The sequence below is a fragment of the Meles meles genome, chromosome 7 (assembly GCF_922984935.1).
Source record: "Meles meles chromosome 7, mMelMel3.1 paternal haplotype, whole genome shotgun sequence".
Lineage (NCBI taxonomy): Eukaryota > Metazoa > Chordata > Mammalia > Carnivora > Mustelidae > Meles > Meles meles.
The window spans coordinates 125793882-125938060 of NC_060072.1; the positions used below are offsets into that span (position 1 = coordinate 125793882).

A 144179-nucleotide genomic window follows, 5' to 3' on the forward strand; every position below is an offset into this window, starting at 1 on the left:
GTGTTTTATATACATTTGGAAGCAGCCAACATTAACAAAAAGACATTGTACAGCTGTAATTCTAGTAGCTAGTATCACACTCATGAACATAATGTCACCAAAAATCATACATAAAATCTTGTTCCACTTTTTTCTTATGCTATAAACCTCCTTATACTAGAACTGTTAACATTTATAAAAATAAATAAAACCCCAAATTCACAGAGCCAATACATACATATTCAGCTAAATAATGAAGGTAAAATTTAGCTTTCTTTTTTTTTTTTTTAAAGATTTTATTTTATTTATTTGACAGAGAGATCACAAGTAGGCAGAGAGGCAGGCAGAGAGAGAGGAGGAAGCAGGCTCCCCACAGAGCAGAGAGCCCGACGTGGGGCTCGATCCCAGGACCCTGAGATCATGACCTGAGCCGAAGGCAGCGGCTTAGTCCACTGAGCCACCCAGGTGCCCCTCTTTCTATTTTTTTTTTTTTTTTAAGATTTTATTTATTTGAGAGAGTGGGAGTGAGGGAGATGAAGCAGGTCCTGCTGAGTGAGAGCCCAATGTGGGGCTCGATTCCAGGAGCCTGAGAACATGACCTGAGTTGAAGGCAGACGCTTAACTGACTGAGCCACACAGGTGCCCATGAAATTCAGTTCTTAAATTCCTAAGAGTACACTTGACAAATGCTTCTCAAGTGAAGGAAAGAAAGTATTTCTAGCTATTCACCTTTCTAATTGCTGGGCAACAAACTTACTGAAATAAAGTAAAATCTCTCTCTAAAATAAACAGGATGGGGCTTTCTGTAACTTCGCCTCCTCAGCTTCTAGTGCTCCTGGCTGTACAAGTAAGTTACAGAAGTCTTGTGTCAGTGTACGGTTTGGTCTCCTTTTCTAGGTTGTAGAAGTCCATTAGGCATTTGTTCTATGATGTAGTCTAAGGATTGGTGGGCAGAAACACCGTTAAGTGTTAGTTTCTTTTGAGTCACTAATGTAAAAAATGCCAAGCTACAGTTAAAGAAAAAAAAGTGTTTATTTAGACCATCCACCAGGATCATAATAAATAATGCAATATACTAATGTAATAACAGATGTTCTCATGCATTTATCACATAAATATACAAGAAAGCTGGCTTACAGGGCTGCTGGGATAAATTTGGAAAAGTGTATTTGGCAATACAGTGAGTTAACTGTTAAGACTATCAAACAGATTCTCTTACCTATCATTTTTCTTGAAATACATCCTCTATATATCAGTGAATAAATGGTAATGTTCCCTTATAGTTTCTACTTTTTATAAACATGCCAGAGCTAAGCCAATTGGCAAAGAATCCAGGTTGATAATTTATCAGTATTCCTAATGGAAACCAGATTTTAGAGAAGAAAAAACAAAGATTTAACTCTTGTGCATTTCAATGTGGAGGCTGATAGACTGCAAGCCAGTATCATTGAAACCATAAAATATGTCTGAATGAAATAAAAACCCAAAGTAGTTTATAAATAGTAACTTTGATACTCAATATACAAACGCTGTATAGTATTAGGATGTTTATAATTCAATAAATGACCAATTATCAGACTGTAAAAGTGATGAACTCTGATTAAAGCTTAGTTTTGCTAGTAAATTTCACATAAAGACTTAAAATAGGGTAACCTTTAACATAAAGCTTTAAAACAAATAATTTAAACATATCTTAAACACTGAAAATGTGTTTTTAATTGTTATTTACAGTTAATCAGTGATACCAGTGTTTAGCTTAATGTAGCCAACTGCCAGTCTTGCATCCCTCTTTCAACATCTGCTATTACAATCTTCCTTATAAATAGGCAAATTAGTTTAGTGAAGGAGAGCGATCTGTGGTCCACAGTAATTCAATGTATGGCCATTTGGTTTGGAGACAGCGTTTAATGGGAGTGTCATCTGTTTGTAGCATAGGATCTTCAAAACCCATAACAACTGCGGTCCCTTCAACATACATTACCTGTTGAACAAAGAAAGCCACAGAGGTCAGTCTTAATAAGGACAGAAAACTTTGCATGGGCTAGCAAATCAGGCCTTGCATATTGTTTCATATGGAACTTTAATTTTATTTTGATAGATATTATGAGCAAGAATATTTGCTTACTAGCTAATGTAAAAATATATTTGGAAACAAGATGGTGATACACATTTTAATGGATAGTTTGGCAGTTGATTTTTAGATATTAAGTTCCTGACATAAAAAACATATGTGAATCCTAAAATACAAACAGGCTGTTTCTGATAAAGAAAAAATATCATCCTTTAAATAACATATAACAGTTGGAAGAAATGTTTATTTATATAACATATAGTTCTTACTGCTTTAATATGGAGGCACTGGAATGGTCATGCTGTCTCATGAGATTAGAAACTGTAAAAGAAAAAGAGCTATATATTCAGAGGAGGAGTTCACCTTTTTAAAATTTGAAAGTGTTTAATTTCCAGATAGGAGCAAACTGGATATTTGTCAATGAAATCTGCTCTTGTAATTATGAAATGCTATTCATGAGTGTACTCCGTATTACATGAAAAACCATGGAAAAAAAAATTAAGAAGGCTGTCAGGACAGAAACAAAAATCAAACAGTAGAAAAAGTCTGGTAGGTAAAACTAGCCAGGTAGTTTATATACAGTGGTGATGATCATATAAAATATACATGGGTAGATGGATACTAGAAACAAGTTTTATTCTGATTTAATTGCAAAAAACTTTTGGGACTGTGTGAAATAATATACTAATACCCTAACTCATTTAAAGAGTTCACTGTGTATATTAAACGAGTCAGTCATTAATCTCTTTTTGTAGAAAGGGAAATTCCAAATGTATAATTTAAAAGGAATAGATACAGACTGTCTTCTTCCAAAGTATATGTATTTTTATATATTCAGTGTTCGGTACACATGACTGTTCTAATTATGTTCTTCCAATATAAACGCTATAATCTATCTGAGCAGCCTAAAGAAATGACTTTATTAATTTTAACTGGGCGTTTCCATAAAAACACATTTGTAATTTTTATTGCATTAATATATTACTCTCTATGATGAAATCAATTTAATACAATGAGACTACAACTCACATTTTTCAACTCTCCATAGTACCACTTCTTTTTCTGAAAAAATGGTCCACAAAGCATTTAACTCAAGTTATTACAATTATCAGATAAAAAAGGACCTATTTTATGGGCAAAATCTGATCTAGTAATATCTATACAGCCAAGAGTAGCAAAATGTATGTAAATGTAGCTGTTTTGTCACTGTGAAACTATTGTTCCAAAATACTAATGAAGATCTCAATGACTAACATATACTGATCAAATTAAAATACAACCAGTTCTAAAATATGTTCCATTTTTGGAACAAAGAGAGTAGAAGATTCTTGGACAATTTTATGGGACTCAAACCTTGTTACAGACTCATATTTACCAAATTAAGGTGAAGACAAATTACTCTGAATGATCATACCTTCTCATTATAATTTGACTGCTTCAATCCATTGTAGTGATAGACAGTAAAAGACTCTGGACCACTGGAGCCCTATTATAAATAAAATGCTATTAAAACTTTAAAGGTTACTTTTATACTTCGAAAGGAAAATGCAGTTGAAAAGAAAATTCAAGTTTCTTAGATCCAGACACTTTCATGGGGGAATCATTTGCTGAAGCAAGAAACTTAAGACCTTATCTACTAAAAAACATAAAAACTGAACGAGTGGCTTCTGGGGAAGATGCTGTAAAATGGGGAAGTAATGATATTTATTATAAACTCTTCTGTGTTTTTTTTTTTAAAGGACAGGGTTCTAAAACACAAAAATATTTTTCCTAAAATCTTACCTTTTTCTGGTTGTAAATAATTTGTTCCTCTCAATAAATACATAAAAGCAGCAATGTCACTTTTCGTCAGCTTGCAAACATCTATGTACCAATATTTTCCACTGGCTTACAATGGAAAGGGGTTTCCACCAACCCTCCCCCATCTAAATATTGTCAACTTCTAAACAGTGAAAAGAGCCTGGTGGGAAATGAAGATGCGAATTACAGTGCTTAGAGCCTTTAATAATATCCAATAAAGAAGTGAAATCCTATAAATTCCAATTTTACTAAACTTACAGGAAATCTGATCATGTTAGCCTTACTGCCTTAACCTGTTCTCACTTAGCTAAACATCAAGTTCAATTCTCTTAACCTCTTATTCAAGGCCATCAATGGTCTGGCCCCACCTAAGGTACCTGGCTCCAGTGATTTCCCTCAGGGCCTAGGGCCTCGTGTCCCTCGCCTTATCTGACTGAAATAAGGATATGCATGGGACAAAAGCTGGTCCTCGTCTGCATTAAAATTTGTTCCATTTTTGTAACTTAGAGAAGAGAGCTCTGGGCCAACAGTGGCTTCAATTTTCTACAGAAGCCATGGGAGAGGGACAGATAGCCTCCATCCTCCCTGCTTCAGTTTTTTTTTTTTTTTAATTTATTTATTTGACAGACAGAGATCACAGGTAAGCAGAGAGGCAGACAGAGAGGAAGGAAAGCAGGCTCCCCAAGGAGCAGAGAGCCCGATGTGGGGCTCGATCCCAGGACCCTGGGATCATGACCTGAGCCGAAGGCAGAGGCTTTAACCCACTGAGCCACCCAGGCGCCCCCCTGCTTCAGTTCTGAATGCCTATAAGCAATTCCTCACAATTCCTACCTTTCCTTCCCACTTGTGTCAACGCAGGCTGTGATTTGCAACCAAGAATCCTAAAACACAGAACCAGTCTACCTTTTCTGCCATTTCTCCAACTACTCAGTTGTCTGACTTTTCTGTTGTAGATAAACACAATAGTCATTTTCCCATGAAAAGACTCTGTTGGATATTTGTACATTCATTTTTTAAATTCTTGAAAATTGAGAAAAGAGATCTAATAAATCGGGGCACTTGGATGGCTCAGTCAGTTAAGCGTCTGCTTTCGGCTCAGGTCATGGTCCCGGGGTCCTGAGTGCATCAGGCTTGCTGCTCAGCGGGGGAGTCTGCTTCTCCCTCTGTCCCTTCCCCCCTACATGTTCTCTCTCCTCAAATAAATAAAATCTTAAAAAAAAATCTAATAAATCTAAGCTTATAACTCTTGTATCTTACTCAAAATGCTTTCCAAAAAATAGAAAAATCAATAATGTGATCATTTTCTTAATTGTATACATGAGTCGATGGAATTAGTTACTTAGATAATTTGGCTGTTTATTTTCAGAGTTAATGTACTTTAACTTAGAAAGTAAATATTTTACTGGAATAGATACACAATTTATATTCTTTAGTTCCACTCATGAACAGCTGGCAGAAAATGCAAAATATCAACAGAAGGTAATTGTAACACAGTGGCGCAGTACCTATCCCGGGGCTGCTGAATTAGCCACTGTCTAGCTGTATGACCTCAAGCGATTGTTTTACATTCTCTAATCCTCAATTTCCTTATTGCCAAAATGGAGGGAAAATAGTACCTAATTTATAAGGCACACAGTACCCGGGCCATAGTTATGAGCTTTAAAAAAATGGTAGTTGCCTCTGCTATTCTTATTGTAAATAAATTGCCTTGAAATGCTTCTGTATTCCTCCGCAGCCCCCAACCTCCCTCCCTCTCCAATCTGCCTCTTCTTTAGGCAAAGAAGTTGCTCTTCCCTCGCACCTACATTAAATGTTTGTAGAGATCAGTGAAGTTAGATAAATATTTTCCTGGCTGCCCTTCTGACCCATTTTGCAACTTTACTTGATTAAAGGTTTACTGACTTTCACAAAATTGGTCAGGTACAAAGCAGTACAAAGAGGACTCAGTGGTGTGGGCCGTGCTCAGAAGTGATGCGCCACAGAAAGTTCAGAAGAAGGTGAGCAGGCGGGAATGTGCCCAGTCTTTCTCTGAAGCAGCAAGTCTCAAACTCTGGCACCATGAGAATCCCCTGGACGAGGGACCTGAGAAATTGCATTTCCAACAAGCTTTTGGAGATTACATTTTGAAAGACCAGGGGACTAAAATTCTCTTTAATTATCTCAAGGAATAATACAATTAAAAATTTAATTTCTTGAACTAGTAAGTTCTTAGAATATTTCTAAGTATTATCATGTAATGAATCGCATCTGAGATGCAGATTTCCAAGAGTTGGTAACTATCCCACTTAGTTTGTATTTCCCAAGCACTTTTCAAAATCTGCCCCCAAATTTAGTGCAATAATTTCTAATTTAATGTTATAAAGTTAATGCTATAATTTACTAAACAATTTATTAAGATATCTAAAAGAGAGAGGATATCACAATCCAATAGTCATTTTAATAATGTCAGAAAAAAAAGTTTTTCATGAAGCATTTACCAAAATTTAAAGACATCTAGCTATTCTGTTATATACTTACTTTGAATTTCACCTGTTTTTACTCGCATTAAGCATAACAGATCTAGATTTAGAAAATATGGGTTCTCTTTTAATTACCAAGACTGAATGTCAGTAATGTCTACTCTGTTAGAGATAATTTAAACCTAAAACATCAAATTAACAACTCTATCTTGACCTTTTCCCTCCATCACTTTAAGCTTGGCAGTACATCTCCTTTATAAGAGAGGTGGAATAGAAATTGGTATTTCTACTGAAACACAGATCTTTAACTTAAACCATGATGGTATTTGATGAAATGATCCCACTATACCTGGCCTAAATTTGGCATCTGGTTGAGCAGTAAAATCCTTCACTGAGCTAGGAAACACGAAGAAAAGACAGGCATGGCTACAGGATTGGCTTTGTCAATGATGTAGTGGTGACTCAGGAGTATGGAGACTAGCGCCTGTCGAAGCCCAGTAGAAGACATGTCCTAACATGACACAGTACAGCTCCACTCCAAGGTTCTACTTTCACTCAACTAAAATTCTCCTGGAACTTAGGTGTTTCCCCTGCACATAGAATCCTTTACCTTCTCTATTTATTTAAATGTATTTTAAAAGTTCCAAAAAGACAAGTACCATCTCTGAGGAACAGTGACCTGAGAGAAGGGAAACGGTGCAGGTGGGGAAAGAGGGTCTTCCTCTTCTTACTGCCCATGTTTCTCAATGTTACAGCTCCTTTACAAACCAGTTAGCCTAGTTTGGACGTGCTGGTGCATGCTCTTCCACTTCCCCCTCCCAGAAATTCTGCAGTACTGTACTGGAACACACATACCCTTTTATCCTCTCTGTATGGGGAAGTATTTACGTCATAACAGCACTTTCTTCGTCTTCTAGCTGCATGTTAGACCATTTTACATGAGTAGAAAAGAAATGCTGAAACAATCATGAAATGCTCATTCCAGGAGAACAAAACATATAGTATGTCTTCAATTATGTTACCTGATCGGGAAAAAATTCTTGAAGGAATGGGCCCAATAAGATGATTCCTAATCCTTCCGGATCTAATTTATTCTTCATAAGATTGATACTATGGGGAGGGAAAAAAAAAAGAAAAACAGTGGATACGAAAGGAGAAAAAGTTTATTTTCCTTCTTTCATAGAGATTAAATTACTAGTACTATAACACATCTCACTGCCAAAAATCTTAAGAGCTGTTCTTTTTAGAACTTTAGTGACAAATAACAGGAATGACATCTAATTCGCCAAAACTTGGTTATTTTTAAACCAGAGTACTCTGTTACTATTTAGAATTTAAATGATGATGACGACTTTGAAACATTGCCCCTTATTAGGTAAAGTAATTTAAAAAGCTTGGCTTGTAAACGCAGGCTTATAACCTCCCAAAGGCAATTTTCTTTGCTTCATAGGTATGCCTCAATTTGACAATCATATGAGCCACTGAACCTAAAAAAAATGTTTAAGCTCAAAGAGAAAAAGAAGACGTGTCAAAGGCACATCAGATAATCAAAAACATTTCCCAAAAGGCTTACTTTCAAGAACCAAATGCAAAGGAAGCTGAAATTTAGGCAATGTAACTGAAGGGTATAGGGTGAAGAGGTACAGAATGCTGAAGTGTAGCGAATGACCGTGAGAGGCATGGACTATGTTGTTTCAGGAGCAGCCTACAGTGAACATGCTTTGCTTAGCCCTTGCCATTTAGGTGGAGCCAAGGCTGGTGAAAGGGGTTATGTGGGACTAGGAAGGCAGAGTTGTAAAAATGAAAATGGTCTTTGTAGAAAATTTTCATTTTCCATGTTCTCTCCCAGATTTTTTTTTTTTTTTTAAGATTTTATTTATTTGACAGGCAGAGATCACAAGTAGGCAGAGGCAGGCAGATAGAGAGAGGTGGAAGCAGGCTCCCTGGTGAGCAGAAAGGTAGATGCGGGGCTCGATCCCAGGACCCTGGGATCATGAGCCAAAGGCAGAGGCTTTAACCCACTGAGCCACCCAGGCGCCCCTCTCTCCCAGATCTTATATGCCAGGTTAAATATACCTTGTTATATAATGCAAAGGATATGACGGTAGAGCGGGTCTGAGTAAGGCTGGGCATGTTAAGTTAGATTAGGGCATGAAACAAATGAAGGCAAGGTCATATTTAATGTATTTAATTCATTAGTCTTAATGCGGTGCTATTTGTTTATAGGTCATCACATATTATAAATGTGAGTAGGTCAAAATACAGAATGAAAATCTCAGTCCAATTTGTCAGCTACCTCTAGGAAAAACAATCTAACTCAAGTGTACTAACTTTATAATTGAAGGTATGTTATGTATCCTGATGAAAAAGGGAAAATTAAGTAGACGATAGATGGCCACATATTTAAGAATTGGGGGGGGGGGGGCGCCTGGGTGGCTCAGTGGGTTGGGCCGCTGCCTTCGGCTTGGGTCATGATCTCAGGGTCCTGGGATTGAGTCCCGCATAGGGCTCTCTGCTCGGCGGGGAGCCTGCTTCCCTCTCTCTCTCTCTGCCTGCTTCTCTGCTACTTGTGATCTCTCTCTGTCAAATAGATAAGTGGAATCTTAAAAAAAAAAAAGAAAAAAAGAAAAAAAAAAGAATTTGGGGGAAAAAAAAAAGAACTTTTCTTTTTTCTCCTTTCCCTCCTAAGAACTGCCAACAATCAAAACTGCTTGAGTTCAATTCTTGTGCAAACTACAGTGATACAAACAAGATGGTTTCTATTTGGAAATCCATTTAGAAGAAATAATGATTTGCAATTTTACAAAATACATTTATTGGACAAGTTCATTCTTCTGAATTGGGTTCCTCCTCTTTAATTTAGAAACGATTATGTCTATTAAGAATGAATAATATCAGAGCTCTAGTAATAGATAAATTAATTCAGATGTGAGCAATTTGAAAATGTGTTTCATACTCTCAAAGAAAATGTAACAAGCTATTTAAAAACAGTTTTATATATCAAGTTCTAAAAACTGTGTGTGCTTAAATGTTTGATGGTGCTTTTGCTGAATCTTTTCCTTTGATGTTTTATAAGCTCTAATTTGTTCATTGTCAGATAACTTTCAGACTGAAAATTAAAAACTACAGAAAGAAAAGAGTATAGATCATAGGTGATCTTTGTATTTTCATATGTGAGCAACAGATACATCCCCTTAAGAAAAGAGATTGTCATGGATACCAAAAAGCACACATTTATGAAAAGTAAGAGATGTATCAATGTACAAAGTATAAAAAGAGGACATTTAACAATACTGAAAACTATATTCTGTAACATACTGGGGTTGCTTACAAAGGTTTTAGATCAATTTAATGATATACAATGTGCAATGTCTTCGATCAAATGTCTTTAAGACCAAGTCCAAAGCTTGCCGGTCCTTTAAGTGAGAAGACTAGCAATATGGACATTTTGGATAACTGTCATTACTTTCAGATATGCACAGAATTTTAAAAAATGGAGAAGGTTTTGTAGTGAGAAAAAAACAATAGGAAAAGAGAGGGGGAAAAGGTCATTTTAAGTATGTTGAGTCTGCTATAAATACTGATACTATAAATACTGATTTCTCCTTACATCTTTGCTTTGTATAAAGAACTAAGCTTCCTATACTCAGGTTTAGATTTTTAAAAAAGGCAAAACTGTGTCATGTTTTAAATGTGATAGACTCTTTTTGAGTCAGTTAAATAATACTTCCTATTTCGCTTACTATTCAGGATCGGAAACAAGGTCCAATGCTTTCATCACATCTTCTAGAAGTGAATCAGGTATGAATCCATTATCTGGGGGAAAAAAATAGTATTAGCATCTTGAGTAAGAGTTTGCTTTAAGAAATGATAGGACAAAAATCATGTGAGAGGCAACTGTGCCTATTATTAGATACTCTCTTCTTTGACTTTTCTGGGCACAGAGGCAATGATTTATTTTTCTAATAAAAAATTCCACATGACTTGTACCTGAGAATTCCCAGGAAACTGAAAAATGAAATTACTCCTTAAGGTTATAAATGTCAAAGATAAAAGTATTTTTCTATTTAAAGTTACTGTAATTATTTAGTAATTAGGTATGTCTTTGAAAAACAATGTGAACCTTTAAATCCCCTTTAAGAAAGCCAATTAAAATAAATCTTTATCAACAAATTCCTTTAGTTACAATGTCAGTTATAATGTCATTCTTTTTGCAAGAATGTTAATGATATGCTGCTCTAAGACCAAGAGCTATCCCTGTAACAGATTTCACTTAGGTAAAAGCCATAGACTTAAAGGGAAAAATTCAAAAGTAAAAATTCAGGACAGAAACAAATGGTTGATGAAGATGAGTTTATGGAAAATATTCCTTTTCTTGGGCTTGCTGAGGAAATAGCATTGGGAAAGGGCCCGAACTTGGATGATGCAATAGCACATGACACACAAAGAAGGCGTGTAGGGGCATTTGAAATAACAGTTTTAACAAGCAAGTTCATTCCCTTAAATGTGCAGTGTCTGAGTTTCTCTACCCATTTACTCATTCCTGGAGACTATTTCAGCTTTAAATCAACTTTCCACACAATATCCTTTTCGGGAATTAGATATTTAAAAACAAAGTCTTGTCATGGAGAACAAGATGTACAAAAGGCCCACTTCTATCATACTCCAGAATACAGTGTAGTGGTTCTTTCAGGATGTGGCATGTACTCTATCAGAAAGGAAAGAAAGAAGTTAAGATTTTATAGTCTGAACCCTCTTAAGCAGATGCTTAGCCATTTGAAGAAAAATTGGCCTTGACTAAAAGACAAAGAATCATTTAGGATATATAGATATAGATATAAATATAGTTATAGACATCTATACATTTTTTTAAAAAAGATTTTATTTATTTGACAGAGAGAGAGCACACACAAGCAGGGGGAGCAGCAGAGGGAGAAGCAGGCTCCCTGCTGAGCAGGGAGCCCAGTGCAGGACTTGATCCCAGGACCCCAAGATCATGCCCTGAGTCGAAGGTAGACACTTAACTCACCCGGGGCCCCCTTATTTAGGATAAGTAAAAATGTATAATTTTTAGAAGTGAAGGCTTAATTCCCAGTTTTCAAGTTACAAGTAATCTGAGGTATAGAGAGTAAAGAACTTGTTTGAAGGTAAGTGTGAAAATATTCAAGCTTTGTAAGCTTAAATTTGATCAGTTTAAAAGGTAGAAAACCAATTTGTTTAGCTAAGTCACAGCTAAAACCTTCGCATTCAAAATGTAAAACAGGCTTTACTTGGCCACTAGTTGAAAGGGACAATTCTCTCCATAGGTTTCCTTGTTTTTTGGGCTATGTGTATGTCCACCTGCTAAACAGTCTGTATTACAATGTTCCTCAGAAACCCTGAATGGTGGGCAGTCATATTGCTTCTTAACATAATTAGAGACTAAGCCAGGAGCTAACTGGCCCTATAAAGTAGGCAAACAAAAACTGGGACAACCAACAACCTTCTTCACTGAAACATGATTAACCTCAAGCATACATAGTCCCATATTTTTAAGATACCTATGAGTATCTTAATCACAGACATTCTTAATCACAGAACAACAGTAACTACCAGCCCAGTGATTCTACATTTAGGGCATACGGTATTTTAAAGCTAGACTGTAGTGTAATTTTCACAATATACCGAAGACTTTTACTATACCCCCGATTAGAAGAGGTGATTTGGACAATTGCTTACCTTTTTAAAACCTTTATTTTGATGTTACTTTATTCTTGAATTCATACCAAATAAAGTATCAAAAAAATCTTTAGAAAAAGAAATGCTTAAGTCTGAAAGCAGATGAATCTTAGGACATCTAGTATTTAGGCACCGATTTCCTGAGAGACGATGGAAGTAGATGCTGCAATGATAAGCCCTTGGTACCAACAACAGAGGAAATACCAGCAAGGACCATTTGCTGACCAGTCACACCCAGACCACAGCAGCGCTCTAGACCTTGAATGCACGGGTAACAGAGGAGGAGAGAGGACAAGAGAGTGCACCAGCTGTGATCTTAAGCAGGTAACATGTAAGTGTTCTGGTACGGTTAAATTGTGTTTAAAAACACTTGAAAAGGGAAAAAGCTGTGTGTTTAGAAGAAAGAAAAAGAAGCTTTAACTTAACAAACTGTAAAAAGTGTCAAGTGGCTGAGAGGAGGAATAACTCAATGTAAAAAAGCACTGATGAAGGAGAGCGCAAGTAACAGTTAAGGGAGTCATTTCCCGAGAAGCTTCCCCATTTGCACCGAATCCTGATTTCTGTTCTGAAAAGACAAGGGAAGAAAAGGGAAAGCCTGGCAAGTCTGGTCACTAGTTAAACTGTGCTGCAGGAGGAAAGCAAATCCCAGAATTAACAGAGAAAGCAGGAGACAACTTGTGAGAAGATGGAGGATTGGGGGGGGGGTGCACAGTAGCACTTAGGACATTTTCAAACCATTGTAGGTGTGAGAGAGTCAAGTTTTTTGGGAATACAAAATAAAACTGAGATCTAAAAGTAAATTAATGCCATTTTAGTCAAATAATAAATTTTCTTTTGCTAAATGATGTATTATACTTTACCTAACCTTATTATTAAAAATTTAATAACACACAGCTGCAATGTAATATAACCAGTAGAAAAAAAGTATGCAACCTTTGTTCCCAGGCAAGGGAACAAAGAGGGTCCCCCTGAGAGTCCCCCCCGCCTTTTTTCCACATCTTTGTCAACACTTATTTCTTGTGTTTTTGATACCAGATAACTCTGACTGATGTGAGGTGATAGCTCATCATGATTTTAGGAGTCATCATGACGTTAGGATCTTGACATGTTCCAGCGTTCCCTGGCCTCTTTGCCTTCGTATTACTACTGGTTTGCTCGTCTGGCTCCCCACTAGATGGGAGCGCCTGAGGAGGAAGGGCTGCCTGACCCATGGCTGCCCCACAAGCAGTGTTACGTCTGACCGTTCAAGCTAGCCCGAACTTCAAGTTTCAACAAGGTACTCTGATCAGGCACCATAGTTCAACCAAAAACACTGTGTAAGCACTTGAAAAAAATCAGAAAGAAAGGAGTAGTTAATTTACGGGTTGGCCCACAAACCCCCTGTATTATGTGATAGAAAAGCTACAAAACATGGAGCAGAAGGAGCGGGGATGACACGGGCGGGGTAGGTGGGGGTGGCAGGAGGGAAGCAGCAAGGGAACAGAGGAGAAAATGGCACCATTAAGAGAAATAGAGAGGACTGAACTGAACAAAAGGAATTTCTAGAGAATTCAGAGGACTGATGAATAGGAAACAACCTCCAAGTGAAATTATTCTCAAGGTTACACAAATGCACACTAAAATCAGAGTCACTGTATTTCATAAACGTAAGGGAATAGCATTTAAATTAGCTTAAATAGGCTAGCTTTAAATAGGCTTAAATTTTAGATTTTTAGTTCATACTTCATGATCCCCTTCACCCATTTCATGCCCCCCTCCAATGTCCTCTCATTTGGCCACCAGCAATTTGTACTCACCCTTGTTGTTGTTGTATTGTTGGCTTGTTCCTTTGTTTTTTAGATTCCATATCTAAGTAAAATCATATGGTATTTTCCTTTGTCTGGCTTATTTCACTTAGCCTTATACCCTTTGGATCCATCTATGTTGTTGTAAATGACAAGATCTCATTCTTTTTTATGGCTGAGTAATATTCCTGTATACACACCACACTTTTATCCATTCTTCTATAGACACTTGGGTTGCTTCCATTATCTTGACTATTGTAAATAATGCTGCAGTAAACATAGGGGTGTCTATGTCTTTCTAAATCAATACTTTCCTTATCTTCTGGTAAATATCCAGAAATGGAATTACTGTGTCATGTAATACTTGTATTTTTAGGTTTTTCTGGAAATTTCATACTGCTGTCCACAAAGCACCAGCCTATATTACCACCCCCACTGCATGAGGGTCCCCCGCTTTTTCTCCCCCATATCCTTGTCAACACTTATTTCTTGCATTTTTGATACCAGATAATTCTGACTGATGTGAGGTGATATCTCATGATTTCGAGTTGCATTTCCTAAATTTCCATTTCCACTAATGTGATGTTGAGCATCTTTTCATCTGTATGTTGGCCATCTGTAGGTCTTTTTCGGACAATGCGTATATAAGTGTTCTGCCCATTTTAAAATTGGATGATGTGCTTTTCTGGTGTTGAATTGTATGAATTCTTTATGTATTTTGGATAATACTCCCTTATCAGATGTATCATTTGCAAATACTTTCATTCAGGGTTTGCCTTTTTGTTTTGCTGGTTTCTTCTGCTGTGCAAAAGCTTTTTAGTTTGATATAGATGCAATAGTTTTTGTTTCCCTTGAGACAGATCCAGAAAAATATCGCTAAGGTTGATATCCAAATTACTGCCTATGTAGGTTTTCTGAGGGTTCATTTTTAGGAGTTTATGGTTTCAGGTCTCATATTTAAGTCTTTAATCCATTTTGCGTTTCTGTGGAGGGTTTAAGAAAGTGGTCCACTTTTCCCAGCACCATTTTAGAGATTGTCTTTTTCTTATTGTATATTCCTGCCTCGTTTGTCATATTTTAATTGACAATATAAGTATGGGTTTATTTCGGGACTCTCTATCCTGTTCCATTGGTCTGTATGCCATACCATACTGTTTGGATTATTATAGCTTTATAAAATCTAGAACTGTAATACCTCCAAGTTTGCTCATTTTCTCAAGCTTGCTGTGGCTTTTGAGGTTAATATGTACTTTAGGATTTTTTTCTTCAAGTTCTATGAAAGCCACTATTGCTATTTTGATAGGTATTTCACTGAATATACTGTAGAGTTCTTAGGGTGATATCAATAATTTTAATATTACTTCTTCCAATTCAAGAGCCTGGTATATCTTTCCATTTATTTGGTTTTCTTCAATCTCTTTCAATGTCTTGCAATTTTTAGAGAACAGGTCTTTTGTCTTCTTGGTTAGATTTATTACTAGGTATTTTATTCTGTTTGCTAGAATGGTAAATGGCATGGTTTCCTTCATTTCCCTTCTTGTTAATTTTTAGTGTAGAGAAACACAACAGATTTGTGTATTGATTTTGTATCCAATTCTTTTCATAATTTTCTTCTAGTTGTGGCCTTTTTGCACTTAAAAGAGTCCCTTGAACATATCTTGTAAGATTTTAGTGGTGAGGAACTCCTTTATCTCCTCTTTAATTCTTAATGATAGCCTAACCGGGTTGAGTATTCTTGGCTCCAAGTTTTTTTTTCCCCTTTCTTTCAGCACTTGAACATTAGCTACTCCCTCTGGCCTGCAAAGTTTCTGCTGAAAAAATTAGCTGATAATCTTAAAGGGTTTCCCTTGCATGCTTTTCCTCTTGCTGCTTCTAAGATTCTCTTTACTATTTTCTTGGTGTGGATCTTGGTTTTCCAGGGGATCATCTTGTTTGGGGATCTCTGTGTTTTATGGACCTGGATGTATGTTTCCCTCCCCATATTAGGTAAATTTTCAGCTGTTAATTCTTCAAATAGGTTTCCCCACCTTGTTTCTCTCCTTCTGGGACCCCTACAATGAGAATGTTATTATGGTTGATATGTTGCTAGGTCTCCTAACCCATCCTCACTTTTTAATTTTCTCTTTGCTGTTCAGCATTGTTGCTTTTTATTACTGTTTTCTAGATTGCTAACCCATTCTTTTGATTTTCTCTGGTGTACTGTTCACTTTAGCTACCATTTCTTTTGTGGCTGGTAATTTTTTATAATTTCTTTTTGAGGAAGTGCTCACGGATTTCATACACTGTGTCTTGATGACCATTATTTTGAATTCTTTATTGGGTAGACTGCTTCTCTCCCTTATGTTTAGCCCCCTTTTTTCCCCTGTAGTTTTGTCTTGTTTTTTTCATTTGGGACATAGTCCTCTTCTCCGCATGGAAGTCCCATAAGGAAAAAACAGAACTGAAAACTTTGGGAAGAGAGAGGGGACATCTAGGTACATGAAGCTCAAAGGTCCTGAAACCTCTTCTTCACCAAGACATATTACTGTAATCAAGCTCTCAAAAATCAAAGAAAGAATTTTGAAAGCAGCAACAGAAGAAAAGACCCATCATATATAAGGGAATCTCAATCAGGCTATAGGCAGCTTTTTCAGCAGAAACCTGCAGGCCCAGAGAGCAAGTGCTCAAAAGAAATACTTTCTCTCTCCTTTCTGAATGACAATTTTGCTGGGTAATCATATTCCCAGACAGACAAAAGCTGAGGTAGTTTATCACCATGTACCCACCCTATAAGAAATACTAAGGTTTTTAAAGCTGAAATCAAAAGACACTAAATTAGTAACATTAAAATGTTAGTATAAAATTCACTGGTAAAGGTGAATATACAGTCAAATTCAAAATTCTCTACTGGAAGTGTAATAGATTGTTTATGTCAAACACCTCAAGGAACTAGAAAGAAAATAATAAAGTCCATTATTAATGGAAGGGGAAAAAAGGAACAATAATCAGGGTGGAAATAAATGAAATAGAGGCTAAACAGAAAAATATCAATGAAATGAAGAGTTGTTCTTTTTTTTTAAAAGAGAACTGAGAAACCTTTAATTAGATGTACAAAGAAAATAAAAGATGACTCAAATAAAATCAGAAACAAAGACATGCCACCTGATACCACATAAATACAAATGATCAGAGGAGACTATTAACTACACCGAAGAAATGGATAAATTCCTAGAAATCTACAACAGACCAATTGTGAATAAGGAAACTGTATCACTAATTAAAAAAGTCTGTCAACAAACAAAAGTCCAGGACATACTGGCTTCACTGGTGAATTCTAAATATGTTAGAAGAATACATACCAATTCTTCTCAAACTCTTCCAAAAGTAGAAGAGACATGAATATTCCCAAATGCTTTCAGGAAGCCATGATTATCCTGATACCCAAACTAGACAAAAATGGCACAAGAAAGGAAAATTGTAGGCCAATATCCCTGATAAACACAGATGCAAAAATCTTCAACAAAGTATTAGCAAATAAAATTCAACAATACATTAAAGGTATCATATACCACAATCAAGTGGGATTTATTCCAGGGATGTGAGGAAGGTTTGACATCCACAACTCAGTATACCCTGTTAACAGCATGAAGGCTAAAATAAATCATATGATCATCTCAATAGATGCAGAAAAAGCCTTTAACAAAATTGAACATCAATTCATGATTCAAACTCTCAACATAGCAGATATAAAGGAAACTACCTTGACATAATAAAGGCCATGTTTGACAAGCCTACAGCTACTATAATACTCAATAGTGAAAAGTGGAAACCCTTTTCTCTAAGGTAAGGAACAAAGATGTCCACTCTCACCATTTTTATTCAACATAGTATTAGAAGTCCTAACCAAGGAGTTAGGCAAGAAAAAGAAGTCATCCAAACTGGGAAGGATGAAGCAAACTGTCACTATGTGTAGAGAACATGACATTCTATATAGAAAACCCTAAACACGCTACTAAAAAATGGCTTAACAAATTCAGTGAGGTTGCAGAATACAAAAAAAAAAAAAAAAAAAAATCTGTTGCATTTCTATACACTAATAACTAAGAAAACAATTCCATTTACTACTGTATCAAGAAGAATATAATTTAATAAGGAAGCTGTAACACTTTAATGAAAAGAAAGTGAAGATACAAATAAAAAACTACTCTGTGCTTATGGTCTGGAAGGATTAATACTGTTAGAATGTCCATACTACCCAAAGCACTCTATACATTTGATGCAATCCCTATCAAAATACCAATGGCATATTTCACAGAACTAGAATGAACATTTCCTAAAATTTATATGGAACCACAAAGAATCCAAATACCCAAAGCAATCATGAGCAAGAAGAACAAAGCTGGAGGCATCATGCTTCCTGATAGGAAAGTACATTACAAAGTTACAGTAATCAAAACAGTATGGTATTAGCATAAAAATAGACACAGAATGGCACAGAACAGAGATGTAAACCCACAAGTGGCCAATTAATTTATAACAAAGTAATCTACAACAAGGAAAGGACAGTATGTCCCTTCTATGAATGGCATTAGGAAATTTGGAGAGCTATATGCAAAAGAATGAAACTGGACCACTGTCTTACACCATACATAAAAACTTAATCCATTTAATACTTGAGTATCAGAAAACATGAATGTCCTATTATGAAACATAGGTGGTAAGCTCTAGACATGTCTTGGCTATGACTTCCGGAATTTAACACCAAAAGCAAAAATACATAAAACTAAAAAGCTACACAGCAAAGGAAACAATCAATGATATGAAAAAGGTAACCTACCAAATGGGAGAAAATGTTCGCAAATAATACATCTGATATGGGGTCAATATCCAAAATATATGAACAACCCCTACAACTCAAGAGCAAAACCCCCTAACAATCTGATTAAAATATGGGTAGAGGATCTGGATAGACAATTCTCTGAAGTAGATACACAGATGGCCAACAGGTATATGAACAGGTACTCAACATCACCAGCCATCAGATAAATGCAAATTGAAGCCATAATGCAATATTACCTTATACGTGTTGAATAGCTATTATCAAAAAATAAGAAATAACCAGTGTTGGCAGGATACAGAGAAAAAGGAACATTTATGCCTGTTGATGGGAATAAAAAGTGGTGCATCCGCTCTGGAAAATAGCATGGACGTTCCTTAAAAAATTAAAAACCTAACTCGAAAAGATATGTGCACCTCCATGTTCACTGCAGCATTATTTATAATACCTGAAATATGGAAGCCACCTAAGTGTTGAAAAAAAATTACACAAAATAGAGTATCACTCATCAATAAAAAAGGAAATCTTGCCATTTTCTACAACATGATGGAAGGTGAGGGTATTATGCAAAGTGAAATACAGACAAATGCTGTGTGATCTTTGTTATGTGTGGAATCTGAAAACAAAACTTGACTCACAGATAAAGAGACTGATTGCTTGGGGTGGGGGTTGGTGGTAGGGGACAGAGGAAGTACAGGTTGAAGGATGTCAAATGTGTAGACTTCCAAGTTATAACTTCTAGGAATGTAATGTACTGCAGGGTGATTACAGGTAATACTGTATTGTACATTTGAAAGATGCTCAAGGAATAGACCTTAAAACTTCTCACCACAAGAAAAAAACCTAAATATGGTGAAGGATGTTAACCTGACTTAACTGTGATCATTTCACAATATACATACTCATTATGTTGTATAGCTGAAACTGTTTTATGTCAATTATACCTCAATGAACAAAACATTCTCATTCTGTAATGGTGTGTAAATCACTGCACTCTAGCATATAAGAGGCAAAAGTGTTAAAAATAATTATGGCTACAATATTATGTTAATGAATATACAGTATAAAGAGATGTATACTGGGACATCAAAATAAATTATGGGTAGGACACATAAATGGGTAGAACTTTCTGATGTAATTGAAGTTAAACTATTATCAGCTTAAAATGGATGGCTATAAGACATATGACGAAGGCCTCGCAGTAATCACAGAGCAAAAACCTGTAATAAATGATGAAGAATCAAAGCATACTGCTATAAAATCAAGTCACCAAGACAGCAAGAGAAAAAAGGAACTACATAACTGTAGTTGGAAAGCATCTAAGAAAATAGCAACAGTAAGTCCTTACCTATCAAAATACTACTCTAAATGGTTTAAATTCTCCAATTAAAAGAGTGGCTACATGGGTAAAAAAACCTAACCCAACCAAATGCTGCCTACAAAAGACTCACTTAATCTTGAAGGACTCTCAGAAGAATCAAAGAAGATTTTCCAAGTAAATGGAAACCAAAGAGAACAGGGGTAACTATACTTATATCAGATGAAATAGACTTCAAGTAAAAAACTAACAGGAGTAAAGAAGGTCACAATATAATGATAAAGGGATCAATTCCTCAGGAAGATATAACAATTATAAACCTTTATGTACCATATATTGAAGCACCTCAATTTATTAAACATTTATTAACAGGGGAGAATTTTAGATAGCAATGAAATAATAGTAGAGGAGTTCAATACCCCACTTTTAACAACAAACAGATGATCAATGTAGAAAATCAGTACGGAAACAATGGGACTTAAATGACACTTTAGACATATACACAACATTCCATTCAACAGCAGCAGAAAGCATATTCTTCTTAAGTGCGCATGAACATCCATGACAGATCACATGATAGATCAAACAAATGTCTTAGCAAATTTAGGAAGGCTGAGATCATACCAGGGGTCTTTTCTGATCACCAGGGTATGAAACTTGAAATCAGTAACAAGGAAAATCTGGAATACATGGATATTCAACAACATGCTCCGGAACAACAGATGGGTCAAAGAACTCAAAAGGAAAATCAAGAAATACAGTCAAATGAAAATGGAAGCACAACATATTAAGACCTCTGAGATGCTGCAAAAGCAGGCCCTCCCTCAAGAGTTTATTTATTTATTTGACAGAGATCACAAGTAGGCAGAGAGAGGGGGGAAGCAGGCTCCCCACTGAACACAGAGCCTGAAGCGGGACTCGATCCTAGGACCCTGAGATCATGACCTGAGCCGAAGGCAGTGACTTAACCCACTGAGCCACCCAGGCGCCCCCTCAAAAGCAGTTTTAAGAGAAGTGTAAGAAAGATCTCAAATAACTTCATATTATACCTCAAGAAATTAGAAAACAAAGACAAACTAAGGCCACAGTTAGCAGAAATAAGGAAATAACAAAGATCAAAATGGAAATAAATGAAATAGAAACCAGAAAACCAATAGGAAAGATCAAGGAAACTAAGAGTTTGTTTTTGAAAAACTAGACAAGCTTCTAGCTATATACACCAAGAAAAGAGAGGGCTCAAAATCAGAAATGAAAGGGGCGCCTAGGTGGCTCAGTGGTTTAAGCCGCTGCCTTCGGCTCAGGTCATGATCTCAGGGTCCTGGGATCGAGTCCCGCATCGGGTTCGCTGCTCGGCAGGGAGCCTGCTTCCTCTCACTCTCTCTGCCTGCCTCTCTGCGTACTTGTGATCTCTCTCTGTCAAATAAATAAATAAAGTCTTTAAAAAAAAATCAGAAATGAAAGAGGAAACATTACAACTGATGCCACAGAAACACAAAGTATCATAATACTATGAACAATCATACACCAACAAATTAGACCACCTAGAAGAAATGAATTAATTTCTAGAAATATATAAACTACCAAGACAGAATCATGAAAACACAGAAAATCTGAACAGATCGGTAACAAAGAGGAGATTGACAAAGTAACCCCAAACCTCTTAACAAACAAAACTGCAGAAACAGTTATTTTCACTGGTGAATCTACCAAACACTTAAAGAATTAATGACAGTTCCTCTCAGACTGTACCAAAAAAACTCAAGGTGAGGGTACACTCCTCAACCATATATGGCCAGTATTATTCTGATACCAAGGCCAGATTAGGGCACTACAAGAAAACTACAGGTTAATATCCCTGATGAATGCAGATGCAAAAAGTTATCAATAAAAATATTAGTAAACCAAACCCAACAGCACATTAAAAAGATCATACACTATGATCAAGTGGGATTTATTCCAGGATACAAAGATGGTTCAACATACAGAAATCAGTAAGTGTGGTATATGTCACAGTAATAAAATGAAATAAAATATGATCATTCTCAATATGCAGAAAAAGCATTTGGCATAATTGAAACCCTTTTATGAGAAAAACACTCAAAATTTCATATAGAAGTGATGTTCCTTAGTGTAATAAGGGGTATAGATGACAAACCTACAATATACTCAACGATGAAAAAAAAATTCCTTTCCTCTACGATCAGAAAAAAAGACAGGAATGCCTGTCATTTCTTGTTAACACAGTACTGAAAGTCCTAGCCATAGCAACTGCGTAAGAAAAAGAAAGAAAAGGCATTCATACAGATGACATGATCTTGTATTTATAAAACCCTAAAGACTCCTTGAAACACCTTTAGAACTAACAAATGGTTTTAGTATATATGCAGTATACAAAAATCAACATACTGATACAAGCTGCATTTCTATACACCAATGAACTATCTGGAAGAGAAATTAAGCAAGCAATCCCATTTTACAATCACAGTGGAACAATGAAATATTCAGGAATAAGTTTAACCACAGAGATGTAAGACCTATACAACCAAAACCAGACATTGATGATAGATCAAAGATGACACGTAATGGAAAGATACCCTGTATACTTGGGCTGGAAGAATACTGTGAAAATGTCCATAGTACCCAAAGTGATCCACAGATTCAATACAATTCCTATCAACATTCCAAAGAAATTTTTCACAGAAAAAAAAATTTATTTGGAACCACAGAAGACTGAATAGCCAAAGCAATCCTGAGAAAGAGAAATAAAGCCAAAGATGTCATACTACCTCATTTTCAAACTGTATTACATAGCTGTAATAAAAGAGTATGGTTCTGGCATAAAAACAGGGACAGAGACCAGTTTAGCAGAGTAGAGAGCCCAGTTATAACCCTACTCATATATGCTCAACTAATTTTTGATAAGGATGTGTCAAACATACACTGAGGAAAGGACTGTCTCTTTAATAAATGGTGTTGGAAAAACCGGATATCTACATGAGATGGCTATGAAATGGAATAAAACTGGAACCCTTACAACACTCACAAAAATTCACTTGAAATGTATCAGAGACTTAAATGTAAGACCTGGAACTGTAAAACCACTCTAAGAAAACACAGGAAAAAAGATCCTCATCACTGGTCTTGGCAATGATTTCTCGGACAAGAAAACCAAAACATAAACAAAAAACCCCTAAAATAAAGAAGTGGGGTCATATTAAATTAAAAAGCCTCTGGACAGCGAAGAAAACAACAAACTGAAAAGGCAATCTACAGAATGGGAGAAAATCTTCCCAAGACTCTGATAACAACCCAAACACATTAAGAATTCATAGAATTCAACAGCAAAAAGCAAATAATCCAATTAAAAAAGGGCAATGGGTCTGAATAGACATTTTTCTAAAGACAATATACAAATAGTCAAAGGCATGTGAAATGATATTCAGTATCACTAATCATCAAGAGAGTGCAAATCAGAACTAGAATGAGGCATCACTTCACACTTGTTTTATCCAAAGGACACAAGATAAATGTTGATGAGTGTGTGGAGAAAAGAGGAAGTATACACTGTTGGCGAAAATATAAAATGGTACACCTACTAAACATACTCAAAAAATCCTAAAAAAAATTGAAAACAGAACTACTATATGATGTAGAAATCCTACTAGTAGGTACTATCTGAAGGTACTGAAATCAATAGTTCGAAGAGGTACCTGCACTAGCTACCCCAGTCACTGCAGCATTATTTACAACAGCCAAGATATGAAAACAATCCTACTGTCCATCAATGGATAAAGAAGATGTGGTTCATATCTCTACATATCCAATGTTACATTGATTAGCCATTATAATGAAGGAACTCCTACCTTCTGAAAAAAACACGGATGGACCTCGAGGGTATTATGCTAAGTGAAATAAGTCAGACAGTTAAAAAAGAAAGACCGCACATTGTCACTTATATGTGGAATGTAAAAAAGGTGAATTTTAAAACGTAGAGAGGAACGATGGCACCAGGAGCTGGGGAGGTAGGTTAGCAGGGGAGGTGTTTAAGACGTTACTCGCAACTAGTAGATAAGTAAGTCCTGGAGAGCTAATGCATAGCATAGCAATTATATTTTGTATTGTGTATATTGTATACAGTACAATATTTTGTACTATAAACTTCAAAGTTGCTAAGAGACTAGATCTTAACTGTTGTCACCATAGAAAAATGATAATTATGTGACATGACAAAGGTGTTAGCTGATGCTACTATACTTATCATTTTGCAATATATAAATTATCAAAGCAACACTCTGTATACCTGAAATTTACAGAATATTTGTCAATTACGTTCAATTGTTAAGAAGGTATTCTGGAAGACTTATTTAATATTAATTTGAATAACAAATAAAGGAATAACTTTTCAAAAAGCTTGTTTAGAGGTGCTATTTTCCTGTTTAACATAGATTATCAGAAGTCAAGATGCAGTAACCATAACTTTGTTACCCCAAGAAACCTGCAAACCCTACAACATGTGAGAATTTGACAGTCATTAAGCATCCTTATTTGCTCCCATTTTCACATTTCCAATTTAAAATTTTGAAGAAACTCAATAATCCAAAAATGCTTTTGAATAAAACTCAGGTATCAATCCATTTCAAATATATAAAGATATAAAACACTCAGCCATTGATAATAAAATAATAAAATCTTTTACCTTCTGGATCATAGGTTTGAAAAACTCTCCGCGCTTGTTCTGAAGGAGCCTCAGGAGCAACTAAAGCCATATCCTGAAAAGACAAAAAGCATGCTATCAACTAGATACAGTAATATCATGGCCTTACAAATAGAACAAGTATGAGGCTAGGGTGAGGAAATCTGGAGTCAAAAGATTTTGAGTGATATTTCTATCACGTGTGTGACTAGCTAAGTCACAAATTCTCTGGGCCTTCACCACACATTTGAAAAATGGGAATAATACTGCAACCATAGGCAATCATTGTGAGCATGATACTGAAGCTTCATATAAAAACACTTGAGAAGTCTAATATTAAATAATTACTATAAAATGCAACCTGCAAAAGTATTGTTCAAATAAAAAAATAACTTAGAAGATATCTAGTTTTCAAATATTTAAAAATGAAATCCAGAGATATATGATAGTAAATAATTACATAGAAATGCATTTGGTATTTATTACTTTACTAAGTATGTTATAGCAATACCTAGCCACAAAATGTCTAGAAAGCAGATTTCTTATTCCCATAAAATTCTCTATAGTAAAAGATATTACAATTATAGTAAGCAATTTTACATAGTAAGCAATATTATAGTTTATCAAAAATGATCACAAAATTCAACAATATTTTAGACTCTTCACAAACCTTTGCTCCACATATTTAAACTGTTATGAAATTCTACTTTACTGACAGAAATCTAAGCTGTGGGCTGTAATTGTTTTCCTCTATTCATAGCATTGATCTGAGCCTTTGTCTAAAATTGTGGTCACTCACACAAACCTCATCAGAGAACAAGTTTCTAACTATCCCCTTCTACCTTCTTGAATTCTTTTTAACAAGTTATAGGATAAAATTGTTAAATACCATTTGAAATGCTGTTCCTCTGTGGAAATAAATTTTTATAGTTCACTTTTGTCCTAATCACCACACCACCCCCTCTTCACCTTGGAGATGAAAGAACAAAGTTTAAGAATCAATTAGAGTAGGTCTTTTCATGATATAAGATACTTTAGTTTGTATGGGAATAGAAGTCAGATGGGAAAACAATAGATGCAAGCCCTTACACGTATTTCACATATTAAAATAAAGTAAAAAAGTGCTATTTTATAACATGGTAAGATTTGGGAATGTACAATTCTTTCGCATTTACTATCCCTTGATAGCAACTTTTAGGGTCTCCTTTCTCTGCATTTTCAATACTACTTTGGAGATGTATGTCATGTGGCATGTTTTCATCTGGCCTTTCAATCACTTTCTGATTTTATGATTCAGTCCTTCATTGCTGGATAATTGGATAATGTCTCATCTTTTTCTGTGAAAAACACTGCTGCACCAAAGAAACCTGAACATGTAATTTCATACATGCAGTTTTATCTGTAGGACAGAGCACCAGAGCAGGATTGCTGGGTCAAAGGAAGAATGCATTCATAATCTGGGATGATAATGCGAGATTCTTGGGTAGTGTTTATTTAGCCTAATTTCTTAAAAACTCTTTCCTTTTTAGAATACATCACCAGTACAGCCTTAGCCCTAGCATTAACTTCGCAGTGATGCTAGGACTGCTTGTCAGCTCTCCGATTCAGGGCGCAATTACTAATACTGGACTATTACTATGATCCCCTACCTGCTTTTATCACTTCCAACCATAATTACAAAAGTTTCTCCATGTAGTTCACCATAGGTTTTAGTTTCCTTGACTACTTCCAACCCCACTTCTTTTCAATTCTTCCCTTTAGAATGGCTGTTGGAATTTGGGGATTTGTCACTGAAATTCTGGATAAGAAGGTAGAGATGCAGATGAGATTTTACCCAAGGGTAAACTTATACTGGCCCAAGAGTAGGATACATTCTTTCTATTAACCATCTGTTGCATTTTAACCTTTGTTATTAGTTAAGTGATGAGGAAAAACTTAAAACACCTGTTAAAACAGGACTTTGAATTTTCTAAATATAAATATGCTTTAATAGCGGGAAAGGAAGAACTGTTTTTCTCAGTCACAAAAGAAAATCTTTTCACGGGAAGAGCTGGCAGAGAATATGGTTGAAGTACTCCTTTAATATTCTTACAAAGTTAAATTTTGGGTAATTACTGTTGAGCTAACAAAGAAGATTCCAGTTTTAACCACAGAAAAAGTTTTTATCAAATTCTCTGGCATTAAAGAAGTCAGAAAATGCAGGTGTGTGAAAGAACTGAAAGTGAACTACCTGATGCCTTATTTCTAAGTGCTATAAACAAAATGTACTATGCTAACACAGAGAGGACAAATTTAAGACTTACTGAAAAATGTTCACTGTGTATCTCTTGCCTCTGGTTATGAACACACAAAAAACTTAGGCTTTAGAAAATGTATTATTCTTGTTTGAAGAGGCTATATATGCTGGCCTGATCTAGAAGATCGTTTGATGCGTGGGCACAACTCCAAGTGTACTCTGGTTTTAACAAATCTTCATTTGGAATAGGGGCTGGCACACTTTTTCTGTAATAGGCCAGAGAGTAAATAGGGCCACATGATCTCAACAGCAAGACAATACAGTAATACATAAACAAACGAGCATGGATGTGTTCCCATAAATATTGTATGATATTTAAAACTGTAAAATTTACATATGGCTGGTGACTTCATCTGGCCTGTGGGCCAGTTTGCTGACCCACAGAGAATATATTATTTCTCTAAGTCCACTGGCATTTATTCAACATCCTTCTGACACATCTGGGTGTACCTTAACAGGTTTTACAAAAGATTCTCTGGCTCTCAGCTCAAAGACAAGGAGGGTAGGGAATCCTAGCTAGAAGGAATTAGCAGAGCCATAGGTGGGGGACTAGAACTGTGAGAAAAGCCTCAGTGAGGAAGAGAAATCAGCCTTGATGGTAGAATGCATCCGACTGTGAACATGAGGGGTTAGGAGGTGACGGTTATGTATCCAAGTAGAGCACATGGCGTTCTCCTAATGCTGAGCACACTACCAACACTCCATGCCTGCCAACTGCAAGCTGCTCACAGGCCAGTGGGAGCAGGACTTGAACACTGGAGGAGGCCAGGGCTGGAAAACCTACAAAGTAAGACACGGAAATGGAGGACAGCAGATTACTTCAAAGATGTCAGAATGGAGGATGGTAGAAAAGGAATTTAGACAGCTTCTTGGTTGAAGGTCAGAAGTGTGAAACAAGTAGCTCAAAACAGTGGATATGAGCAAACCACCCAGATGCAGACCACCTAAACAGAAATTCCTTTTCTCCTCCCAAAATACAACCAGTGGCACTGGTCAGGTTCCACATAATGAGCCCAGCAACTATCACGGTTATTACTAATAAAGTAAATTTTGTCATCAATGATTTTTTTAATATCTTGTTTTGCTCCTTTTGTCTCAATGATACACTAATAGCTAATCTGCTAAACTCACTAGAAATTGTTTTTCATCATACCACTCATTTGAAGATGTGTTTATGCTAGAGAGGGGGAAAAAGGAAAAGCCCCACCCCCCACAATAAATTCCAATGAAAACATTCCAAAAGTCTATATCCACAAATCAAAGCCAGTACGGTCTTCCAACCTGATTATCTGCGGTTTTTGATTGTTACATGCTTTTTAGATTATTAGAGAAAATGATCTTTTGTTAAAGCTTGTTTAAATTTATATACTGTTTAAAGGTTTATGGATGAAATCTGGAAAAGTTATAAAACCACCTATTCCCATTAACTTTTTAACTTCTAATTTGATTTAAAATGACAAATGCCAACACTAATTTTGGCCAATTTATTTAACTTAAACACTTCTGAACAAGATTCCTAATTTAAAGATCTTTAACAGTGCTGAATCTGGTAATATATTAAATGTCAAATATATTTCATACTTGCATAGCAAGTTTGAATGGGAAGAATTCATTCAATTGATAGTGTCTTTTATAATCTAAAGACAAAATATTTTAGTGAGTGATACAACTGCTGTATTTTTCTTGCTTAACAAAAGATGAAGTCAGAACTTTCATGTAACAGCTATAAAACTGTGAGGAAGAACGCGAGAACTCTACCCTTCAGATTTCCATTTCTAGGACTTCATATAGCAATAGTTTTTAGATTCTATATTTAATATATATTTTGCATACAACTACTCACACACCCACAATGTTTTGAATACTGGCTGGCAAGCTTGTTAAATGGTAAAGAAAGACCTAGGCGCTGTGTGTGTGTGTGTGTATAGTCACGATCTAATGGAAGAGAGAAAAATATGCTACTATATGCTTATGTTGATGAACAGTATTAAAATTAAGGAATTACCTCCTAAAATAAAATCCAAACCATACATCAACCCTCGCCCCCATCTTCAGAAAACCATTGAGTTATAGTTTCCAAAGATGTAATTCCAAGTTATCCAAGTCAACAAGGCTAGCGGTAAGCATTTTCTTTTCTTCATCACTAGCTTTATTAAGTAGAACAAAATTCCAAATGTATTGCATCGAAAACTCTTTTAGGTACCTCCTCCGGGAAAAGATGCTAAACCTAATAGTTAAATATTTAAATACTGTTTTCATTATTTAAACTCTGATTTACCGTCAAAATTATTTTTGCTCTAAAAGTAGTTCTCTACTTGGTTAAATATAATAATCCGATGCTTTTATCAGAGGAATATTAGAACAAACAATTTCTATTTAGCCAAGTTACTGGCCAACAGGGATTGCTAAATAATATGGCTTTTAAAATTATCTAACCTCAACCAACTTTCCTTAACTGGCAAACTGCTATAGAAGAGAAGGGGGAAAAGAAAGCCATGCTGTAATGGGACTATCTAATATCCTATAGTCATGAAACAAGTATCTCTTTTTCATGCAGTTCTGCCTACACTATTACTATAATTATTCGCTGCTCACCATAAACCTTTTAAAATGTTGTAATACGAGCTATCCTTCTAAACACCTACTGAAATAAAAGGCCTGTGTTCAGTTTGTTGGCTAGGTATAAGTAGCTCATTACTGAAAAAAGGTCTTTACAGTTTATTCATTATACCTGTCATCATTATCAAGATAAATCTCCTAAGTAATCAAAGAACCTCAGAGTTTTACCTAACTTCAGGAATGACCACACATATATGTTACATTTTAGCTCACAGGCAACATTACCTAGCGCCATGAAGAGCGCTTCAAAAGAAAAAAGTTAGCTGGTACATAATTTCCCTTTAAGCTTTAAAATAATGTTTCATTTTAAAATCACTTGATGTTTCATACTGATTTTAAAACTCACTATACTTCTGGAAATATTTTGGGAATCACTAAGAAACAGATTTCAAATCAATTACCAAGTACGTAATATTCTTCCGTGACACTGTTAGAAACAACTCAGGTGATGCCATGTCATCTGAAAGTAGCTAGGGCAGTGGACTTTTCCTTACTCTTCCATTACTTCTCCCCAAATGTGCAAAAGCCCCTGGCTCTCTCCACAACAGCCCACTGCTATGTAGTGTTGATTTGTGTTGCATTAGCAGAGAAGTCAGAGGAGGAAGAGAAAGAAAAGCCCTTCAAGGCTCTTTCTCCAAAAAACCAAACTCTAAATGTACAAGTAGAAATAAGGCAGGAGGAGGAAGTCATACAGGCATAAGTAGAATCATTACTATTATTACTAATGAATGGCTTCTTTTTCTCCCTATCATAATTACACAACTCACCTTAATAATCCTACCAGCCTTTCTCAACTGGTTTCTGCCACAGAATTCATCCCTAAGGCCTAAGGCATCCACTTTGAATAATGACTCTGCTATATATCTATAAGCATTTTCTGTGTTCTCTTGCTTATGTGAAGAACCAGGTGGAGAAAAACTGTCAGCCTTTTAACTACTGAATTTCATTAAGAGAACAGCTCATCTAAGCCATTCCTCTCTCAGTACATCAATACCTACAGAATTCAAGAAAACTGATTTTCTGACTTCTTTAAATGGTTAAAGTTAATACTCAATGATCAGGATAAAAATCAGTCAGAAAATTCCTCCTTATTTCTAAGTAGAGACTTTGTATCAATCAAATCATTTTAAACTCTGTTGCATCACCTGGACACAATATAACTTACAGCTCTGGATGGTATTGTTGTTCTCAATTTCTTTGCCTCCCTGCCTTGTAAGAGCATTATTTATCATGGCCTGTGGCTATGGGCTTGTGAAGTACCTCTGTGGGAGGGGTCTACTTCCTACCCTCACTGATGTCGGGTTTGGCCAGGTGACTTCTTTTGGCCAGAGCAGTATAAGCAAAAGTGACATTCTGCTCGCTCCTAAAAGCTTTAAGTGCCACCTGTGGCTTTGCCAGTGTCTCTCTTTTCCCTTTACCAGGAGAATGGCACATTCTGACAGGCTGTTCCTTCACTCCAGATCTTAGAAGGTTCATGGAACACACCTGCAGCCACCATGTAAATGAAGAGAAATAAGCTCTGGTGTGTGTTTGGGGAGAAAGGGTATGGTGGGAGTGGTGTACTCAGTAGAGGCAAATACAGGGTTCACCGTCTATAGACAATTTAAATATAACAAAGCTCACCTTGTTGAAGTGCTTCTATGATCACCAATGCATGCATGCAAATCTAGACAATTCTAGTGGTCAAATATCCCTCCTGCCTGGGGTGGACTGCTCTCACTGCCTCCTTCTTGAATATGGAATAAATCACTGAGATTTCAGGGTCGCTACTTCAGGAAACTGGCCAAAGGAATTAAATCCTCATATTCTGGCTGGGGCTTTATTTTGCTTGTGCCATGTATGTTTGCTCTTCCTGTTCACAGTTGGCCTACCTTCTCCTCTCATCTTTCCCTTCATGTTTACCCTCTGACATCAATTATAATATAAGCCGCATAAAGGAGAATCTCCACATATACAGACCTTCTATGTTTCATATGAAAATGAATGTCTACAAGAATTACACTGCAGTGCACACAACACTATGTAATTTAAGCTTGACAGGCTTGCATTAGTGTCAAGGCAAAGTGAGGGACAGCTCCCCTGCTACCCACAAATCCTTTCTTTTATATTAAACAGGGTTTGACTATGAAAAATAGTCATCTAATACTCTTAAGTATTATCAGAGCTTTATGGAAAAGTTCTTGTTCATTATGAAGGTTATTCAATTTCCTTATACCTGCTTTACACTCATGCCTTGGAAATTCATGTTAAGCCTTCCATATCAAGCTAAGCATGTAGACATTGTAGAACAAAGATGGTTTGGGAATAACGATTATTCCAGCTGGTCCTATATCTGATCCCAACCTTTGCTTCCTTCTTAATCTTTTGGCACAACCAGGATGGTATAGCCATACAGAACGAACTACTAGTCCCCAAATATAGTGTGGACCATCATATCCCACCATCTCTTCTCTTTTTGCTTCATCTTTTCTCCAAGTCTCAAATACAGCCCTCATTTCATATTAAGTCAAAAACTTAGCATGTCCTTTACATTCAAGTATCGTATCCTGTGCACCCACCTCTCCCCTCTTCCAGTCTCTATTCTGTCCTGGTGTAATTATTTGTTTTTTGTTATCCTAAGGAACAGAAATAGTGAAAAGCTACAGAGTCAGAAGATTAGAGTTTGAATCCTGGCTTTGGCGCTCACTAATATGTAACTTTGGAGAGGTTATTTTTCACTGGCTCCAGACCACTAGATGCAGATGAGAAAACTTACCTCACAGGGTTACCTGTGGATTAAATCAGGACTGCATGCAAGAGGGTTAGTATAATGCCTGACACAGGCACCACTCAGTAAATGCAAACAGAAAATTACACTGCCTCATTCACCTATGCATTTCAATAGGACTTAGGACAGTGCCTAATGTTAGCTATACTAGGTCCTATGGGAAAAACAGGTAAAGCACAGTTAACATCAGTGATCACAAGAAGATAGAGAGTTGGAAGAACTTTTAGGAGCAGCAAGGGAGTAAGAGAAGCAGGAGTCAAAACAAGAAAGATGTCAAGGCTAGAACATGAACAATGAGCAGGATTTTGATCCCATTCTGGGCAGAGGGTAACACAGATAAAAGTACAAAAAAATAAAACCACAAACTTCTTAACACTATCATACATTAAATACATGATGTAAGACCTTTTGCTCCATTCTGCTATCCAATGTATTGACTGCAATTATTTTCATCAATGACAAACAGACACCTAGAGACGTCGACCTATCAATGATGATTCTAATTAACACTCAGACTTTACTCATGACAGAACACCCGTAGGCCTTTTTATCAACATTTCACCTTTGAAGATTGTATAACTCTACTGTAACAAAAAACTCTTAGACACAAATTGAAAGGGAAAAAGGGATGGCCTTTAGACAGCAGGCTGACATGACTGACATGATGAACAAAGAGAAAAAGCAAAATCCTAAAAATTATAAAAACCAGACAAAGAAACGGTAAGTAGTATGAAAGAGAACGTAAGAGCAATTTAATTGTCACTTTGTTGAAGGAGGCAAGAATATTTATAATATATTTTGAAAGATCTCTGATAAAAACAGCCAAAAATAAACGCTTTACTAAGACTGTACTATTCCTTGGCATAACCCTACAGACAGCTGATGGGGGGTAGCTCCAAAGTGTGCTAAGCAGTTAGCAAACAGCTTATGGTTAAAAAATTCACGGTTTTTCAATAATTTAAAAACTGAAAATAGTTAATTTATATAGACTTCTACACAAACATTCCAAGTCATTCAAATACCAGATGCTATTCTTACATTAGAGAAAAGGTGTTAAAAGCATACATGACAAGTTATGACTTTAACTATAAAAATAAATAATTCAGGTCTCAAATCCATTTCCTTTCAGTAGTAGAGAAGGCATGGCATTGAAACATAAACACGAACTCACAAATTTACTTAAGATGAATGGATGGGGTGACTAACTGCATTAATATAGCAAAACCCAAACTGCAACATTCTACGTGTTATATAATATCAGACTGTGAATTTACCTGCCTTCCAAGTTCCACGACTTTGACCCAACAGGAAAGATACACAGAGGCTGAATTTTCTTTATAACAAAGTCTCTAAAGCATTGTTTCACTTTTTCTTAAAACTGCATTTATAATATGCAGAGAAATGTATGTTAATTAATGGTCAAGTAGGGCTGTCCAGTTTTTAAACTCCTAAAAAAAGAAACCTAACACTTGATCGCAGTAGTCTTCCTAACGTTACACCCAAGGATGAACACACAAAAGGAGCCTGCCCTGGAGAAAGAATTCTAAACTGACTCCCAGTAACTGACACCACAGTAAGAGCAGTCAGCTCATGCAGGAACAGTTCCATGTTTTGTTCCTCCTTTGCATTCAATTCAGTTTCTTTCTATATTCTGAGTTTCAATGGTCATGTGTTTTCATGTGTTCTTACCTAAAAGGAAAACTGCTTTTGTCACACGAAAGGTCAAAGGTGATACCCTGCACATACACACAGAGTCTCTTTTATAACCATAAAAGAGAACAAAAAGGGATGTAAAACTCATCTCTCCAACTTCAAAAGACAGCATGAAATGGATTACAAGGGAAATTAGTCACTGATCTTCCAAAGATGAAACTAGATGTTATATAGGTAGGTTCCAGCCATCTTTATATTAAACCACCAGCTGTCATCCCACAGTGAGATTGAGATGCACAATAAAAACAAATAAGACATTTATTTTGTCTACTTTATGCACATAAAATTCTAACAAAATCAAAGAATCGTATTTTCAAATATAAGCCCTCATCTTGAATTTGCTCTAAAAATTAATTTCAAAATCAGTTCCAATTCAAGAGGAAATAATGAAAATGACCTAAATAATTTAACCTTAAAACTACAATATAAAAAAGGAAGACAAGGAATCAAAGGGGGAAAAGTGATGGTTAGAGAGAAGAGAAAGGTAAGTGGACAACTATCCACATATTCTCTCAGGTGATACTTGGATATTTAAAGTATGTATGTTTCAGTATGAAAAGACCCAACTCCTAAAATTTGATTTAAACATGTTACACAGCCTTATTTTAAGAATAAGAGCTATTTTTTTTGAAATCAAGGGAAATAATTCAAGAAAGGTAAGTTCAAAAATAGAGGTTCTGTATTCAAGCATCTACTACTCAAAATCATTTCTTTTACCTGCAAAGTAAGTTCTTTTCAATTTACCAACAGTTCCATGGTACTTGAATTAAAAAAAAAAAAAAAGTACTATGGTATGATGACTTTTAACATACTACCCATACCTATTAGGCATGCTCTCTCACAATGTACAGATCTGAAAATTTTATTCTGTCATGGCTCAGATGACTTGCTTGGAGAATTCTCCACCTTAATGAAAATTAAGCTTCCTCCTTTGAAGAAGTCCATTTATGCACTGCATTTGACCTCACCCACATCCCCATATTACAGAGTTCTGTGGGACCCCTGCTGCTTGATGACTCTCAGTTCCTATGCGCTCCCCCAGTTAATACCGAGGAGGACTAGCACGTAACCTAAGCATAAAACTCCCACTTACACAGGATGGCTTCTATATATGTTTTGCAACCACCATTCTCTAAGATGCACTAAATTCTTCACCTGAAAAATGGTTAATTTTGTTATGTGAATTTCACCTCAATTAAGATATATCTATATTTGTGAGAATGTTAATGAAAAGGTAGGGGGATAAGGGGTTGACATTTTAGAAAAGGTAGCCAGGGAAGGTCTCACTAAGGAGCTGACTTCTGAATACCAACCTGAAGGAAGAAAAGAACCTTTCTACAGACATCTGAGGCAGGATCATTTTAAGCAAAGAGAAGAGCACGTGCAAAGGGCTTGCCTTGTTCCTGAACTGGAGGAAAGATCAGCATGGCTAAGCAAGACAGGAAGGGGGAGTAGTAGGAAATGTGATTAGAAAGGCAATGGGGGGGGCGCCTGGGTGGCTCAGTGGGTTAAGCCGCTGCCTTCAGCTCAGGTCATGATCTCAGGTCCTGGGATCGAGTCCCGCATCGGGCTCTCTGCTCAGCAGGGAGCCTGCTTCCCTCTCTCTCTCTCTGCCTGCCTCTCTATCTACCTGTGATCTCTCTCTGTCAAATAAAATCTTTAAAAAAAAAACAAAAAACAAAAAAAAAAAAAAAGAAAGGCAATGGGGAAATAATCAGATGAGGTGAGACAGAGCCTACTAAGTTATTCTAAGGACTTTGGCTTTTATGTTTAATGAAGGGGAACCAGTGTAGGGTTCAGAGATTAAGAGTAACAGGAAGTGACTTACATTTTAATAGATACTACAGCTCCTTGAAGGGCAACAGCATAGTCCTCGGTTAGGAAGCTACTGCCAACGATGTGGGGGAGAGCTTTCTCCAATTTGTCTTTCAATTCTTTCAGTAAGATTTCAGTTTCTAGTTTGTCAAATGTCCTTTCCTCATAGCCTCCAGAGTTTCATGGATATAATAACTTCTCTTAAAGTGTTTGGTTTTTTTGAAGTTTTCCTTTGATCCCTACAGTGTCCTATACTATCTCCATTCTTTCTTTTTTTAAAATTTATTTTATTGAGTTCCTTTTCTCCTATTCCTTTGATTCGTTTCTCATGTAAGCATTCCAGGCATTGCCCGTGTGGGCGGGACTTGTAAACCACACTGTGGCATTATGTGGCTGGCCCATTTTCTTGAAAGACCGGGAACTATAGTGTCTCAGTCTTTACTCTTGACTGGGCCAACTGGCCAAATGAAGCATTAATTGCTGTAATCATGAGTGGGTTAATTCAACAAGAGCAAAGCTGCTGAGCTCTTTCTGAGACTCTAAGATTAATCATTAAAAGCATTCATCTCATTAACTTTCTCTCTCTCTCATCTATCCCATCCAATCTGTCACCAAGTGCTGTTAGTCTACCTCGGGAATAAATCTCTCAAACTTATGTACTTCCATCAATGTCTACCATCATCACCCTGGCCAAACCATATCCCCTGGTTACCCAAAATACTACAAGTCTTCCTTACCCACTCCCTAGGTTATCCTCCAGTAGGTCTATTTTCCACAATTAGCCATAGTCCTCCAAAATGCAAATTTAATTCTGTTTCTTTCCTTCCTATCTCCCCAAAACAGTCTTTCTAGTCAAAGACCTGCTTCTGCTTCTGTACCCTCACCTTACACTTGCCCCTTGAATCCTCCGTGCTCCTGCTCTTCCCTTCCAGTTTGTTCCCACCATAGCGCTTGGCTCCTATTTCTGGTCTAGGGAAGGCTTTTTTTCCCTCTTCCCATTGTTTCACCTTACTAATGCCTCGATGCTCACTGTAGACATCAGTTCTCCTTAGGAAACATTCCTAGTCTTCCAAAACTAAGGTACATTCTTAGAGCTTTATAGACCTGTGCTTTGTCAGCCCTCATTGGTTATAATTTTATAGTTTCATAAGTGATTCTTTGATGAATGCCTCCCCCATTAGAATATATACCTCCATAAGAACAGAAGCCCACCTATTTTTGCCCTCCACAGTCTTCACAGCACCTGGCATAATGCCAGGCACATAGTATATGCCTACTAAACATTTCACAAATAAATATACACGTGAATGACGACAGGTGCAACTACCATCACCTCCGGTGTGTCACATGAAGAATTACACTGCTTTTCAAAAGCATTTTAAAATGTTAAATTACAGTTTACTCTGAAAATTGTGACTTTTAAATATGCTTTATACTTAATCATAATAAGCACAAATAGGTCAGCAAATGAAATACATATCCATACAAACATATCAGTTTTACAGAAAAAGACCTCAGGATTTACATTATGCTGCTCTTTGTTTCAGGCCATGAAACATAAAGTCAGTGAATCTCCCCAAAATAAACCAAAACTCAAAAATAAATAAGAAAAACAAACCTCCAGATTACTTTTTGAGTAACAAAAACAAAACCAAAATTACTTGCTCAAATATAGAAATATCAAAGAAAGATCAAATAATAGGTCTTATAATGTACAGAACAGCAAAATTTGCAATATTTTCTACATTATGAAGACTACATAAATACTTTACTTTAAAAAAAAATCATAAACTGGGGGCACCTGGGTGGCTCAGTAGGTTAAGCCTCTGCCTTTGATCCCAGGGTACTGGGATCGAGTCCCGCCGTCAGGCTCTCTGTTCAGCGGGGAACCTGCTTCCCCCTCTCTCTCCGCCTGCCCCTCTGCCCACTTGTGATCTCTGTCAAATAAATAAATCTTTAAAAAAATTTTTTTTTAAACTGGACCTAATAAATATTATGAAGCATCACTGATCTCATTTACTACTTATGTGATCTTCAAACTTTTATCTCAAAGGGAAAAATTCTTATAACTCTTTTGAAAGAACCATGTTCAAACAATCTAAATTCAGTTGTTTTAAAATTCACTGAAGAGGAAGTATCCATGCTTCTAAGAAGCTTCAGAATGAGTCATGAAAAAAATTTTTAAGAAGATATAATTATCACTGGAACCTAAGTGTGGAAAATTTAGGCATAGGCTTTATTCACTGAACTAATGAATCCCCTACATTATGTGCCAGACTATGTACCAGACCCAAAGACACAAAGGTAAGTACCAAAATAATCAGTTGAAAGTTCAGGATTTCTAAAAGAGAAATAAGGTACTTGATAAATGTGATTTTTAGGACTTACAATAGTTGAAGAACCTAAAATCTGACCATAAAATTCTTTCTAATCACTTTCTGTGTGTGTGCATTTTCTTATCTGGTTTATCAGTAGCTCCGGGGATGCAAATGAACGGAGATTTGAAAACTTCATCTGACTGAGGGGGCATACACGGAGCTTGCTCTTTCAGGCCTGAAACTGGTGTGGTAGGGGTTTTTGTTTCTCTCTATGCACTTCATGTCTCTCACTCAACATTTTGTTGCACGTGGTTGAGATCTGTGATTAACATAAATGAGAGGGTCCCTGTCCTAAACAAGGCTCACTGCTGGTCACAGGACACACACACAAAAGGTACAGGAAATATGAACACTGCACTGTGTGAGAAATGCAACTGCACAACAGATCAAATGCTATGGAAAATATAAAGAACACCACACAGGTGGGTAGGAAGTGTATGTTTCATAGAAAAGAAGGTCTCTATCAACAGACCTGACATTTAGATGCTAAAATACAAATGTCTGTATTTACATTTAGATGCTAAAATACAAAATGTCTGTATTGCTGACACAATTCCTTCTATTAAGCTTCTGTAAAATCTCTTCTGCTACTTGATAACAAAATCATTTCTTAAATGTCAATCATAAAATTTAAGATTTAAAGTATTTTCATCTCATTACCTTCTGTATTTGAAACTTATAGTGTTTCATAGAATTCATTAGTTTTCCTGTGCTTAAATATGGAGCTGGAGATAAAAATAATACTTGGCTTGAAACTACATTTTTGCATATAAATTGGAACTGATTTTCTTTTCTGGAAATTTAGAACACTTGACACAAAAATTAGTAAAATGATGAAATCCTCCCTCTGGAATTCAAAGCTGTCCAGTTTCTATAGTTTACATTATTTTTTTTTTTTTTTTTAAAGATTTTATTTATTTATTTGACAGAGAGAGAGATCACAAGTAGGCAGAGAGGCAGGCAGAGAGAGAGGAGGAAGCAGGCTCCCTGCAGAGCAGAGAGCCCGATGTGGGGCTCGATCCCAGGACCCTGAGATCATGACCTGAGCCGAAGGCAGCGGCTTAATCCACTGAGCCACCCAGGCGCCCCTACATTATGTTTTTAACTTCTTTTCTACTTTAGGAGGGAAATAAACAGCAAAAGCTTTCAGACTAAATGTAACTTATCAGTACTTTTTACTACTGTAGTTCCGTCAAAGTCTGTACTTTTTGAGTTATATTTTACAGCTTTTTCTGTTTAAGGTGAGTACTCACTCGAAATCCAATCACTAGATTTTGGCAGCACATTAAAAGTAATCCAGTAATAAGTGAGGAAATAGACCCACACAACTTCGCACTGTCAGTTCCTTCCCTGGCACAATTTATATGAGTCATACTTCTTTCAGACACAAGGAAAATTAAACTAACAGGTACAATCTAAAAAAGTGTATGGGGTAATCAGGAAAGTCCTCTAGACATAAGGAACCTCAAAATAAACAATTCTGTATTTTCTCTCTTTACTCCAACATCAGCAACTCCATGTTTACTAAATGCAGGATGATGATGGCAGTGAGGAAGCTGATGGCAACAGCGAAGATTCCTTGGGCACTTAACTTGGACTAGGTACTGCTAAACATTTTATATTTAAACCTGACAACAAATCTAAGAGCGAGGTATTATCAGAAACCCTTATTTTAAAGACCTGGGAAAAGAGGCTGAATGATGTTCGGAAGTGGTAAGGCTAGGATTCAAATGAAGTTTGTCTGACTCCAAAGCTCTAACCACTCTATGTGGAGAAAGAAGTACTATTGTTAAAGGAGGAAATTTATAAATTTATAAATAGGTTGGTTTTAAGAATTTTAAAATAAACATATTCAAATGCATTTAATCTATGTCAATATTATAACCTTATATATCAAAATTGTAGGAAACATTACATCTTAAAAGATCACTTCTACACCAGTGAACTACTAATAGATTTAAAAATATTTTCCTAGATGTTTTAACTAAAATTATTTTATATTATATAAATGAGATTCTTATCTTCTCTACAAAAGAGCAATCCAAAACTTTTAAATTTAGTTATTTAACAGTGATTTCTGAAAAATATCAAAAGCCAAAGCTCTGAAGTCACAAAAGATAAAGAAATTATAACTAAATCATGGCAGAGTTTACTAAAATAACTGTAAAACTAGAGCAGTGTAATAATATTTTCTTCACTATTAATTGTTTTGGAACAATCCACTTGTTAGTAGGAATACACTGAATTTTGCACAAAGACCCAAACTAAATATGGACTTAGATTACTTGTTGCCTGATGTCATACTTAAAAAAAAAAAAAATCCTGCTATAAGCATACCTTGGCAAAAAATACGGTGAGGTGAGTTTCACTGCCAACAATCCAAATAGGGAATTTTGGAGATTTCAAGTAAGAACCAACCTAGAACAAATGTAGCAAGATAAACAAACAAATGAAAATTTTATACTGCCTGCTGAGTATCTGCCCATGAGTATTAGAAGCGTAAATGAAGTGTCCAATGTATTGTGCCTGAATGCCTTACCCATAAAGGTCAAATGCCAAATGTAAAAATCAATGTTATAAAGACTTCAGGGCTAAGCTTACATGGCATCTTTACATCAGAGTAACAATAATACAGATTTAACAAAGCTGGAAAAATTTAGTTTAGTCCTAAGAATCATTCTCAGGTTTTACTAAAATTGCTAGACAAAATGTTCTAGATTTTTAGCTTGGTGATCAAATCCTGAAACTATAAACTTGATAATTACTTTATCAGAAGAACAACTATAAATTAACAAATGAATATATTTACTAATAAGGAAAGAGAAAAATCCTTAAGCACATCATGTCTTGAAAGAACCTAGGACAATATAATAATCTCTCTAAAGCAAAATATATACTACAAAATATCTAAGAATATAAAAGAATCCTGTCACTTGACTCTTCATGGTTGGAGGTAATTCAGAGTTCTACAATATGAAGTCTCCTTAAATTGTACAAAAAGTTATACTTATAGCCTGTCTCAAAGTTATATATTTAATCTATAAAAAACACAGTATCCAAAGTTTGTGTGTGTGTATGACTGAGAAAGTTTAAAATCAACAACAACGAACAAGTAGACTTGGGAAATCCCATCATGTTCATATCAATCAATTCTATACTCTCACAAGGACAGAGATTACAACTTAAAAACAACCTTACCAATCCCCTTTGCTGTATTTTCTTTTCTCACACAGACTCCCTGGAATGGGGAAATGCCAAGTGGCTACTTGCAGCAGTCAGGGCAATTCTTCCCTCATTAGTTGTTAGCCCTGATAGGATGCCCTGCTTTCAAACACCATGATGGCCCTTTGGAATTTAAATTATCATTAGGAAGTGGGAAATAGGTCCTCTCTTATATTCATGGACAGAAACACCAGTATGTTTGTCCTCTGATGGGAAGGATGAACGGGATGTGCTAATGGCAATGGTGAACCAAGAGAGCAGGAAGGATGATGGTTTGGGGACGAGAGAGAATAAGAGCAAAGGACAAAGACAAAGGAAAAGGTCTGATCACAGGTTCATATTAGAAGGAATTTTAGAGGTTCTCAGCACAAGTCCTTCAATTTTACATCAGAAACAGAGATATAAAGGATCAGTGCCTTGTCTGATTTCAAACAGGTAACCAGTACAGAGCTGGGATTAAAACTCAGGCTTTCTGACTCCTCATGTGGTAGCTGCCTCTTGTGAAAAGTTTAGTGATTATTTAATTTCCCTTTTAGAAAATGAGTATGTGTTTGTGTGTATTTAATTAAGGTAGAAGTAAAATATGAGTATAATACATAGTAGGATCAAAAGATAAATGAATGAACTCATTGTCTTACACTAATATGAGTAAGTAAGAGTCATAAATAATGCAGCCACTTTGGAAAAACAGGCTGACAGCTCCTCAGCAAATTAAGCACATAATCACTATATGAGACAAGCAATTTCACTGCTGGGTATATGTCCAACAGGAATGAAAACATGTTCACAAAAAATTTATATACATGCATGTTTCTAGCAGTGTTATTCTAGTAGCACAAAAGCAGAAACAACCCAAATGTCCATCAGGTGATGAACAGATAAACAAAACTTGCACATAATACAACAGAATATTTGGTCATGAACAGAACAAAGTATTGATATAAGTTCAAACAACAACGAACACTGAAGACGTTATGCTAAGTTAAAGAAGCCAGACACTAAAAGCTACACATTGTACAATTCCATTTAGATGAAATGTCCAGAATAGGCAAAACTGCAGAGAAATAAAGCTGCCAGAGGCTGGGGAGGAGTGAGGAAGTAACCACTAATGGGTTTAGAGGATCTTGTGAGAGTTAAGAAAAACATTCTGAAATTAGGTAAGTGGTAATGGTTGCACAACCTTGTGAAAAATCACTGAACAGCACATTTTAAAATGGTGAGTTTTATGTGAGTTATCTATTAAAAAAAAAAAAGGGCACAGTCACCTGGGTGGCTCAGTCAGTTAAGTGTCTAACTTCAGCTCAGGTCATGATTCCCAAACCCTGGGACTAAGCCCAGCATTGGGCTCCCTGCTCAGTGGGGAGTCTGCTTCTCCCTCTACCTTTGCCCCACCCCCCCAACTCATGTGCTTTCTTCTCCCTCTCTGAAATAAATCTTTTAAAAAGGGGGGGGCACCATCAAAAGCATTCAGAGTCATCCTCTTCATTGTATGTGTGTGTAAAGAGACTTTCGTTTGTGTTAATGCACACAAAGAGTCAAAATGATATGAAAATGTTAATTTCTAGAGAGCAATTTGCTACAATATTAACAGGGAAATGTTCAGATTCACAAAACTAATACAAACACAATGATTTCCTTAATACTTTTCTCTAAATGTTTGGTGAAAAGTAAATGTATACAGGTTTTCAGAGGGACATCTACAGTTATGTACCGATGAACACACCAGGGTAACAACAGTTTTTCCAAAAGCTGTAATCACACCATCCCAGCCACTTCCCTCCCAGGTCTCTGACACTCTGGGCCACTGTGTATGGCTCTAAGCTCCCTGCAGCCACGTGTCAGAGGAGAAGAGACAACCCTAAGCCTTAGAGCTCACTGAAATTTTCCAATCCAAGTGGAGCCCATGAAACCTAGCTAACTCCATCCCAACACCCATACCAAAGCAGTCATCTATGGTCGCACCTCACTGTTGTGCTGTCCACCGGTATAATCCCCTCTGTGGCCCTGTCTGGTAGCCCTTCCTTGTTTGGAGGTGTAAGTAATAGACAGTTCTGCCTTTCATTTACCTGAGTACCACTGTATTGTGTCCTGCCATTAAAAGAATCTTTAAATCTTATAAATAACAGTTACTGCTAGAACACTAAAGCAGTATGTAATAGGAGAATATACAGTCAGTACTGTTTTCCCACTAAGATCTTAGGAGGAAAACAGGCATTTCCCTGTTCTACCTAACAGCTAAAGAAAAGCAAAAGAATGATTTAGAAAAGCTTACAATTCTGGTGAAATTGGACATTCATTCAACAAATGTTTACTGAACACTGAGTATGTACCCAGAAAGACAATGTCACTGACTTCAGACAGTCTATAATCCACTGGGGATGACAATAAAAAAGCAAATTCAAGATTAAAAAAAATTAAACAGAAAAGATCTTTATAGAGTGATTATTCCTAAGAAATTGTGAAAAAGCGTCACTGAAGGAATGGCTGAGGAAAAGGTCTTTGAGGCACCACTTTAAGTAGGACCTGATGGGGAGAGGGGGCCATCCATTTACAAACTGGAGTATTCCAGGCAGAAATGACAACAAGTATGAAATCTTATCAGGCAGGAAAGAGCCTGGGTGTGTTTGAGAATCTGGCAGGAAACCAGCAGAGCTAGAGCACAGCAGTGGACAGGGCAAAGCAACTGAAGAGGGACAGACAGAATCTAGATCAGGACATTACAGGCCACATGGTGAAGATTACAGTCTCATCTCCACATCCCATCCTCCTGCAAAACACACACACACGCTTTATAAAAAACAGTCTTATTAAAATATCTTTCACATATGAACATTGTATATATTAAAAGTGTGCAACTTAATGTTTTTGTAGATGTATACACCATGAAAAGATCACCACAATCAAGTTCATTAACATATTCATCACCTCTATGTAGTTGTCATTTGTATGTGTGTACATATGCACACATGCACGCACACACACTTTTATGATCAATGACATTTGTGTGTGTTTCTTGGGAGAACGGGATGCAGCCTGATGCTTTGGCTGCCAGGCTCCTTCAGAATAGCTTTAGCTGTAAATTAAAGTCACAGAAAATAAAAGAGTTACTACTTTGATACAATACGATCCCTACTAATGGATAAGGACAGGATGAAACCTATCTGATTATCATACCCATATCACTCCTTTCCAAGTGTTGTCATGAAAGAGGAACACTTCCAGTTAAAGGAAAAAAGAGAGAAAGAGGGCAAGACACTGTTATTTTATTAAATCACCATCACCAGAACTACTGCTACAGACCCAACATTCTAAAATGGAAAAGAAAATTAGATCTACTTCTTCCTTTCTCCAAATTCAGGCTCTCATTAAGTGTAAATCACTAATGATTTGAACCCCATTTAAAACTGTTTGGAACATCCAATAGTTATTTCAGATGATGCAGGAAAACAATGAAATTTGTATCAAAAATGAGAGCTTCATGGCAGTTTCTAACCTTAGCCCATGTGCTAAAGAATTTAATGCTGTGAAATACTTGGAATTTGTTTTTTCGAGTGTGAAATCGTTTTTCAGATGGAACAAACAAAAATTAAAAACTTCAGGCATGCAGCAATTTTTTTTTTCCATGAAGCATACTGTTATGAGGAAGAAACAATACCTCCTTCTCTCTTGGTTTGCCAAAAAATATACTTACTTTAAAGTGTCTCTATTTTTATAAACTGTTTTTTACTGGGTTCTGCCCTCTACCCTCAAAAAGGAACAAACCTCACAAATAGGAAACTCAGCATGATCAGCCAACTTAACTCTGCCCTTAATATGCCCGTCAGTTTGGGAAAAGAGATCAGGAAAGAACTGGGAAGTACATAGTAACAGCAGTAAGCTATATGTTGTCATAGAAGAATACTGTCCACAACAGTGAACATGTGAGTAAAAAGGATTCAAAAGTACCATTAAAATCAACTTACCTTACAATATCTTAAAGCTTCCATTAATGTTAAGAATCCTACAGCTGCTTGTTCATGTATACCAAGAAGTTCTAAAAAGAGAAGTTTGTACTGCATTAACAGACATAAATCTGAAAACTACTTATATATAGATGTATATACATATATATTTTGCACCAAAATTTTCTCCAAAAGTATACTTTAAAACTTCACACGTATTTATTGTTAAGTGGTTCCATCACATTATCATTATATTACTACTTATTATAAAATACCATTAGATCACGTTTGTGGTGGGTGATGTGATGCTGGAGATATACATTGAATATATTTAGAAAACCTTATATCCAACTTTAACTTTTAAAATGAAGACATTATCCCCTCTGAAACCCAAGAATTCCTGGCAAAAATGAAGAAGAAAGAGGTAATAATATCCATGCAGAAAAGCTAACTTGAATTGACTTTGACTTAAACAAATGAACATGCTCATCTTAATTTATAAAATTTATCAGTGCATAGCAGTGAACTTACTTGCACAATATTTAAAACCAGGGTATTTGATACCATTCATTTCTCCTATAAACAATGTGCTTAAGACTCAGGAAGTAAAGACAAATGGAACAAGATGTCTGCCTTACAAAGGCTAAGTTTATCAAGAAAGGCAGAAGAAAAAGATGTGTGTCTTTTCTCTGTTTACACATGCACACACACACACACACACACACACACTCACACACTGTACTTTTTTAAAAAAAGATTTCATTATTTATTTGAGAGCAAGCAAGAGTGAGCAGACCTGTGAGGGGGTGGGGCAGAGAGTGGATTTCAAGCAAGCTCCATACTGAGCACAGAGCCCGACGCAGGGTCGGGGTGGGAGTGTCTGAGCTCATCCCATGACCCTGAGATCACAACCTGAACCAAAACCAAGAGTCCAACCCCCAACCAACTGAGCCACCAAGGTTCCCCATATACACTTTATCTTATGATAAAAGAACATCTGCTTAGTGTATTAGGGAAGATATATAGAAGTGACAACATGTGAGGGGCACATAAGTGGCTCAGTCGGTTGAGCATTCAACTCTTAATTCCGGCTCAGGTCATGATCTCATGGGTTGTGGGTTGAGCTCCACATGGGGCTCTGTGCTCATGGGGGAGTCTGCTTGAGGATTCTCTCTCCCTCTGTCCCTTCCAGCTCTGTCAAATGACTAAATAAATCTATTTTTTAAAAGATTTTATTTATTTGACAGACAGAGATCACGTGGAGGCAGAGAATCAGACAAAGAGAGAGGAGGAAGCAGGCCCCCTGCTGAGCAGAGAGCCTGATACAGGGCTTGATCCCAGGACCCCAGGATCATGACCCAAGCTGAAGGCAGAGGCTTTAACCCACTGAGCCACCCAGGTGCCCCTAAATAAATCTGTTAATAAAGATTTTATTTACTTACTTGAGAGAGAACAAGAGTGATAGAGATCACAGAGGAAGATGGAGAAGCAGGCTCCCTGCTTAGCAGAGAGCCTGATGTGGGGCTTGAACCCAGGATGCTGGGATCATGACCTAAGGTGAAGGCAGATGCATAACCCACTGAGGCACCCAGGTATCCCTAAATAAATCTTTAAAAAAGTGAAGGAAAAAAAAAAAAAGGGACAACATCTGAGTTGAATCTTTAAGCATGTGTAGGAATTTTCCAGGTTACCAAGAAGAGAATACGAAGAAAAATCAAGGTAGAGGAAACAAAGTATGAAAAAATCTATGTATTTAATGTTTGAATATGGCAAACCTTTCTTCAAAGGTTTCCAGTCTGGGGACCCTGATAAATGGTGATTAACTAAAAGGAAAAATTAAGAGGTCCCAAGTGGTATGAATAAAGAACATGACTTTGGTTTTAGACAAGCTGGAATGGAGAAAATTTCAGACTTCTAGTGAGAGATGGATTCACAACTGGAAGTAAGAGAAGAGAGAATCAAGGTTGGATACAGAGCTTTGGGAATCATCAGCATAGAGAGGAGAATTGAGGGCATGCATGTGGGTAATAAAGAACAGACAAAGCTCAGAAAATGAAGAGTAGATTATTCCACAACAGAGATGTAATTATAATGATAATCGAGTGTTTTATAGACTATTGCTTTCACCTAACATACATTAAATGGAACTATAATAGTAATTTGTGTCTGTATTTATTTTTAAAAAGCCTTTTTTTTCTGGTTAAAAATTATGACCACTGTAAATAAAACGTATTTATAACTTGGTTTCCTTTTTATCATCTGGTCATGTTTTGTCCATTTTTCCAATAAGATACTGTATTTTTCTAATGAATGTAATATCATCAATTCTTAGTCATGCTAGGTAATCTTAAACACAATATTCAGATGGTATAAGCTATGAACTGGCTGTTGAATCTTTTGGATTTACAAAACCAAAATTAATAGAATGTGTATATAATTATACATAGAGTTTCTATTTTTTTCACTAGCTTCTTACAGGTACTCGGGAGGTATAACAATAGTTCTCAAATTGTGTTTTAGGATTCTTAAGGGTCCACAAGACCCTTTTTGGAGACTACATGAAATCAAAATGATTTCCACTAGAAAGACATTAATTGTTTTTTTCTCTTAAGCTTTCAGGAATGTAGAGTGAAGTTTTCCAGAGGCCTGATAATATGTTTGTTCTATCTCAAAAGATTGAATCTATAAATAGGTAAGAGAATTTAGACAAATAACCTAGACATTGAAGGGACTTACAGAGTCACTCTTCTAATTTTCTTCTCATTTTAGAAAAGTAACTATTTAGGGGCGCCTGGGTGGCTCAGTCGTTAAGCGTCTACCTTCAGCTCAGGTCATGATCCCAGGGTTCTGGAATCAAGTCCTGCAATTGGGCTCCCTGCTCAGCGGGGAGTCTGCTTCTCCCTCTCCCACTGTCCCCGCTTGCACGTGCTCTCTCAGTCTCAAATAAATAAAATCTTAAAAAATAAAAAGATATTAAAAAAAGAAAAAAAATTTACTGTATTTTTATTAACATGTAATGGGAGAATTATTGTTATTTTAAAATGAGTTAATACACCTTTTTAAATTTCTCAGTCGTAATTTCTAAGAAGAAAAATACTGATCATTATTTGCTTATAACTCATATAATCCAAAGCTCTTTGGGATTTTGAATCATTTATTTTCCTTTTATAAGATTTTTTTGAGAGAGAGACATCATGCATGAGGTGTAAGGGCAGAGAGAGAGAGAGAATCTTAAGTAGACTCCATGCCCAGTGCAGAGCCCAATGGGGCTTGATCTCATGACCCTGCAATCATGACCTGGGCCAAAATCAAGAGTTGGATGCTTAACTGACTGAGCCATCCAGGTGCCCCCAAGACCTTCAATCATTTTAAAAGTGTCAAGAGCAAAACAAAAACAAACAAAAAAACCCCACAAAAAATGCAAAACCCAAAACAAAACGAATACAAATGTCAACAGCATGAGACAAAACAACATGTGAATAATTGGATTATAGCATTCAAAGGAAAAAAAGAGAGTAGGGGTGAGTAACCCTAATAAGTAGAAATGGTACTCTATCGCTTTATTAATTTTTCCTTCCTCTTACTTCTGAGATTTAAGCACTAAATGTTTTCAAGGTCAAAGAATGTGTACATTGAGAAACATTTCCACACTTTAATTTCTTAAAATCGGATACCACCACCTAGTGTTATGAGTAGATACTGCACCATCTATTTCCTTGGAATTTTAAACAAGTACCTAAAATAGTGTATTTATAAAAATATCATGCTATTAACTATAGAAAACTAGCTGTTCATAATTCTTGGGTAATGAATTTTTCAGATTAGGTCAGTAAGCTCATATTTAAATATGTAGTTTAAGTGGTATTATTTAAAATTACTATTTCTTTAGACAGAGTATCATCTATTTAAATTTTATTTTTATTTATTTACTTTTTTAAGATTCTTTTTTTTTTTTTAAGATTTTATTTATTTATTTGGCAGACAGAGATCACAAGTAGGCAGAGAGGCAAGCAGAAAGAGAGAGAGGAGGAAGCAGGCTCCCTGCTAAGCAGAGAGCCCAATGCGGGGTTTGATCCCAGGACCCTGGGAACATGACCTGAGCCGAAGGCAGAGGCTTTAACACACTGGGCCACCCAGGCTCCCCTTAAAATTTTATTTTTGATAGCTAATGTTCATTCTTCAGAATACGTATTAGTGTACAAAGTTGTAAATGTAGTGAGGATATACCAATATCACATATTAAAACTTACAGAATTTACTTATATAAGACTTGTAAATTGACTTCAAGACTTACTGAGACATTTGCAGGACATTCTAATTGTGTCATTTTCTAACTTTGTTTTCTTATAGTCACACTGATTCCCTATCAACCCTATCTGCTTCAGTCAGTGAGATCATATATACATATGCAAAGTTTTATATTCCTCAGTTTGCCTCCCCTTTTCTTCTCTTCCACTTCAGCTATCTCTTCTCACTGCTGTCAGGACATCTATAGAAGGCCCATTTGGGCCTTTTAAATTTGATGCTGACTTGGACACCAGATAACTGCACTGCATTTAAGAAACATACCCTGAGTACCAAGTATTAAAAAACAAAACAAAACAAAACAAAAAACCCAACAATTCTGCAGAGTCCAAAAATACAAAGCTACCATGGGGACTACAAAGATGAAGCTGGCAAGATTCTTTCTGCAAACCATGTATCTGATAAGAGGTTAAGGACCAAAATAGATAAGGAACTCCTACAACTCAACTGCAAAAACCCAAATAACCCAATTAAAAATTGGGCGAAGAACATGAACAGACATTTCTCCAAAGAATACATATAAATGGCCAAAAATATATGAAAAGATGCTCAACATCACTGATCATAAGAGTTGCAAATTAAAACCCAACAGAAGTATTACTCACACCTGTTAGGATGGCCATTATTTAAAGAAAAAAAAAAAAAAAAGAAAAGAAAAAAAAGGAAAAAAAATTGTAAGTTGTTGGTGAGGATATGTAGAAACTGGAACCTTTATACACTGTTGACAGGAATGTAGAATGGTGTAGCAACTATAGAACAGTATGGAGGTTCCTCAAAAACTTGGAAATACATCTACCATGTGACAGAGCCATTCCATTTCTGGGTATTCAGTCCAAAAGAACTGAAATCAGAATCTCAAAATAGATATCTGCACTCCCATGCTCACCGCAGCCGTACTTACAGCAGCCAAGATGTTGAAACAAGCTACAAGTCCAGCAACGAATGGCTGGATAAGGAAATTATGGAATATACATTTGATGGACTATTACTCAGGCTTAAAAAAGAAGGAAATCCAATCATACATGGCAACAGGAATGAACCTTTAGGACCCTATGCTAAGTGAAATAGCATATTCAGAGGATGAGAAATACTGCATGATTCCATTTAGATGAGGTATTTGAAATAATCAAATTCAAAGAAGTGGAGCAGAATGATGGTTGCCAGGAGCTGGAAGGAGGAGAAAATGGGGAGTTGCTATTCAACAGATAGAACTGCAGTCATGGAAGGTGACTGAGTTCTAGATATCTGCTGTACAACTTTGTGTTTATAGTTAATTCTGTAACTTAACTTAAAAAAATCATTATGAGGGTAGATCTTATGCTAAATGTTCTTACTACAATTAAAAAATCCCATGCCCCCTTAAACAGTAGGCATCAAAGTAGAATGTGGTAAGTGCCATGAAAACAAAATGCTCAGAGGTAAGGATAGATCAGCCCCGAGAATCAGGAAGCTCTCCTTGGAGGGACGGCCCGTGAAGTAGGCAGTGAAGGACTGCACAGCACAGATGGGAGGGATATAGGTCTTTGGCAAAAGGAGTAACACAAACAAAGAAATAAAAGCAAGTGGCACAATTTTCTTCAAGCATAGGTTTCTGATGGTTGAGAAATAAGCTAGGATGAAATTATATGGGGTCCTTGAGTAAGTAAGGGAAAAAAATCTGTAGTTAGATAAATTTAAAATGAACTTAGTTGCAAGAATGTTAGACTACCTAAACTAAAAAGCAGTAGGATACTGAAAAAGACTTGACTATGTCACTGATACATAAATTGCATATATATATATACACACACAATTTGAGCTATGAACTTTGTGAAATCTATTTTTGAAAGTGAGGAGCTTCTTAAACCCATTTACTGGTTATTGTATTCCTAAGAAGTCAGGTTGCTACAGAGTTGACATATAGCTAGGATAGACCAATTTAGCAAATAAAAACACAAAATGCCCAGTTAAATTTAAATTTCTGATAAAAAACCAGTATTTAGTAAAATTATATTCCAAATATTGAATGGCACATACTTGTACTAAAAATGATTTATCTGCAAATAAATTTAACTGGGAGTCCTGTATTGCTTCTGGCAACTTAACTCCAGCTAGTTAAATCTATTTTTATAATAATAAAATATAGAGAAAAGAAGCACTTCTGACTTTTTCCTCACATTTTGATAAACCAAACACTTCAAATTTATATACCACCTAACCACTTAATTGCAATTCACATTGCTTAAAAAATACTAAAATTTCAAAATGATCTTAATTTTTGGTTTAGAGTCTCTTAGTGTCTGTGTATCGTAAGTTTATCAACATTCAACGAACTATTTAGCTGTAGCCTGGATGCACTGTGATAATGATTTCTATTAAAGAGGAAAAAGAAAGGAAGCTCTGGGTTTCTGATTTATAAGAGCTGACTCTATGTCAATCCCATAAAATGAAGAAAACATTGAAATAATCAAATAAATCTAAACAGTAAATGTTCAATACATTAAATAACACAGGGCACAAATACAACAGAATACCTTAAAGGTAGGAAAGAAGCCACTGAAAAACTGATCTATAGGCAAACAAAGCAAAGAAAATCTCAGCTCAAAAGACATGCGGTAGTAAAGGCAGATGGCAGTAGACAGGAGTTGAAGTGCATGGGGATCCAAGTCATTGAATGATTTTAAGTGAGAAACTGTCATGATCTGACTTAGTTTTTAAAAATATCCTACTAGCTGCTGTAAAAGACTAGCGGGTGCGCAAAAATGAAATTAGGTGACAAGTTCTACTGCAGGTCTATCTGTATTCTATTGCAGAAGCTAACGATTTAACAGTTGAGGTAGAATAAAGTACATGGATTCGGAAACTACAGAACCTATACGATCAACACTATATACTTTCATTGAAAGGTACAAAAAAGCCCAATCTAAATGGTAAGACTTACTACTGTAAAGATGGCACTTCTTTAAAATAATCTACAAATTTAACACAACTCATTCGAATTCTCACAAATTTCCTAAAACTGCAACTTTAAAAATTAAAAAATTTCAACTGGACTAGGTAATATAAAAATGGCTATAATTTTACATTATAATATTTTTATTATAATAATCATAGGAAACGTGCTGACAAATATCAAAGAACATGAAACTAGGCAATAAGGTAGTTTTGGCATAAGAACTCACAAATAGATAAGTGGAACAGAAGAGTATAAAGAAGGTTTCACACATATAGGGAAATCTGTTACTGGATCAAGTAGGTGTGTCAGTGGAGAAATGACACATTAGGAATATTAGGCAGTTCCTTGGGAAAAGTAAAAAAGTAGATCTCTATCTCATACTACTCACAAATAAATAATCCAAGCAGATTAAAGAATTAAACATTAAAAAAAAAGCCTACAAAATCATTTGAAGAAAATATTAGGAAATATTAGTTTAATCTTGTGATGGGTGAAGTACAAAACTGATTTAAGAAAAAAACTAAAAAACAAAACCCATAACAGAAAAGATGAAATGATTATCTTTCTAAAAATGAAAACCTCCGGGATGATAATAGACACCCATTAACAAAGTTAAGAGACAGAAAAGGCTGAGGGAAAATATTTGCATCACATTTTTAAAACAAAGAATTTATAGAGTTCCTAGCAACTGTGAAGAAGACAGTAACCTTTCCCTTCAAAATGCCAAAAGCTGGAAAGAAGCAATTCCCAGAAGAGAAAATACTAAAAGCTGACAAACACACAAAAAGATGATCAAACAGAGACTCAGGAAGAATCAGAGAAATGTGAATTATCGGTAAATGACATATGAAAGATGGACAGTTCTGAGTGTGGCCAGGATACAGGAAAACAGTTAAGTTTTTAAGAGCAAAGTTGATATATTAGCAATGGTAAGGCTGATCTTAGAAGGTAATCTGGCTTTATCTATCAGGTTTACAGACGTTCTTGAACATCTGTAAACCTGATAAAGTTATGAGTTATCATATGACCCAGGATTTTCTTTCTTAGGTAGATACCAAAGAAAAATTAAAACATACATCCTCACAAAAACTTTTACATAAATGTTCCTAACCACATTATTCAGGACGGCCAAGTGAAAACAAGCTGAATGCCCATCAATAGATGAAGGAATACATAAAATATGGTCTCTCTCCTAAGTGGGATATAGTCAGCAATGAAAAGGAGTACAGTGTTGGCATATACTAATACATGGCTGAACCTTGAAAACATGCCAAGTAAAAGAAGCCAGTCATAGAAGACCAGATATTACATGATTCTATTTATAAGAAATCCCCAGTTTTGGCAGATCTACGGAAACAGAAAACAGATTAATTGTTGCTAGGAGCTGAAGGGCAAGGCAATTATGGGGAATGACTGCAAATAAGCACAAGGGTATTTTTTTGGACTGATAAAAAAATGTTCTAACATTGATCTGGTGACGGTTACATAACTTTAAGAATGTATTAAAAGCCATGGAATTAAAATAAATACATACATACCATGGAATTATAAATTTTAAATAATATCACATGTGTGGTATGTGAATTCTATCTTGATAAAGCTATTAGTAGCAAATATAACATGCCTAAATTTTTATCACACATTCTATTTTTAGAAATCTATCCTGTAAGAATACCTGAATACATAAAAATTTATATACAAAAATGTTCACTGCAATATTTGTTTATAACAGTAAAAAATGTTAATATACATGTTCACCATAAACAAACTAAAGGCAAAGACAAACTGAGAAAAATGTTTATTGCATGTTATATTTATTTGTGTATATAAAATATATGACAGATCAAGCATTGACATCCTTAAGAATTAAAGGCAAGAAAAATGCCCTATTTATCTTTCACTGAGCCTTCTTGGTCTTCCTGGGTAACACATAATATTCATTTTCTCTCCAACTGCCCGATCTATACTTACTGGCAGGAAAAAGCCTAACTATAAGCCTTACTGGTTGGATCCACTCTAAAACACTCTATGTAAACGCATCTCTCCCTCTTACTGCTGACTACGCATTTAAAAATTTCTCCCACGATCCATTTTTTTTTTTTATTCCTCTTCAAGCACTGGACTCAAACCCTTTCTCTCTTTTATATGCCTCCAACTTCACCTCAGTCCACTCATTCTCAGCAGACTTCAAATCTCAAAATTTCTTCCTATTTAAATCTTTCACACTTCAAATGCCTTTTTCTTTTCTCAGTACGTTCTTTCGTCCTATTTTAGAACCATGCATCTTTCCAAGGTTACAGTTACTCCTGACCCCATTTACTTTGATTAGAGGTGGTTCCCTTTTCCTGGCCAACAAACAATTTAAGTGATTTCTATCCCCTAAAACAAAACCTACACACACCATCTCTCTGCCTTGGCAATCAGTTCCTCTCTCCTTTTTTCACCAGTAAAACTTCCTTGCTTACATGGCTAAAATATTTACTCTCTGTGATCTGGTTTCAAGTCCACTTGCCATGTTTCTTCATGTGTTCATTTGTTCAATAAGCCTTATCTGAAAACCTCCTAGTCATTTGTACTTTACCCTCAGGCACCTCATGAGCTTCCACTCTGCTGTGGTCTCTGACAGAGGCAGAGTGGTATAACAGCACGTGCTAGGGTGGAATGAGCATGAGCTCTGGGGGTGGACACAGCAGTTTATGCCTTTCCTGCTTGACGCTGGTCAACTTAATCACCTGAGGCTCGCCTTTTTATTTTTTTTAAATTTCTTTTCAGCATAACAGTATTCATTGTTTTTGCACCACACCCAGTGCTCCAAGCAATACATGCCCTCCCTATTACCCACCACCTGGTTCCCCCAACCTCCCACCCCTCGCCCCTTCAAAACCCTCAGGTTGTTTTTCACAGTCCACAGTCTCTCCTGGTTCATCTCCCCCTTCAATTTCCCTCAACTCCCTTCTCCTCTCCATCTCCCCATGTCTTCCATTTTATTTGTTATGCTCCACAAATAAGTGAAACCATATGATAACTGACTCTCTCTGCTTGACTTATTTCACTCAGCATAATCTCTTCCAGGCCCATCCATGTTGCTACAAAACTTGGGTATTCATCCTTTCTGATGGAGGCATAATACTCCATCATGTATATGGACCACATCTTCCTTATCCATTCATCCGTTGAAGGGCATCTTGGTTCTTTCCACAGTTTGGCGACCGTGGCCATTGCTGCTATAAACATTGGGGTACAGATGGCCTTTCTTTTCACTACATCTGTATCTTTGGGGTAAATGCCCAGTAGTGCAATTGCAGGGTCATAGGCAAGCTCTATTTTTAATTTCTTGAGGAATCTCCACACTGTTCTCCAAAGTGGCTGCACCGACTTGCATTCCCACCAACAGTGTAAGAGGGTTCCCTTTCTCCACATCCTCTCCAACACATGTTGTTTCCTGTCTTGCTAATTTTGGCCATTCTAACTGGTGTAAGGTGTAAGGTGTAAGGTATCTCAATGTGGTTTTAATTGGAATCTCCCTGATGGCTAGTGATGATGAGCATTTTTTCATGTGTCTGATAGCCATTTGTATGTCTTCGTTGGAGAAGTGTCTGTTCATATCTTCTGCCCATTTTTTGATATGATTATCTGTTTTGTGTGTGTTGAGTTTGAGGAGTTCTTTATAGATCCTGGATATCAACCTTTTGTCTGTATTGTCATTTGCAAATATCTTCTCCCATTCCGTGGGTTGCCGAGGCTCGCCTTTTTATCTACCAACATTAAGAATATACAGCAGTCTAAAATGCTACTTAGCCCAAGTACATAAATACTAGTTGCTCTCTCTTTTCTTCCATTCCAAATGCCTCCGATGACTGTCTTCCTCACGTCTGCCAACTAAAATGTAAACTTCTGAATATTCAAGAGACTCTGGGTTCTTACTTAGCCCCATGTTTAGGATCCTTCCTCTTACCAGTCTCCTTCACAGGTCCAGTGCTTTCATCCACTGGTCCTCAAACCTGCCTCCACATAAGAATCATCTTGGGATAATTTTAAAATTATCATGCCCAAGCTCCACCACTCAGAGATTCCAATTTATTTATTTACTCTCTGCTAGGGCCTGAGCACTGACATATTTTTAAGCTCCCCAAGTGGTCATGTTTAGTCAGGATTAAGAACCAGGGGTCTAATCAGTCTGATCTGTCTCCAGCCCCTAAACACAACCTGCAGCTTTCTCAAAATGGCCTCTCACTCGTTCCATCTTGCCCCATCAGAACGTTAACTCCTACTTAGAGAGTCTCTCTGCTTACCCCAACATAAACAGAGTGGGAAAGGTTTTCCCTTTCCTCTGTAATACTTTATTTCAACAAGCTTCATTTCATACTTCATTAAGGTTATTCGGGTGCACGTTCTTATTTCCCCAAACTAGGTGTGTGTGCTTTTGAGGGAAAGCTGAGTTCTCCCCATGGGCCAGTTGAGGCATTTTAGAAATCTGATCTTAACCTTCAGAACATCCCTTTGAGGAAGGCATTAAACCTCCATATTTATAAATAAGTAAATTGAAGCTAGGAGAAGTAAAGTGGCTTGCCTAAGTACTGCACAACTAACACCTACTTATACTTTTTGTTTGTATATTACATATATCACAACCTCCTCCCATGTTGTCAATTCAGAAAAACATCCAATAAATGCTGAATAATGTACAGATTTTTAAGTTTGGTGACTGAAAACAAATTCCTAATAATTCCTAACAAGGGAAAATGAAAGACATATGCCCTGACTACCTTCTTTTCCAAGATAATTAAAATAATTGCTTAGTTTTGATATTTAAACTATACTGAAAAAAAATTCACAGCGAGACAACAGCTTTGAAAGCTAATGTTTCAAGCAACAGAAAAGAATAAATTTGTACACATCAAGAACCAAAACTTGGATAAGTGACTAATACCCTATGGGGAAAGTAAAAAATTCATGGCAAGAAAAAAGCCTATGGGAGGACAGGTGAGGAAAAGCCTAGAGAGGCAGAATATCCTAGCTTTGAGAGGAGAGGCTTAGGAGAACCTGCAGAATGAGGAGAAAGGAGGACCATGGTAACTAGGATCAAGACCCTGAGAAATGCACCAAAGTCCAGGTGGAAAGAATTATGAGCCATAGAATTATGAGGAGCAGCAAAGACAGGGACAAGTTTAACAGGAACCAGATATTCCTCTGATCATCTGAGATGATCTAAGATACTCCAGGCTCCAGAAACCATAGGGGGAAGGAAGAAGAGAGGGGGTGTAGAAGCCAAACAGTGAGTGCATATTACTGAAGAAAGAATGACTACCTTAACTGGGAGGATTAAGTGCCTTCACAGCTTTGAATCAAAGTAAGGTTCAAGAATAGAACGGGCTCATTTAAAAAAAAAACAGAGCAAGGTAAATCTGTAGTTTTTTTGTCCATAAGTTTTTTGTTCTTTGCCAGAAATCAGCAAAACTAGGTTCTCATTCTTTTTTTTTTTTTTAAAGATTTTATTTATTTATTTGACAGACAGATCACAAGTAGGCAAAGAGGCAGGCAGAGAGAGAGGAGGAAGCAGGCTCCCTGCTGAGCAAAGAGCCCGATGTGGGGCTTGATCCCAGGACCCTGGGATCATGCCTGAGCTGAAGGCAGAGGCTTTAACCCACTGAGCCACCGAGGTGCCCCTAGGTTCTCATTCTAACCTAAACACTAAGTGAATGATTGTGCATATTTTATCCAATGTGTAGAGGGAGAGAAGGTAGTTCTTACATTTCTTAAATAGTAAAATGAAGGATTGGATTGTGCTAGGGTGCTTTAAACCTGAAATTATAAGTTTTTACTGACCTTCACCCCCCTTAATATTATATCCTTTCCTGTTTCTGTTAATTAGCTATACCTATTTCTAAAACTTGAGAATAATTCAAATTTAAGATCAAGATTCACTCATTTAAATACGTAAAAAGGAAGAGCTCAATCACAGTATTTGCTTCTGCTATCTGGCGAAGTTTCATCTCATAGAATAAATAAATTTCCCTATGAACTGTCCTATGCTTTGCATACTCCAAAAAGAGGTACGTAGTAATTAACATAAGTTGAATGAGTAAATAACTGAATTTAAACTGATCCAGTCATAAGCTGAAGGGAATTTTACTCAGAACTATATAGCAGCTCTTAACTGGATAAATTGGCCAATAATGTGTTTCACTTCAATGACCTTGGGAATGTACGAAGTTACAGCAAAGAAATAACTGACTCCAGAAATGAAGGTGTGTGTGTGGGGGGGTGGGGGGGGATTGCTTAAAGTTCTCAGCATTTCAAATCTGCCCAGCATTTCAGAAGAAATTATACACACTAAATGTAATAAAGAAATTATACACACTAAATGTAATAAAGTGGGAAAAACCACTAGACTCATATTTCAAATTGCATTACTTGTAATTATCAATTTTAAGAAAATGCAGTAGTGTCTGAGACTTACAGATATTACTGCATAAACATGTACAAGATGTATAGATAAAAAGATCTATTTATTACTTTCTAAAAAAGTAAGTCATATAATCCCAATTTTTTACTAGAGAAAACTAAAGGTAGATGAAGTAACTTGACTGAAGTCTAACACTTGGAATTTGAATCCAAGTTTGTCTGCTTTCAAACTCCACACTCTTTAAGTGACAGGGCCTTGAAAACAGGGAAAGATTCTTCTGTATTACAGTACTTATGCTAACCTCTTAGTAACACAGAGCCATTAAGTAGGTGAATAACAATCAACCATACTCTAGGTAAATAGTCATCATCAAAAGAGTAAACACAGCAAAAAATATACTTACTCATTCCTGAGCATTCTCTATCACCATCCCACACATTAGAAACAGCATGTCCCGTCAGTAGGAGGTTAATTAAACTTTGGCTATTAATAAAAATGTAGAAGTAATTAAAACACGAATAGACTAGTTTTCACGTCAAATGATCCCGTAGTAAAGCATAAAGTAATGACTTCTACATTATGTCTGTTAAGACACAAAGTTAGAGAATACCTTACATTTTTATTTTATACGCTCAACAACAGCTTTCAAAATGTATCACTTAATGTATCATCACAATGGTATCTATTGTTCTATATGTTCATCTAAATTTAACAAATTTATCTAAGATATTATGTTTAAATGGATGGGAAAAAAGTTAGACTAATAACTTACTTTATAATCATCTATAAATATATATGTAATTATTATTTTTTTGTTTGATGGACCATTGAATTTTAACCTTTGAGGCACAAAGATCTATGTAACAGAGTGGGTTAACTATCACTGTTTGACTGATTTTAGTACAATTATACAGAGCTTGGCGGGGGGCGGTTTCAGAGAAAAATAAGGAAAAAAATATCTCCCTCAAGCAGGAAAGCATTTATAAATAGGTAAGGATACACTTATTTCTAAGTTGAAATGAGTCAATTGCATTCATTAAAAAATTAAGTGGAACATAAAGCAGAATTTGTAAAATTCTGTTGTCATCTTTAAAGAAAGTAAGAGCCACGATAAGTGCAATGCATACATAAATCTGAAGTGGAAATTGTCATTTCACACATAAAGCAAGCAATGCATAAAGCACAGACTACTCAAATCCACACATTTTACGCTGTCAACACTGACAAAAGTATCTGACTCAGATTACCTTAAAGTCAAGTTTCTAAAAACTTAAGTCCATGTAGGGAAAGAACAGATTTTAGTTAATTACCTGCCATGTCCATATACAGGATCTATCAAAGGTTCATTTGAATCTTCAATTTCGTTTTTTATGTTTTCAATGCCCTAAAGGAACCAAAAAATTCACTTAGTTCAAAAACTAAAAATGAAAATTACATTTTTTAATATAAATGAATAAAACACATTTATTTAAGTAACTTTTCTCCTAAAAAATTACCCAGATTTGATGTGAGAGAACATATGAAATGATAAGGGTAAGAAGAGCTCCTCTAAGAGTATCTTTTCTATCCTGGGCTCTAAGCAGAGCACTGACTATTTCATAGGTGATAGATCTTATGGAATGTTGGCTCAAGGGGTACGGACAGAAGTTTAAAATTCAGCAGGAGGGAGGAGAAAATTTTTAAATCCTAAGAGTTTCACTTATTTGTGGAGCATAACAAATAACATGGAGGACATGGGGAGATGGAGAGGAGAAGGGAGTTGAGGGAAATTGGAAGGGGAGATGGACCCTGAGAGACTACGGACTCTGAAAAACAATCTGAGGGTTTTGAAGGCGCAGGGGGTGGAAGGTTGGGGGACCAGGTGGTGGGTATTAGGGAGGGCACGTATTGCATGGAGCACTGGGTGTGGTGCATAAACAATGAATTCTGTTACACTGAAAATAAATAAATAAAAAATAAATAAATAAATCCTAAGAGTTAATATTCATTTAATTTCAGGCCAAAGTAAATTCAGATTTAACACGTCTGCTAAGGTATCTCAAGTATTTACTTAAGCCTTTTAAAAAACTTATTAGTATTAAAGACATACACATGAGTGTTGATAGAGATGTCAATTAAGTATAGAAAAGGTCTGAAACAAAAGAAAATAGAATTCTGATTGTGCATTCTCAGAAATATCAGTAATTTAAACATGTACTGATAAAGTGTCAAAGTAGGAGGGCAGGAAGCTTCTTTTCTTAAAAATGAATTTTCTGGTATTTTTTTAATTCCTCAAAAGGGCATCCAAATCTCCAGAAGTCTAGGTAAGTCCAAGACTAGGGCATTTTCATTTCATCAGCCCTGAAAGAACAAAGAATAACTGCCCATCACTGTGCTATTCACCTAACTTTAACCACTGGTTCTATCAGATTAAGGCCATTTCTAAGGATTAAAGGCATTAGTCAATAATCCAAATATTTAATGCAACACCTAAATATTGTAGGACAATACAAACAAGTACGAGATTTTTGCACTTGCTGCCTTGTAAACAACACAAGACAGACCATGATAAAGCCAAAAGGAGTAATATGAAGAAGTGACATAATCACTGGTGAGGGAGGGGACATCATCTCAAAGACCAAGTAAGAACTAGACATGATGGTTTATTGGCTGTAAAGGGAAGAAGAGACATCAAAAGTTTTGAGCATGAAAAACGAGGGGGAATAATGAATAGTTAAAGCCAAATGCATAAGAGGCCAGACATCTTAAGTCCTACCCTCACTGCTCTTTACCACATCTAACCAACTACAGAGTACTTGTGGTTCTTTCTCTTAAATGTGCTTTTTAAATGTCCAAATTTAGAACACACTTCTAAATATGGTCTTTTTCTTTTCCATTTCCATGGCTACTGCCCTAGCTTAGATTCACCATTCAGTAACCACTCTTTGATTCCCTGACTCGTCTTCAACCTTACCACCAACTCCCTCTCACACAACTCTTACCTCAATTTAAGGAAACTTATCAGCAAAAGAGCTCGTTATTACCTTGTCTAAAATTTTTGCTCTGTTCTAATATTGACCAAGTGAAACTGCAATTATTTTTTTGGACAGAATACAAGGGCTTTACCATTCTGAGCCTTTTTTACATAAATAAAATGCTGCAGTAATACTGAACTCCTTACAGTTCTTGTGGTGTTACACCCAAATTCATTATGCCTTTATACTTGCTGTTTCCATGGCTCAGAAAATCTTCCCACAGCTTTTTCTTCTAGAAAACTTTTCCTCATCCACCAAGACACTATATGCACCACAGGGTCCCTACTATGTAACGTCTGTCCTTGATTCCACCAAAAACAAACAAACCAACCAACCAAACCCAAGATTCAGGCTACCTTCTATTCTACACCCCTCCAGCGCCCCCCCCCCGCCCCGCCCCCTGCTTTGTGCATACAAGACATAAACACCTAAAAACAGAGCCCGCATGGAATTGTTAATGTGTCAGTTTTTTTTTTCACAGTACTGGTGAGGAATCATTTTAAAAAACTGTTTCTCGGGGCACCTGGGTGGCTCAGTGGGTTAAAGCCTCTGCCTTCAGCTCGGGTCATGATCCCAGGGTCCTGGGATCGAGCCCCGCATCGGGCTCTCTGCTCAGCAGGGAGCCTGCTTCCTCCCTTCTCTCTCTCTGCCTCTCTCTCTGCCTGTCTCTCTGCCTGTCTCTCTGCCTACTTGTGATCTCTGTCAAATAAATAAATAAAATCTTGAAAAAAAAAAAGAAAAAAAAACTTTCTCACATTATAATTCCAATCCTTAGTAGGGAGTCAATGCCCAATAAACATCTGTCAAATGAAAGAAGTCTGATAGCAGACATGACACATCTAGCAGGATACTCAACTGAGACTAACAGGCTGTTAGAGACAGGAGATTAGGAGTTGGGGAAAAAAGGTAGGATAGAAGTATACACGTTGAAATTAACCACATAAAGTAAGTTGAGAGAATAAAATGCCCATAAGAGAAAAAGCATGAAGATGACAGGGACCGAAAATTTCTTCAATATAAAAATTTGGACGGGGAGAGAAAGGAGCAGGAGATAACAGGTAAAGAAGAAAATGAAGCTATCAAAAAAAAGGCGGTGGGGGTTGTGGGAGATGGGATCATGGGACAATAATAAAAGGGAACTAGCACAGTGATTTATTAGGTAAGTTAGGAAGGGGACTGAGTGTCAGAAAGAGCTTCCAGAAAGCATTAAGGTTGTCAAATGCCAGTTACTGCTAAGATGAAAGAAAATAAAACTTAGAAGAATTGAGTACATTTCATAATTAGAATATCACTGATAACTTCTATTAACATAGAAATCAGGAGTAAAACTAAGTTTGAAAGCGGTTAAGTACTAAGTGAGTGGTAAGAAAAGAGAACTGGATGATTCCTTATTATCAGCATAAGAGTTTTTTTAAAAAATATTTATTTATTTATTTGACAGAGATCACAAGTAGGCAGAGAGGCAGGCAGAGAGAGAGGAGGAAGCAGGCTCCCTGCAGAGCAGAGAGCCCGATGCAGGGCTCGATCCCAGGACCCCGGGATCATGCCTGAGCTGAAGGCAGAGGCTTTAACCCACTGAGCCACCCAGGCGCCCCTCAGCATAAGAGATTTTTATTCTGAGATTAGAAACAGTACCAAAAATAAAATTACTCATCACAGCATGAAAACCAGTACTGAACTCAAACTAATAAAAGCCAGAAGAAGTATCTTCTTAAACAAACCTTCGTCAGTAACACAGAATACAGAAAAAGCAATACTCCAAATTTGTTTCCCCACATTGAATACTGGTCCAAGACAGCATCTTTTAATTCTGATAAACTTCTGAATGATCTCTTTCTGAAGGGGGAAAAAAGAATTAAGTATTAGCATTAGAGATGAGAATGACTACATTGACAAATGGGAAATTTTTAAAATTGTCTTATACATTAAACTGTATATGTACAAATGAGATTTCTGTGTCTCAAATTTTCAAATACAGATTTAGCCATTGAAAGCAAAAGCTGCTGCTGACAAATGTTGCTAAATATAGACCATTAAACTAGAATGCCTACTTGGCAGGAAAACTCTTCATCACTTAGGTGAACTGTCTGGCATCAACAAATTCTACAATATTACACATTTTTAAAGAATGAAGTAGCTTTAAGAGGTGTTCAAGAAAAAAAAAAAACAACTTGACTCTGTAAAGCCTGAAAATTATGTAATAAATATCTGAATACCAAAGATAAGGTGTACATTTGTGGCTTCTTTTAAAAGAAAATAATGTTGTATTTCAAATGCCACTTGTAATACTATCAATGTAGCTATCCTTTTACAATAAAAAGTTTAATGTTCTAGTGAAAATATGGCACTTTTAATGAGAATCACAGAAGGCATATTTTGGCAAACAAAATAATTCAAATATTTATCCTATTAGAAATTTTTGTATTCATTCAGGTCAGAGAGACATTAAGCTAGAATGATTTTTTTTCATTTTAAGCGATGAAGAAGCTTTTAATATTATAAAAAGGTGTATTCTGGTAGTTAGCTAATTTAGGAATCAGAATAATTTAAGTATACATTAATAAATTACTATTTAAAAAACTGGTAACAAATTAATTCTCAATTATATAAATCTAAGTACCTTTCCACAATATGAACAGACTTAAAATGGCAATGTGTCCACAAGGTAAGTATTTTAAATGTTCCAATGTTACTTACTGAATTAATGCATGAAATCGCTCAAAGCCAAGCTCTTCGACAGCCAAGGCAGCTATACATAAAAGACACTTTTCAGCACTACACATGGCAAATAAATGACACAAGATACACATAGCAGGCTGTAAATACTTTCAAGCAATCAAAATTTTCCCTATTTCCTTACTCCCTTAAAATTCTCAGTTTATTTTCAACTTTACTGTAACATAAATTTTTATTTCAGGATCTTAGTTACCATGATTATAACTAAAATGGATATAATACTGAGAATGTAGAAGGGTGATTAAATAATAAACATTTATTTTCAATTCAGTCAGGATAGAATACTATATAAAATATAAGAAATTACTGACAGTGCTTCACACATCACTGAAATGTGTCTTGCACTTTTAAATAATCTTCTAAATCATAGATCCAAATAAAATCATCATAGCTAACCTTCTTCCTTTATAATATAAAATCTTTAGGTTAAGTTTAATTTTTAAACTAATGTGTATAAAAAGAAATAGCACTTTAAAACTACACAGGTTCAACGACAGCTTTAAATCTGTTTCCTCATTTGTTGGTACAATTGTTAGAGAAGTTTTCAGTAACTCATTTAGACTATGATCATTAATACAGTACAATTATAAATTAAGAAAGCAAAGGAAATAAAATCATTTAAATCCAAGGTGATGTTTATACAGCACTTTATACTAAGTGCCAGGCCCCTCTGTAAATGCGCTATAGGTTTTATCTCATTTAATCTTCTAACAACCCTATCATCCCCATTTTACAGAAGAGGAACCGAGGCAGAGAAGCAGCCTCCCTGGAGCACAATGCAATGAACAGCACAGCTGAGACTTGAATCCAGAGAGTTGGCTCCCTTTACAAAGATAACAGCTTTAAAGATCTCAAACATGAATCAAAATACTCCTAATTTATCACAATGAACAATTTTATTTATATTTTATAAAGCAAATCTTAGTACTTTTAAATATTAATTCTTACCAGAGAATGAAAGAAATTCATTATGAATTCAAAATTAGGAATTTTTGAGTTACAATTAAAAATGTTTCATTAGGCTCTCCTTTTCAAATCATTTTAATTTTCAAATGCTTTAAACTACTTTTAAAAATCTTTACCAGCCTAAATGGGTTAATTTCAATAAGCTTTTGATATGCATGGGAAACAAACTGAAATTGAACCTGAGCATTCACTACTGCAAACAAGGGTGCGTTACCAAAAGCCAAAACTACACACACCACACAAGCCAATGAAATTAATGTTCGTGCACAATGTACTACTGACAAGGGGAAAAACAGTTCACATGTAAAATTTCAGGATAAAATAAAAATTCAACCTAACCTTTTCCAAACTGTACTAATTGCTCTGCAGTGCTTGATTACCTAAATAATTCTACTGGGTATACACTATGAAAGTAGACATAAAGATAGTAATTTAGAGAGAAGAGGCAAGCAAAATAAAAAGCTTAGCAGGCAGGATGATGAAAAAATATAAAACACAAGAAAAAGAACATAGCTGGGAACAAAGGAAAGAACAGGTAAAACATTGTTATACGGAATAAAAACTTTAATGTAAGTTCTTTGCATTTGTCAACATCTAAGGTAAATTCTCAAATTTTCAGTTAATAAAACTTTTCAAATTTTTACAGTCTTAACCTAAAAACAGATTTAATACATGGTTTCATTTAATGTCCACTTTTTTTTTTAAAGATTTTATTTATTTATTTGACAGACAGAGATCACAAGTAGGCAGAGAGGCAGGCAGAGAGAGGAGGAAGCAGGCTCCCTGCTGAGCAGAGAGCCCCATGCGGAACTCGATCCCAGGACCCTGGGATCATGACCTGAGCGGAAGGCAGAGGCTTTAACCCACTGAGCCACCCAGGTGCCCCTCATGTCCACTTGTAAAATGAGGCAAAGTAAATTGGAAAACTACTAAAATATGTTTTTTGAAAACAAATTAAATCTAATATGCCCACCTAAATTAGTTACTCAAGTACCAAAGTTAATACATTATGAGGCTATTTAACCTAAAGCGATTTAACCTCTAACTATAGAAATTGTACAGTGTACCCTATGGCACATATAGATTGTACTACAAAAATACTAATGGAAAATGTTAAAAGATTGTACTGTTTTCTTGCATTTTAATGTATAGATTGGCTTTAAGCAGATAGTCTTTAAAAGAACTTTTAATTAGTCCAACTGTTCCTCTGTCAGAATTTTAATGTCCTAAGTGAAACTATTAAATGTGCTTTCATGCAACCCAGGAAAACCTGGAAAATAGTTTAAAACCAATCTTAAGATTTTTGACAATCATCCTTCGGAATATTTTCCACTTTTCTTCTTCAACTGTCATCATCGACTCTCAAAGTATATTAAATTCTATTTGAAAGGCTATGTTTAAAAGGCCTCAAAAGGAAATGTTATTCAACTGTTTAAATTTTAAAAATTATTCCTTCCAACTGTACACCTATTAGAATTTGCCACTATAACTACAGGAGAAAGAAGATGTTGACATTACAGAGTCATTTCAGCCTGTGGAGACAATTGTGCCTCAGGGATAATCCTACATGGAAATTGAGATATACATCATGAGTAATCAAAATTTACTCTCTATAAATCAGGTGTCCAATTTTTAAAAAAATTTCTGCAGAGATGATCATTAATGGAATGCATCATAGGCAGAATAAGTCACTTCTTCAATATAAACACATGGAACTACCAATTATCAGAAGTCACATACTAGCAAGATCATTCCTGAAAAAGAAAAACAGAAAAGCAATTCTTCATCTACCTTCAGTACTACCAGAAGTCTTCATTTTACTACTGCATTCTGGCAGTTTTGAAGTTGATTATGTAAGAAGTTTCAAAGGTTACAATCCACAGAATATGTATTTTTTATGAATAAGAATAGCTTTTGTTTAAAGAGAAATCTTCAGTAATGAAAAACCTGAAAGAATAATTAAACCCTTTTTTAAAACTACCTTAAAATAATCTATATATGTAGACTGTATTACATAATGTCCAAAAAGTTCAGGAGGAAAAGAAATAATATGTAATGAAGAATAATGTCCCCATCTCTGTTCTAAGAAACTAAAGATATTTAAGAAATTTTCTAATGTCCCAAAAAATCCTTTTTTCCCCCAATAGCAAGAAAACTAACATTAAAGCATCTAAAACTAAAGTATGTAGGATTATGTTCTTTAAACTTTCTGTATTAGTGTTCCAAAGCTCAGAAAAGATTGTCGTCAAGCAGAAACTAACTAAAACTTATAGAGAAGTTTAAGAGATGCAACTCCTTTCTTTTTTCCAAAAATGACATGATAAACAAGTGCAATATCCTCCAGCAACTAACATAATTGACAGGGAAATGAAAAATTCTAAGGCTCATGAATTAAGCTCAGGCTAAAAAAAGAAGTGTTATGAAAATTTTAAATATTTTTTTTCTTTAAAAATTTCAATAGTTTTATGAAAACAAAGATACAAGAAATGACTTCAGGAAATAAAAATGTATCTTACAAGAATGTTCCACTTGGCAGCTAGACTCTGCACGACTCCCAGAAATACTAGCCGTTTCCTCCGCTGTCTTTCCTCTTAACCAGGAAACGAGGCAGTAGGATCCAGAGTTGTCACAACAAGCACTCTCTAAAATGTCACATAAGGTATGACAAAGGAGTTCCTTCCGCTCTTCCTCTAAAAATAACCAAAGTATCAGTTATAATGGTTTTCTTCGAAAAGAAAAAATCCTGTCATGGATAACAATATTAAGAATGTTTTAACTTAAAAATGAAAACCAAGCATTTGAAGTGAAGGATTCCTCCCTCCATAAACAACTTATGTTTAAAAAAAAAAAAGTGCTTAAGGATTAATATGTCATCAATATTAAATATGGCCATTAATTAAAAAAGAATCCAGAAAAATGAAGAATTAAACATTAGGAGAAAGAATACGTTACTTGGAATAACCTGTTACTGATCGCTCCCCTTCCTGAGGCTGCAAAGGGAGCACTGAAGCCATGAGGGCTCCTTTACTGCAGGACCAGGCACAATGTGAGGGCCTGCTGAGACTTCTATTTTTTCCTCATTTCTGAGTTAGTCTAATGTCTTTGATCTCCTTGTCCCACAGGGGTAAGGATAATGAGAAGACAACATAGCACATACAGTACCACAATTCATTACAGTAGCAGACGCCATTGCGGTTATGCTGCATAATACAGAAACTCCTGATACTATACTGCAGTGATCTGAACGTTAGACTTTTATAGAAAAGGGCAATGAGAAAATGCTCAACTTCTTCCTGGGCCTTAGCCACCTTCCCTTTCCAAGCAGGATAGCTCTACAAAAGTAGTACTGCCCCTGAAACTTTCAAAGGGGATGTGTACACACATCCTATGTAAAATTTAACGTTATGGGGAGAATTTTACTTCTCTTAATAGATTAGCAGTTCTTTAAAGGCAAGAATTAGGTCATTCATTTTATAACCACCACAACATTTACATTTACAACAACGCTATCTATTTTATCAATAAAACATTGATGTTAATGATTATATCTCTTGGTTTATTTTCTACTACAATTTATTTTGCATTTCAACTATTATTTAATAAAAAATACATGAGTGACACTTTAGCTCTTAAATTCACAGTCATTAGATTCTATGGGTATGGTTTGGAATGGAAACTGTTTTGCCTTTATATGCCAAACCAGGATTATAATATATCTCCCATTCTTCTAAAAGTTATTGTGATGTTCACATGAAATTGTTCACTTATTGAAGGAAAGACTTTGTAAACTGTCAAGTGGAATGCAAATGTTTGTTATTATCAGATAGCACCACACAGCTGTCTGGCCTAATCATAGTGCAGAAGCTAGGACAGCTTCGTTTGCAGTGTTATCTGCATTGTGTAAAGCACTGTACTAAAAGTAGCAGGAATACAAAGATAACTAAGTTCTTGCTCAGAGCCAAGTAAGACAAAACAAACACAAATGACCATTCCTTATGGTATGCTATCATTTAACAGTTCAGGGAAATGGCACCACATTTTAGTGAGAGGCCAAAGGTTTTTGCCTTTAGTTCTATTATCCTGTCTTAGACTCTTGGGTAAACCAAATTTGGAAATACACATATTAAAATGTCACTGTTCATGAAAACTTCTGAAACACTGAAAAAAAAAAAAAACTCAAGAAAAAATATCCTGTTTATAGTTTACTTTTTAAGATAAATAATTTCAGTTAAACTATTGCCAAAGAAAGCTACATAGATCATATATAAATTAGACGGTGAAGGAAAAGTTTATAGAAGACCAAACACGATCATACCTGGGCAATCCCTCCAAGAAGACTTCTCTGAAGAGAACAGGAGCTTCTTCAAAAGAAATGCCTTTACACAATTAAAGCAATAATTATTAGAATGCATTGTAAGTATACCTTATTCTTTTATTTTAAAATGGAAAAAAAAAACCTAATTTGTACTCCTTTATGGTCTACTAAATAGTGCTATAAAAATTTCAGAGTTTCTCTCCAGATTCAACAGTAATTGAGCATATTATTCAGAATATACTACTATAAACTTGATTCTAGATCCATAAAATTCTTCTTTCATGATACGTATTTTCTGACACATAGAAGAAGTGACTCAACTGACTAAAAAAAAAAAACAGACACATAACCGGAAAAGTAAAGAAACTTAATTGCTCATTCACAAAGTGAAAACCCTAGAAACAGGAACAACTACATTTCTCTTAGGTTCCTTGGGGGAAAAGAAATCACAATACAAAGGTGGTTATGCTCTTTTAGCTCTGATTTGTGAGATAAAAATATACTACAAGGGCGCCTGGGTGGCTCAGTGGGTTAAGCCGCTGCCTTTGGCTCGGATCATGATCTCAGGGTCCTGGGATCGAGTCCCACATTGGGCTCTCTGCTCAGCGACGAGCCTGCTTCCCTCTCTCTCTGCCTGCCTCTCTGCCTACTTGTGATCTCTGTCAAATAAATAAATAAAATCTTTAAAAAAAAATTAAAAACAAATACACTACAAGACTCTCCTGCTTATCATGAGTTCCAACTTCCTGGTTTGACTAAAAAAATTACAAGATTTAAAAGAAAAAACAAACTGATCTCTCACTTTTCCTTAAGTGTGTTATACTAATGATTTGATAGAAAGCAGTTCAGTAGTGTTTCCTTCCCAAAGTGCAGTTTACAGATCACTTCCATCCTAGTCACCTAACTTGTTTATTAAAAATGAAGACCCTTATGTGCCACCTGTTGTATCTGAACCTCCAGGAAGCAGATCCTAGAAAAAGGTTACTTCGATGTTTCTCACTTACATGTTTGAAAGCAGTAGTGTGTTGATAAGAGGACTGCTTTTAGTCAGACACACCTAGGTGTGCATCTTGGTTCCATTACTTTACTAACTAAAAATAATAATAGCATAAACTTTAAAAGGCTGCAGTGAGGATTTTATGAAATAATCTATGTAATGCACTTAGCACAGTACCTGCCACCTAATAAGCAATAATTTCAATTATTTTAACAAAAAAAAAAAAACCAAGTAACATTCTACAACATTCTTATATTAGTAAAAACTACCAATGCTGCAATCAAGTATTTCTGGCTTTCCCCCAGTATGGCAACAACCATAAAATTGTGGAGTATAACTACATTACAAAATTTGGGGAAAATGAGGTGGGATACCCATTATTTTACCGCTAATACAAATGCTGTTAGTATTTTGATATACTTCCTTCCAGTCTTTCATACCTGTTTCAGTTTTTCTTACAAGTGAGAAGCATAATGGGTATGTGATCATGTTTCCCATTTTGGCTTTCCCACAGGAGTCATAACTATAATTCTTAATCACTAAATGTCTATTGAGCTATCAAAATTACTCAGACATCATCTCGTGTGTAAACTACATTATAGTGTATTAGGCTTATAATTTTTTCTTTTACTCCTATAAAAGTTTCTTATTGAATACAACCTTTTCCATATTAAGGATTACTTCTTTAAGAAAGATTCACAGAAGTTCAATGATTTCATTAAAAAAAAAATCTGCAATATGGGTCCTATTATAATGTAATATCCCTCCCCAAATCAGAGTACAAATGTACTTATGGCACTATGAATATGCCAGCATCATCCTACCCATAATATGCACTGGCAATTATTTTATATTTAAAAATCAGAAAGAGTAAACAATAAAATCTAGTTACAGTTTCATTTATACTTTCCTGGATTCCTAGTGAGCTTGAACATCTTGATTCTCTAGTTGTCTATCACTATTCCACCTGTGATGATTGTATACACATCATTTCACCAATGGAGTTTTAGTGTTTTCTAACCAATCTGTACAAGTTCTTTGTATAAGAATGACAATATCTACTTACTGCTAATATTCACTGCAAATATTTTTCTGAGCCTGGAACTCATTCATCCTTTCTCTAGTGTTGACAATAATTAGTTTTAGTTTTTCTGTGGTTAAATATTATATCAAGAACATATTTGATATACGGTATCAGATCGTCTAAATTCATTTTTCCCCTCAAACTGGCAGCCAGTCTTATCAGTGACATTCATTAAATTTCATTTTATTCTGCCATTGATTTGTAGTATGTGATAAGTTCTTGGGAAAATGCTATATGTAATGTCATCTAGTCCAGCATTAACTATTGGGTTCCCTAATATGCCTACTCTTCTGGCTATAGTACCATATTCTAATTTTTATAGTTCAAAAAAGTTTTAATATCTAGACTTGCTCTTTTCCCTTTATTAGGCTTAATGATTTAGTTTTGACTTTTACACTAAGAAAAAAAAAAACCAAAATTCCATGATTGAGAAGATTTATGTGACTATGAAACTAAATTACTACCTCAAAGATACAAAAGGGCTTTGAACATTACAATTATTCCTTGCAAAAACAGCTATCATTGTGAAAATATACTGAATTTTATAAAGCTTCACATTTTTATAAATTTTATAAAATTTTATAAAACAGGGAACTGTGGTATACCTTGCATTTAACTACATTCATAGACTTTTAGTAAAAACCCAGGAAGGGCAGTGTTAATATAATCTAAATACCGACAGGACAAGGAATCTTCAAATTCAGTTAATAAGATTCTGCAAGCAACCCAAATCTGTCCCCAGCATAACAGTATAACAACTCTAAAACTAATTTACAGTTAAATTTTATTCTTTATATGCAGTTACTCCCAGGCAACATTCAAACATTCAATTTTTTTTTTTTTTGTAATTCTACTAATGCAAAAAAAAAAAAATCAAATTTAACCTTTAAAGAAAAATGATGAGCTATAAAGGATACATTTTGGACTCAGTCATGAAAGATTTCTTTTGCCTCCTCCTTCAGAGATAAATTTTTAATTTAATAATGTGGAGTATAAGGCTTGAGAGACAAATTTACTTTGCAGCTAACAAAGCTCAGGAATGTGTTCCTTATGCCCAATGAATAAATATCACATTAAATATGTATTTTCAAAACGTGCTGATTAAAACATAATCAATTCCAGCTTCTTTTAGACCAGCTGTGAAGTGACTCTGCTGTTCAGACACTTTAAGGTATTACAGTAAACTGAAAATTCAATTTGTGGCTTTAACAATGCAACATTTGCAGCAAATTGGCCTTTGAAATTCGAACAATACTTTAGGATTCAAATCTCATACACACACACACACACACACACACACACACACACATTCAGATTACACTATCTTGTCCAAAGAAAAACCTCTTTTTTTTAAATTTTGGAAATTCTGTTTGAAGTCCGTTACTACTAATTTTATTTTAAAAGTCAACAGCCTAAAACTGTAAATACAGCTTATTTAAAAAATGTGTAAGGTTTTAGAGCATGAAAGTATTACTCATCCTCAACTTTGTAGGAAAATCATTTTTACAGAAAGTACAAATGAAAAGAATATTATTGCTATGATATACCTAACAATAGCATAAAACATGACTTGATAGGATCACTGTACTAGAAAGATGTCACGATCATTTTCTGAAGGTCAGGGAACACCTATTATGTTTTCTTGAAAATAAAGACAGTCAAAAGGCTATTGCTGCATAACCTGCCCATGTTTTGAATTCATTTTCTATTTTGGATATTTATAGCAATTTACACGAACAAAAGTTAAGAGATAACTGATCATGTCTAATTACACACAGACACAGTAGAAAATGAAAAGTTAAATATGAAACGTTTGAACATGTCCTTCTAAGGAGTCGGTAAAGTAGTCTATGTTACCTGAACAGGTGCAATAACAGCACAGGGGCCACCTTCAAACTGTTCTAATGCAGATCCCTCTGATTCACTAAACACAAACCCTAAAAATGAAAGCAAGTAGCAAAGATTAAAAAGGTAATTCAAACAGCAGCCCAAGAATTTTTAATGTACTTTGCTTTGAGAAAGATCACTTATCACAGAAGCAAAATATCTCCAAGTTATTCAGGCACAGTAGTTCTTAACTTTTTGGGGAATCAAGAAACCCTCTGAAAAAAGATTTGGAGCCTCTGTTCCCACCCTGTGCCCCAAATGTAAACACACACACACACACTCACTCACACATGCACACACAAAATTTGCACCTCAGGATCCTTCTAAGTGGACTAAAGGGATAAAGAGTGGACCTTATTAAAAGAACACTAAATTAAATAATTTATTTGAAGAAAGACTAGTCTATCTACCGATTTCAAACAGAATTTCAGGATTCTTTCCATACAGAATATATTTTTCATTCAAATCTTTGAGTCATATTCTATAAGCTAACAATTAAAGGCATCATAGACTGTGAATGTGCTCATACTAGCTCTAGCTGAATTTCACTATTACCCAACCAGCACTGACTGAGAGCAACTAGTAAATGTTCCTATAGACAGCATAGGGCAAGAAGTCCAGAGGACTGAGCCTCCTTAGGTCTCTGTGTAGTTATCTTTAAAATGATCATTTCCAAACCCAACATGGTAGGAATATGTAAAGTTTCACTAATGGTTGTACTTCAGTCATTCATCCCATGAACACTTAATGAACATACGATACTATAGCAAGCATCTAGGATGTATGCGTGAATGACAAAGTCCCTCGTCTGTAGGAGCCAACAGTACAGGTGAACATGGACATATGAACAAATAAATAATAAAGAATAAATGGATGTTAAAACAGAAGTATGCAGACAGTATTACGGATACAGAAAGAAACGATTTACTCTGCCTGAGTCAAGTCACAATAGGTGACTTTGAGGTTGATCGTAACAGGAATTTGTGAGAACGAGGACGAGGAATGACTTTCAGGTAAAGAAAACTTATCTTTATTAAAGGAAAGAGTTTGTTAAGAAAAGGGACAAGTTTATAGGACAGGGAGAAATTTAATGTAGCTTAAGGGTAGTACGGGGGTGGGATGTGGGAGACGGTAAATGGAAGGGAAAGCTGACAAGAGGTTAATACTGGGAAAGGCCAGACCATGACAAATACTAATTAAACTATAATATGATTATATATTTTTTTTCCTTTTTTAAAGGAACAGAATGGGGATGAGACTGTTTCGACAGCCATAACGACCTAATAAAATTGACATTAGTATGGAGAGGAGAAACTATATCTAAATAGTATTTCTTGGGTAAAATTAAATTTGATGAGCATGTACAAGTGGGACAAAGAAATTAGAGCAGACTCTGAAGTTTCTAGCTTGAGACAGTAGGTGATAACAATTGAGATAAGAAACAGTGTAGAGGAGCATCCCATTCCATCCCACCTCTGCTCTCTTAACCTTTCAATCCCTCTTTCAAACAGTGCTTAAACATGTTTCTCATATATTCAAAAACAAAGAATCCTCCTTAAGAATCCTCCCAAAATTCTTTTGAGTAAAGAGTTGAAAACTTACATCAACACAAAAACCTGCACACAGATGTTTACAGCTCCTTGAGACATAACTGCTAATACTTGGAAGCAACTAAGCTGTTCTTCAGTAAGAAAATGGGTGGGTAAATGAACTACAGTACATCCAGACAACAAAATATAATTTAGCACTAAAAAAATAAATGAGTTGACAAGTCATGGAAAGACATGGTGGAACGTTAAGTGCATATTACTCAATGATGTAACCAATAGGAAAAGGCTATATACTGTATGATTCCAACTATAAGATATCCTTGAAAAGGCAAAACAATGAAGACCATAAAAAGATGAGTCATTTCCAGGGATTGGTGGAGGGAGAAAGGGAAGAGGGATGAACATGCAAAGCACAGAACATTTTTAGGGCAGGGAAATACTGTGAAACCATACTGATGGATAAATGTTATTATACATTTGTCCAAATGATATCAGTGCAGGTTCATCAATTAATAAATATTCCACCCTGGTGGGGTGTAATGGTAAATAGGGGAGCCCTATGCACGTTGTGGGAGCAGAAGGTGTATGAGAAATCTCTGTAGCTTCCCCATAGTTCTGCTGTAAACCTAAAACTGCTCTAAAAAAGTAAAGTCTAAGTTAAAAAAAATTCACCTGATTGTTAAAAAAACAAACAAAAAACCCAAAACTCCAACCACCACCCTCTCAAAGCACATCTAATTGTCCATATGCACTCTTTTAATCTTCTTATAATTATTTAACCTTACAATATTATTCTCCTTACAATTTATTCAACCCCCGAAATTTTCAACCTCTGACTGCACCAAATTCATTCTCACCAAGTTCATCTATGACCAGTACAGGTGATTTCTCAAGTCTTTTCTTATTTACTCTCCAGAGAATCCTCTGAAATGCTGACCATGGACTTCTTCTGAAAAACTTTTGCCCCTTGGCTTTACTGGTTCCTCTTGTGACAAATTTTTCTTTTCAGTTTCTTCTCAGTCCCCTCAGTCAACTCCTCTTCAATGTTAATGTTCCTCATGTCTTGGCTTTAGGATCTATGTTCTTTTCATTCCATACATTCTCCTTGCGTAACTCATCTACTCTCAAGATTTCCATTACTGGTTATAATCAGAGAATTCTCAAACAGAGCCCAGATTACAATCCCAGGCATAAAGTGAATTTAGTTTCCTTAACATGGTCCTGTATGATCTGATTTCGACCTAAATCTCCTACCTCATCTTTGGCCACTCTTCCTCTTGGACTTCAGGCATGCTGAGTATATTTCAGGACCTCAAATATCCATTTTCTGTCAGGTTTCTTACCTTTTGAACATACTGTGCCCTGCACTTGAAACACTTATTAACCCTTTGTCACCTTAAGGCAAGATCCTCTTGGTTCAAGACCCAAAAACATGATTTATATCTGTCCATTCTATCCCATCTCTGGTCTACCTGAGGTTCAAACCACTGTCATCTCTCATCTAGAGTACTGTTAAAAGTTTCCAACTAGATGACTCCATTCCTCCCCACTTACCCTGCTTCCATCCTTATATGTTCACCATAGAGTTACCAGAGGAATACTGTAGCCTTGGAAACCAGATTTTGTCATAGCCTACCTAATACAATTTAGTGGCTTCTCACAGCAATTAAAATGAAACCCAAACTCATTTTCATGGCCTTAAAAGACACCATGATCTATCGAACCCACATTTCCTTAGTTCACTTTCATATTCATTATCTACAGTGAATTTAGAACATCCCAATGTCTTTACTTTAGCCCTAGTGCTTGCTGTTCCTTCTTTCTTCAGAAACCTGAATCCATCTCATTCTCATTTTAGGAGTTAACTTCTCAGAGATATTCCCTGATAAACCTATCTAAGTAGGTCTCTCCTACCATTAAGCACATTAGTACTTTTCGTAATCTGTGATTACTACATTACTGATTGCTTACATGTTTATTATTTGCCTTACAGGTATCTTGCTTGTTCTGCTGACCACTGTTTTCATAGTATATTGTACAGTAATGCTCAATAAATGCTCTTGAAATGTTGCAAGGGAAGATAACGGGAGAGTCTGTTTCTAGGTGTGCCAAGTTCAGTGGTGAGATAACCATTTGGCAACATCTATTTATTCATTTATTTGCAAAAGAGTTAAAGTGAGAGAGATCACAGAGGGAGAGGGAGAACCAGACTCTCCACTGAGTGGAGGGCCGAGGTTGGGCTTGATCCCAGGACCCTGAGATCATGCCCTGAGTGGAAGGCAGATGCTTAACTGACTGAGCCACCCAGGTGTCCCCATTTGGCAACAGTTCTTAGAAGTGGGGAAATACCAGTCTGGAGCTCAGGGTAAGTATTAGGATTAAACGCAATTTGAATCATCCTCAACATTGGCAGTCAAGTAAATGAGAACATGTAAAACAAAAATAATGGAGATGGGAATATCAGAAAATTAGAAGAGGCTGAATCAGCAAAGATGGACAAAGATTGGAAAGATAAGAGGAAAACACACTGAAGTCCCTCCAGGAAGCAGAGAGTAGTCACTTGCTTCAAATGCTGCTGAGTAGAGTAAAACAAAACACTGGATTAAGCACATCACTGGGAATACAAAAAGAAATCTAAAGCACTGGAGAGTGTAAGCAAATTTTAAAGGGTTGAGCTGTAATTCAGAATATAAGGAGAAAGAGTAAATAAATGCAAACTACTTGTTAAACCAATGAAGGGGAAACATACGATAACTTGAAGCATAGCTGGATAAAAGATAATTATTTATATGGACTGAAGGGCATGAGTTTAAAAACAGGACAAGAGTGATTACATGGGGAAAAGGAAGTTAAAGACTCCAAGTCTTGAAAGAGTTGTGGAGTGGTGGGGTGCGGACAGGACTGGAGAAAAAGAGGTTCTCCAAGTGTGGTCTATAGAAACTTGGAACTCTGAGACTCTTTCAGGGGATCTACTAGGAGTAAAAATAATTCTCATAAGGATACTAAGACATTCTTTTGCCCTTTACACTGTGTTGACTTTCATAGCCATGGTACAAAAGCAATAGTAGGTATGATTGCTAATGTCTTAGCACACACAAAGTGTGTCATTAAACTGTACTAGCAGTCACCATCCTAGTAAACAAAACTACCCTCTCTCAAACACACACAAAGAAGCCTATTTAACTAAAGAATGGCCTCGTTGATGCTATTTTTATTAAATTTTGACTTGAATAAAGTGCCCTTTTAAAAACTATTCTGCATGACAAAATGGAAACTACCCACAAAGCACCTGTGCTATATACCTTGATGATGACTGATCTTTGTCTCAAGAAAATGCACGTGTGTAATTTTCTGAATTGCAAGCTGGACGTACTTTTTTATAGAGCACTGTTTTTATTCTGAAGAGGTACTAACGAATTGATTATTCCGACTTGAGTAGGCGGCAAACACTTTCTCAGAAGAGAATGAAGTGAGCCTGATACATCAAGAAAAATAACTGACAGTTATATTCGTCAGTGATAAAATTTCAGGCTTTCGAGCATAACTAAAATTTTGGAAAACTTGCATCTACCACTGTGAACTTGACAACATCTCAATTCTTGGATATTTTTCTAATGAGATCAGTGGTAATAATAATAAATGTGACTTTTAATATTGTAGAATGAAGTGTGTTATCATTTAGAATATCTGAATAAACCAGTGGACCAATAACTTTCAAATGACTGATGCATGGCTGTCAGATATGAATGCACAGGTAAAGATCCATTCAAAGTTCAAGACAAACCAATGATTTTCAATTAATAGAGTACAAAAAATTCATTCATGTAGTTTCAGATTCCATACTGCGAATAAACTCTAAGAAACGGCCACAGGTCAAGTTTAGGTGTAGTATCAAAAATGAATATTCACAATTACCTGAAAAGGCTTTTGTAGGACTCCTACCTTACCAACCTTTGTGAGGCTGGATTTTCTGCATATTCTTCCTAACACGTACTGCAAGAGACTGAACCGAGAAGCAACTGTGAGGATCCAGCTGTCTTCTAATGAGCCAGACATTAGAGAGACTTACAGAAATGTAAAATAATGCTTCAGGTCTCATTAATTTTATTTTTCATATTGAAATACTTAATACTTTCTCAGAGTATAATGAGGCCCCAAGTTAAAAAAAAACTTGAAAGCCATTGGCCTGGCAGAAGAAGTGAATTTTAGCAGGCTTCTAAATTAAATATATACACAAAGAGGAAGTGGTATTACTGAATAAGAATGAGGGGAATGGGAGAAAAAGAGAACTGAGGGAATGTTAATTCTAAAAAGTACTAAGAAAAGCTGACAAGATAAAGAACTGAGAGAAAAGCTGAGGGCTCAGCTAAGGTCTGATTACTACATTTGCATTGATGCTGACCACAATTTTCTCCCTCAATAGGCAGCAGCCTGGAAGAAACAAAATAGATGACAGGCTATACAGAGGATGAGAAATAGGTATGGTGCACAGGACAAATTTAACAAGGACAAATGAAATCTAAGGCTGCTGGTTATCACATCAAGACAACCAAATCTGAGATCCAATCTAGGAACAAGAGATGAAACCAAAAGGCCCCTCACTCCATCCAGTTCTGTTCCTACAGGAACAGGAAAGGATCTTTGACGTTGGGCCCAAGGGCAGAAGTGAAACATTTGAGGTATGTAATAAACATGAATCAATAATGAATTTTACCTTCCTTAAAATTACTAACAATGTAATGCAGTTTTCAAGATCCATGGGCAGGGCTTATAGCTGAAATGAACTACAGTGAGTTGCTTTTGTATGTTACATAGAAAAATCCCATGGAGAGAATTCTAGGCAGATCTGCTCCAAATTCTGTTTAATTACAGTATACATCTTTCAGTGTGTTGATAATGCACAAAGGTTATAATAAAATAAAAATAATATAATAAAGTCAACTAAATGTAAATTAAATATTCTATGCTAAAATAGGACTAGGTTAAGTAGGCTTCTCCCTTTATAATAAGGTTTCACTTGAGTTTAAATTTTTTAGGATATACAGTTATTTCTCTTGTATTCTTACATTCAAAATTATTTCCTACTTTTAAAAGGAATTATCTTTTCTCAAAATGGCTTTTTTCTGATTAGATCTGAAATTAGTCATCTGAAGCATCTGATCGTAAATATATAATTTAGTATTACATTCCCACAATACTACAGACATAGAAATCTGTTTTATAGCTCATAACTAATTTAAACCTGAGCCATGAACATCTTTGTAATTTTCCAATCTTTTACTTTCATTTAGAAAGTACTACCGATATATGTTATTCAAATCAGTTTTTTAACTTCTGCCTCTATAACTCTAAGCTCCGAAGTAAACAAAAGTCCATTGAAAGACCTGTTTTGTCATTATAAACTCTGTGATACTGGTTGAGTCAAATCTGAACTGTACCTTAGTTTCCTCCTTTATAAAAATGAAGAAAACTACATTTATCCTTTGCTGTTTCTCAGGGTTGTTGCAAGGATTAAATAAGACTTTGAAAAACTGTAAAGCATAATGCAATGTAAGATATTATGATAGATACTTTGAACTAAAATATACATAATGTATTCAAAGTACGAAATTAACTTTGTCATATAAACTTACAAATTTTAATTTAAAAGAATTGGATCTTAGGTGACATGATTCAGGTAAGTTGGAGAAAGGAATATCTATCCTTGAGAGAAAAAAGAGGCATCCAACAACAAATATCTCTGAAATGATAATGATCCACATTATCCCCATTTTTGGAAGAAACATTAATGAATAATGGTATATCAAGGTGCCTGGGTGGTTCACTCCCTTATCAAAAGCTTCTGCACAGTAAAGCAAACAATCAGCAAAACAAAGAGGCAACCCACGGAATGGGAGAAGATATTCACAAATGACACTACAGACAAAGGGCTGATATCCAAGATCTATAAAGACCTCCTCAAACTCAACACACACAAGACAGATAATCACATCAAAAAATGGGCAGAAGACATGAACAGACACTTCTCCAAAGAAGACATACAAATGGCTAAAAGACACATGAAAAAATGTTCCTCATCATTAGCCATCAGGGAGATTCAAATCAAAACCACATTGAGATACCACCTTATACCAGTTCAAACAGACAAAATTAACAAGACAGTAAACAAGTGTTGGAGAGGATGTGGAGAAAGGGAACCCTCTTACACTGTTGGTGGGAATGCAAGTTGGTGCAGCCACTTTGGAAAACAGTGTGAAGATTCCTTAAGAAATTAAAAATAGAGCTACCCTAAATACTGGGTATTTACCCCAAAGATACAGATGTAGTGAAAAGAAGGGCCATCTGTACCCCAGTGTTCATAGCAGCAATGGCCACAGTTGTCAAACCGTGGAAAGAGCCAAGATGCCCTTCAATGGACGAATGGATAAAGAAGATATGGTCCATATATACAATGGAGTATTCTGCCTCCATCAGAAAGGATGAATACCCAACTTTAGTATCAACATGGACAGGACTGGAGGAGATTATGCTGAGTGAAATAAGTCAAGAAGACAGAGTCAATTATCATATGGTTTCACTTATTTGTGGAGCATAAGGAATAAAATGGAGGACACTGGGAGATGGAGAGGAGAAGTGAGTTGGGGGAAAGTGGAGAGGGAGATGAACCATGAGAGACTGTGGACTCTGAGAAACAACCTGAGGGTTTCTGAGGAGAGGGGGGATACGGGGTTGGGTAAGTCTGGTGGTGGGTATTAAGGAGGGCACGTATTGCATGGAGCACTGGGTGTGGTACATAAACAATGAATCTTGGAACACTGAAAAAATAAAATAAAATAAAATTACAAAAAAAAATAAAAGTCTGACTTTTGGTTTCAGCTCAAGTCATGATCTCAGGGTCATGAGCAAGAACCCCATGTCAGGCTCTGCCCTGGGCTGGGAGCCCACTAAAAATTCTCACTCCCTCTGCCCCTTCTCCTGTTTGTGCACGCTTGCTCGCCCTCTCTCAATAATAGTAAAAAGTAATGCTGGCTTATCATTTTATTACTTGGTAAAATGTTAAATCATAAAAATGTATTACCTTGTAAATACATTTGATACTTATATTTTAATTGATTCCTCACTTATCATAAGTTATTTGTTAAATTTTATGTTTTTCATATTACATAACAAAAATTGTCCTGCACCAAAAGTCCAAACTCAATTTCAGCCAACTATATCTCCATTCTCCATCCACCCCCACAAACCCCCCACCAAATAATGAACTGTATAAACGAGAATTGTGTTTCTCCCTCTTGGGTTAATCTAATAGGTTAAATGATAAAATAACTTAAAACTTAGGGGAAAGGGCGGGGGAAAGGGAAAAAAAAAAAAGGTGTCTCGGAGCTTATAATCTAGATCAGGGGTTGACCTGCTTCTGTGAATGCAGTTTTGGAACACAGCCATACATACCTATACTATCTAGGGCTGTTTTTGCTGCAATGGCAGAGATGAGTATTGAGACAGAAACAACAAATGCAGCTGACTCTTTTACAGAAAAAGTTTGCCAAACACTGAACTAGACAATACTGAAAAGGAAACAAATTCCCAATAAGTCAAAATGTTTTCATTTATAGTAAGATTTATACTTATTCCTGTCAGATCTAGATGACTCTTATTTTGGTTCTGCTGGGAGCTGGTCCATTGCACCACTGGCTTCCATTCCCAGTACTATTATCCTGGTCTAATCCTCCATCTCTACCCCACTGGATTCCTGCAAATGTCTCTCATTTGATCTTGCTGTCTCATTCAAGCCACTACAGTCTATCCTCAAACACAGCAGTCAGATCAGTCCTTTAAAAACTTGTCATGTCGGGGGCGCTTGGGTGGCTCAGTAGGTTAAGCCTCTGCCTTCGACTCAGGTCATGTGATCTCAGGTTCCTGGAATTGAGCCCCTCTGGCTCTCTGCTCAGCAGGGAGCCTGCTTTCCCCCCTCTCTTTGCCTGCCTCTCTGCCTACTTGTGATCTGTCAAATAAATTTAAAAAATCTTAAAAAACAAACAAACAAACAAACTTGTCATGTTGTTTCTCTTCTCTGTTCCAAACCTTGCAATGACCTCTCACTTCATTCAGAATAAACGCCTAAGTCCTTACCATGGCCTATAAGGCTTTACTGGCCATTGTATGAAAATTATTTCTTACATCATCTTTTATTACTCTCCCCATTCTCTCATTCCCTTTACAGCTGAACTAGTTTCCTTCCTGGTCTTTGAACAAAAAGCCAGGAATATTCTCCATCAAGTCTTTTATAATGGCTATTCTCTTCGCCTGGAACACTCTTCAGATATAAGTGCATAACTAACTCAGTTGCTTCCAGTGTTTGCTCAAATCTCATCTTAAAATAAGGCCTAGCCATGCTGCCCCATTCCACAACTCCCTATTTCTTTACCTTCTATTACATGTACTTCATTTGTGCTATGCTTATTGTTTGTCTGCCTTCCCATCCTAACCTGCAGAGGCCTGGAACACTGTTGTAGTCTGTGGGAAAAAGGGCAAGGAGAATAAATGATGTTTCTGAATAAGAGGTAGAAAATATACACTTTTCTTAAAAAATGATCATAGGCAACTGAGCAGGAGAAAAGGAGGCAGGGGTAGAGACTCAATTTCCAAGTTAGAAAATAACAACTGAGTCGTTAAGTGACTGCCTTCGGCTCAGGTCATGATCCCAGGGTCCTGGAACCCAGCCCTGCATGGGGCTCCCTGCTCAGAGAGAAGCTCTCCCATTCCCCCTGCTTGTGTTTCCTCTCTCACTGTGTCTCTGTCAAGTAAATAAATAAAATCTTTAAAAAAAAAAAAAAAGGAAAAGAAAATAACAACTGCAAATCTTTAAATTATGTGACTTAACAGTCTTTCAAGGAGAAACAAACCACACACACACAAAACCCCCCCACACACAAAAAACCCCACAAAAAAACCCAAAAAACCCAAACCAAAATCCCACAAAATCCCACAAAACCCCATTTTTCCCCCAAAGAAAAAGGAATTATAGAAAGGAATTATCTAAAACTGCTAAATGAATTAAAACAACTATGTGCCTTTCTGTGGCTTACTGATTTCACGTATTATCTGACATTGTTAAATCAATTAAAAAAAAAAACCCAACTCTGTGCTGCAGCAACTCCTGCAGCTTGTTCTAATGTATCAAAAAACTTTTAATGTGATCAATATAGGTTCATAAATGGACTATGCCTAAACATAATTTTACAAATATTTACCCTAAACATCTCACACTTTTAAACTGCTTCCAAAAAACTTGTAAGAATACAGTTGTCAGAGCAGTTACAGACTAGGAAATAGAGCCAAAGTTGGTGTCACATTACAAATGCTGTAAGGGAAGTGCAGCAAAGCAGTGTCTTGTGCCTAGTCTCATAATCCCAAATGACTGCCGAAGCAATCTTCAGCAATGATTTCTGCCTCTAAATGAATACAATAGTTAACATAGCAAAATCAGTAACAACCTTCCTCTCAGACGTGGTAAATTAAAAATACAAATTCGGTTGCCTGAAAATCCTGATCAATGTAAAACCCTGAAAAATCATATATCCACAATATAAACATACTCTAAAAAGAAAAAAAAAAATTCTTTATTTTTAAATGGCAGTGACTGAATGAATCTTATTAAGGAACTACCTTGCCCAGCATTCTCTAATGTCATTATAAAGTTGTATTTTAGATAATAATTATCATGTATCCTCGATGCTTCAATAAAAAGTAAAAGTAAACAAATAATGATTATTCATCAAATAAACAATTTCTTGTAATTATCAGGTCATGGATAGAGAGTGATCTTTGGCTTAGCTTAGAATTAAACGCTTTTTAAATTAAGTCTCAAGAACTTCCATTGTCTGAGTGTTTACCGTATGTCAGATATCGTGCTAAGTGCCTCCATAGGTTTACATGCCTTCAATCCTCACAACGACCCTGTAAGGTTGACACTACTATTATTTGCATTTTACAGAGAAGGAAACTGAGGCTTAACTAAATTAAATAACTTGAATCTGGGACCAAAGCACACCTGTTCCAAAGCCTTCTCTTAACCACTATTAGAGTTGCCTCTGAATTCTCCTGGAATCTCCATCTCAGTATTAACATAAACAAGGCCGAATACTATCTTATTCTATTTTGTAAATGCTTAATTAATGCTAATTAATTACATAGGAAGTAAAATTTTTCTTAATCCTTCACAGCCTTGTATACTTCTGGGCTGTTTATTATTAGGATAAATTAAAGTAGAAAGCAAGCTTTAAAATCTGCAAATGCAGGAGACCAAGATTTCAGAAAATATTACTTCAGTGATGTAGTTAAAATGAACAAAAAGAGCCAAACTAATTACATGCTAAGGTTTGGAAACTCAAAGGAATAAAGTGAAAACAGAGCTGCATTAGGAACTGGAAGACTTGTAAATCACTCCCATTCTTTCAATTTGCCCAACTCTGGCCTGTTTATGGCCCCACCACTCATTTTCCTGATCTGCAAAACAAGAGTGATCGGCTAAATAAGCTGACTGTAAAACATTATGAGTCTAATTTTACCAGCTCGTAAATGAGGCATATGTGGGAGAGAGGAAGGGATTTACATAAACCCTGAATTTTTGTTACAAAATACACACTATGAGGTAGGAACTTGGATTTACTATGCTAAAATTCCCCCAAATCCTTTGAGAACAGGTATTTACCAAAAAATTGATTTAATAATAAGAATGAATAGCTATTATTTACCGGCCTGTGATGTTTTACATACTTACATTACCAATCCTTCTGACTCCAAAGGCTCTTAACTTTACCAGTCCATAAGTCACCTTAAGCCGGGTGCCACGTTGTGTTTTATTATAACTTCAGAATTACAGATAATTACTAGCATAAAGTACCTAACGCAGAGTCTGGCACAGCGCAGAAATTCAATAAATGGTAATTTTTATTTCATTAGTATTCATATTAATAAAACTTCTTACATAACTTAAAATCCTATCTGGATAATTAGTACAGCACAGGAAGTACTATTATCCACATTGCTTTTAACTGTAATAGACACTAAACCATCTCAAAGCCGGGAATACTTTGGGTCAAAAGAGCACCTGATAGCAAGCAATACTAAATTCGTACACCGAGTACTACGTCTAACCACATAATTAAAATACAACGAGCAGAGCTGCTTTCTGGATTTAGCTACTCTGACTTTCCTGCGGACTTCGCGCTCTCCAAAATTAAACCGAACACCCATTTCATGAAGCCTTGTTGGGAGGGGGTCAAGATTCAGGGGGCCACAACACTTCCTGAGACGCTGACACCGAGGCACAAGGCACACCCTTAGGGTCACACACTGCAGCCCAACCACCACCCTTGCTCTCCAGCCGGAGGGGAGCTCAGAAGTGGCAGAGGCGCTTCGGGGCTTTAGTGGCACCATTCAGCTGTAACCATTCTCCTACTCAACCACTCCCCCCAAGGCAGACAGAGCGTTTCTACAAAGTCCAGTTTCAGAGCTGAGCTGGGCAACTGGGACACAGTGCGGGGCAAGCCGGGGCTGTGGCGCCAGAGGCGTCCAGCTAGCCTCTCGCAGGGCAAAGGAAGCGGCTGGAAGTCAGAGCCCAGCCAGGGTACCTTGCGTCCAGCGGCAGAAGATGGTGTCAGAGAGACCGGGGCTGCTTTTGGTGCCCCACACCAGCTCCATCAGCTCTTTAGTCAGTTCGGACATGATGGGGTACCGGCGAGCGGGTCTTCGCTTTCAGGACTCCTGCCCCGGAACATGGGGAAGGGGCGCCTGCGGAGACAGGAGTTGCGGGACGGCGGCGGCGAAAGAACTCGAAGGCTGGACGCGAGGAAGACGAAAGGAGACAGAGCTACTTGCAGAGACCGCGCCTGTCAAGCCAGCCCGAGCGGCAGCAAGGAGTTTCCCGTACCGGAAGTGCCGGGCCACTTCCGGCTCCCCTTTCGCTACCGCCCCTCACGCCGGGAGGGCCCGGGAGTCACCTCCCCGGAAGCGGAAGTGGAGGGCAGGAAGAGCTTCTGAGCTCTCTGGAGTCTGGCAGCCTTTTGGAGCTCAGCACCCGGGCCTTCGGTGCGGTGTTGGCTTCTGAATAGGCAGGCAGCGCGTTCCCTGGGCGTTGGCATGTTTTTACCATCCAGGAACACCTCCCTCTGCGCGCTGCCCTGCTCTTAGCTGTAGGCTCTAGGGCCAAGCTTTAGGGCCTGGAACATAGCCCGTTCTTTAAAATTTGTAATATTAATTACACTGAACTACAACTCTAAGAGGATGGTTGAATCTCAGGGAGGAGCCATCTATGTCCGTAAGGAGAACCACCGATAATTTGAAGGCTGTCAGCCTGTATGCCTCGATAAATCATATAAAGTCCAACCAACTATTATATACATAACCAAAGGGTGTGGTGTAATGTGTATTAGACATGTCTGTACCGGGGCGCCTGAGTGGCTCAGTGGGCCTTCAGCTCAGGTCATGATCCCAGGATCCTGGGATCGAGCCCCGCATCGGGCTCTCTGCTTGGCAGGGAGCCTGCTCCCCTTCCTCTCTCTCTGCCTGCTTGTGATCTCCGCCTGTCAAATAAATAAATTTTCATCTCCACAGCATTGGAGGGTGTGTGGACAACACCTGGACTGAAGTCCAAGTTTTAATCACTGATAAGCATTCAGGTGAATTTAGTTTGTGTAAAACCTTGTATTTGTGCTGCTGAAAAAGAAAAGAGCATACTGGCTAACCTTCGAATTTACAACAAAAGGGCAAAATCTCATGGGTTCCTTACAGGTTCCAAGTAAGAGGGCTTTGCTAATTTATACTTTATTTCTGACTTCAACAATCTTTTTTGTAGTTAAAACGAATTGTTCAAAGTGCCTGAACCGTACCAATAACCTTCCTAATTTTTATTCCCTTTGGAATTCTCTTTACCCTATTCTTGCAAAACAGATCTTACCCGTTGTTGAAGACATAGTGTAAATGCCATTTTGTAATAAAGCTGACTCCAGCCATGACAATTTGAAGTAAAAATTCTAGCATCTGAAATTTTCATGATAACTTCTCTGTAACTTGCTTATGATAATTACCTTCATCCTGGTATTTGCAAAGAATTACTTTTGTGAGATAAATTTATGGAAGTCAAGGACTTGTCTTATTCATAGTACCTAGTATGGCACATTGAACATTGCTGGATCAATAAGTATTAGTAGAAGGAGTGATGCTTGCCTTTACTGGAATTTAAAAATTCATTATCTTGCAGGGGAAGTAGGGATCAGCGGAAGTAGCACTGACTGGTCCAGTTAAATATCTAATGTTTGCTTGTTATTTACAATTTATAGATTTATTTCACTTCCTGAAAGACATAGAAGAGTCTGCGTTTACAGAGTATGTAACAGGCAGACCTCTAAGTTCAGAGGTGTTTGCCACAATTGTTTTCTTTCCATTGATATAGTCATAGATTATAGATTATAGATGATAGTGGTAGTTGTAGATTTGATTATGTATCTATAGATATGGGGAAAAGGCTAAACTTCCAAAATGAAGTTTTAAAAATAGAATATTTCTTGATCTGTGATTTTTCTAAGTTTCCAGCTACAATAAGCTGGCAAAATCTTCAGTACATTGATATGTCCTTTCCACTTTTAGGTTATATTCTTTATTTGCAATGTTTAAAATTTTTTAATTAGCAGGGAATATTTTTAACAAGGAGTATTTGATTAATGTTAAATTATTTATGTTGCTTAATTCATTAGTTATAACATCTAAAATGTGAACTTGCTTAAACATAATAGAAATGCAAATTAATATTTAAATTTTTCTTATTCACTATATATAAACATAATGCATATTGAAAGTAGTCAAGTTTGTTGCATTTACAACTGGCACAGGACAATAATGCCTTTCTCTTACCAAAATAACTTGAAAATTATGTAAATTTACTTTGAAGTATTTATATTGCTCCATATTTTAGCACATATTTTTTTTCTTAGTACCATGGTTTTGATTGAAGTGATGTGTAGCATTAAGATGTGCACAGTTTGCATGAATGATCTTTAGTCCTAAAAAAGAGTCCTATAAAATCAGAAAGTTTCTGTTCATATGTACATTTTATTCATAATATTTCCCTTTAATTCAAATTCAAGTCAATGCACAGCTGTAAAACTGGGCTGAGATTTCCATCATGATTGATTCCCTTGAGGCTTCTTTACTACTTCACAGCAACAGAATTAATTACTCTGTCAAATCCTAACTCTGTGTTTAGTTTCCCATCTTTCCCAAAATTTCTCTGTCAACAAAGAACAATTACTTCTCTACCTGGTTTCCAGCAACTACCATGGAAAGAACAGTTCTCCAACCGGAAGCCCTCAAACACCCAATTTAGTGTATTTACGTTCCATTTACCTAAGAGAAATCAGATCTTTAAAAAATCTACCTTACAATATGATTAATACATTCTAAGCAAGTTACTCAAATGATCCCATACTCATTTACTAATGAAACTATTTTTTTAATATGCTCTACATCTTCCAGGAACAGTGTAAATCTACCAAACAAATGAAATTCTTACCTTTTCATTAGCCTGATCTCATCTCAGCAGGGAATTTTCCTACCAAGCATTTAAGCCAACCACTGTCATTCTCAAATATGGCATAGTGCATAATTTCCCAAAGCATCTTCTACTAGAATTAATACATGCTGGAAAAGGGGTTCTATCATTAAATTCTGGGTTAAATAAAGTTAATTGTTCACTGCAACTCTCTAAGAGAGAGGATTGTATTCAGGGTTCAAAGACATTTGAATGATTTTATTCACTGAGCTCACATAATTTATGTTCTGCAGAATACTGCTTGAGAATCACTGGTAGATAGGCTTTGGGTTGGAATGAGAAAATATGAATGTTATGATTATGAATATGATTAATAGGTACAAACTTAAAGAAAATATGAGTGTTACTTCTTGTGTGAGTACTAAGTATGACCTTGGATGAGCCACTTTAACTATACTGTGATTTTTCATCTATAAATTAAAAGAACTACCTTTAGATTATCTCATAAGATGTCATTCACTTCAGATCCTGTCCACTTCTATGATTTAAAAAATTGTCTGCTTAGTAAGATATATGGTAAAAAATGAGAAGAGAAAGTATGTTGAGCATATAGAATAAACAAATAATTTAGCATTATTCTTCACTAACACATTATTCTTCACTAACCACTAGAGAGATTATTTGCCACTGAACACTTACTTGTACTAACCATTCTGGACTGAGAAGATTAAGTCCCAAATTGTTTGTTAATCCAAGACTGGCTATATTAAATGGGTACAGAATATTTGCATACTTGGATGTATCATAGGCCCTTTGTACTTGGTATGTGTCAAATAAAACATCTTTTCCCATAAAACCTACTCCTCTTTCAATATTTCCTAATCATTGAATAGTACCATCCTCTACAAACAAGCACATTTTTAGTGCTCTCAACTTTGATAAGATGAATAAAGAACTTCTTTGAGGCTCAGCTGCTACATTCATAAAGGAAGGTCATTAATAGTAATTACATCATACAATGTTAATGAAATTTAACAGAAAACATCGTATGGAAAAGAAATACGCACCTGAAAAATACTAATCTCATGTTAGCCATGTTAATGGTCTGAACAAAGTAACATAGGAGCAAAGATGGAAGGTAAGTTATTTCTGCATTTGAACCGGATAGAACTCTGAATAGAGAAGAATGGGAGGATGTGCATTCTTGACACAAAACACTATTATGGCCGGAGTCTGGCATTTGTATCACTAGAAAGAGATGAGTCTGGAATGTCAGGTTACGGAGGGTGTCATGGACTGAACTGTGTCCCCTCCAAATCCGTATGTTGAAGCCCTTGATGTAAGTATATTTAGAGACTGTTCTGTAAAAGAGGTAATTAAGCCAAATGAGGTCATAAAGATGGAGTCCTAACCCAATGGTGTCCTAATAAGAACAAGAAGGCACCAGAAATCTCTCTGATGCCACATGCACATAGACTAGAGGCAATGTGAAAACACACTAAGAAGGTGGCTGTCCACAAGCCAGGAAGAGAGGCCTCACCATCAACTAACCCTGAAGGCACTTGGATCCTTGTACTTGCAGCCTCCAAAATTGTGAGAAAATTAATTTGTTACTCAAGTCACCCAATATTTGGTGTTTTGTTACGGCAGCCTGAACAGACTAATATAAAGGGCCAGAGTCTTAATAACATTGAATACTACCTTACATAGTTAAGCAGTTAATATTTATTGATCACATTTCATGCCAGTTACTCTCTAAGAAATTTCCATGTATTACAGTACAGTACTCACCACTCTGGAGAAAGTACTACAATGATCTCTTATGAGGATAAAAACTTATCCTTGAATCATGCAATACATGGAAAAACTGGGATGCACACCCAGATTTTTCTGAGACAGAAGCTGAATTGAAACAAAATGCAGAACACAAGCAATTTGATTCCAGAGTCTGTGGCCTTATTACTACTCAATTCTTAATACTATGGACTTTAAATATAATAGGAGCTAGTTAAGATTTTTCAACAGTGTAGTAATAACATCATCCTTATATCTTATAATGATAACTGGCAGTATGCAGTCAGGACAATGAATTAAAATGGGAAAGCCTGGAAACAGCTAAACCAGTTAGGAAGTTAACTGCCATAATCCCTGAAGAGATGCCTAGGACTTAAAGGAAAACGTTACCAGTGACAGTTTCAATGAGGAGCAAATTCCACAAGACATTTTAAAAATAGAATGGATAAAACTTAGTGATTTACTCTAAAAGGAAGGGGACATTAAAAATTTAATAAAACAACTATGTTTAAATACAAGATTAGCATCAGAAACAGATTAGAAACACAAATGGGGATCAAAGCTATAAGGTGTGCTTGGTTCCAGATATTGAAACAGGAGTAAATAAGCAAGAGTTTATCTTCTAAAAACTGAAGTTTCCTGAAGCTACTACATAGAAACTGGATTTGAGGAGGCCAACACTGCTCCTGAAAGAAGGCTATGACTTGGGTGCCTGGGTGGCTCAGTTGGTTAAGCAACTGACTTTGCCTCAGGTCATGATCCTGGAGTTGCGATATGGAGTCCTACATTGGGCTCCCAGCTCCATGGGGAGTCTGCTTCACCCTCTGACCTTCTCCCCTCTCATGCTCTCTCTCACCCTCTCTCTTTCAAATAAATAAATAAAAATTTTAAAAAAAGAAACCTATGACACTGTATTATACTGTGTTCCTGGTAATAAAGAGGGTATAAGAGAGAATAAGTAGATCTAAAGAGAACAGGGAGGAAGTATATTAATCTTCCATTGCAATCATAACAAATTACCACAAAATTTAGTGACTTAAACAACATGAATGTATTATCTTAGATTTGAAGGTCATAGGCCTGACAAGGATCTCACCAGGCTAAACCCAAGGCTTCTTTTTCTATAGGCTTTGCAAAGGGTTCATTTCCTTGCCTCTTCCAGCTTCTAGAAGCTGCCTGCATTCCATGGCTTGTCACCCCCTTCTTCCATCTTTAAAGCTAGCAAGAACTAGTTGCATTCTTCGAACATCGCATCACTCTGAGCTCCTCCTCTTGTCCCTCTTACAGGTTTAAGGACTTTTGTGATTACACTGAGTCCACCCAGCTGCTCTGGGATAATGCCCTTATTTTAAGGACAGCTAATTAGCAATCTTTTTTTAAAAATATTTTATTTATTTATTTGACACAGAGAGAGCACAAGAAGGCAGAGAGGCAGGCAGAGAGAGAGGAAGGGAAGCAGGCTCTCTGCTGAGCAGAGAGCCCGATATGGGACTCGATCCCAGGACCCTGAGATCATGACCTGAGCTGAAGGCAGCGGCTTAACCCACTGAGCCACCCAGGCGCCCCTAATTAGCAATCTTAATTTCCTCTTAATTCTCCTTTTCCATATAATCTACACAATTTGTATTCACAGTTTCCAAGGATTAGGACATGAACATCTTTGGATGGAGTTATTCTTCTGTCTGCCATATGACAGGTAATGATCAGTGTTTCAAGGGCATTGAAATGAAGATGTTCATTAGACATTCACTAAAATTTGGGGTCTAGCATTTATTCACCCAATAAATATTTTCTTTCTCTCTGCTAGACAGCCACTTTTCTATATATACTTTGGGGATCCAACAGTTAAAAAATCAATGAATACTCTTACCCTCATCAAATTTACATTATAATGTGGATCACATACAAAAAACAAATAAATGAAGTATTTGGTATGTTACATTAAATCCTCTGGAGAAAGGAAAACAGAGAAAGGAGAGCTCTGGGTGAGGAGTAGGGGTTGCAATTTTATCTAGTCCTTCCCTAACTCATAATAAAGTAGCATGTAAATAGAGACATGAAAGAGTGAGCCAAGATAATACAATGATAGAATAGTTCAGACAGAGGAAATATCACCTGCAGAGACAAATGGAGAGATAGCCAGGACAGCTGGCAGAACTGCAGGGTGCACACTGAGGTTGGGGCAAATGAGGAAATAGCCTTTGTTCTGTGCTGTAACTTTCCTATTGGGGATTGTTAGGGGACCACTCAGCTTCTTTCTCTACCACAGGTATCTTGGGAACCAAAAAGCCTGTAAGATTATATGGTTGAAGGGGCAGAGGGGTTTTACTTCGATCTGATCTTGCAGCAAGGTATCTTTTTGCATCTGACTCCACTCAAGAATTCATGGGCCACATGATAAATGAGACAGAATACTATGCTCAAATATGGAATGTACTGCCTCTGAGGCAAAAAGCAAGCTACTAAGCATTGTTCTCTTTTCTTAGTGGTTGGAAGTACAAGGTACATAACTTATCCATTATTTTGGAGGGGAGTCCAGAAACGCCACCAATAAACCAATGAAACATTTCACTGATTTGATAGGCCCCTGAATCTTAGTAGAGTTTATCCTTCACCATCTGGAACACAATTTCTTACCAGACGTCCGGAGTACAGCTGATCCTTGAATAACACAGTTTTGAATGGCACAGATCTACTTAATATGTGGATTTTAAAAATATGGTACAGTACTATAAATTTGCACTTATGATTTTCTTAATAACATTTTATTTTCTCTAGCTGACATTATTGTAAAAATACAGTTTATTACACATACCACAAAATATGTGGTAACTGACTGCTTATTTTATTTGTAAGTCTTCCAGCCAACAGAATGTTCTTAGTAGTTAGGTTTTTGAAGGGTCAAAAGTTGTACACAAATTTTCAATTGCATGAGGAGTCAGCACCTCTAACCCCCTGCGTTGTTTAAGGCTCAGCTGTACTTGCCATTTCTCAGTTATCAGGTTCAATTAACATGATGTCATGTGTAGTGGTGTGTGTGATTCCTGAAGATAAGTCATAAAGGGTGTTAAAATTTCTGCCTTAGTTCTTTTGGATCTCTTATTCATGGAGAAGCCAGCTAACGTCATGACACACTGAGATGGTCCTGTGGAGAGGCCCACATGGAGAAGAACTGAAACCTTCCTCCAACAGCCAGCACCAGCTTGGTAGCCATGCGAGTGAGCCATCTTCAAGCGAATCCACCAACCCATTAGTGATTTCAGATCACTGCAGCCCCAGCTGATGTCTGACGGAACCTCATGAGTAACCCTGAGTCAGGACTACCCAGCCAAACTACACCTAAATTCTTGTATAAAGAAAGAGAAGATATTCATCGTTCCACAAACCACTACATTTGGGGGGTAATTGTTTACGTAGCAATAGATAATAGAGATTTTGGTATTGGGACTGTGATACTATTCTAAGAAAAGTCTAAAAAATGTGGGCATTGCTTTGAAACAAGGAAAGAGGTAAAAGGGGGAAGGCCTTTAAAAGAAATGTTAGGGAAATGGAAGCAAAGAGTTTGTTTATGGGAGCCAGGTGATTCTAAGGAGATGGACAGTGAGGGCTTAAAGGACAGTGAGAAAGATACTACTGGAAACTAGAGTGAAGGGACTCCCTGTGTAACTTGCTGTCTCCTGCACTAACATGGAGAGTAGGAAATTTTTTTAGTGAACTGGGTAACTTCCAGGCACACTGCTCAACGTGCCAGTTGGCTGCTTCTTGTTGCTGGTAGTAAAATGCAAGGAGAGAGAGAGATGCTTAGGAAATAACTGCTAAACATGAAAATCAAGGACTTACTGATTTGGAAAATTCCTAGACTTTCCATATGACGAATGAAGTAAACATTTAAAAATGGCTTCCAGGCGAAGGTTAAGTACAGGAAAGGTTCAGGAAAACATGGTCTAAAGAAGAAGAGGAGAATATGCCCATAAAGATCTTAGAAAATCAGTCAGACAAAATCCTTATAATGTTTTAAGGTTGTGTCTCATGGACCTTCTACTTTAAATAGCAGGGCTTCTAAGAATCTAAAGTGTGTTATACTTCAGTAGCCTCACTGAGAAGTCCAATTAGAAAAAGGCTTATCTCAAAGAGACTTGCAGTGCGGCTTTTATCTAAGGGATTAAACTTCAGTAAGATTCCTAAGAGAACCACAGAGATTTTAAAAATAAACATATTTGGTTATCTTCTGGGAATTTTATGGTTTCAGGTCTCACATTTAGGACTTTTAATCCATTTTAAATTTATTTTTGTGTTTGGTATAAGAAGATGGTCCAGTTTCATTCTTTTGCATGTTCCTGTCCAGTTTTCCCAACACCGTTTGTTGAAGAGACTATCTTCTTCCACATTGGATATTCTTTTCTCCTTTGCCAAGGATTAATTGACCATATAATTGTGAGTACATTTCTCACACTGTTGAGTGTTGAATCACTATATTGTATACCTGAGACAAATATTACACTGTATGTTAACTAACTGAAATTAAAAGAAAAACTTAAAAAACAGTAATGTAAAATTTAAAAAAATTATCATACAATGGAAGCAGCACTAATTTGAACTGAAAGGAACAGGGACAACAAAATTAAAAATTGAACTCTGAATCCTCAAATTTATATAGGAAGAAGGCTGAGAACATGATCCAGTTACAAATATGAGATACCTTTTATAGTAAAGGAAGGGTAGAACAAAAAGTTCAGAGGGCAGATCCAGAAACACAGTGAATGATTCCCAAAACTTAAATCCTAATCAAGGCACTATGAACACATGTCTGATGTTCTAGATTTTAGAAATGCTATGGGCCCATAACTCCCTGTACCTCCCGTTTTACGAGTTTTACATGGAAGAGTCTATGGTGATTATCCTATCCCTGTCCCGCCATTTTAATGGGTGTGCAGACCAGATAACTGTCTCTTCATTCACTAGTTTTTAGAAACTACAGTCAAGGAAGTACATACATGCTTCCCTGATTTAGGGGATGAGGTCCACGGAATTCAAGCTGATACTGCAAGGGTATGAGACTGTATGAGAATTCATGTATGGGAGAGACTTGAATTATTAAACCAAAGTGTGGTCTGTGGGACTCAGCCTCCATGATGGCAACCATGAATCATGCCTCTTGATATTTATGCCCTTGAGTGGTTTCTTCCCACTGAACTGTGTGGCCAATACAATATTGTGAAAGTAATGGTACCTGATTTCTGAAAATAGGTTATAAAAGGTATTGAAGTTTTTGTCTGATCTCTTGGATCTTCTCTTTGTCGGAAGCCAACTGCCATAATGGGAAGATATCCAAGGCATCTGTGGATAGGCACATGTAGAGAAGAAGTGAGGCTACATAGTCCATCCCAAACCTCAGGATCCCACTTTATTATGAAGGCACTGACTTAGGCAAGGAGAATCTGGCCTCCTCTGAATTTATGATATTCTTGCAAATAAATTCTAAATTTAGACTTTAGCTTAAATAAACTACCTTACGGCAAGAAATATATTTTTAATGTTGTCAAGGAGAATTTTGAGTCTCATACTTTGTCTTAGACTGATGATTACTAAATATGAGCCTACAATTTTTTTTCTCCAATGTCTCAATGGTATTTACAAAGTGGTCAGTCTTGGTAATCCTATTTCACTGAGTAGACACTAGTTGTCCCACTGGCTCCAGTTTGATCCAGATAATTCTTTGTGGAAAAGGCAGCTATAAACTTAAACTGTCAGTTAATTTTCAATAGCTGGGGGTTGGCTACACTGACTGATTTAATGAAAAGAACCTTGCGGCAACCAATAGAATCCATTACAGGAATAAAAAATAAAAAAGCCTTTGGCAACATCATACTTAGTGGAGAAACTAGAAAAATTTCCCTTTCAGATTGGCAACAAAAAAGGGATGCCTGCTATTGTCACTTTTATTCAACCTAATAAAGGAGTCATAATCAGCAAGGCAAGAAAAAGAAATGAAAGGGTGAATAAGGTAGAAACAAAACTATCATTATCCATAGCCTGTCCCGTGGTTCATTCTATAGATAGTGTTTTTTCTCTGGATTTCTGCAGCAAACTTTGCCTTTAATGTTTAAGACCTTTCTCTCCCAATGTCACTTATTCTTTCTTCTAGAGCTTGCCTATCTATGAGTCCCTCATAGCACATACTGCATGCCTTTTGGATAGACTGAGGCTTGAATAAATGAATATGAAATTGCACTGCTTAATTTTTATCCATATAAGAATATAATTCTTTTTCCCATATTCTGGAAGAAGAATGGCATTTCCTTCGGATAAAGCTTATAAACTGGTTAGAATGAGACAGCCAGAAGAGAAATGTTTGGCAGAATTTAAACCAAGTCAGCAATGGTGTAACTGGAAAGGAAAATTGGTTCCAAGAGTTGGAACGGCTTTTAATCCTAGAATGTCTCCCCAGTGTTCTTGGTTATTTCAAGTAGGAGCTGTCCAAATTTGCCTGACTCCCAGTTCATATTGGGAAGCTTGAATTAATGTCATGATCACTCAGTGTAGAAGGCCATGCTTGCTGAGGGATGAATGACCTCTGCCCCTACATCTTTCAGTGCCAAACATTGTGCAACATTGGGAGGCAGCTCTAGGTGAGACTGGAGCCTGGATGAGCTGATGTCTCGTTCACATTAGCTAAGAATAGTAGATCTCTGAGGCTGCTTCTATTTTCTTTGCTTTTTATTTTTGAAACTTGTTATAAAAAATTTCAAACACACAAAAAATAAAGGGAATTATAAACACCTATCACAGATTTAACAATTAAATCATTGGTTTCATCTGTTTTTGGTAAATTTTAAAATGTAAATTAAAGATATCATAACAAGATATTCCTAATTCTTTCAGTATCCATCTCTAAAACCAAGTCACTTTTCTACATAACCACAACAGGATTATCACACCTAACAAAATTAATCATTCCCTAAAATAATTTAATATTATCCGTATGTCTCCATTAGTTCATACAATCCCTTTCAAATCTAGTTTCTTCAGATCATGATTCAATCAATGGCAATATCTAGTATTTCTCTAATGGATATTTTAATACAGAGCATTCCCCTCTCTTCTTTTTTATGACATTAGTTTTTTGAAGAGATCAGATCAGTTTTCCCTTAGAACATCTGATTTTTTAAAAGAGTTTATTTATTTATTTAACAGACAGAGATCATTCATAAGTAGGCAGAGAGGTAGGCAGACAGTGAGAGGGAAGCAGGCTCCCCTCTGAGCAGAGAGCCCAAGGCAGGGCTCGATCCCAGGACCCTGAGATCATGACCTGAGCCGAAGGCAAAGGCTTTAACCTACTGAGCCACCCAGGTGCCCCAGAACATCTGATTTTTAAAGTATATATGTTTCCTTTGTGGATTGTTTGGTATTTGTTATCACTGTAGGTTTTGGTATTTCCTATAAAGTAGAACTTTAAGTATAAAGATTTTATCTGATTTACTTTGAGTACATTATTGAGTTGATAAAATGCTTCTTTGCGAGAATATTGTAAGACTAATTATTTCTTATTAATTACATCAAAAATTTGGCTGTCTAATTATTAATGTTGCTATATGATCACATATAGCATGTGATCACATGTTGCTAATGGTCATAGTGGAAGGTGATCCCACTTATTAGCAAGGAATCCGTGGGCCCTACGTGAGTTTTATATCAATTCCATTTTATGTCAGCTTTTTATCAAACGGTTTGGCATCCACTAAAAACTTTGCCTGAATCAATTACTTCATTAGGAGTTGCAAAATGATTGTCTTCTGTTTGTTGTTCTTTTTTTTCTTATTTTCTGAGTTAGATTGTTAGTGTCATTAATTTTTAATCTTTCTAATGCTTTCTCATATAGTATTTAGTACTACAAAATTGGTAAGAATTAAACAAGTTTTGATATATACTATTTCATAATCATCCTTCATTTAAACATATTTATATTCCCATTATTTCTCTCCCTTAATTTATTATTTATGAGTAAATTTTAAATATTTAAGTATTTCTTTATTTATTATGAATTTCTAGTAGTTTAATTATATTTTGTTTAGTGAACACACATTTTGTGGTCTTGTTACTTTGGTATTTGGAAACACTTGCTTTTAGGCTTGGTTCATGGTCAAATTTTGTGAAAGTTTTGTCCATGACAAAAATCTCCTCCCTGATTTTTTTTTTTAATATTTTATTTATTTGACAGAGAGAAATCACAACTAGGCAGAGAGGCAGGCAGAGAGAGAGGAGGAAGCAGGCTCCCCGCGGAGCAGAGAGCCGGATGTGGGGCTCGATCCCAGGACCCTGGGATCATGACCTGAGCCGAAGGCAGAGGCTTTAACCCACTGAGCCACTCAGGCGCCCCTCCTCCCTGATTTTTTAAAGTGTCATCCTATGTATCACTAATAGATTAAAAGGTTAATTCATTGTTGTCTCCATCCACAGTCTGAAAACCTTTTTAAAAAATCTAGTTGCTCCATCATTTAAAGAGAATGTTAAATCTCCCATTGTTAAGGAGGATTTGTCAATATCTTTCTTATTGTGACAGATATAGCTCTATATTTTGCTGTATTATATTTAAGGTGCCCATGAATTTACAATTATTCTATCTGGAAAATTATTCCTTTAACTATAAGTAATGATCTGAATTCGTGTGAGTTGTGGTAGTATCTGAAATAGATGCCATAGCTGGCCTGCTACCTTGGTGAGCAAGGTCCCTAGCCCACTCTAGCCCTGGATATTCTGGGGCACAGAAAAAAAAAGCTGTGGTTTAAAAGAGCAAAAGAGTATAAAGGAATTAGACCTAGAATTGTGCCAAATTTTGGAGGAGCTGCTGGAACTCTCTGGGTCAGACAGGTTGGTGAGTGTCCCAGGTTATTTTCCCCCTCCACCTTGGTAGTGCAGGACTCAGTGACTAGTGACTAGTGACTAAGTCACTCAGTGACTTACACCACACCAGCTCCAGCCATTCTACCTATATGGTCCCAACGTGGCACACACCACGACACCCTTGGTTCTACCAAGCTACCAGCTTCAGCCATTGCACTGAGAACACAGGTCTCCGTCACTTCAAATCCAGACAGCTTCCTAGAACAGCCCTGGTGCAGAGGGCTCAGGAACCAAATACTAACACACACATAAAGGGAGAAATTGACAGTAATGCAATAACAGTAGGTGAGTTTAACACCCACTTACATCAATGGACAGATCATCTAGGTAAAAAAGTTAATAAGGAAACAATGTCTTTTGAATGACACTTTACATCAGATGGCCTTAATGGATATAAACAGAACATTCTATCCAAAAACAATAGAATACACATTCCTTTCAAGTGCATGTGGAACATTCTCCAGGATCTATGTTGGAGGCATCACAATTCCAGATTTCAAGATATACTGCAGAGTTGTAATAATTAATATAGTACGGTACTGGCACAAAGTAGACACATAGATCAAGAGAACAGAATAGAGAGCCTAGAAATAAACCCACATTGTCAATTAATCTATGACAAAGGCAACAGGAACATACAATGGGGAAAAGACAATCTCTTCAATAAATAGTGTTGGAAAAACCAGATAACTGTTTGCAAAAGAATGAAACTAAACCTTCCTGCACCATATACAAAAATAATCTCAAAATGAATCAAGGACCTGAATGTGAAAACTCAAGTCATTTTAAAGCTTCTAAAAGAAAACAAGGGCAGTAATGTCTATGGCATCAGCTGTAGTAACATTTTTTCAGAGGTGTCTCATCAGGCAAGGAAACAAAAGCAAAAATAAACTATTGGGACTGCACCAAAGAATATCTTTTGCACAAAGTTGTAACCCACTAGCAAAACAGAAAGGCAACTTACTGAATAGGGGGAAATATTTGAAAATGATAGATTTGGTAAAAGATTAAAAACCAAAATCTGTAAAGAATTCTTACAACTCAATATCCTAGAAACAAATAATCCAATTAAAAAATGGGCAGAAGACCTACTGAATAGATGTTTTTCCAAAGACACAGATGACCAAGAGACACATAAAAAAGATGCTCAACTTCACTAATCACCAGGGAAATGCAAACCAAAACTACAATGAGCTATTACCTGACACCTGTTGGAATGGCTAGAATCAAAAAGACAAGAAATAACAAGTGTTGGTGAGAATGTGGGAAAAATGGAAACTTTGTGCACTATGCTGGGGTTGTAAACTGGTACAGTCACTATCAAAAACAATTTAGATTCCTCAAAAAATTGAAAACGGAATTACCATAAGCTCTAGTCATTCCACTACTGGGTACGAGGAAAACAAATACATGAGGAAAACAAATACACTAAATAGAAAAGATATATGCACCTTTTTGTGAATTGCAGCATTTTTGACAATAGCCAAGATACAGAAGCAACCCAAGTGTCCATTTACAGATGAAAGGATAAAGAAGAAATACTATATGCATTATATGAATTATATAATGACTTATATAAATAATTCATATTTCATATATAATCCATTATATAATGAATTATATATGAATTATTCATTATATATGAAATATTACTCAGCCATAAAAGGATAAGATCTTGCCATTTGCAATAACATGGGTAGATCTAGAAGATACTATGCTAAGTGAAATAAGTCAGACAAATATTATATGATTTCACTTACACGTGGAACCTAAAAAAACCAAAATAAACAAAAAGTGGAAACAGACTCATATACTGAGAACAATTTGAACATTGCCAGAGGTGAAGGAGGAAAAGGGAGGGGTAAAATGGGTAAAGGGGATGGGAAATACAGGATTCCAGTTATGTAATGAAAAAGTGATGTGGAAAAAAGATACAGCATAGGGAACATAGTCAATGATATTGTTAATTGTGCCGTATGGCAACAGAAGGTAAGTTATACTTGTGGTGAGGATAGCATAATGTATAGACTTGTTGAATCACTATGCTGTACACCTGAAACTAATATAACATTATGTGTTAACCCTACATCAATAAAAATAAAATAAAATAATATAATACATGAATAATGTGAGAGTTGTTTTCTCCCATTTCTTAATAATAACATTCTATCACTGTCTGCTATTTACCATTTCTTTTGGGAAGTCTGTAGTTTATGTAATTGTCATTTCTTTTAGGAAACCTGTCTTTTCTCTGTTTGCACATGAGAGTACTTCTTTACCTTTGGTTTTCTGTGTTTCATTGTATTACGTAGGTATGTTTCTTTTATATTTATCCACCTGGGTGTTTGTTGTACATTTTCAAATTAGAAAAAATAATTCTTTTTAAAATAATTCTTGTCTTTTAAAAAGGATTTTTATTAATATTTCATGTGTTATTTGTCCCAGGGGTACAGGTCTGTGAATCATCAGGCTTACACATTTCACAGCACTCACCATAGCACATACCCTCCCCGATGTCCATAAGGGATTTATGTTTTTCATCAGCTTAGGAAATTTGTCAACCACTTAATTTTTAATATTTTCTCTCAGTCATTACACTTATTGTCTATCTCTGGAAATCCGAAGAAGCACGCATTAGGTTTAGTCATTTCATATTCTCTGTCTCAACTTTTCTTTCATTGTATTGTCTCTGCAGCACTGTATATGGGAAATAAAGTCTTCTATGTATTAATTCTCTACTTAGCTTTGTTTTACCTGCTTTTAACAAGCTTACTGAATTTTATTTTGTTTTTTAAAAAAAGATTTTTATTTATTTATTTGACAGATGGAGATCACAAGTAGGTAGTGAAGCAGGCAGAGAGAGAGGAGGAAGCAGGCTTCCTGCTGAGCAGAGAGCCCAATGCGGGGCTCGATCCCAGGACTCTGGGATCATGACCTGAGCCACAGGCAGAGGCCTCAACCCACTGAGCCATCCAGGTGCCCCAAACTTACTGAATTTTAAATATCAATGATCGTTTTTAATTTGTGCCAACAAAAATATTTGGTTGTGTTTTAGATTTGCCAGAACTTATATAATAGCATTGACTCACTTATGATGAAATGTTTCCTTGTTAGCTCTATGATTCTGTATTACAAGCATATTTTCTGTGAAGCTTTATTTGTGAGAATCTGATATGGCTTTGTAATCTAGATTATTTGTCCTTTAAAGAGATTTTCAATTTGATTCATCCAGATGTTCCAGTGATATTGTATAGTAATGCAGACATAGATCATTTTATCTTGCTTTCTCAGATGAAACATTCTTGGACCATATAGATAATGGAAATAAGAACTTCATCTTGTCAGAGGAAAACTCCAACATCACAAATTCTCAAGTCCAACTTTTTATTGATCTGTCTAGATTTTGTGTGAACACAACCTTACTTCCTTGTTATTTTCCTGAATTGGTGAGTGTATTTTTTTTCTATTCTGCACATTTGCTAAAGATATAACTATTTGAAAGGTTCAGTTTCATCTAACAACATCTTAGAAGTTCAACTTAACTGTCTTTTAATTTGACAGCTTAAAGCCCAAGAACTTTGAAAGCAATCCCCCCTCTGTTCCCTGCTCAAATACAGATACATATTCTTTCAGGGCAGCTGGGAGATATTTAGCTCATTGGTTTATGGCTCTTCTCTTGGGATTCTTCCTTAGTTTTGGTCTGTGGGATGTCTCTTGTTTTCTTGCAAGTGTTAATAGGCACTGGAGAGTATATTTTCCATACCAAAAAGTTTATTTTTAGATGTGTTTACTAGATGTTATCCAATCCAATACATTTCTGGAAAATGAAGTCTAGATTCCCCAAAATGTGTTCTGCAGATCCCTAATATTCAATCCAGTGTGACTATGTGTTGTGTGAAAAAATAATTCTTAAATATTTTTCTTCTAACATTTACTTTTAAATATGTGTAAGAAAACTAACATTAATTATATATTTTCTTATGTTCAAGCAATAATCAGCCTTTAAAGAAAGGCTGCCCCATTCCACAGAATTCCAGAAAGTCAAAGAAGCAATAGATGTAAACAAATCTATTACCATCTAAACATATTACTGATGTATGTCATCTAATCATTGATTAATGACCTATGTTCTGTATCTTGATTTATAATTCCTATAAATATTTGATACTGTGTTGTTTGTAATTTTGGAATTTCAATTCTGCCCTTCCATCAATAGGTGGTGGCATTGTATTATGGTTTGAATATTGCAAAAGGGGGAAAAACATTTTGGTATAGTTGCACCTATCAGCCAGGATCTCACCTTCTCTAGATGATTCTGTCATTGCTTTTGCACCCTAAGAAAATTTGATTTTACATTTACTTTTTTAAAAAAGATTTTATTTATTTATTTGACACAGAGACCACAAGTAGGCAGAGAGGCAGGCAGAAAGAGGAGGAAGCAGGCTCCCTGCTGAGCAGAGAGCCCAATGCGGGGCTCCATCTCAGGACCCTGAGATCATGACTTGAGCCGAAGGCAGGGGCTTTAACCCAATGAGCCACCCAGGCGCCCCTACATTTACTTTTTTTCTTAAAGATTTATTTATTTGTGTGTGTGAGAGAGAGAGAAAGAGAGGGAATGAGAAGGGAGAGAGAGGAAGAGAGAGACAAGGAGACTTCCCGCTCAGCCAACTCTAGGCTCCATCCCAGGACACTGAGATCATGACCAGAGCCGAAATCAAGTCAGATGCTTAACCAACCAAGACACCCAGGCACCCCATGATTTTATGTTTTCTTTTAAAAAAATTGTTATATTATTAAAATCATGTGGAATAAAGTTGGCCAGATTATTCTAATGTATATTATACTTTTGGAAATTGTAGGAGCACTTGTATGCTATTTTGTTTAGAAAGCAATTCATAACCAAAACCAATATTTGTGACACGTAGCTATGTATTCTGATATCTATCTACAATATATGCTTTAATATTTTAGATCATCACAAATTCTCATTTTAATTTTATAAATTTCAAAATACTCCTTTGTATTTGTAAAAACACTGTATTTTTTTTTTAATACTGAGAAAAGCAAGACAATACTCATTCGTGATTTTTTTCTTTATGGATGCTATTAAATATTACATTGGTTAAGCTATGTTAAGAGCTCTCTTTGTACTTAAGTGTTCCCAGAAATAACACCACTGTGGGGATCCTATCATGTTGCAGAAAGTCATGCAGGGTCAGTTTGGAATAGGAAACCCTGTATACACTGGTATAAAGACGACAAATAGTGGAAAATACTGGGTTCCATACCTTTCCTAGTTCTGCCTTTGATTTACTGTGTAAGCTGGCAAAACTATTCCCTCAAGGGTGGTTGTCAAAGTCACAGCATGATCACAGAAGGTGGGAATAAAAAGTGAGAACTCATTGTCAGAGATTACTTTGAGGCTTCTTGTGATTCTCCTCGGTGATTTCAGAACAGGTAGCTCTTCTAAGCTAATTAGTCCTGTGTTGCTGATATGGATGATCTGAGAAAAAGTAAATGAAAATGATACAGTTCTTTAGCAGTACTAAAAATGGAGCCAACACAAATATCAACAAATGAAAAAAACATATTTAAAATCATTAGTATCAGCTAGATGAGTAGGTCATCAGACAGAAATATCAGTTCAAAGTAGATAAAATATAATCCATTTAGGAGCAGAGACCCAAATTAGGGGCTATATGTTAAGTGATATAATTATCAAACAGTAAACACATTTTGTTTCATTTTATGAATAACTAAGAGGTATTCTTAAAACTATGTTCCTTTAGTGAAAAGTTTAATATGTAATTATTTTTAAACATATTTCTATGGTTTAAAGACATATTTTCAAATTTATTCTCATTGATTCTTATTATACCACTCTAATTCCCATTTCTTTTCGCAATTCACAATTAAGATAAATCTTCAAAGTTACACTGAAATTAACTCTTGTAGCCTAGACTAAGCCAGATCACTCTAATTTATGTGTTATTTTTTCATTACAAAATGGGGATTGAAAAGATTAAATTTTTTTTTAAGATTTTATTTATTTATCTGACAGACAGAGATCACAAGTAGGCAGAGAGAGGCAGGCAGAGAGAGAGGAGGAAGCAGGCTCCTTGCAGAGCAGAGAGCCTGATGTGGGGCTTGATCCCAGGACTCTGGGATCATGACCTGAGCCGAAGGCAGGGGCTTTAACCCACTGAGCCACCCAGGCGCCCTGAAAAGATTAAATTTTAACTATAGTTACTCTATTGTATAGTAAGTGAGGAAGTTAAGAGGACAAAGGTAGTATATAGAATAGTACAAACGTTATTTCTATTAAATTGTGTTAATAGATGACATGTATCCTATCTTCTTCATTAATTATCCTACCATGTTGTGATTCTGTCTTCATTAGGGTTTAAATCCTGAAGGCAAATCTCTGATTTTCAGGTGTGGTTCTTCTTTGAGCTGGAGTAGTTAAGAGGAAGAGTATCATTTCTCCCGGCACAATACAGAATAAAGGTATATTCCAGATTTATTTTATTAATATTCAATTCCTATCTGTCATTTTGCTCTTTCAAAGTTTGTTTGCATTTACTTATCCATTCTATGAGAGATCATAAGATTTTACATTTGCCATTTTGTCTTTATGCCAGAGATGTGAATAATGATTTTTTAAATCAGGCTGGACTTTTTATTCCGTGATAGTAGAAAGCATGCTTTTATTCTTGAAAAAGTTGTTGCTTATCATTTTTTCACAGAAAATTTATGCAAAGTAGTTATATATATTCATATTGTAATTACATAGAAACATATAATAAATGAAGTTTGTATAACTTAAGAAACTGGGGAAAAAAGAGGATTTAATTTTTTATTATTATTTATTTTTTTAAAGGTTTTATTTATTTATTTGACAGAGAGAGAGATCACAAGTAGGCAGAGAGGCAGGCAGAGAGAGAGGAGGAAGCAGGCTCCCTGCGGAGCAGAGAGCCCGATGTGGGGCTCGATCCCAGGACCCTGAGATCATGACCTGAGCCGAAGGCAGCGGCTTAATCCACTGAGCCACCCAGGCGCCCTAATTTTTTATTATTATTGAAGATCATAGAGAACAGGTGAAGTTACCAGGAAGACAAGATGCTTTCGGTGGAAAATACTGTAGGAGGTCAACTTAAGATATTGTTTGCATCATCAATAGTATAAAAAAGGAATTCCTTTATTTATTAAAAAACTGATGAAGATAGAAAATATGAGATAAAATTATAGAAAAGGAGGAAAGTGAGGATGGATGATACCAAATGGATTCACATTCGGAGAGGATTATAAAGAAACTAAAAACATAGTAGCAAAATAGAGGGAAGAAAGATCTGTCATAGAGGTGATAAACACCATAATTAGTGGTGTAGAAAATCAGTTAAGCACTGAAGTAGACAAACCAGAGTAAGTCTTCCAGCATGCAGAAAAAAAAAAGATCAGAGCAATATGTAAAGTGGTTGTAGATAAAGTAGAAAGGATGGAAAATCAAAATAAAGATAATTGGCTAGAATAAGCTGTATGAGGGAAAGGCAATTGCTTCTGCTTTGTTCATGTATAGGAGAGTGCCTGTGTCATGGTAGGTATTCATTATGTATTTACTGAAAAAATAATTGCTTACTGCTTCAGTTAGTAAGCTTTAATCTGCAACATAGAAAACACAAGTCAATTTGACTTAAATCATTAATGAAAATAGTTCACATAACTAGAAGTTCAGAAGCAGAATAAAAGTCAAGATTGGTTGATCCAGTATTTCAAGAATGTCCTCAGGAACTATATCCTCACTATTGCTCTTCTCCGGTATACAAAGTATATGCTTCTTTTTAAGGCTTGTTCCTCTTGGAGTTTAAGGATGATGGCTATTTCCTCATTGGTATCTAGTGGAATAAAGAGAACATCTCTTCCTTAACCTTTGAAGAAGTGTTCTTCCTTAATTTGGCCAATAGTTTAGAAATCCATCTCTGTTGCCAGGGGATTGTTATGCTGTGGTTGGTTTAAGCTTGAAGTTATTAGCCACTCTGTAAGAAGAATTTTATGATTGCAATGATTGGTTTATATTAATCAGAAATCTTCCTGGAGCTCAAGCAATTTACTCAACCATATTGTTGATATATAGTGGCAGAAAGGTGGAATTGGATTTTGAGGAGTTAACCACAATGTACTCTACAAAATTCATAAAGAAGACATTTGAGACAAATAGTATAGCTAATAAAAATTTTAGAAATTCTTTTGCTTAAGAAAGATTCATGTGTACATATTAGAAAGGCAAAGACAGTTACTTAGTCTTCTTGAATTTTGCACCGTATTAGTCTATTAGGGTTGCCATAGGAAAGACTGGATTAAACAAGAGGCATTTATTTTCTCACAGTTCTGGAGGCTGCAAGTCCAAGATCAAGCTGATGTCAGTGCAGTTTTTGATAAGACTTCTTTCTCTTCTAAGCTTGTGGACATCTTCTTATTGTGTCCTCATATGGCTTTTCCCTTCTGCATGGAGAACAAGAGATCTCTTGTTTTCTCTTTCTCTCTCTGTCTCACTTCTTGCTTATCTCCCTTTCTCTCTTTCTCTTCTTATAAACCCTATCAGATTAGGATCCTGCCCTTATGACCTCATTAAACCTCAGCTACATCCTTAAAGTCCCTATCTCTAAGTACAGACACATCAGAGGTTAGGGCTTCAATCCAAAATTCATATGAATTGTGAGGAACATGTCTCATTCATAACAATGACTTTGACACTTTCAGAAATATGGGACATATTTTGTGGAATATCAGTCAATTTGCATCTGTTTAATCAATTTGCATCTGTTTAATATTGCCCATGATGAGACTCAAGTTATACATCTTTGATAGTGATGCTTTGTTCTCTTCATGGGATCCTGTCAAATGGCATGTAATTTCAGTTAGTCCCATTACTAGTGATGTTCACTTTGGTCATTCAACTGATCAAAATAGTGACATCCAGGTCTACCATAAAATTACTTCTTCCTCTTTTGTCATTAATAAGTATTTTATAGTGGGATACTTTGAAACTATGCGTTTCATATGTCATCAAGTACTAAAGTAACTAATTTTCTGGTATATTTACTACATAATCTTTTACTTTTTATAATCATTTAAAGCATCATTGAATATGTTGTTATCATTATTTATTCTGATACCCCAAATGTCTCCAATTTGGCCTGGGGGTGCCTCTTCCTGATGGCTTTTACATAACCTGCTTGGAGAATTTATGGGTTTGCTTAAGGAAAGAAGAGGATTATTCATTAAAGGAGCTGCAGAACTTAGATAGTATAAGCTGTACTGGCTGTATCTATTTTTACTAAAATAAATTCCTGTCTCTTCCAGGGTTGAAAAGGTCCATTGTTGTCATTTTGCCAGTGAATGGCTGGGAAATTGTGCCATATTAGTGCCTCAGATTTAGTTTTTTGCTGGTGTGTGGTACATTTGGTAAGTGGAGTCCATTTTTATTCCACAAAAAGTCCTCAATCCCTGCCATTATGGCCATGTGTCCATTTATCAGTAGTGGAAAAACTGATGTCAGAGATGGCTAGTATCATCTGGTTGAGTCATACTTCATCCATTGTTAATGCTTTCTGATGGACAGGAACATGAATGTCTTCATACTTCTTGCCATTTCGACATGCCCATCTTCATGCCTCTATGCCAGGCCTCCTTATATTTAATCTTCTAATCTTTCTTCCTTTTACATGTCCCTGGCCAGTTGACCAAGCCATTTTTGCTTCCCAAGAGTCTGTATATATTTTAACGTTAAGCAATGTCTCTTTTGCCATAAAATAACTGACAATGTATACTGTTAAAACTCTGGCCACAAGGATATTTTCTTCTCTCTTGTTTTTCTTTTCTTCTCTTTTTTTAAGATTTTATTTTTATTTATTTGAGAGAAGGAGAGTGAGAGAGAGAGCACTAGTAGGGTGTGGGGCAGAGGGAGAAGCAGACTCCCTGCTGAGCAGGGAGCCTGATGCAGGGTTTGATTCTGGGACTCTGGGACCATGACACAAGCTGAAGGCAGACGTTTAACTGACTGGGCCACCCAGGCACCCTTCTCCTGTTTTTCAAGGCTGTACTTGAGTGGATTTATACTGCCATCCATTTTCAGTTTGCACCCACATTCCAAGAAGACCAATCTGTGAATCAAGCTTGAACTTTTCCCTCCCCTGTCAGCAGGACATAAGGAATCCCTCAGTGGGACTTAGACACAGGTACTAGTACAACTGTGGTAATGATGGGAGCTCTGGGTTATCTGCTCATGGAGCTTATTTGTGCTCTCTGGTCCTGCTCTGGTTTGATCCCAGGTATATAGCTGCTACCTGTGATGGATTATTGTTGGGTTTCCCAACTCTAAGACTCAATGTTGGGTCTGACAGAAACCTCCTCAAGATGGGCAGTTGTAGCCATGTGATCATTTGTTGTCTCATCAGTTGGACCCTGTCTTTACTAGGTCCCAGGAGCACTTATGAAGTTGGAATGACCTTTTTGCAGAACTCTAAGGCTCTGTGTTGTGATTCTCTTGTAGGGCTTGCCAAAAACATCACATGGCAACTTTCCCCAATATTGATCCTTTGAATATCACAGAGTCTAACTCATAGTCCAGACCAAAGAACAGGGCTGTTTACACCACAGTCTGGATCTGCTGTAGAGTCCTTTCCTGCTCCAGGTTTTTGCCACCCAGTGTATGGGTTGGAGCATTTACTGGAATAGAATACGCTGTTTCTAGGATCCAAAGATATCTATCAGGCTTTGTACTTCCTTCTTCTTGGTGAAAGTTACAAGGTGTCATAAGTTTTTAATCTTTATCATAGATAAGATATTCTGGTTGGCCCCTGACTGAACTCCTAAGCATCTTACTGATGTGGTAGGGCCCTGAGTATTAGAGGGGTTATCTTTCACCTCTGGAGTATAAGTTTCTTACAAAGGTATCCAGCATGCCAGCCACCTGGTGTTTTGCACGATAATATTCAATATAGTGGATCGATGTGATATTTTGAAGGATGTCCTCATATTTTTCAGACAATATTTTAACATAAGGTGGGATACTTAGAGCCCTTGGGAAAATTAATAGTATATACTGTTGTCTGTTTTATGGGAATGTAAACAGATTCTGACCCTCCATAGCAATGGAAAAATTCACTGACCAAATCAACAGCTGCATGTAATGAGGCTGCAGTAATCTTCTCTAGCAATGATGACCATATCTAGCAACACAGCCATAATTAAATCTAGCACTTGGTTAAGTCTGTGGTAGTCTTCTGTCATTCTCTAGGGTCTATCTAATTTTTACAGGGGACAGACTGGTGAATTAGGTAATGGGGTCCATCACTCCCTCATCCTGAATCTTTAAGAGGGGCACTCATTTCTGCACCTGACACATGTTCAATATGAAATTTTAAAAAATCTTACTACCTTTACTTGAATGGGAGGCAGATTCAGAGATTTCTAGTTGGTCTTTCCCACTGTTAGATCTTACACTATAGACCAAGAATCCAATGTGTGGTTTGTGCTAATCTCTAAGTAATGTCAATTCCAATTTTGCTATTAGGATCTAGGGAAGTGACCATCAGGTTTGTACATGGACCCTGTGAACACACTGAGGGTAATACCCTGTCTAGAACTTTTTTATTGCCTTTTTCCCATTTGCCCCTGAAATACTAGGGGTCCTTGATAACATTTTGGGTCTCTGGGTATCACTGTTAACTTGGACTCTGTGTTTTAAAGAGTTCTAGAAATGTCTGGATATTTCCCTTTCCCCAGGTCACAGTTACAGGAGTAAATACTTGTGGGTTCTGTTGGGGAAGCACTAAGGAAAATCATGACTGTGTACACTTGCTTTATTATTACAAGAGCCTTTTTCCTGGAGACCCAGTCTTCTTTTAAGGCAATGAGTTCCATATTTAAAACCTGACTGATGTCTGGAAGCTGGTGTACAGATCATCACTATAAAAAAATTGTGGCAACTGCCTTCAATATCAATTCTTTCTTTCTTTTGATGGGACAAATTGAGTAGTAACTTTGTTGTCTATCCATCCATTTTGCCCCATGCGGGACCATGTTCTATTAAACCATCTCCACAACTCCCTATGTATCAGGTCCATCTAAATGCCCTTCCAAACTCGTTACCCATTATAACTGCACCCATCTGGTTTCCTATGATTGTGTACTTTCACCTGGACTCTAGCATATAGGGGCTTCTATCAACTCCATGGTTATCAGAGAGACTCTTTAAAGGACTCTCCTACTGTCAGTCCCAGACTAACATGGGAAAGTAGTACATAGGAGATGTACTACTGAAGTTTTTAATGATATTGGTGATCTCTCACCAGTATATTTCTTATGGACTTGAAATAATGTCTCTTTTGGATATCCAACAGAATGTAATAACTTGATAGGTTTTCTGGCCTTACATGATATATTTACTCTAGTATGAACACTTCTTTGAGCCTTTGCATCCCCTTTTCTACCATATTATATGGCAATTCTGGTATTTCAAACCCTTTAGTGTGGTCCATTGCTTTTGTCCATACTTCTAGTATCATCTTCTGGGGTCCTTGCCAGGATATTTAATCCTGAATCTTTACAATATGCATTCACCTTTAGGCACTAGCCCATTTCATCATAACTCCCTTAGAAGATGTTCCCATGAGTATATTACTGATTCTTTCTAGTATATGTAAGCTAACTTGTAGGACTTTTGAGGTATAGTTGCTTTTTTAAAAATCAGGTCCAGCATGTTCCTGAGTGGGTTATATTGTGACATAATCCTAGTTATAGGCCTAGACACCAAGAGAGGAGATGGGGCAGACCTTGAGAAGGATGCATGTTGCCCTGCTCCCAAGAAGGCTTTTGCATTCTCTTTAAAAGGAGGCTAGCTTTTAATAGGGGTGGAACCCTTGTGCGGGTTCAGAAGGTTCAGGGGAATCTTGGAATTCAAGATTTTGGGACCATTAAGCCACATGTATCCTTCTCATGTGTCAGGACCATTCCTTCCCAATCAGACTCCAACCCTGACCTGTCTCAGTTTCAACTTCAACTTTCTTTAGAGTTTCAGTGTAACTGTACACTGAAAATTTATTCCTGGGCATGATCCTAAACTTTCACTGCCCTCCCAATACTTGATAAACTACAAAGGAAACCATCTGGATTTCAGATTTAGCTTTCAATTGGCCACTAATCGCTCTGAAGCTTTTTGTTATCTTTTTCCCAGCATTAATTATGGTTTACCCATACTCACCCATTTTCATTATCTTTGTAGTTACTACTTTCAGCATATCCCTCAAATGCTTGATTCACCACAGCTGCTAGTGCATTCTCTTCCACTGAAATACCATGCCAGTTCATCACCAGTGAAAGTTTGAATGACTGGACTGTTACTTTTTTCCTGGGACTACCTATGCTCTGCCTACTAACAGTGATATGGTCCTCATTGCTGGAAAGTGGCAAGTAACCCAGCTCCAGAGCACCATCTTATCTCCTGCTTTCACAGACTATTCCTAGTACCAATTGTTGCAGGTTGGCGTCTCCAGGAAGCAATCTGTGAGATAGAGTTTAGGATTCCAGATGTTAATTAGGGGTATACGTGGAATAATCACCTGTGGAAAGGAGGGCATCGAAGCAGGATTGGGCAGAGGGAGAGCCAGCAGACCCAGCACCAATCTTGGCTGACCACATGAGAGCTCTGGAGCCAAAATGGCCCTATATAATTGCCTTAAGTTGAGGAGAAGCACTAGCATTTTTTTAAAAAGATTTTGTTTATTTGACAGAGAGAGAGAGAGAGAGAGAGAGAGAGAGAACAAGCAGGGGAATGGCAGGCAGGGAAAGAAGGAGAAGCAGGCTTCTCACTGAGCAGAGATACCAATGTGGGGCTCAATCCCAGGACCCTGGAATCATGACCTGAGCAGAAGGCAGATGCTTAACTGACTGAGCCACCCATGTGCCCCAAAGTGCCAGCATTATCTACTCCTGCTTCAAGAAGTCACTGGGTCTACACCACTCTGAGAAGGGGCATGACCTTAGCTGAGGGTGTCTCTTCAGCTCAGGTGACAACTGAGAATGCAGGAAACTAAAACTATCTGCCATTGCCATTGGCACCAGCATCTGGGATATCAAGTCCTTCATTGAAGGGAGATCTGAGTGGTGCATCACAGTGCCCATAAGAGTAGTCAAAAAAGGTATCGCTTAATATATTCAAAAGAAATAAAGAATAAAGACTGAACCATGAAGAAAAGGAAAATCTGAACAGACCAATTAGTAGCAAGGAGATTAAATCCATAATAAAAAACCTCCCAACAACAAAAGTCTAAGACCAGATATATTCACTGGTGAATTCTACCAAACATTTAAGCAAGAATCAATACCAATCTTTCTCAAACTGTTCCAAAAATTGAAGGAGATAGAACACTTCCAAACTCATTTTATGAGGCCAGTATTCCCCTGATACCAAAACCAGATAAGGACATTACAAGAAAAGAAAATTACCTGTCAATATTCCTGATGAACATAGATGCAAAGTTCCTTGACAAAATATTAGTAAACCAAGTTTAACAATACACTGAAAATCATACACTATGATTAAGTGAGTTTTATTGTTTGTTTGCTTATCTATCATCTATTATCTGTCTATCATCTAGGTATCTAATCATTTATTTATCATCTATCTATTTATTGCAGAGTCTTCCTCATGGGAACCAGATCTCTTTCTCAGTTACTGAGTTCAGAGTCAGGTTCATGATTTTCCATTGGGGCACAAACCTCATCCTCCACTCATCCTTCTATCCATCTATCCATCTATATTCCTTTCTTTTTCCTTCCTTCCTTCCTTCTTTCCTTCCTTCCTTCCTCCATTCCCTTCCTTCCTCTGTTCCCTTCCCTTCCCTTCTTTCCCTTCCTTCCCTGAATTCATTCATTAGTCCTAAAAGCCTTTGATGGAGTCTTCAGGATTTTCTTTTTTCTTTTTTTTGACCAAAGTATAGTTGATAGTGTTAGATTACTTTAGGTGTAAAACACAGTGATTCAACAGTTCTGTATATTTTGCAACGCTCACTGTGTTTAATTACCATCTGTCACCACATAAAGTTATTACAATATTATTCATAGTATTCCCTAATTTTCCTATGAAAAGTACTTTTCATCCCCATGACTTGTTTATGTTATAACCGTAGGTTTGTACCCCATAACCCCCTTCATCTGTTTTGCCCAGCCCTCCTTCTATTGCCATCCCTCTGGTAATCACCAGTATGAGTCTGTTTCTGTTTTGTTGTTTGCCCCTTTGTTTTTTAGATTCTGCATAAAAGTAAAATCATATGGTTTTTATCTTTCTTCTGGCTTATTTCACTTAGCATAATACCCTTAGGAATAGCCATGTTTTTGCAAATGGCAAGATTTCATTTGTTTTTATGGCTGAGTGATATTCCAAGGATTTTCTATACAAAATATCATGTCATCTACAAAGAGAGATGATTTTACTTCGGATTTGGATAGCTTTTTATTTATTTTTCCTGGTTTGGCAAAAATTCTGCAACTCCACAGCAGGTGTAGGGATAGTGAGTCTCCTAGACTTTTATTAAAGAGAACTATGACCAGGGGGATAGGAGAAGAATAAATGAAACAAGACGGGATTGGGAAGGAGACAAACCATAAGTGACTCTTAATGACACAAAACAAACTGGGGGTGGATGGGGGGAGGTGGGGTTGGGAGAGGGGGAGGGGAGTTATGGACATTGGGGAGGGTATGTGCTATGGTGAGCGCTGTGAAGTGTGTAAACCTGGCGATTCACAGACCTGTACCCCTGGGGATAAAAATACATTATATGTTTATAAAAAATAAGAAAAAAAAAGATGGATGCAAACATCTGGAAATAAATCTCATTGTATGGAAAAAAAAAGAGAACTATGACCTTTTATTTTGATAAATGTAGATTGAGGAAGGGGAAATTCCCAGATCATTTATAAACTGATGGATATAAGGTCCAAGTTGATGCTGATAATGAGTGACCCAAAGTAATGACATCCTTGTCCCACACTCTTCATTTGAGTGCAGGTATATGGGGCAAAGTAATAAATGAAGTTCTTGTCCAGGTCTGTTTCACCAAGTCTTCTAGGTCCACCTACTTTCCATACATGGTAATTATCAATTTGGGCACCTTCCAATCTATCATCTTGCTCTTTGTGTGTTGTTTGTCCTATCTGTTCTTTTTTCTTGCCCTCTTTTTAAACAAATGAATATTTTTTTAGAATGCCATTTGGTTTCCATGGCTAGCTTTATCTTTCAGTAGTTGCTCTAGGTTTACTATGTACTTTTAAGTCATCAAAGCTTGCCTTTACCTCTTTGCATGGAGTGTACTGATTTTGAAATGGTGAACTTTCATTTCCTTTTACTGCCCTTTGTGCTGTTACTGTCATACCTTTCACTTCTATGCGTGTTGGAAGCCCCACAACTTTTAACAAATGTGGGTGGTAGGTTCTCAGTTCCAACTCCCTTGGGTAAGTACAACGTATATTTCCCGTCCCTTAAAAGTTTCATAAAAAACACAGTCAATAAGCTTCAGCTTCAGCTACTGCTCTGATTCCTGCTGCCTACATTCTACTTCTGTTTGTCTTCTGAAGAATTTTCCTTACTTCTGGAAATCTCAGCACTTAATTTAAAGGGGCTTTTTTGGTTTTATCTATCATTCCCAGGTGGTCTGAATAAAGAAAAAAATGTCAGGATATTTTGTGTATCATATTTCCAAAAATACACATATGATTAATATAATAAACCAGGTTAATTTTACAATTAAATACATAAGTATATGTATGGATATTATAAGCTTTGCTTCTTAAAATGGGTATATATACTTTCTTTAACATTGCCTTACAACATTTATAATAATCAATGGTATGCTAGGTCACAAATAAATTTCACCAGAAATGTATAAATTACACAGGACACATTTTAGTCCCAAAACAATAAAATAAATATTAATATCAAATGGTTAATAAAAATATATGTATAAATACACAAATTTTTAAAGTATAACTTCTAGGTCAAGTCCAAAAATACTAACTTCAGGAGATATCAGAAATTTACAGTCTTAGTTTTGGGGGGCTCTAAATACTCTATTTTTTAAAAAATTTTTATTTGAATTCCAATTAGTTAACATACAGTGTAATATTAGTTTCAGGTGTAGAATTTAGTAATTCATCCCTTACATACACTATCCAGGGATCATCACAATAAGTGTCCTCCTTTTAATATCCTTCACCCAGTTCAGCCATTCTCCTGCCCACCACCCTTCCAGCAACCCTCAGTTTTTTCTCTATAGGTAAGAGTCTGGGGAAAAAAAAAAGAAATATGTTTCCTGGTTTGAGTCTCTCTCTTTTTTCTCCCCCATGTTTATCTGTTTTGTTTAAATTCTACATATGAGTGAAATTACATGGTATTTGTCTTTCTCTGACTGACTACTTTAGCTTAGCATAATACACTCTAGCTCCATCCACATCATTGCAAATGGCAAGATTTCAATCTTTTATGGCTGAGTAATATTCCATTGTATTTGTGTGTGTGCATGTGTGTGCGTGTGTGTGTGTGTGTTTGTACTACATCTTCTTTATCCATTCATCAGTTGATGGATATTTGGTCTCTTTCCATAATTTAGCTATTATAGAAAATGTTGCTATAAACATCGGGGTGCATGTATCCCTTTGAATCAGTGTTTTGGTATTCTTTGGGTAAATACCTAGTCATGTAATTGCTGGATCATGGGGCAGTTCTATTTTTAACTTTTCAAGGGATCTCCATACTGTTTTCCAGAGTGGCTGTACAGTTTTCATTCCCACCAACAGTGTAAGAGGATTCCTCTTTCTCTCTATCCTCACTGACACAAGTTATTTCCTACGTTGTTAATTTTAGCCATTCCGACAAGTGTGAAGTGATATTTCATTGTGGTTTTGATTTGTATTCCCCTGAGATTGAGTGATGTTGAGCATCTTTTCACGTGTCTGTTAGCCATCTGGATGTCTTCTTTGGAAAAATGTTTTTTCGTGTTTTCTGCCCATTTCTTAACTGGATTATTTGGTTTTGGGTGTTCAGTTTTGTAAGTTCTTTATGTATTTTGGATACTAACCCTTTATCAGATATGTCATTTGCAAATATCTTCTCCCATTCTGAAGGTTGCTTTTCAGTTTTGTTGATTGTTTCCGTCACAGTGCGGAAGTCCCAATAATTCACTTTTGCTTTTGTTTCTCTTGTCTCAGGAGGCATATCTGGTAAGAAGCTATCGTGGCCCATGTCAAAGAGCTGTTGCCTGTGTTCTCTAGGATTTTGATGTTTTTTTGTCTCACATTTAGGTCTTTCATCCATTTTAAATTTAATTTTTTGTGTTATGGTGTAAGAAAGTGATCCAGTTTCATTCTTTTGCGTGTTGCTGTCCAGTTTTCCCAACACCATTTGTTGAAGACTATCTTTTCCCCCATTGTGTTATTCTTTCCTGCTTTTCCCAATAACATTTTTAAAAACGATTTTATTTATTTGAGAGAGAGCACAGGCAGCAGGAGCACCAGAGGGAGAGGGAGAAGTAGGCTTCCCACTGAGCAGGGAGTCCCGATGCAGGGCTTGATCCCAGGACCCTGATTCATGACCTGAGCTGAAGGTAGACACCTAACTGACTGACCCCCTGCCCCCCAACAACATTTATTGAAGAGACTGTCTTTTTCTATTGGATATTCTTTCCTGCTTGTCAAAGATTAATTGCCCATACAGTTGTGGGTTCATTTCTGGGTTTTCTACTCTGTTCCTTTGATTTATGTGTTTGTTTTTGTGCCAATACCATATTGTCTTGATCACCACAGCTTTGTATTATAACGAAGTCCAGAATTGTGATATATCCAGCTTTGCTTTTTGTTTGCAAGATTGCTTTGCCTATTCCAGATCTTTTGTGGTTCCACACAAATTTTAGGATTGTTTGTTGTAGGTCTGTGAAAAATGCTGATGGTATTTTGATAGGGATTACATTAAATCTGTAGTTTGCTTTTTATTTTAACAATATTTGTTTAGATATTTTAACAATATTTGTTCTTCCAATCCATGAGCATGGAATATTTTTCCATTTTTCTTTGTGTCATCTTCAATTTCTTTCATCAGTGTTTTATAGTTCTCTGTTGGGGTTGATCTAGGACATGAAATCAGCCATAATACCTGGCTTGATAAAATGTAACACAGAGGCTGCTGGGGGTGAGGGAAGGTTTTGGAAAAGGGCATAGCCCTTTGGAATGCTGAGGCCTACAGGACTACTCCAGAGTAGGAATGCCCTGCGGAGTTGCCTTCCCTGAGGTTTTCTTAGCCCAAACAGCAGCCCCATGATCTAAGAGAGATGTGTGCATTGTCCCTTGGGCTATGTTAAACAGAAGTAGTAGAACATGCAGATTAGCATATCAGGGTATCTTTCCTGTAAACAGATCCTCCTAGCTTCAGTAAGTAAGTAAGTAAGTAAGTAAGTACTTTGTTAAGAGTTTTTATCTTGAATGATGTTGTACTTTGTCAAATGCTTTTTCTACATCCATTGAGAGGATCATATGGTTCTTATCCTTTCTTTTATTTATTTATTTATTTATTTTTTTAAAAAGATTTTTATTTATTTATTTGACAGACAGATCACAAGTAGGCAGAGAGGCAGGCAGAGAGAGAGGAAGGGAAGCAGGCTCCCTGCTGAGCAGAGAGCCGGATGTGGGGCTCGATCTCAGGACCCTGGGATCATGACCTGAGCCGAAGGCAGAGGCTTTAACCTGCTGAGCCACCCAGGCGCCCCTTATCCTTTCTTTTATTAAAGTGGTGTATTATGCTGATGATTTGCAAATACTGAATCACCCTTAAAGCTTGGAAATAAATCCCACTGGATTGTGGTGCATGATTCTTTCAAGGTACTGTTGGATTCAATTTGCTAGTATTTTGTTCAGAATTTTTGCATCCATGTTCATCAGGGATATTGGCCTATAGTTCCCTTCGTTAGTGGAGTCTTTGGTTTTGGAATCAGGGTAATGATAGCTTCATAGAATGAGTTTGGATGTTTTCCTTCCATTTCTATTTTTTGGAATAGTTTGAGAAGAGTAGGTATTAACTCTTCTTGAAATGTTTATTAGAATTCCTCTGGGAAGCCATCTCTCCCTGGCCTTTCATTTCTTGGGAGATTTTCTATTACTAATTTGATGTCTTTGTTGGCTATTGGTCTGTTCAAGTTTTCTATTTCTTCCTGTTTTGGTTTTAGTAGTTTATATGTTTCTAGGAATTTATCTTCTTCTTTCAGATTGTCCAATTTGTTCACATATAATTTTTCATAATATTCCCTTACAATTATATTTCTCTGGTGTTGTTACTTCTCCTCTCCCATTTGTGATTTTATTTGAGTCTTTTCTCTTTTCTTTTTGATTAAGTCTGGCTAGGGGCTAATCAATGTTATTAATTCTTTAAAAGAACCAGCTCCTGGTTTCATTGATCTGTTCTAATGTTTTTGTTTTATTTTGTTTTTGTTTTTTTTAGTATCTGTATCATTTATTTTATTATTCTTTTAATGTATCATTTATTTTTGCTCTAATCTTTCTTATTTTCTATCTTCGGCTGCTTTTAGACTTTGTTTTTTGTTCTCTTTCTAGCTCCTTTAGGTGTATGGTTAGGTTGTTTATGTGGGACTTTTCTTGCTTCTTGAGGTAGGCCTGTATTGCTATATACTTCCCTCTAAATGACTGCTCTTGCAGCATTCCCAAGGTTTCAGACTGTCATGTTTTCATTTTCAATTTCTTTCTATGTATTTTTTTCTATTTTTTCTTTGATTTCTGGGTTGACCCATTCATCTTCAGTAGCATGTTGTTTAACCTGTGTGTGTTTGAGGCCTTTCCCAGTTTTTTTTTTTTTTTTTCTTGTGGTTGACTTCAAGTTTCATAGCACTATGGTCAGAAAGATGCATGGCATGATCTTTTTGTGCTTGTTGAGGCTTGATTTGTGACCCAGGATGTGATTTATTCTGAAGAATGTCCAATGTGTACTTGAAAAGAATGTGTTTTCTGCTACTTTAGGATGGAATTTTCTGAATGTATTTGTTAAGTCCTTGTGGTACAGCCAAATAATTCAAAACTGTTGTTTCCTTGTTGATTTTCTGCTTAGATGATCTGTCCATTGATGTAAGTGGGGTGTTAAAGTCCCCTACTATTATCGTATTATTATCAATGAGTTTGTTTATGTTGTTTATGTTTGTTACTGATTGCTTTATATATTTGATTGCTCCAAATATATAAAGGAGGGCATAAATATTTATAATTGTTAGATCTTCTTGTTGGATAGTTAATTCCCTTATTATCATAGAGTGCTCTTCTTCATCTCTTGTTAAAGTCTTTGGTTTAAAATGCAGTTTGTCTGATTTAAGTGTGGCTACTCTGGCTTTTTTTTTTTTTTTTTTTGACATCCACTTGCATGATAAATATTTCTCCATCCCCTCACTCTCAATTTACAGTTGTGTTTAGCACTAAAATGAGCCTCTTATGGGGTTATATAGATAGGCCTTTTTTCTTTACCCATTATGACACCCTATGTTTATTTATTGGAGCATTTAGTCCATTTATATTCCAAATAATTTTTTATAGATATGTATTTAGTACTTGTTCCTAGTGCTTTATTAGTTATTAGTGCTTTGTTACTTGTTTTGTCATAAGTTTCTGGAGACTTTCTCCGTTCCTTTCTACTCTTTGTCACTTTTGGTCTTTCTTTCCTATTCAAAAACTCCCCTTTAATATTTCTTGCAGGGCTGGCTTAGTGGTCACTTACTCCTTCAGTTTTTGTCTGTTTGGGAAACTTTATCTCTCCTCTTCTGAATGACAGTCTTGCTATATAGAGTATTTTTGGCTGCATATTTTTTTCCCATTCAGCATGTTGAATATAGCCTCTCATTTCTTTTTGGCCTGACAAGTTTCTGTGGAGAGATCTGCCTTAGGGGTCTTCCCCTGTAACTTAGGGATTTCCTTTGTCTTGCTGCTTTTAGGATTTTTTATTTGTTTATTCTATTTTGCAAACTTAATTATAATATGTCTTGGTGTTGGCCGACTTTTGCTTATTTTGATGTACGCTCTCTGCACCTCCTGGATTTGGGTGTTTCTTTCCTTCCCCAGATTAGGGAAGTGTTCAGCTATTATTTCCTCAAATAAACCTTCTGTCCCCTTTTCTCTCTTCTTCTGGGACTCTTATGGTAGGAATATTATTATGTTTTATGCAGTCACTGAGTATCCTAACTCTATTCTCATAATTCATAATTCTCCTTTCTTTCATTCAGCTTCTTTATTTCCCATTATTATATCTTTCATATCACTTTTTCATTCCTCTGCTTCTTCCATTCTTGTGGTCATTACATCCAGATGGTTTTGAATCTCAGTTGTTTCATTTTTCATTTCCAACTGTTTTATCTCCATGGTAGGGGTTTCCCTGATATCTTCCATGCTGTTCTCAAGCCCCATGAGTATCCTTATAATTGTTGCTTTAAATTCTCCATCAGACCTATTATTTCTATCTGTTTCCGTTAGCTATCTGGCTGTGACCTTTCTTGTTCTCTCTGTGGGCATGAATTCCTGTGTTTTGGCATTTTGTCTAGATCTCTGTCTTCTTCTCTGTGTTAGAAAAGTCTCTTATGTTTTCTGCTCCTGAGTGTAATGGCTTTCTGTAGAAGAGGTCATATAGTGTCCAGGGCCTAGTGCTTCAGGGAGTGTCTCTGGTTGAGCTGTGCACACTCTGCTGCTGTGTTTTGGCTGCTTTATCCCTTATGTCAGTCATTTATAGAGGCTCTCCTTGCCTGCAACGGAGAGTGTTTGGCTCTTGACCAGAGTATGGCAAGTTTTAACTAGGCATGCTCTGGTCTATTTGTTAAATGAGACCTGGTGTTACTGCCACTAGAACTGTAGCTTGCAGAACTCTGTGGTTGGTAGACATGGTATGTGCCAGGGTTTCTGCTGGTCTTCTGGGGAAGGGGCCTGCTGTGCTGGTCTCAGGCACACTTGCCTGGGAAAAGCAGTATTGTCAGATCAAGGTGGGTAGAGGGTGGAACTTGGGACTTGGTGTAAGCAGGTTAGGTAACCAGTGTTGGTGCTGTGTTGTTTACTGAAGTTGGTTTACGTTGAGGGGCAGGGGAGGGAAATGGTGCTAGCTAGCTCTTTTGTCCTGGGAGAGGAGTCTCTGTGGTTGCTGCTCTTAGGAAAGCACTCCCAGCAGAGTGAATAACTGCCCCCTATGCATCCTAGCATTTTTCTGTTTTCTGTTTTCACACTGTGTCCAGGTTGCCTGCCTCCTTGGAGCAAGTGCAGTACACTTTGGACTCTATCTCAGCCAAGTATGAGGACTTTTAAAATTCCAAACTCCAGGGCCATACATGACAGTGGCCTGTACTGGGACAGATGCAGGTTTGACTGAGAAGGACAGTTGTGCCAAAGCACAGGGGCATGGGATTTGGAACAAAAGCAGACCAAAGAGCCAGTGTCTGGGTTAGCTGCCCTCAGCAGGTATCTCTATGCCTATGCTGAGGTGCAGGGGAGGGAAATGGTGCCCCTTTGGCTATTTTGTCCCTCAAGAGGCATCTCTGAGAACACCACCTCCCACAGATGCACTCCACAAAGACTGAAGAGTCTCTCTTCATGCACTCTAGATGATTCTCAGATCATGCAATCTTCCATGGTGTTTTGTCTGCCTTCTCTTCAGGAGTACGGCAGTGCCCTCAGGGGTCTATCCCAGCCAAGCCTGCCAACCTTTAAAACTCCAGTCTTTGAGTCCTACTGGTTGCAAAAACTCATAAAAATCAACCCCTCTTATTTTCCCAGAAGATGGCTTTGGGAAAGTGTTCTTCTTGTGCACTTCCCTGTGCACTCCACGCTCCCTTGGACACCTACCTGACCAGGCTTCCTCCCCTCTGCAGCACCCTGATCCATTTCTCCCCCAAACCATGTCTCTTCACCTTCTACTTTCTTCTGGATGGTTTCTTCTCTCCCTCTAGTTGTACATCTTGTTCTGTCAGTCCTCAGATCAACTTCTTGGGTATTCAAAATGATTTGGTAGTTATCTAGCTGTGTTTGAGGGATGAGGTAAGCCTGGAGTCCTTCTATTATGCTTCCATCTTAGCTCCCAAAAGGGGAAAGATTATGGAATGGGTAGAAATTCCACAGGCATTATATAAAATATATAAATATATGATTCTTGGTCTTCATTTAAGTAAATAGCAGTACAACATTTTCCAAACATTTGAAAAGATATTTAAATTTTTATAGTAGCATAGTTGATACACATTTCTTAAACTTTCTTCTGTCCTTTCTCTCTTTCTCTCTCTCACATACACTGCATATGATAGTCAAAGCTTTATTTTCCCTCTATCACAGTACCTACATTCATTTTCATTACACTTTTCTTTTTCCCTTCCATATTCCACATCTGTTTTTTTTCTCTTTCAGTGCCCTTTTCTATGTAAATCATTCGAGTCAGTATTTCTTACCTTTTAAGAAAAATTGTAGTATGGACATTAAACATGAGATCTAGCCTCTTAACAAACTTTTGAGTGCATAATATATTATCATTATCTATAGACACAATTATGTTCAGCACATTTCCAGGACTTACTCATTTTTTTTATAACTGAAACTTTATATCCATTGAACAACAACTTCCCACTTTCCTTTCCCCTCGGCCTCTGGCAGTCATCATTTTATACTCTACTTATGAGTTTGACTTTTAAATATCTCATATAAATGAAATCACAGAATATTTGTCCTTCTGTGACTGGCTAATAAAATGCAAAGACATTTCATATCTATGGATTGGAAGATAATAATGTTAAAATGTTCATATTACCCAAGGATATCTATAGATTCAGTGCAATCCCTATCAAAATCCCAATGGCATGCTCTAAAGAAAGAGAAAAAAAAATCCTAAAATTGATGCAGAATCACAAAAGACTCCAAATAATCACAACATTCTTAATAAAGAATAGCAAACCTGGAGGCATGAGATTTCCTGATTTCAAAGTATATTACAAAGCTACAGTCATTAAAACAGTATAGTGTTAGAATAAAAACAGACATACATACCAATGGAACAGAATGCATAAACCCTCAACCAATTTCCTATAAGGGTACCAAGAATACACAGCAGGACAAGTATAGTCTCAACCAAGTGTTGGGAAAACTAGGTATCTACATGCAAGAGAATGAAATAGGACCCTTTCTTATGCCACACAGAAGAAAAAACATCTCAAAATGAATTAATGATTTAAATCTATAAATCTAAACCTATAAAATTTAGGTGAAAAACTTCATGACATTGTTCCAAGGCAATGATTTCTTGGATGTGCCATCAAAATAAAAGTAGACAAATGAGACTAGAGCCTTTTTTAAAAAAAAATTATCCAAAGAATGGTATATTTCCTTCCAGTCTTCTTTCCATGATGGTGTCTTTTTTTAAAATTAAGTTTTAAATTTCAGTTCCAGTATAGTTAACATACAGTGTCGTATTAGTTTCAGATGTCCAACCTAGTGATTCAAAAATTCTATACATTACTCAGTGCTCATCTTGGTAAGTGTACTCTTCATTTCCTTCACCTATTTTTCTCATCCTCCCCCACCTCCCCTCTGATAACCATCTCACTGATATGTAGAATTTAAGAAACAAAACAAATAAGGAAAGGGGGAAAAAAAAAGAAGAGCGAGAAAGAGGAAGAAGGAGAGAGAGAGACTAAGAAACAGACTTAATAGAGAACAAACAGAAAAGAGATGGTTAGGACTACAGTCTTGATTTTTTTTTTTATAATTTTATATCTCCTACAACTGCATGTTGCACTGTGAACAACAAAGAACTCTGATGACAAACGGTATCCTTCTAAGCCATCACAGAACTATGGATGCTTAATTTTTTCCCTCCTACATATGATTCACTAATATGTGTAGGGGAAAGGATCAAAAGATTAAAGATAAAGTCTTAATATTGTCTATCAAGAAGAGGAGATTACATACATAAAATAAAATGAAATATAAAACATTTTATCTGTTTTTCTAGTTTTTATATGTGATAAAAATGTACTAGTTGTAAAATAAATTAAATTCACAATATGGAAAATAAACATATAGATGTTTATCTTGTGCCAATGATTCTCATTAATATTTTTATCTCTATTTTATCCCAAGCAGGTCAAAGCCTCTAAATCAAACACTTTATTTCCCATGATATTCTAGCAAAACATTTTACTTATAATAGTGGTTTAATAAATATATATTTTCAAAATGAACAAGTAAATACAAAATGCATAAAAGTTAATTCCGCAGTTTACATGGCAACCAAAACAGAAATACTCACAAAAATCATGTAACCAAACCTAATATTGTTTTAAATCACAAAAAGACTTCATGTAACCATTGTTTGAAATTGATTTCTACCAACAAGTAACTCCATTATTCTGCAAAATGTTAACAAAAATTAATATTCTCTACTCAGCTGGAGCTGGATGAGAGTTTCAACAAAATCCATATTAGAAATGACACATCTACTGAGCTAGAAGCTACTTACTATGGAGTTTCGTGGTTCTTTGTTATTAAAATTTGATTTTCTTATGTTGTTTTGGACTTTACTTTCAACACACTTACGAATGGTGTGAAAACTGTGAAGGAATTCAGACCTGAGTATTTCCCACTCTGGCATTTGCTTATCTTTGCCTCTGGTACTTGTTCCTCCCCACCCTCTATTTCCTTTGACTTTATCCCATTGCAGTTCTTTTACACATTGGTGATGCTCTCTTGCCTTATAAAACATCTTGCCTTCCTCTCCCAGGAAAAGACTCCCCTAAGGAATTTCTCCCTGCCAGGCACTGTCGAATAAAGACTTAGGCTAACAGTGCTTTGGTAAGGTGTCTTCCAAAATACGAATGCTTTTAATACCAGGGGAATCAAGGTAAAGAGGACATTGCTAAAAATGTTTGCTGATGCAACAAGGATTCTATCTGATTTCAAGGAGTGAATGTTAGGATGGTAGAGTGTGTTTGAGAGTAGGAATTATTTTATTTTTAGTATGTTTATATCTCGTGAAAAGATAAGATAACGTACTTACCATCAAGGAAATCACTCATAAGCCATTTTCCATTGTTCTTGGTAGCATGAGAGCAGGCTGTTTGTCACTCAAAAGATCTCCGGCCCAAAGTTAGGTGTTCTAGTTTGTACTCGAAATCTGTGAATTTAGAGCCTGTTGTAGAGTAAGTGAATTGAGTTTTGTTCTTGAAAAGTATTATTATCTAATTATCTAAAGTTCCAGAAATATTTGCTAATGCTCCAAATTCTTCAATATATCTAATATCTTGGCTGATGTTGAAACAAAGATTTATATACCCTTATATATGTTAGTAGAAATTATCCAATTGTTACATTTTTTAAGGCAAGGAAAGTTAATTTTTCAACCTGTAAAATTGCCCAGGGGTCTATCTCACAGAAATTTGGCTGACCTGGTCTGTGAATACCAAACGATTCTGGGAGTTATTCTTGGAATTGGACAACATGGCCTTTAAATTGTTGACAATCCATTTTCTAATACTGTTTCAGAAAATAATATTTTATTTCTTAGTACTATTCAATGGGCTTTATGTGTATTGGCAACTTTGCCAGTCCAGGAAAAGGCAAGATAATAGATTTTTCCGTAACTCTATGAGACCAGAGGAATAGGTGCTATGAAGCATCATGAAACTCCTTCATTGAGTCACCAAAGTTATAGACAATTACATGTATTTAATGAATACATTTCAATTTGGCAAATATTTCCTTAACACTTGTGCTGAGGGCTGTGAAAGAAACAGAAAGTCCTTGTTTTAGGAGATTTAGTTCAGAAAAGGCATGTTGGGGCAGGGTAGGGTATAGTGAGCAGGGATGTATGACAGAGGTGATTAAAAGGACAATTACATAAATAATTTGAATACAAAGAAGAACGGGCCGAGGTCTCTAATAAGACAAACATAAATTGGATTCTTCAGGGTGAGAAGACACAATATCTGGCTGGGAAGATTGTTTTATTTAATAGCCAAGTTATGGAAACAACCTAAATGTCTGTCAACAAGCGAAGGAATCAAACACATGTGGTCTATAGGTGTGATACAATATCCAGCATGAGAAAGAAGGAGACCCTGCCACTTGTGATGACATGGAAAGAGCTTGCCGGTATAAGCTATGTGAAATAAGTCAGACAGAGAAAGGCAAATACTGTATAATTTCATTCATAAGTAGAATCTAAAAAAGCCAAACTCATAGAAGAGTAGAATGGTAATGGCCAGGGGTGGTGGGATGGGGGAAAGGAGGAGATGTGTGGTCAAAGGGTACAACCTTCCAGTTACAAGATGAATGAGTTCTGGGATCTAAGGTACAGTATAGTGACTGTAGTTAATACTACTGTGTTATATACTTCCAAGTTGCTAGGAGAGTAGATCTTAAATGTTCTCATCACAAAAAAGAAATGGTAGGTATGTGATGGGATGGAGGTATTAGCAACACTATACTGGTAATTATTTCTTAACATATAAATGTATCAAATAAACAAATTGTGCACCTAAACTTACATCATTTTACATGCCAATTAAATCTCAATAAAAACAAAAAAAAATGAAGCAAAAAAATCCCCCACTTCCTATATCCAGTTGGTGTGTGAAAAAATTGGACAAGACTCCCAACACCCTCTGGTTAAAATAAAATCGGATGAAATATCTTGTTCATTATGATATTTCCCATGTCTAGCAGAATGCTGGCACACAGTAGGTTCTCAGAAAACTTTTTTTGGTTGAATAAAATAAAATGGCTTTTGAGAAATTTAGATAGTTCAAAAGGCATTTTTTTTTAATATTTTATTTATTTGACAGAGAGAAATCACAACTAGGCAGAGAGGCAGGCAGAGAGAGAGAGGAGGAAGCAGGCTCCCCACGGAGCAGAGAGCCCAATGTGGGGCTCGATCCCAGGACCCTGGGATCACGACCCAGGCCGAAGCCAGCGGCTTAACCCACTGAGCCACCCAGGCGCCCCTCAAAAGGCATTTTTTAGGAGCCTTAAAATTTCCCGTTAACCTTATAACAATATGAATTTCTGAAATAATACCTATACAAAAGATGACATTATAGTCTTTTGAGTATGTTGATTTTTGATCTTTCCTATTTAAAAAATGTTGATCTTTTTTCCCCCCTAAGATTTATTTATTTGTTTGAGAGAGAGAAAGCACACATGCACAGAAGGAGCAGAAGAAGAAGACTCCTGCTGAGCAGGGAGCTGGACACGGGGCTCGATCCCAGGACCCTGGGATCATGACCTGAGCTGAAGGCAGACAATGAACTGACTGAGCCACCCAGGTGCGCCAAGGCCTGTCTTCTTGTAAGTCAAAAACCTTGAACGTTCATGCTCTTCTAATTCTCTACTTCATAGATTTTGGCAGAAAACTCTATTCTAAGGGGAGACTAGTTGAGCTGAAACTTCAAATAGAATCTGGTCATACATGTGTCTGGTAACACGAGGGAGATAAGAATGGACATACAAATACAGAAGATAATGGGAAGGGAACTACTCAATCCCCCCCCCATCTTAATCAGGAAATAGTTTTTTCTCTCTCACTTTTATTTCCTTAAACAATGTATTTCACTGATAAAAACTTAATGATGAGTCACTTCTAAGAAGCAGAAATTTGATTTTCTAAATACTTAGCTGAGATCCAACAGTGACATTTAAAAATCATCCTGTTTCTGTAACTTGGTTACTTTTTAAAATAAGAGGACACTGTATGTGGAATGGTGTACTCCTACATGATAATTCATGTAGACCATGCACTTACTACAAAATCTCAAATGCTTTTCCCCACAGAAATCAGTTCTGAGACCTAAGAATCCAACTCATTAAAATTTACTTGCGATTCCGGTAACCTTTTCTCAGGAAGCAACAGCAGGTATAAAATGTGCAGTTTTTTTTTTAAATGTGTGCAAAGCTTTAATTCTAGTATATAAAAGAAAACCTTTTTTGTAGGTAGTTGAAAAGCCTGGAAGAGGGTGGGTGAGAAAGTCATGGAATTTTGGAAGTATGACGTAGATTATGGCAAATTAGAAATTTGTCACAGGATAGTGATGGAGGAGATGCCAGGCTGAGTCAGATTTTCTCAGTGCCTAGGCGGCGATCTGGTTATAAATCAAGTTCTTTTGAAGATTGCACCAACATTTTTGGCCACTAGGTCATCAGAATTCACTTCTCCCAAACGCAGTAATGATAATAGTGAGTCAGTCTGCATATGGTGTGGCTGCTATTTTACCATTTATTGCTCGCGATAACTTCACAGACTTAGTGTTGTTTGGGAGAATCTCACATCATTCTCTTGTGTAATAACCACCAATGTCTCTATCCTATCTACAGAGTAGAGTAAAAATTCTTTGGTGTGATATGCAAGGCCCTCTGAGATCTGTTCTGGTGCTTTAGTATACTCATCCTAAGCAGCTACCCACCTACAATCCTACAAGACTCAGATCCCTCCCTCCCTCCTTCATGCCCCACCAGTGAACATTTTAGGATCTCTGTTGCTGCATTCATCACAGTAAAGATAGATTCATAAGTCACTCTCCTTGAGGGCGCTGACCATGGTTTATTCAACTTTGTATGAACAGCCCCTGGCGTATAGCTGGACTGCCATAAATGTTTGTTGTATTAATAAATACACAATTTTTTTTATTTTATTTATTTATTTTTAAAAGATTTTATTTATTTTATTTAACAGACAGAGATCACAAGTAGGCAGAGAGGCAGGCAGAGAGAGAGAGGAGGAAGCACGCTCCCTGCTGAGCAGAGAGCCCGATGCGGGGCTCGATCCCAGGACCCTGGGATTATGACCTGAGCCGAAGGCAGAGGCTTTAACCCACTGAGCCACCCAGGCGCCCCCACAATCTTTTTTAAAAAATAAAACTACTAAGTTACACATTTGACATATGCAGTAGGCAGATTATGCGAGTGACCCCAATGACTCTTGCCTTTGTAGACTCCCCCCACTTTAAGAGTAGTGGAATGGGATACAAATCCCATGATTTTATTATTTGGAAAAAGGGAGGTGATCTGGGTGGGCATAATATAATCTCACAAGCCCTTTAAAAGCAGAGTTGTAACAACTGGTAGAAGAGAATGAAGTCAGAGATCCAAAGCTTGAGGGACATGTGCTGCACTGTTACTGGTTTTCAAAACAGAGGGGCCCACGTGCCATGGATTGCACATGACCCCTGGGATCTGACACCCAGCAAGGAAATGGGGACTTCAGTCCTACAACGGCAAAGGAATGAAATTCAGCCAACAACCTTTATGAATTTCGAAGTGGATTCTGCTACATCCTTTAGGTAACAGACAAGCCTGCTGACACGTTCATTGCAGCCCTGTGAGACCCAAAGGAGAGAACCCAATCCCCGGACTCCTGACCTACCCAACTGTGAAATAACAAATGGGGATTGTTGAAAGCCACTAAGTCTATAGTAATTTGCTTTGTAGCAATGGGAAGTTAGTACAACTCGTGTGCAACTTCATCGGATGAACTGGATACGTAAGTTCTGCTCTGTTTTGGTCTATTTATTTGTTTGCCTAATTAATGCATGATGGGCACTCCCTCATCAAACTGACGCTTGTTAAGTAGGCAAGAGTGTTTAGTCCAAGGCAGTTTTGGTCATTTCAAGTCAAGTAACAAACTGTTATGGGATATATTCTACATTTCATACACTCTGCAGGGATCTGGCTGAAATTCAGCCCTGAATATATACATAGACAGAGCAGCTTGATGTTCTAGCTCATGACAGCAGACACTAATTGCAGACAGAAATCTTATGTCAGAAAAGTGAACATAATAGCCTTAAAGTTTGAATATTCAGGGGGCTTCTGCTGTAGCAAGTACATTTATTTCCTAATCACTAGTTCGTTTGGTTCTGTGTCAAACATGCCTGGCATTTATAATTTTTTTTTGGCATTTTAATTTTTTTAAAAATTTGGATATTATCTTGACTCTCTTATTTTTAAGAAATAGATCTGGAATTTTTTTAATGCTTAAAAGAATCCACTAATGATGGTTAAGAGGCAATTAGAAATTTATACACCAGATATTTAAGAATAGTAAGGAATATTTGAGGTGTAATACTGACATATAGTTTGTTAAAAAAAAGTCATTCCTTTTGGAGATTAATATGCAAATCCATACAGGTGGTATAAGAAACTTGCTTTCACATAGTACATGGACTTAAAGGAGTGGGTGGGAGTTTCGATGGGGCAGTGGGTTGACTGTGGTTGGTGGTGTTTGGCTGGATGATGGGTAAATGGGAAGTGATTTAAAAAATTTGTTTTTAGGGGCCCCTGCGTGGCTCAGTCAGTTAAGCATCTGCCTTTGGCTCAGGTCATGATCCCGGTGTCCTGGGATGGAGCCCCGCGTCAGGCTCCTCTGGCCTGTCTCCCACCCCCGCTTGACTCACTCACTCTTCATTCTCTCTCTCTCTCTCTCTCTCATAAAAATAAATAAAATCTTATAAAAATTTTGTCTTTAATATATCTTTAAGAATATTTGCTTATCCTTATATAGCACTTGTCATACTGTCGGGTTGATGTTTTCGGGTTAACTAGTCAGTCATATAGCTAGAAACTGAAGTATTAATGAATTCCACAGGTTTGGAATTACTAAAGTGACTTTATGCTAAGTAAGGCATGATAAGGATTGGTCACACTGTAGTCAACTCCTCCAGTATTTATTAAAGGGCTTTAGTGTGCACAGAATCATGACAGATCCCATTATATATATATATATATGTACATATATGTAGTATATATACATATACTATATATACTGTATATATGTAGCCATATATATATATAGCCATTTATAGCCATTTTTAGACTATATATCTATATATACTATATAGACTATAGACTATAGATATATAGTCTAAAAAATGGCTAGACATTTTTGCTGGATAGCTGAGACCTACCTCTGATACGTGGATACACGGAGAGCTGGCCATGAGGTAGGCTGGCCCCACAACCACACTATCATATCTGTAAGCTTAGTTAAACATAAAAAAAAAATGAACAAGACAGAGAGTATCATGTTATTGGCACTTTTCTAAGGGTATGCACACTGCTCAGCTGGAATAAATTTTTTTAAAGATGTTATTTATTTATTTGACAGATAGAGATCACAAGTAGGCAGAGAGGCAGGCAGAGAGAGAGGAGGAAGCAGGCTCCCCGCCCAGCAGAGAGCCTAATGTGGGGCTCTAAGGACCCTGAGCCAAAGGCTGAGGCCTTAACCCTTTGAGCTACCCAGGCACCCCTGGAATAAATATTTTTGTTTAGATTTTTTTGGTGACAAAGACATGACAGGCTGTCTAAGTCAGCTATAAATGTGGAGACTTAAGCTAAGCCTCAGAAGAAGTGAAGTCACCTTTTCCTGCAGGATAATCGTTGTGCAGGGAGATATAGGGTGGAGTGGGGACCAGGGGAAGAGCAGCCTGGCTGGAACTGGATCTGCAGACACGGATGTGAGCATAGGAGACAAGACCAGCTGGTAGAGAGCCTGAATTCCTGCCAGAGAGAAATTTTAGAGTTGATCTAATAGACAATGGGGAGCGATTCACTTTTGTTAAACAGGTGGTGCTAATTAATTGAGAATAATCAGGAGTCAGCTGTTCAGCAACAAGTTAGGGGAAGAGTTTGAGTTTGTTAAGGATTATTTGTATCTGAGAAGTATTTCCTACACTAATTTGAAAAGAATCACTTGGGGGCAATTGTTAAAAGTGCAGATTGGGAGCATCTGGGTGGCTCAGTCAGTTAAGCGCCTGCCTGCCTTCAGCTGGGGTCATGATTCCAGGGTCCTGGGAGGGAGCCCAGCATCAAGGTTCCCTGCTCAACAGGGAGTCTGCTTCTCCCTCTCCCTCTGCTGGTCCCCCTGCTTGTGCTCTCTCACTCTCTCTCTGTCAAATAAATACATAAAATCTTAAAAAAAAAAGGGAAGATTGTCAAGCCCCTCTTTTGGCATTTATGTTTCAGTGGATTTTGAATGGAAACAGAGTTTTTAGAAGCTGCAGAGCAAGACTTGTTTATGCATAGCTCTCTTCTAGGTGGCTAGAAAATCCATTTAATGACACATTTAGTGTTTGCCCTGATTTCAGTGAGATTAGGCATAAAAGAGAGCCATGATGAGGAAGAAAGACCTTTGGAAAACTTCATTTAAGGAATTTGACATTTTCCATTTAATGGCTTTGAATGAATCTCCCAACTTTTCAAGTCTTTTCTGTCACTAAGAAGTTTCTGAATTGTGGTATATAGAAAAATACACATGCTTAGCTTTAAGGAAGATCTTCCAAGATATCGCTAATATTACCAGTTAGTTTATTAATGAAAAGTCCAGTCTTTGTCTCAACATTACAATGATCTTTGATAGCAGCTGAGGATTTTTCTACTTTTGATCAGCAGAGGGAGCTATCGCTCTTGATATAGAGTGTTTTTTTTTTTCTCCAGGTAGAAAAAACGCCACCAACCTATAGTTTAGACTATTATACCCTAGAATTTATAATTAATATCCTTCTTAATTTATGACTTGGGACTTCTACATATACTGTTTATGATACTCCTTTTTACTATCTCCCGATATGAATTTCTTTGCCAGTCGAAACTGACTATACTACCAGATATTTTTGGCTCCTTCTTTCCCATTCACCTTTACTCATGCTTTCTCCTTTTCTGGAACATTAATGATGATCACCTCTCTAAATTTGTCTTGCTTGAGACTCAGTTCGGAAATAACCTTTTAATAAATCCTCTGATCTCCCAACTCTAAATCTGTATAACATGGTTAAGTCCCTGTTTTATAGCATTAATACAACTCTTTACATTTATTAGAAGAAATAATGTCTTTTGTTACTCTTCTATTATTTCATAATTGGCTTGCCAGATAAAATACTGAACGCCCAGTTAAATTTGAATCCTGATGAACAACAAATTTTTATTTTTTAAAGATTTTTATTTATTTGACAGACAGAGATCACAAGCAGGCAGAGAGGCAGGCAGAGAGAGAAGGAGGGGAAGCAGGCTCCCCGCTGAGCAGAGAGCCCAGTGCGGGGGGGCGGGGGGGGGCTCGATCCCACAACACTGGGATTATGACCCAAGCGGAAGGCAGAGGCTTTAACCCACTGAGCCACCCAGGCACCCCCAAATGTTTTTTTCTTCTTTAGTCTAAGTATGTCCTAGGAAATATTTGGTACACATTTATGCTAAAATTGTTTATCTGGAATTCGTATCCAACTGGGCATTTTGCTTTTTTTTTTTTTTTAATTTGACAAGCCAGGTAACCCTAATCATAAGCACTCTGATTTTAAAGTTTTATCCTTTCATATTCATAACCTCAGAGCACAGTGCCAGCTTATAGTGGTTGCTCAATAAATAAAAGAAAGTGTAACATGTGGCTAAATTATTATAGTATGAAGTGTTATCACTTTTGAAAGCTATAATGGCTTTGAAATTACCTACGTTTATATTACACTAATGTGTTGACAGTGAATTTTTTTTTCATTCTCAAACAGAAAACAGTTGTAAGAAAGAACTCTGTGCTAATTAGAAACTTCATGATTTAACAATAAGAATTGGAGGAAGCATTTGAAATATATTTAAATGTCTTAAAATATCTTGAGTTGTTAAGAAACATTATGTGGTTAAGAAATTCTCTTGCAAAATGACTATGGATCCCTTATGAGGAAAAAATATTATTTTAAAGATGTATTATATGTTGAATCAAGATGTAAGTCATAAAAAAATAGTACTGATACTACTCATTGTTTAGAACAATGAGTTTATTCCCATAATTTGCCTTTAAATAGGAAGGAAAAAGTGTTGTATCAATACTACCCTGCTTGAGTAATTGAATTTTGTATGCTTAATCTAAGATATTTATAAGACTTGCTATGTTAAACCAAATTTCTCCATAAATTTAAGGTTTTTGACTTACTAACCTAGAAAGGATAGAGCAAATATTCATTATTTTCCTCTATCAAAATGCAAATACTGTACAGTCTCCGAAACCTCTCTCAAACAGTTGAAAGTCATATGTTGGGTAACCTTATGACTAAATTCCATTGTACTTAGCCTGCCATGACATTAGTATGTAAAGAAATGAAATGATATTGATATGGCCAATTTAAAAGAATGGCAATCTAAAACAACTGATTCACACACACAGAAATATTTCAGAAGTGATTGAAAGTTGAAAACAATTTTAGTCTCATTAGATTTATACAGTTTGTAATAACAATGTTTAACACAATTCTGCACCTATTAGCTACAACTGAAAAACAGTTGCTACTCACTGTTGGCAACACTTCATAGACTGTTAGTGGGAGTGAAAATTGGTACACTTTCTGTAGAAATCTTGGTTGTGGTTATGTATGCCCATGGAAAAGTGGACATTTGGACAAAATTTCCCTGTGTTTAGAAATGCTGGTAGTATATTCAAGCTGCTGGTTCTGATAACTCTTAGGCTCCTAGTTCCTTGGTCGCAGGGAGGTTATAATTAACAATGTTTCTATAGTAGTTTTACTCTCCATCCCTTCACCAGCCCTATATATGCATATTACCTAACTTGCAGTCATTCAGATCCGAAATGCATTTTCAAGATAGTCTTTTAAATTACCAATCTTTCATTTTAAAGAAAGTTGGGGACTACCCAACCTAAATTAAACATTTTTTCCCCCCAACGGCCTGCTGTTTTACAAAAAATTTTTTAAAACTGCATTCTTCAGTTTTTAAACATTTTAGTGTTCTTCCAGTTTAGCTAGGTAATTCTTTCTACTTTATTACAATATTTATTACAATAAAATATTTCTACATTATTCCTTATGCTCATTAAAAATTTAAAATATCAGGTATCTGGTTCTTACCTGTTCAAAATGAATCCAGATGTTCACCTACTGAAAAGGTGTCAGTTTTTTTCTATCAAGATTTAACTTTAGAAAATAAATTTGGAAGAATTCTGTAGGGACTATTGGTCACAGATGGCTGAGTGATAATAAATCCTCAGGTTGAGATAGAGTCCTTCTGGACTGCAGCACTTGAACTGATTTTAATAATTTAAAATACTCTACCGTGCATCATGCAAGTAAACAGAAGATATCTCTTGTTAAACTATTTCTTTTTTTTTTTTTAAAGATATGTCATTAGCTTATGACACCTTAATTTTGTTCTTTCTCTTAACTCAATTCTTTGGTATCTCTTCCAGGAATTTGCTCCTTCTCTCAAGGCCATAAAAAGGTTCAGTTTCTTACATCTTTTAAAATAATCCCTCTTCCTGCAGGACACTCTCTCATGGATTCTCAAGGTGAGGTTTTATAATGTTCTTTCTCTTATTCGTTATCATACTTGTCACATGCTATTATAATTATCAGCTTATACACGTGAGCTCCTCAGAGGCAGGGATCATTTCTTATCAATCCTTACATCTCCATAGCTTAACAGAGTGCCCGGTATATAACAAGTGGTCAATAAAAAAAATGAAGAACAGTCTTTTAAGTCAGAATTTGATATGTCATTTATATTGTCCAGTAAAGGATAAAAAAGGGATTTTGTAAGTTCTCTGGTTATTTTAGTTAAAATGTTTCAAACTATTTTACAAATAAAAGGTGGTTATATATTCCTGATTCACAGAAGAATTTTAATACTACTTCTAAATGCTAATGTACTACATCTGAGAACTTAAAACATTTTTCTTGTGTTATTAATTTTATTTATTTATTTATTTATTTTTAAAGATTTTATTAATTTATTTGACAGACAGAGATCACAAGTAGGCAGAGAGGCAGGCAGAGAGAGAGGGGGGGAAGCAGGTTCCCCTCCGAGCAGAGTCTGATATGGTGCTCAATCCCAGGACCCGGAGATCATGACGTGAGCCAAAGACATAGGCTCAACCCACTGAGCCACCCAGGTGTCCCACTGTGTTATTAATTTAACAAACCAGCACCCCAAGTAGAACCTGACAGCACACTCCAGCTGGGATAATTCACTTGGTGGGTAGTGGGGTATGTTGCATAAGGGGAATACAGAAAAGACGGGTGATCAGGGTGATCAGGGTGACAGGTGATCAGGGTGGAGAGACATTTCAAGAGGTAGTGTAGAACTTTGGGACTGGTATCAGTAGGGATGTGACCACCCCTCGGAGTACTGGAACTTGAAAAGAGAAAATTATACGTTTTGAGGGAAACAGACCTTCTGTCAAGGAAGAGGACCATCCTGAGGCAAACCAGCTGCATTCTTCTCTCTCCTTTTGATCTTTTGGGCTCCCGATTGACCTACCCAACAGCAAGCCATGGAGGAATCAGTCACTTGCTGTGGTCCTTACAGGCTGACTTCTTGCATCTGTGGAAAAGAATGGAGAATGGATTTGGAGGGTGTTGGGAGATACAGAGCATGGTGATCACTGTTTGTGATAATCCAGGTACTTTCTCAATGGAATATTCATATTGTTTAAAGAAACCATAAAATGAGCAAAAAAACCAAGTCCACTGTATTAGTACTTTTCTTGTATTTAGTTTTAAGTGCAATTAAAGTAGTCCTGACCTTTGGGAACTGCAATAGGTGATAAGAAATGATGAGCCCATAAAAGTCTTCCATTGTACAGTATTAGCTGGAATGTGGTTGAATTGAGTTCCACAGATTGCATTGCTTTTGACCTAAGGTTCATCTTCATACAGAGTTCAGGGCCACATTTGCACTAATGGGATATCTCATCCCATGAGGGAATACATTTCTCAGTTCACTTAAATGCTTTCCTCTTGCTTCACTCTTCTTAATAACATGAAGAGATTTCCCCAACTGTGTTGCAATTTTTTCAAATACTATATTATCTTAGACTACTTCCTTCTATTTAAATTTCAGTAAATGGTGCTTTAGTTCTATGAAAATCCTCTTTATGCTCTATATTGGACTTAAGTAGATAACAATTTTCACATTTCTGGCTGAAAAAAAATTGACATTTAAATACATTTGAAACTAGAAGACTTTATATGTATCGAGTCCACAAAACTATAGATATGTAGCATATATTTGATACTTACCTGAAATTGACATGCTGACATAGCAAATTAATGTCTTTTGTCTACATAAAAATAATGTATGTGTAGAATAGTAAACATAGTTTATTTTGACAAACACACCAATGGTCCTTAGCAGGAAATGCATCCAATGTTGGCAATGGACACTGAACTGAAACCAGTAGTTTAAAAGTCACTAGAGCGGGGGTCCCTGGGTGGCTCAGTTGGTTGAGCACCTGTCTTCTGCTCAGGTCATGATCCTGGGGTTCTGGGATCAAGCCCTGCATCAGGCTGCCTTCTCCATGGGGGGGCCTGTGCCTCCCTCTGCCATTCATTGCCTGCAGCTCCCCCTGCTTGTGCTCTCTGTCAAATAAATAAATATATATTTTTTAAAATTCACTAGACCATTTGCAAAAATGATAGAGTCCATCTTGTATGTCACTGCAAACACTGTATCCCATATTTGCAAACTATGCTACATGTACATGTGACAAATGTGAAGTCCCTTAGAAAAGGTTTATTTAATATGGTTAGCAGGTTTGTCAAACATATTTTAAGTAAAACTTCATGCAGAAAGAAAGTACTGTCAGTTTACTTCATTTTGTCACAGTTGGATAGGATGGAACTGACTAGTTTCCTCTAAAACCCACTCATTTAGGTGATAGCACATTTCCGTTCAGCACATCATACACACAAATCACATTTTTATATGTTATAAAAAATAAAATGCTTAACCTGCTAAACATATGAAAACAAATAAAAATACTTAACATGAGCCCTTCACTTAAGAGAACAAAAGTCAGAGTCAAGACAAAGTTCTAATTGAAGAAATTGCCTTTTGGAAAGGGGGCAGCATTGTATTATGAGCTCACATAGAAAGAAGAAATCTAGGATTAAATCCCTAATTTTTTTCCCCATTGAATTGGAAATGGTAGTTAATAGGTTGAGCTCTGGGGCCTGAACACCTGCACTTTACTAGTCACATGAGCCTGAGAAAATTACTTAGCCTTTCGGTGTTTCAGTTTTCTTATTTGTAAAAAATGAGAATTCTAAAATACCTACTAAATAAAACTATTTCAAAGTTAATATATGTAAAATTCTTAGAATAGTGCTTAGTATATAGTAGTGTTATATAAATTTATCTGTTATTATTAATTGTTGAATGGAGTACTGCCTTATTCACTGACCTGAGTGACTTTGCATAGGTTAATCTCAGTACAGTTCAATTTGATGAACATAAAATATGGTAATGAGAGTCTCACCAAATGCTTGAAGTTTTGTGACTGCATATTTCTGTATCAAAACTTTCTTAAATCTCTGCTCAATACCAAGCCTATGATAAATACGGGGAAAAACATAGTAAGAGAGACCTAGGTCCAGATATCACTAAGCTCATAATCAAGTAGGCAGTATGATACTTTGATCAGTAAGGTTGTAGTGATGCTATGGTTGAGTCTGAGCATCGGAGGATACCCAAACTACTTTCTTCTGAATGGCTGTAGCTCCAAAATTTTCGCATAAGTCTTATATTTGTCCAAATCATTAAGTATGTCCTGTCTTATTTTTCAAGTCCTGGAAATGCCTTCAAGCTTTGAAGGTCTAGATCAATGCTCCTAAATTGTATCCAGAGAAAGGAACAAGATCCTAGGGTCCCTCTTTAGACACATCACCTAAAGCAGAGTGTGGGCAAGGTGAGATTTCAGAACCCAATTCTTCTTTCTCCTTCCCATTAGTGTCCTTCACCCTCCCCCCTCCACAAATGTCCCACACCAGAGCCTTGGGAATGTACTTCCTTCATTCACTACCCAAAACAGGACTCGAAGACAAAGCACCTCTGAATGTTTGACTCATTTCTCATTGCTCTTAGAATTTCTTTCCTAGGTCAATTTATTAAGGGTGATTTTTATTTTTTTATTTTTAAATTTTTTTAAAAGATTTTATTTATTTATTTGACAGGCAGAGATCACAAGTAGCCAGAGAGGCAGGCAGAGAGAGCTAGGAGGAAGCAGGCTCCCTGCTGAGCAGAGAGCCTCATGCGGGGCTTGATCTGACGACCCTGAGATCATGACCTGAGCCAAACCCACTGAGCCACCCAGGCACCCCAGGGGTGATTTTTAGAAACAGAAGTACCATTTATTTGTTTGATTGATTCATTCTTATTTTAAAATCCCTGTTTTGTTGACATTAATTTCCAGAGGTCCTCTGGGTCTGATTATGTTACGTAACATTTCTGCTCATTCTCCTTCATGTGTTCAAGTCTCCTTGGGTGCTTAGCTATTGTTTAGTTTATGCTAGATTTTGCAAATGCAAAATTGTTTATAGAAATAATTTGAAGGTTCAGACAATGTTATCTTCCTCCAGAGAGGGCTTTACGTTTGCTTTTATTAGGCTTTTGAGAGTCCTAGCCATATGGGATCATCTCATTCCAGCTTCAGAGACTGGGAGGCTCCAAAGCTGGACTGCACTTTCAGTGAGGTTCTCTGGACTTCCAGTTCAACCTTAAATCAGGGATGCAGAACTGGGGGTTCCCAAGCTGAAGCGAGCCTCTCCTGGAGAAGGAGCAGTGGAAGGAGGGTGAGGAGGAACAGGAGAAAGACGGAAAAGAGAGGAGAAGAGGATGGGCCAGGGGAGGAGAAAGGGAAGGGAGTCAAGAAGGAAAGAATGGGAAAGAAAAACATGTGTGAGGGAAATTTCTATCTTTGAAGGAAGGTAGGCCAATGAAGAATCATTAGTTTCAGGGAACCTGAGTCAGGGAAGCACCAGAGGCATAAATAAAAGCAAGTACTTTGGTTCTATCTTAAAGCTCATTAAAGGATACTAAAAAACTCCTGCCCTGACCCAGCAAAATCATTGGCCAAACTGCACAGAAAATGCTCCTCCAACTTAAAGATGACAATACAATGATTTAATTAGAGATTCCTTTGTAGACACTATAATGAGGGTTAAGGGAGCCAGGGTAGGCATGGGGAAGAAGCAATGGAATGGGGCAGGGTGAAAGACCGAGAAGTATTTCCCGGTCAGATTTAGACTTCTTTACTCTTGGAATGTTTTACGGTTACTAGATAGTAGAGGAGTTTGAAAGGTAGGGAGATCAAGAGTTACTTGTCTTATTTTTTGCATTTTTCCATGTAAAGAAAATACTACAAATGAGAAAGTTGGATGTTTACAGGTAAAAGGTGAAGCTTACAGGTTAAAGGTAAAACATCCTGCAGTCCTGTCCTTCAAAATTACTTTCCATTGTGACCACTGGTATCAGTGTTGGGTGAATTCATGATTATTTCCCATACATTTAAAAAAATTGCAGTTAAATATGCGTAACACAATATTAGTCATTTTAACCAGCTGTAAGTGTACAGTTCAGTGGCATTAAATATATTCACAATGTTTCCATATATTTGCACATATTGGTTTTGTTTTATATTTATTTTTATTCTTTTATGATACTTTTGATGGTGTGATTTACAAAGTATAAAATGCACAGATCTTAAGTATTTAGTTCATTGACTTTACATGATGTACCCAAACAAGATTAGAGTATTATAATGACCTAGAATTACCCAAAATATCCCATGTGCCTCTGAACCAACCACTATTCTGAATTCTACTGCTAATGGTTCATTATAACTGTTATACAAACTTAATATAAATGAAATAATAAAGTATCTATTCTTTTGTATCTAGCTCTTTTACTCATTATTTATTTTTGAGATTTATCCATGTTGTATATTTTAATACTTCATTTCTTTTCATTGCTGAATAGTATTCCATGGTATAAATATACAATATGTTTCCTCATTTTCCTTTGATAGATTTTTTTCCCCCCCAGGTTTTGGCCACTATAACTAAGACTGCTCTGATGATGATGATGATGATGATGATGATGATGATTTTTGTACAAAAATATGTAGGAATAAAATTATTAGGATACAGTGTCACTAAATATTTAATTTTGTGGGAAATTATTGAAGTAGTCATTCTATTCTACATTCCTACCAGCAGCACATAAATGTTGGAATTGTTTCTCTTCTCACAAACATAAGGTGTTACAAGTCTCTTAAATCTGAATCATTCTCCTGAGTGTGTAGTGTTATCTTTTATTTTGAATCTCCCTGATTACTAATGATTTGGAGAAACTTCTCATGTCTCTATTAGTCGTTGGTATATTGTTTTTTATGAAGTGTCTGTTCAGATCTTTGTCTTTTTAAAAGTTGTATTGTTCATATTTTTAGTGTTGATTTGTAGGAATTTTGTTTA

General features: G+C 36.5%; 1 protein-coding gene across 5 annotated transcripts; it reads right to left on the minus strand.

Annotated features, from left to right (window-relative positions):
* Positions 1-992: 992 nt before the first annotated feature.
* Positions 993-87525, minus strand: MINDY3 (MINDY lysine 48 deubiquitinase 3). Of its 5 annotated transcripts, XM_046012639.1 has the most exons (15): positions 87218-87525; positions 74005-74084; positions 70067-70127; positions 68268-68441; positions 64747-64798; positions 63771-63885; positions 60346-60419; positions 59439-59518; positions 45411-45481; positions 40564-40644; positions 24642-24714; positions 10053-10125; positions 7332-7419; positions 3465-3536; positions 993-1960 (listed from the first exon to the last, which is right to left on the minus strand). In XM_046012639.1, the coding sequence occupies exons 1-15, from the start codon at positions 87309-87311 to the stop codon at positions 1811-1813; spliced, it is 1338 nt and encodes a 445-aa protein (XP_045868595.1). In that variant the 5' UTR covers positions 87312-87525; the 3' UTR covers positions 993-1810. The 5 variants fall into 5 exon arrangements, with proteins under 5 accessions (XP_045868595.1, XP_045868596.1, XP_045868598.1 ...); XM_046012640.1 differs by lacking the exon at positions 40564-40644; XM_046012642.1 differs by lacking the exons at positions 64747-64798; positions 74005-74084.
* Between the last annotated feature and the right edge of the window lie 56654 nt (positions 87526-144179).

Coding starts and splice junctions, on each gene's coding strand:
- MINDY3 (XM_046012639.1), bottom strand. CDS start 87,311: ATGTCCGAACTGACTAAAGAGCTGATGGAGCTGGTGTGGGGCACCAAA. Junction 64,799..68,267: donor CTGCCAAGTGGAACATTCTT/GTAAGATACATT, acceptor TTTTATGTATAG/CTGCCTTGGCTGTCGAAGAG. Junction 24,715..40,563: donor TCACCGTATTTTTTGCCAAG/GTATGCTTATAG, acceptor TTGTCTTTTCAG/GATATGGCTTTAGTTGCTCC.